Genomic DNA, 121,896 nt, shown 5'->3' on the forward strand with positions numbered 1-121,896 from the left:
ATGTGTTTTTTTATTTTTTTCACCTTCCATTAATTTTGGAGCAGTAATAATCTTTTTATTTATATCATTTAATCCAAATGAATTATTTATTGTTGCAGTTTTAATTAGATTATTATAACCAATTATATTTCCCATCTTAAGTACTAAATCATCAGAAATAATTAATAGATTAGGGCCTATACAATAATTTAATCTAATATGTGATTTATCTAAATAATTTTAATATCTTACAATGTTTTCTGGAATCGATCTATTTTTATCATTATGAATTGAATCTTCAAATAATACTTTGAATTGTTTCTGTGTATCAAATGATGTATTTAAATTTCCAATTATTGGGGATCTTGTTTCAACCTGTGATCCTAGAATACATATCAAATAAGTTCTAATAGATTGATTTATTCTTTCTATACCTGATTTAGTAAAACCTTCACTATTTTCTAAAATGAAATAAACCCAACCATTATTGTTTTCTTGTTTTAAATTATCATAAAATGTCGGTAATTTATTGAAATTTAATGTTTCTAAATCCTTTGTTTCTATTTTACCATAACCTAGTTTATTACTATAGATATTATAAAAACTATTAGATGGTATGGGAAGTGCACAATATTCTGCAATCTTTTTAGGGCAAGGAAGTGATCTTATTGTTCCAATTTTTGTACTAAAATCAGAATTATTTATATCTATATTAACTTCATTACAAATTTTATAAAACTTTGACAAATTAATATTATTATCTAATTCTTTAAAATACCTAGATCCTGGTAAAGCGCACTCTAATTCATTTAATATTATTCTGATTTGAAAGTATGTATGAAATCTAAATAAACTTTGAATTAATTTATATTTAGAATTATTCAAATGATCATTCCAACTTATTCCACATCCTGTTGTTGCACAATAAACAGCAAAATTTAATTGGTTCTGCCAATACTTCATATTAGATTTTAATAACCATTGTTTTTCATCTTTCAATTTTTTAAAATTAATTAAATAAACATGAAATATATTTTCCATCTTTGCATTAAAATTATTAGTTTCAGTAACATAAATTTCTAAATTAGTTAATGAATCTAAAACTTCATTTCTATATGTAATATCTTTATTAAAATCTATTGCAGGAATATTATATTTAATTGATTTATTATATTGGAAAGCTTTTGGAAAACTATCTACCATTTATATAATTAAAAAATTAATAATTTATTAATTCTTTTAATAATTTATCTTGTTCTTCAACTGTTATATGACCATTTAAACTTATTATATAATCTAGTGTATTCTTTAATTTATTAATCTCTTTTATATTAGTTTTAATTATTTCTTTATTACTTTTTATACTTAATTTTGAACTTATACCAGTTAAAACACTTGAACTTAATCCTAATACGCCAATTGATATAGCTAAAGGTGTTAATGGGCTGAATATTGCTAGAAATGTTATTACAGAACTAATTCTAACTGAACCACTTATAATCAAATAATATATAATTTTACTTTTTTAGATATTTTTTCTTTTTAACTTTTAAGTCACTTTCAAATTCTAATATTTGTTTTTCTAAATATGTTTTTAATTTAGTTTTATTTATATCATGAGGAATAATATCAATATTATCAACTTTATCATCCATTTATTTAACAAAAAATAATAAATAATTAATTAGTAAACTTATAAGCAACAAATATAACAATAACAGTTCCGCCTAAAATCCATATTATTTCATATTTCTTCTGTTCATTACTTGGGGTAAAATAATCTGATAATTTAGGCTTGTATAGATGTAATTTTTCTTTATTGGTTACTGCGTTATATAAACTCATTGCATCATCAACTGATTGAAAATCTCTATGTGAAATCTTCTGATCATATAATTCTTTGTTAATATAATCCATATAGTTTTGTCTTTTTTCTCTATATTCTTCTGCTGCTTTATTGTATTTCTCTAATGCTAAGTTATGTCTTCTTTGTTCTCCTAATGAACTATTTTTATCAATATGCTTGAATAAATATCCACCACCAGTAAATGCTAAAGCGTTAACAATTGCCGATCCTATAATAGTTATAATTGCAGAAGCCATTTATTTAGCAAAAAAATTATGCATTTATATGGGAGGAATATATTTTTGTTTTTCTAAATAATCAATAGTTAAATTAGATAAAGTAACTGCTAATGTTAATTTTAAAATATCATTTATATCAAATCTATCAACATTAACACTTCCCATTTTAAATACTTTTTTTAATACCATTGAATAACCAACAGTTCCAACTGATAGTAATGCGCCATTATATAATCCAGTTATTATCCACTTATTATCACTCATTTATTTATCAAAAAAATTACTATCTTCAAAATATTTAGTTATCTTATTTATAATTATTTCAACATTTATTTCATTACTAGTTTCATTTGTATATATTTCAATTATTATTTTTTTAATATCATCGATGATAAAATCTTCATCTAATTCATAATATCTTAAAGATTCTCTAATTAAATTAGTAATCTTTTCTACATTTAAAGTTTCTTTATCTATTGTTTTTTCAAACTCAAATGTTGTTTCATTAGAAAATGTGATATTTTTGATATGTGTAATTACATCATTAATGTTAAATTTCATTTCTTTCTCACGTTTAAAATCAAACCCAAAACATATACTCGGTCCAACAGTTATATTCATTTATATAGTGAAAAAATTACTCTCTACATCTTATAACTAATTCATAAATTACAGGAAAGTTATTCAAATCAATTAAATATCCATTGTGATTTCTTATTTCTAACTTAAAATTATTAAATTTTGGAATACAAGGTTTGAAATCACATTCTGTTAAATTATAATTTATTTGAGTTCCAAATTGTTTAACATTTTTTAGCGGTAAAATATTTAGTATACTACACTACAAATTGTTTCTTTAGTTGCTTTAATTCCTAACATTTTAGCCAGTGGTTTGTTTACCATAAATTTATGTTGTTCATTAGATATCTTTATTCTTATTTTATTAGGACTATCAATTTTATTAAATTTAATTTCAAATACAGAAGTACCCCCGATTTTCAACCGAGCTCTTCTATTAATTTCCTGCGCTAATGTATCTAAATTATATAATCCTGGTTTTAAAAATATATTAAACCATTTATCTTTATTTCTCATATAAATCATAAACCCTCTATGTTCAAAAGTTTTATCTGATATATTATAAAAAGAATTACATAAACTTATATTTACTAATTTTAAATCTACACAATTCTTAAATTCTCTATCTAATTGAACTAGTAAATTATGTGATTTATAATTTGTAAGCCTTCTAGAATCTACAAATATTCTGTATTCTTTTAATTCCGCCATTTATTTTACATATTTTCTTATTCGAAATCTATTTCATGGTGCCCTTTTTCATTCTTACCTTTGTATACGAAATAGAAATCACCAGAACATAATTCTTCTAAATCTTCACTTGATAATCTATGAAATCTATCCGGTAAATATGTTCTGAATTTATGTGTATTTCCTTTTAATCCTTCATATTCTAAGTGTATAACTAATTTATCTCCATATTTGTTAGTAACTGTATCAATATTTGTAATTAGATATTTCTTATGGATTGTTAATTCTGTTAACTTCTTAAATTTATAATCTACAGATTTTACATTTGAAGTGTCTTTTATTCTATTTACGAATTCACTGTGTGCTTGTTTACTCTCCATTTATAATACATATTTTTATCAAAATTTGATTAACACGTTAGAATTCTTTTCATTATCTCGTTCTCTTTTGTTTCTTCTCTTTTAAATTTTAAGTATTCATCTAAATTACATCCATAAGCAACTGTATGAATTCCATCATCTAAAATATATCTTTTATCATCAAATGGGTTTAGACTTATCTTTTCAATTTCTTCAATAAACATTTCATGATCTTCAGATCTTAAACATCTCATCTTATGTTTTCTAACTTCTTCATTGAATATACAATTGATGTAATCTTTGAAATGAATATTCTTTTCTACTACACTTTTGGTTATTCCTTTTAACTTTTTAGCTTCATGTTCTTTAGTTTTATATGAATACATTTTAGATCTAATACCAATGAATTCAATCATTTCTTCACCGCCTAATTCATCTTTGAATTTACCAGGAACTTTTCTATTATCATTGCTAAACAATTCATGATCTTTAGGATAGTTACTGAAATCAAAATGATGTTTTAATGTTTTCAAATCATCAGTTATGTTATCAGTTTTTATCTTTAATATGTAAGAATCGGTATCAAAATATAAGATTTCTATATGTTTTTCTCCAAAAAGTGGTTGTAATATATTATAATAGAATTCATACATTAGTAATTTTGATAATTCTAAAACTGAAGCGCCAACATAGATTGGTTTATTTAATTTCATTGATGTTCTTCGCATTTTAACTGCAGCTAAATTTTCATCAAATATTCTGTAACCAATGAACTTAGGATATGATTGTAAATGCCTTATCCTTTTACCATTACTAACTAACTCAATATCATTTCTATTTCTAATATTTTCACAAGTCTTACCATAGAATGCATTATTCATTAACTTGAAGAAATCTTTCTCGAAATCAGTTTTAGCTTTAGTTCTCTGTTTGGTGTTAAAATCTATATATTTTTCTAACCACTTAGATTGACTAAATGAAATATATCTATGTACTTTTTTTAGAACCATTCCTTGTTTTAGATAAAACTTTAACATTCTATAATGTACTACATAATTATATTTATCTTCTTGAGTTACCATTAACTTTTCTGTATGAATATGATTTTCGGGTTTAATTCTTTTTTGGTAATTTGATAATTCTTCATGAGTTACAGTTTTATGTTCGGGACAGTAAGCTAGATTTCTAGATTTAAATTTTTTATCTTCAGGATATTCTAAATCTACAACAAAGAAGTAACCAGTATCTGAATCATCTGCAATATCTAGAATTCTTTTCTTCCAATCAAATTTATCATTATTTTCATTCTGTAAAACTTCAGTTAATTCAAATACTCCATAAGGTTGTGGTTCCATCATTGCCCAACCATATAGATTATTTGCATCTATATATAATAACTTATATCCAGGGTTATCATTTACATTGAAATATCTATCACCTAATACACCTGAAACTCCTCCTCTTATAGATTTTTCAAATAATAATAATTGATCTATATTTGTTAACAAATCCATTTTTATATCTGTAAATTTTAAACCACAATCCCATGTTAAACCTGGTGATGAATAACAATGGCAAGGATCAATATTGAAATATTTTAGGTTTACATCTCTAAACCTTTCGAATATATCCGATAATCATAATACATCTGATTTTAAATATATATCTACTAATTGCCCATGATTTTCTATTTTGAAATGATTCCAAATATTCAATGTTCTATTATATACTTCATCTTTAACATATTCATTTTTTAATTCATCATAGAATTGTTCTTTCAATAATTCAGTTATGTTAAAATCATTATGATTTTTATAAAATGAATATGGAATAGCGCCTTTATATCTCATTAATTGAAAATCATCATTATTTGGGTAATATTCTTTTAATATCTTTAATTCATCATCAACTAATGATTTTGATAAGTTATCTAATGAACTATTTAAAAATCTATATGAATCTATAAATCTTAAACACCCAAATTGGAATGATATATAATTCTCAGATGTTTTAGCTAACATTCTAAATTTATAAGTTGGTATTTTATCTTTTGATCTATTTGAATTTAATCTTTCTATTCCATTATTAATTTCTTCTATTTTATGGCATAACTGTTTGATGAATAAATGTGCATCATATCCTGATAGATTATGAAATATAACTGGTACAAAGTTAATTTTCTTAGCTTGTAAGTTACAATTCTCATGTGCAGCGCCTCTAAACTTTCCATTCAAATGATCATGGTCTCTTACTTTTTTATCTCTAAAATTAAATATCTTTTCACAATAATAACATTTATCTGCAAACGCAAATTCTTCTTTATCTTCTTCTGTCATTATAATTTCTATATTTGTATTCAATAATTTACTAAATCTTATTTCATATTCAATTAATAAGTCACAAAAATGATTGATAACATTTTCATTTCTATAATTATAATATTCACTTTCAATTAGTTCTGGATAATCAGATTTTATATATAACCCGAAAGCTGCAGCTGATTGATGAATCTTTTTAATAGTATTTGTTTTTGGTGGTTCTTCAGAATAATCATTTTCATTAGAATTTAATTTCTTTCTTTTATAATATATTTCTTTTCTATCTTGATCGGTTAATTCTTTATTTAATGATTCAAAATCTCCATATATTACAAATGGTACTTTATTTTTGTAATCATATTTTTTGAATTCTAATATTTTATCTTTTTCATTTGGTAAAACTAATTTACAATAATCATGATTTTCACATAATTGTTTATGATTTAATAATGCACTTTCATTACTGAATCTATGTAAACATTTTCTACAAAGATATATTTTATTATCAAAATCATTTTCTGATTTAAAAAATAAATCAATTCTTTTAATCCACACGTAATGATTCTCATAATATAATATATCTATAACATCGTTTGAATCATAATCTTTTGATAGATATAAAGGTTCTAATGTATAATGTTTAATATTATTACCTTTTGTTTTTGGTAATTTGATTAAATCGAATACATTTATCTTTATATTATTATCTCTTTCTATTTTTGGGATATTTTTAATTCTAACAGGATACTTATCTATCTTATAATTATTTTCAAATGGTTTATAAAGAGTTAATCTAAAACTATGTGTAATATCTTCTGTTGGATGTAAGCAACTTATTATAGCCCATAGAAAACATTTATCATCAAAATTTTATACATTTATTACAGCATTAGTTTTAAATGGTAGTTTAATATAACTCGATGCTTCAATATCTGGTTCTTTATAATATGATACATTATTTTCATCTATTGGTTTTGATTTAGTTAACTTATTATATTTTGTGTTATAAACATGTAAAGTCATAAATATTATTTCATCAAATATTAAACCAGATCCTTCAAAATATTTCTCTTCTATTTTAGTTTTTACTTCATTATAACATTTATCTAATTTATCATCTATATGTTGTTTTGAAATAATATGTTGTGAATGAGAATTTATATTATATATTGGTTTATCTTCAGATTTTATGAATTTAACTTTAACTGATATACTAATTTTAGGATATTCAACATCAGTTATTATTTTTATAATATTTTTCATATTTTCTAAATGTTTTTTATTTTCTTCTAATGTTTTTCCTTTATGAAATTTAAACTCGATAGCTGCTGGACCAATATCACTTTTAAATGCTTCGGTTATCTCTATATCTTTTTTATTATCTAATGAATTAATATAATTTCTTACATCTTCCATGTATGGTCTTTTATTGTTTAATTTATTTTTTATGCTTATAATTGTCTTCTGTTTCTTATCATTATCTTTATCAAAATAATCTTCACCTAAAATATCATTATTGATATTTCTAATATGACTTTTAGATTTTAAATGTTCATTATCTTTTATCACTGAATGATTGATTACATGTATCACATTTGTATGTTTCTTTTTCATTCTTTAATTCATCTAATTTAGATTCTAATATATCATCTTTATATTCTAGTTTCAATTCATTCTCTAAATGTGTTTTAGTTTTATTGTGTCTTGCTTTTTGGGATTTATCTATATTGATATTACACGTTGGGTAGTAGTACTTATTTGCTTCCATTTTAATACTAAATTTTTTATTAAAATTGATTTTAGAAGTTATTCATTTATATTTTATTCATATATATGAATATTTTAAGAGTAATAGGGAATATCTTGTTTCATATCAAAGGTTGAAAGGGCTAGTGAGTAAAAAATGAAAAATATGAAAATAATAATAATTTCTATTTGAATTAGGAGTGAAACTCATATAAAATGAAAAATAAATTCGAGTGTGCGAGAATTATTTTTCATTTTATATGAGTTTCGCTACTAATTCAAATAGAAATTGTTATTATTTTCATATTTTTCATTTTTTATGAGCTCGACCTTTCGACCTTTGGTATGAAACAAGATATTCCCTATTACTACTCAACACTGCAAGACGATCCCGAAGTTAAGAAAGTCAACACACTGTCCGTCGCAGAAGTGTCAACCACGCTTCCAGACCCTGCCAGATGGTCCTCGTGGATGAAATACAAACGAGTCGTCGCGACAGTAGTCAGGGTTAAGTCGATCCTGATGAAGCGAGACGTCGCGAACACCGACCCGCTGAAAGTTTCAGAGCTCGAAGAGGCGGAAATCCTGATTTTTAAGGCGGCACAAGAAGCAGTGTACGGCGACGAAATAGCTGATTTACGAAGCCACCGACCAATCTCGAGAGCTAGTAAAATACTGGCGCTGACCCCGAAGCTTGATGAGAACGGTGTCTTGAGAGTTGGTGGTCGCCTAAAAAACGCACCGATCGCAGAAGCCGCGAAACATCCGATACTGCTGCCGAAGAACCACGAAGTGACGAGACTAATCATCCACCACTATCACCACCAAATGTTCCACGGTGGTGTAGCAGTAACGATGAACGAAATCCGGCAGAAGTTTTGGATCCCCGAATGTCGTTCGACCGTAAAGAAACTCGTTCGCCGATGCGCCTACTGCATTAAAAGAAGAGCGAAGCCACAGCCGCCGATAATGGCCGATCTACCTGCTGCCAGATTCGACACCGCGAGCCCGTTCAGCAGTGTCGGTATCGACTGCTTCGGCCCGCTCCAAGTGAGAAAGTTCCGTAAGACGGAGAAAAGATACGGGCTGCTTGTAACGTGTCTGGCCACCAGAGCTGTGCACTTGGAAGTTGCGTACTCACTAGACACGGACAGCTTCATAACGGCACTTAGGTGATTCATCGCTAGACGCGGAAAACCGAAGAGAATCTACTCGGACAATGGGACCAATTTCACTGGTGGCGAGAAGGAACTTCGAGACCAGTTGACGAAACTGAACCAGACGAAAATCGCCGATGCAACGTCACAAGATCACATCCAGTGGTATTTCAACCCACCTGCCGCTAGCCATATGGGTGGAGTTTGGGAACGTCTGGTCCAGTCCGTTAAAAGAAACTTGAAAGTGGTCCTGGGAAAACAAATTGTCACCGATGAAGTGCTGCACACCGTGTTTACCGAAGTCGAATCCGTCGTGAATTCGAGGCCACTGACGTACGTCAACTCCAGCCACGACGAACCAGAGGCGATAACACTGAGCCATTTTCTACTCGGCAAGACGAACCCGAACCTACCACCCGGAGTGTTTGACGCTGATGATTTGAACGCCAGAAAACGATGGCGACAGGCCCAGGCACTCACTAATCAGTACTGGGCTCGCTGGACGCGGGAATATCTGCCGACACTTGTCCAGCGAACCAAATGGAAGACCGCAAGCCGAGACCTACAAATCGACGATGTGGTACTACTCGCCGATGACAACCAGCCACGTGGCCAGTGGCCGCTCGGACGTATCATCAATGTCCACCCCGGAAGCGATGGACATGTCTGCTCAGTGGAACTCAAGACGACAAGCGGAGTCTACAGGCGACCGGCGACGAAAGTTTGTCGACTCGACGCCTGAACTGTTTGCGACACGCCGATATCTTATTGCGAACTCTCGATGTTGGACCGATTATCTATTTGCCGCGGATTATCAATGTTTTCGTGGAAGAACAATTACTTTTGTTTGTGTATTTTCGTGATTTACCGTATTTGGACTATACCGGACTTTGGCGCGGGAGGATGTTGTAACCGTTACAACAGTTTATCGGAGTCAGATGGCTATAGTTCGCGTGGACCTGGTTACCACCGAGATCCCGTGTGAACTCGCGTATCATAATCAATAACACGTGTATTATTTTGTTTCTAACTAGTTTAAGACTGTGCCTGTTCTCTCGTTTGTATATTTTAATCCTTTTTATAGTAACATTTTGACAGTTGGTAACATTCTCAACAGATTATAATCATAATTAGTTCCCAGCCTGATTTTGTATAAAAGCCGCAACAAATATCCTGTAAAATCAGTTCCGCTAAATAAATCGCTATAGTCTGAAGAAAGTCTTAAAGTTAGTCATTTCATGACGAAAGGAACGGCTGCTTCAAGGGACAGGACGACTCTGCCTTGCTGCTTCAACCAGGGAACGTGACTCTGGCCGACTCGCTAATTTTGCTTCGCCTGGTGACCCGCCTGGCTTTGCTTCTGCCTTGTCGACCCGCCTGGCTTCTGCTTCTGCCCGGCCTTTGCTTTGGTTCTGTCCGAGAACATATACAGTCCTCCTCGCTCGCTTCCTCACTGCCATCGCCTTTCAGTAGAGTGAGCCCGAAACCCCGTGGTGTTGGACCGAGAACTCTCCCAACAACGAACAAATTCCGATTGTTATCTGAGTCGGAAACTATTGAGTTAAAATTAGTCCATTAACGGTTCACGACTCACTTGTGCTATAAGCTTAAGTCAAAACTTCAGAACTGTAGAACCAGAGGCTGAGGTCCAGGACTAGTACCGGTATATATTGTATCAATGTGGTTTTTAAATTCTTTCAAATTTCAACTTAAAATCCCACCATATAGGCTTTAAGTGCGTATATTTTTCATCGGATACACCTTAGAGTAATCATTTTAATCAGATGTTTACTCCAAGGATAAACACGTTTTTAAACCAGACGCTATTCTTAGCCTTATTCTAAAATTAATTGCTCGTTGGAGTAGGTATTATGTAACCGACTTTAGAGTGGAGTGGCGATAGTGAAGTGGTTGTGTGTTATGCTCAGACGTGTTACTGTGATTAACACCTATTTGTTTAGGCACATGGTGTCAACACCTCGAATTTAACTCATCAAGTTAAGCGACCAACAAATCTAAAACGTTGATAAAAGATAATCTATATCAAAATATACATTTTATTACCGGTATTCCTAAAAACGTCAGATATGGCAAGATGATATCATTGAAAAATTATTTATACACATCAAAGTTACTAATGTCACATGAATATACAAATTTAAAAGACTAATCTTTTCTCCAAACTATGTATCTTTCAACACCGACGAGTCTCTACCGCGAATCCGTCATTTAATTCTTGATATAATTTTTGTCTTTTACATTTCTTTATAGTTGGTTTTGATTTTATCATCTCTGATTTTAAAAGCCTTTTACGCTCATAAGACATTTAACAGCAGCATATAGCAATTCTATAGACAAGCAAACAACTTAAAAACTGTTTTTAAAGACTGTCAATGGCTGAACCCAATTCAACAGCTGAGCGAGAGATACAGATGATAGAAACATCTTTAAATATCGACAGTTGTTTATCAAAAAGGCACATTCAGATTAATACAGAAAAGTTCTAAAATTTCAGTCTTACAAATAATATAACTGAACCAATCTCGAAAATCTTAACAATAAACTTAACCAACAATTGTTTACCGGTATGTCAAGAAACCTACGCTTTCACAATGAAGTTTCAGGAAACAAATTATGAATACTTGATAATGACAGCATCTCGTTTATCATAATCTGCTTTGTGAAAATGGCCCATGGTAACAAAAAGCCATGAATGTTAAAATATTTATCAACGTTACTGAGTACAGCTCATCTTCGTGCACCCTTATGTACAGAACTGCAACAAATGAATCTGGAATTTCATCATATTCCATCATAAAAAGTAACAATATTTGTGAAACATTCCACAATGGTTAAAAAATCTGTATCAGCATTAACAGTGTTAATCCAACAATGAGCAACAAATGTCGATTAACAGTTTTTCCTTACCCACTTCCTTAAAACAAAAGAAATCCATAAGATCTTAATTCAGGTCTAAATAATTAAACATCATCTTCTAAAAAAAACCATTTTGCTAACTGAACCACAAAATAAATCAATTCATTCATGCAATCTAGACCTTGCATAATCCAGATCACTTAGGTATCATGAAATTCATCCGGTTCGTCATATTTTACATGGTAAGTTAGAATACATACTGGTACATATTCAGTATTAATTCTGTAAGAAGCTTTTTTAAGTGTTAGGGTTTAGAAGAAATCTGGAATAGCAACCAAAACCCAGTCCCACTTTTGACTAGCATTGAATAATGAGGACTCATCGTGTGGCAAGCAAGCATCCAACAGGTTCATTAGGACCGATTTCTTCTCAAGATTCATTTAAAATCCATGCGTTACAGTTTCTTAAATTCTACGAATGATGAATAAACTGCGAGCAGATACCTTGAGGCTAAAAATCTAGATGAAAGTGAAATGAAAATGTACTAAATTTTGATCGAGCCTCATTGAAAATGAACTAAATCCATGCTTAACTAGGGGTCCAGGGACACCATGCCCACTTGGGAAGTGGTTTCAAATGCTCAACAATCTAAAAATTTTCAATATTCAACGCCCCCTGGTGACCATATACAAAAACCAATGACCTTGAGACTCACCACAATCATAGAACATGTCAGCAGCTACAATTTTATAATTGGTTGTGATAATAATGTAATATGGAAATACTAAGTTATTCTACTATTCAACCCCCCTGGTGACCATATTCAAAACCCAATAACCTTGTAAATCACCACAATCATAGAACATGTCATCAACTACAACTTTGCAATAGATCATGGTGACAAAATATGCCCAGGTACCAATATAATAAGGAAATAGCCTACTAGGTTATTGTACTATTCAACGCCCCCGGGTGACCATATAGAATAACGAATTTTCTTAAAACTCACCACAATCATAGACGATGTCATGAGCTACAACTTTGCAATTGATTGTGGTAACAAAATACGTATTTGTACAAAATTAATATAATATAGAAATACTAAGATATTGTATCATTCAACGCCCCCTGGTGGCCATATACAAAAACCAATGAACTTGAAACTCACCACAATCATAGAACTTGTTATAAGCTACAACTTTCTAATTCATTGATGTAACAAAATATGCTTATGTATCAATATAATCTCGAAAATTTTTTCCCACCAACAAATGAGTTCTGATGACACCAAGATGGCCGCCAATTGCGTCATAGGCCTAATTGGCTGATCAAAAATACCTGTCTCAGGTATAAAACATCCCTATCCAAAGAATACCCATCAGCAATTGCAACGAGAAATGGCAAACCAGTAGGAAGCTACAGGACTCAGAATTCGGGCCAAAATTAACATTTTTGGGCACTTAAAAGGTCCTAGGACAACCATCTTGAGTCTGATCAACCCAATTTTTGCTCAAAAGTTCAAAAATGTGTAAAAAGTGCTGATTTTGGCGAACAACAATGGCTGCCAGTCGGCCATCTTGAATCTGATAGGGCCAGTTTTCGGGTGAAGATGTGTCTAGGGTAGATACATGTATAAACCAAATATCAAGACATTACCTTGAAGCGTCTTCAAAACTTCCCAAAATAATTGGATTCCGTCTACGGACAGACGGACGAAAAGTGAACGCAATAGCCCGCTGGGACTTAAGTCCCAAGTGGGCTAACAATCTATTAAGGACAATTTCTGTAAAACAAACCCTTGATTTTTTGGATATTCTGAAGGTCGGTTCTCATGGATTTGCACTTATTACAATATTTGTTAAGATCCGCAGATTTTGCCTGTGGATCCACTCCTGCTTATCTGTTCTATCATTCAGTTTGAGTTATTTCAAAATTCAAGATCAGATTCCTCTGAATCCCATCCACATGATTCAACGACCGCATCGTCGGCAGTGAAATCCACCTCGACGTCATAAACAAAGTCGTCGTCTCCAGGCTTTTTCTGATGTTTCGAAAACGTTTCGTCCATAACGGCTTTCTTGCGGCTCAGCACGTCGTCTTCGACTTTATTCAAATCTTCCTCCGGGTCGATAGTGTCAATGCGGTCGCTCTTACGTAAACTCGCGTCGAGCGTTAGTCCGTTCATACGGTCGTGCACAATTGTCACCAGTTTCAGTAGTTGTCGGCGTGGCAACGATTTGAGGTATTTCTGATGTCGTGAATTTGTCAGAAGTTCGTCGACCGCGCGTTCGATGCCGGTGAATTTCGTGAAGTTTCGTAGCGGCATCGTACGCCGATGATATTTGCCGACATTTTCCGTGTATGTTATGACGATCGCTGGTTTATCAAAACGCACCCCGCATTTCAGCAATTTAATTGGCATTTTCATTTAGTAGTGGCAGCGTTGATAAATTTGAACTGGAAAAATGGAATGGATATTGACTGATCAATACTTTTCTTGAGAGTTAGGCTAAACAAAAATGATACCTAGTTTCTCTGCAGTGGCCGGGACATTTTTGTAAAATATGATAAAATTTACAAACAGTCCATTTCTATAGTGGTCGGGCCTGTTATATAGTAAATTGATCGCCATTTAAAAAAAGTTATGTATCGGGTAGATAGGCGGCCGACCGGGTGAACTTTAAAGCTCAGCAGAGCGGAGAAACAAGGTATCAATTCTTTTTAGCCTTAAAATTTTCTGTTTAAATACTACAGTCTTTATCTTATCATGAGTAAAAGAAGACTATTTCCAATCCTTCAATATTGTAAAACATTGAAGGCTTAGTTAAACAGATGTTCTCTGGTCAATTTGACACCTCAAGTGATTGATAAGAAGCAAAGACATTGTGACCAATGAAATTGACAGACGTTCCAAAAGAGGAGGACAAAAAGATACCATACATGTATGTGTGTAAAGCAAAAAAGACTTGTACAGAAAAGAACATCAAGATTCTCAACAAAAAAAATTTCATATAGCCTAGACTTGGAAGTTAACAAATTTCCGAAAACTTACATATTTTTACGTTAAGAATTTTTTATATTAATCTCACCCCTGGGCCCAGTTTCACAAAAAAGTTTAAATCTAAAATCGATTTAAATTCTTAAATCGATTTAGACCCGTTAACACGATTTAGTTAACTCGATTTATAAAACGAGTTTCACTAAAGGCTTAATCCAAAAAAATTAACAAAATCGATTTAAGATTTAATCTTTTTTGTGAAACTGGTTTGAAATTTAACTCAAAAAGTTAAATCGATTTAAGGATTTAAATCGATTTAACGAATTTAATCTTTTTTGTGAAACCGGGCCCTGTATTAGCCGATGTGTAAGATATTTAGGGTCGTTTACACCTGTAAGTCTAATTGATTATAACTGTCACCAGGTGTTGGAAGTACTGACTGCAACGCCAATGGCCAAAGCTGTGGTTAGTGAATGGCTTTTTTTAAATAACCATGTTTTCGACGAAATTAACCACAGCGTAGTCTGAATACCAGTCGTTGTTAGGGGATCCCCTACAGTTGTTGTTTGGGGAACGATGGCTAAGTAATAGCGCAACACAGCACAGGCAAAATTTGCTTCCAACAATGGTTCAACTGACCAAACATAGAGCAAGTGGGAAAGCAAATCAAAAATATATAGACATAAGTTATGATTAGACTACAGTCACTCTTATTTCAGGCAAACAGGAAGATATACAAAGTTCAAATATGACTTAAAACGTGAACAAATTTAATTTGGATTTGCATTTGTTAATTATGTTTCAGCGTTTAATGGCTGTTTTTGCATTCCTACCCGAATAGATATTAATCTATCACCAGAAATCAGTAAAGTACAGTCGAATACGATCCTCTAGGAGCTGATTCGGCACACTGTTGACTTGAACAGCGCCGCAATAGCGTCATGAAATACAACACAACCCCGGAAACCAACGATTTGTTTACGGAAGTTAAGCTACTCAATTCAATCAGATTTTATTAGATTCGATATCAAATAACCACGTGCACAACGATCAAGAGACAACGACCGTAGTCTGAATACCAGTCGTTGTTACGGTTCCCTACAACGTCTGACGCTAAATATCATATAGAGGTTAACTCCTGTTAATTGCAATGCAACAACTGATTTTAGTGTCAAATCAAACCTTGGCTTTGTACTAAATAAAATAAATAAATTACTTACCTTGTTGACTTTGAAAACGTGTTTTAAAATAAAATTTTCTTGATTTAAATCGCGAACCGGAGAATTCATTGATTTGATTTGAATTGAATTGTTGATTGCCACTATCGGGATTTCCAATACGGACTAAATTAATAAAATGTGAAAATTCAATAGCCTATGTCTCTCTAAAATTACTTTAAATGTTATTTTGTGTTGATAAAACGCATAAATTTTGGTCAATTTTAACCTTGAAACAAGAATAATATCTGCATTGGCACCAAGTTTAAGTTCGAATCCGTAATTTACATTCCCATCATGTTATGTTATGTTGCTTCACTTCAACTGTTTTTTGAGGCGACTAGTCAAATGTTTTGAGCTACTACGATCGTTAAAAGCTACTTAGGATTACAAATTTATGCACAAACAATACTTCCATCTGATTACAGAACAGTCAGTTTGAGGTGAGTTGATGGTGTTTTAAGGGGTGAAATACTATAGACGCTCAAAGCCTCGTCCCTCAAAATGAGGGACGAAAATTAACCTTATATGAGCACTTTCGCCCTGTCTATTTATTAATTGATGAGACCTGTTTTTCTTGGATATTTTGCTTACTTTTTGGGGTACATACCTCATTTATGTCTTAACAGAATGCCAAAAATCGCGGACAACAACTGAATATCCGATATATTTCCAGTTCTGTACCAATTAGATGGATTGGCAAAAAGACTCCTTAAGTCCAGTTGAATGAGAGAGAAAATCCTCCATTTTGTCAAATTTCTTGGATTTGAACATTGTTACCATGCCTACGCCACCCTGATTTAGTTGTTGAGACCCCACAAGAAAAATAACTTCATTTCGTAGGCATGGTGACAATGTAAAAATTCAAGAAATTTCACAAAATGGAGGATTTTCTCTCTCATTCAACTGGACTTAAGGAGTCTTTTTGCCAATCCATCTAATTGGTACAGAACTGGAAATATATCGGATATTCAGTTGTTGTCCGCGACTTTTGGCATTCTGTTAAGACATAAATGAGGTATGTACCCCAAAAAGTAAGCAAAATATCCAAGAAAAACAGGTCTCATCAATTAATAAATAGACATTTTTATTAGACGTTGTTAACGGCTAGGTACTAATGTCTATTTCAACCTGACTTGACAGCATTCCTGATTTAGGTCGACTGCCCGTCCTTTCTGGTCCTACTAAGACCTTTATCAGGTATGTACTACCAAAAATGAGTGAGCTAGCTAGGCCACTCGGAATGCTCTCAAGTCAGGTTGAAATAGACAATAGACAGTAGGCTAGACTACAACGACCGATGATCGAGTTTCAAAACGGACACGACTTTGTCTTTGATATTTGATTTTCGTATCGTATCGTTTTTGCAAACCAATGGAAGGCTTTTTTAAAAGCCTATTACTAAGGTTGCCTCGGTGTTTCGCTTTTTTAAGACGTTGCTAGCCAAATTGTTCACCCATTGGTTGACCACTCTTTGGCTAAAGAAGTGTTTCCTCAAATTCTTTCTTGATCTGGCCTTTGGAAGTTTCATTGAGTGGCCTCTGCTGGTTCTTTCCTGTTTCGACTCTATAATTGTGAGTATACACGGTGATCATATAGCGACACGGGGTCGACAGTATATACGGTATTAGATCTTGGTAGCGAGAACAGGTAAGTCCAGAATAGGTCCGCTACAGGTGGGTACGCCTAGGTCGATTCTGCCCCTGGAGAGGACAGAATAAGGGGTCAATAACCGCCTTAGGACAATCGTCGAAAAATACTATGCGAACGCATAATCAAAAGAAGCAACAATTCATAGTAAATAATGAGAGGCGGCAAGGGCGAATATCCGACTTCGAGAGAACCCGCGTTGTTGTTAAGACAACGCAGATTGCCCGGACCACGATTCGAGAGAATTCGCTCGAAGCTCAGGCGATGAAAGTCTTCGAGCGAGAAAAGGTAGGAGGCTAATAATCGAGGCGGGACCACTCGAAGTCGAATAAACGTAATTTATACGGAATAAAAGGCTATGATGTTCTTCCATTGCAGTGATCCTTGGGCAGATTCTCCTTTGATTTCGGGGTCAGACGAAGTATCCGAGCGGGGCCGGAGCCCCGTCCGAGGGACGTGGTTTGAAATGACTTATCGCATCATTCCGGGGTCAATACTGTCACCAACGGGATCTTTGAATTCCACTTGAGTGATAGAATGTTTAACAAAACGTCCAAGAATGAACGAGTCACAACACGCAGAGTTCCTGTCTTCAGAATTACTTTTATTTTACGGACTGATCACAACGGTCTAAATGTTTACAGCGGTCTCCCAAACGGTCCAAAACCCCCAGTATATTCAATCTCCAACCCATCTCATTAGCGAATGACATTACCAATGCCCGTTAATTTCTCATTAGTGCAACAGCGTTGCCCATAAAAATATCATTATTCAACCGAAATATTTAGCAAAGGACGTTATACGTGACAGTTTCCCATTAAAATGTCACATTACTTTGAATAATGTTTTCCATCAGCAGTTGTTGCTTGCAGAAGAGCCAATATCTACGAGCAACTGACGCGCATTAGTCGTAAGGTTCAATCTCAGTACAAAAAGTTATATGAAAGCTGACGCTGGAATTATTGTCGTCAAAGTTTGAAAAGTTTTATCACGAAAGATGGCACTGCTGAATGAGTTGGATAATGAATTCAGAGTAGTTTATGATATCGTTAGAAGATGGCAGCACTGCCTATGAATTGAGACTGCTGTTGAAACTCAATAATACCGTTGTCCCAATACAGACCTGAGTAAGGCAATTAGACTGTGCGTCTGGCGATTTTAGAAGATCAATTACTCAGCGAGCGATAACAACCTCTCTCAACGTGTCTCGAACACGGAATGTCAGGAATGCGGTTCTGACCGCTCTTAAATAGGCCGCCCTCTACGCCGATTGGGTAATAGCCAAATCACTGCGCGATTGAAAATGTCGGCGTACGCGGCTTTGGGTAGGCATGCATGACTGGAATTTTCGAAATCAATCCTCATTTGGATATTTGTTATTAAAAGAGCAGAAACCCTCCACGGAAAAGATTTGCCAATATCCCAGGTAACAGGGACTATTTTGTAAAACGGCCGTCTACGATAAGGTGACGCGGCACTTCCGGTGTTCAGCGATTTTGAATTGTGCGGCTCTGAATCAGCGAGAGTCAGGTCTGAAGGTTGGATCCACGGCCAATCTCGCCACAATCATATCGCCACGTACTCTGCGATAACTCTTCTCTCGTACTCTGGCCTGAAACCCTGATTTATCAATTACTCGCCACACACACTCTTTAATCTTGGTATCTGACTCAGATTCGATTAACAACTCGATCCAGATGTTGCCAAAAACAAGATAAAATCACAGAGCTGAAAAATCTTCAAGTTGCTGAGCCAGCATCACCCTAGCAACCCCTAATTTTGAAAGAGCTAGCAGGGGTCAAGGCATTATTGCCATACCGAGAGAAATCCCACAATAACAAAGCCAAAATTGAAAAATTCTATATCAGAATGATTGTACGTATTTGAGGATCGACGTTTCGGCTTCAAACGCACACTCGCGAACTACCTTTTGTTTCTCGCACAATCCATTTTGTACAAAAATCACTACAATTTAGAACAAGGCTCTGGCCGCATCAACACTATAATTTATTTCAAAAACTCGCTAATAGATCGCCTAAACCATGAAATCATGCTTCAACAAAACCTTCATATTTGGACTCTTAACAATGTACTTATACACCTGGATGCAAACGGACTGAACGTAGTAAACAGAATCACAATCGACACCATTAGCGTAGTCTATTAATTAAACCCAACGCCCTTTTTATTACTTACACCTACATATCCCGACTTTGACACTTGAGGTATGTTCTGATTTAGATCGAACAGGGATGACGGTCTATCAATACGCATAGAACTGTCTGACCACTTTTGCTCTATATCATCACATACGCATTAGTTTGTTAGTTTACTGTTTCTGATGTTTTGACTGTAAACTCAGTCTCATTGCCACGATAGCTGGAACGCTGCCTCCGTTTGTGACCTTAGGATAGCAAGCTCAGTCTATCTACGCGCAATGGTGACTGGAAAGTTGCCTCTTGACACCAGTCTCATTAAAAGCTACCAAAAACCTAATCGTGACAATGTAAATAAAACCCGATCAAGACTGTATAGATGTAAGTGTACAAACATGTATTCAATATTCACGTGTCTGTGCCGCTTTCTTACTGACGGTCTATCAATACGCATAGCACTGTCCTTTTGATTGCGATACATTCACGGACCTAACTCACTGTATATTAGAAACACATAACTGCTCCCAGTGTAAAACTTATACTTTTAGGCAAATTCAACACCAGATGTGAAGTACCAACTGTGCACCCCTTGACGGAGAAACCCATCCTCATTGGAGCTGCACCGTCGATGTCATACAACTACACTTCGGATACCCCAGGGCCATACTCTCATCTGGAAAATTTGCGTTTCGAAATGTGCTTTCTTCCTATCTAGTCAACACGCGGGATCATCAACTTAGAGGACTTCTACATCAACATCTACCCGAGAAAAAAACCACAATTAACTATCGGACTATTTACACGCAGAAAACGACCAAAAAAATATAAAAGTGGACAAAACAACTGTTAGCCATCATCAGGCGTACTGTGTGGGCTGCAGTGCCACTTAGAACCGGGTCCGTAAGAGAAGAAGAGAGTAAACCGGGAGAACACGTCTTTACTGTATCAGCATCATAAGACAACTAACCCCTGTGAAGCTGGCTCCCGGTTCCCAGTTCCTTATTCAGCTCCCGATTCAAAATGCTTTTGAACCGGGAGCCGAATCGGGAACCGGGAACCGGGAGCCGGCTACTGGTTCAGCTCCCGATTCAAAATGCTTTTGAACCGGGAGCCGAATCGGGAACCGGGAACCGGGAGCCGGCTACTGGTTCAGCTCCCGATTCAAAATGCTGTTGAACCGGGAGCCGAATGGGGAACCGGGAACCGGGAGCCGGCTACTGGTTCAGCTCCCGATTCAAAATGTGAAGCTGGCTACTTATTCGCCAGGTGGCGCTGGTGTATAGGGGCAGCACCTAACGGTTGACGCGGTGTACTGAACTGTGCGGACGTACTTTCGGCGCGCTCCTTGAATTACTTAAACGACCGTCAAGGTAAATTTTCACATTTCACTTACAAACATTATCCAAGGAAACTATTTTTTCTACCTTAGATCTATTATATTCCGTTGCCGTTTTTATGCGTTTAGCCCGTATTAGCTGAGAATTTAGTATTAATTATTCGGCCACGACAGACACTAAAAACTAGCTTATATCAAACGAATTAACATCGCATAGTCGACAAAGACTAATCGCACCGGTTGATGACAAACGAACTAACGTGCGTAGGGCCTAGATTAGTTTAATTCTTTGCGTCCAGTTAATCCCGTTTCTATATATTGAAACTTAACCGATTTGTTTTTCTTTTTCAACCACAAAATCTGTGTGATATTCGGTGAGACCTGGAGAAAATGGCGGGAAGACAAAGTGTTTCACCCCCTAACAAGAAGCAGAAGACTGCAGCATCAAATCGTCCGAATCGCCAGAATCATAAATCGACTGAGGAAACGGCATCACGTGTGGAAGCAGACAATGGAATATCGTCAAAACTTGATGCGATTCTTTCCCAGCTTTCGAAATTAGAGCTTCTAGACGACTTGCAGAGGGACATGACCGAAGTTAAACAATCGCTTGAATTTTGCCACCAGGACGTATTACAACTAAAGAGTGAAAACGAACAACTTAGAAGCAAAGTTCGCGATTTAGAGAAAGTCGTCGCTGATCAGGACGCAATTATCAAATCGGACCATGAACTACTCCTAGATCAGCAATGGCGTAGCATGCGCGATAATTTGATCTTTTACGGCGTCGAGGAATCCGAAAATGAGAATACCGAGGACTTAATTAAAGGCTTTTGCGAGAAAGACCTTAAGTTACCGAAGACGACCGTGGACTCATTCAAATTCGCGCGAACACATCGCCTTGGACGAAGGAAAAACGAACAGAAAAAACCGCGCCCAATTGTTGCAAAATTCGAGTTCTTCAAAGATCGTGAACTGGTACGTTCAGTTGCGAAAAATCTCGCGGGCTCGTCTTTAGGACTGAATGAACAGGTGCCTGAGGAATGGGCGGCGAGACGACGCGAAAAGCTACCCGAGCTGAGAGCCGCGAAAGCGAACGGAAAACAAGCTTTCTTTGTACGGGACAAACTCGTTATCCGCGAAAACCGTGACCGCGTACCGATGGACAGCCACTAGGAACCAGCGGAGGGACTTTGCGTACAATTCGTAGACCGGACTGTCCTTGTATCTCGAAGTTGTTGTTATGTTATAGAATTTGTAAATAGTGTAAATTTATGTGACAGTTATCCAAATGTAAATAGAGATATCGTTGGCTCGCATGTAAATTCTCATACGGTAGATACATACCCTGATGTAAATAGTAACAATCATGTACCTGATGTAACTCCTAACAATTTCATTTCTGATGTAAATAAGCGAAATATTAACACTTCTGATTTAAATAAGCAAAATGTAACTAGTACAGCAAACGCAGCAAACATAAGTGAAATTCCTTGTATCAAATCATCATTAAAGTTTTCTACGCTGAATGTATGTGGCCTTATAGCTAAACTCGATATCCCAGAATTCTGTGAATTTATTAGCAATAATGACATCACATGTCTAACTGAAACTCACTTAGATGATTTAGACGGTAATTTAGGTTGTAGCTTGCCCGCCTCCCATATGGCGCACTTTAAAAATAGGAAAAAGTTTTCAAAAAAAGGATCAGGTGGCGTCGGTATCATATATAGGAAATTCATGAAAAATAAAATAAAACCAATTTCGACTGACTCTCAGTTTGTATCTTGGTATTTATTAGATAAAGATTTATTTAATCGCGACAAACATGTACTTTTAGGTGTAATTTATATTCCTCCAGAAAATAGTCGTTATTTTTCAGAAATAGCTATCAGAGAAATTGAAATAGAGTTATTGCAATTGAAAGTTGAGTATGATTTCAATGTGTTAATTTCTGGTGACTTTAATGCTCACACCGCTTGTATGCCAGACTTTTTGGAACCTGATAATCAGATAATTCAAGATGATAACTTAGACCCTATTGTTGACTCATTGATTAATTTAGGCGTTCCCACTACTAGAAATAATCAGGACAAAAGTAAGAATAATACAGGCTATCAACTAATAGATTTGTGTAAGAACCATTCACTAATTATCCTCAATGGCAGATGTGGCAATGATCAGACAGGTAATTATACTTTTAGGAACACTAGTGTCATCGATTATTTTGTGTGTGATTTAGAACTGTTTGGTTATGTTGAGGACTTTGAAATAATGCCTTTTGACCCATTATTATCTGATGGACATAATCCTATTAATCTGTGCGTGTATACGAATTCTAGGGACACCATTGCTAGCGATAATGAAAGGGGTAATGAACACGCGAACTTTAAAACTTCAATTAGGTGGGTCAGTACTAGATCAAATCAATTTTTCCTGAATGTAGAATCAAGATTACGAGATAATGATTTAGATAAGTTACTGTTGGACGGGTTGCAAGATCTAGGAAATCAATCGCCAGATGACATTAATGGACTTACCGATAGATTTGTATCTTCTTTATTATCAAGTGCTGATGAGTGTAATTTGATGTACCATAGAAAAAGTAGGAAAAGTAATAACTGCAAAAAACCGGTCCGCAACAGATGGTTTGGCAGGGACTGTAGAGATGCACAGAAGAAATATAATTATATGAAAAAAAGATATAGGGGTTGCCCTACCCTTTCCAATTTTGAATCCCTTAAGAACTCGTCTAAAAACTATAAAAAGGTCATCCGAGAAAATAAGAAGAAACAAAAGGATGAATTTATTAAGGAATTGAGAGAATGCGAAATTAATAACCCAAAAAAGTATTGGTCGATGCTAAACTCTGCGAGCGGAACAAAAAATAATGAGGCTAATATAGATATTGATATTTTTCTTGAACATTTTATGAGATTAAATGATTTGAATAATGTTAACAATGAAACCGATTACGGTGATGAGCCCCCAGACGTGGGTGACCATCCTGTCTATGACAATTATATTTTGAACAGTGATATAACCAGTGATGAGGTAATTAAGGCTATCTCTTTACTCAAAAACAATAAGGCCCCAGGCATTGATGGAATCACGAATGAGCTGCTGGGAGTTAGTCAGTATCCGTTTTTAGTTGATATATTACAAAAATTATTCAATTTAGTTCTTAAAACAGGATATGTTCCAGAGATGTGGTCTATAGGCGTCATCAAACCCATTTTCAAAAAGAATGGCGATCCCTCTAATCCTGATAATTATAGAGGTATTACCTTAGTTAGCTGTCTTGGTAAATTATTTACAAGTATCCTAAATCAAAGATTGTCAACATTTCTAGATACGAATCACATTATAAGTGAAGCCCAGGCTGGCTTTAGATCGAAATATTCCACCATTGATCATATTTACACGCTTAAAACAATCGTAGAGCTGTATCTTTGTCAGGGAAGAAGACTTTTTTGCGCCTTTGTTGATTTTAAGAAAGCTTTCGACTCGATTTGTAGGGTAAAGTTATGGCGAAAATTAATTGCTAACAATGTTAATGGAAACTTTTTCAATGTGGTCAAAAATATGTATAACTCCATAAAATCATGTGTTGAATTAAATGGTTGCACGTCACAATACTTTGCAGCTGATAGAGGCTTAAGACAAGGCGAAAATCTCTCACCTATCCTCTTTTCGTTATTCTTAAACGACATTGAAGAATTTTTCATTGATCGTGGAAACCGACTTTGTCATTTATAGAAAAACTAAATTTGAATCGTGATCAGGATATTGATACTTTACTGAATTTATTCATAATACTATACGCAGATGATACAGTTATTCTTGCTGAGGATGAGAAATCTCTTCAGCTACACTTAGATACCTTATTTGAATATTGCGCGGCTAATGGTCTCACTGTTAACCCAGAGAAAACTAAAGTACTAGTATTTGCGCGAAGTAAATCCCGGATAAAAACGATTTCGAAATTTATGTTTGGTGATCAAGAGTTAGAGGTAGTTGAAGATTATGTTTATCTCGGAGTAAAATTCAATTGGAATGGTAACTTTGCTAAGGCAAAAAAGTATCTTTACGACAAAGCTATCAGAGCTATGTTTTCGATCGTTCAAAAAGGCAGACGTTTGAAATTGCCCATAGATGTTATGTTTAAATTATTTGATACGTGTGTTGCTCCAATAGCCATGTATGGGTGTGAGATCTGGGGATATGAAAATCTTGATTTATTAGAAAATATTCATTGCTTCTTCTGTAAAATCTTAATGAAAGTGACGAAATATTCTCGCAACTTACAAGTTTTATCAGAGCTAGGACGTTACCCTTTGAATATAGATGTTAGACGCAGGATGATTAACTTTTGGGTGAAAACAGTATCTGGAAAGCAAACCAAACTTAATTCAATACTCTATAAAATATCTTTCAATTTATTTATAAGGGATAAATTTAAGAGCCCTTGGTTATCATATATAAAGAAAACGTTTGATGACTGTGGTTTGTCCTGCATGTGGACGCAGCAATTCATCACTAACAGTAAATCTTTTTCAAAACGAATAAAACAGATACTCCGTGACCAGCACCTTCAAGAAACTGTATCTACCATAAATACTAATCCGATATACACTAACTTTAGGCAATATAAAAATGATATTAGGTTAGAGAAGTATATAATAGAACTTGGTGACGACTTAGGAACTAGTTTATTTGAATTTAGGGTCGGGTCCTATATTTTACCTGTGAACAAATTTTCAAACCTTCATTTAGACAGAGCCGATAGAATATGCCCCACTTGTAATACTTTAGGTGACGAATCCCATTTTCTGTTTGACTGTACCTTACTTAACGAACAACGCAAAAACTTTTTGAATTTGAATACCTTTAATACCCTTGATATTCTGAAAAACCCAACGGTCAACTTAGCTAAATTCATTAAGACCGGCTTAGATGTATATAGATCCTTCCAATAGTATATATAGTATTGTAAATAGTTGATGTATATAATAGTATATATAGTATTGTAAATAGTTGATGTATATATATATTTCGTTACGTTTTCATTCTCTAAATTTTAATCACTTTAGTGTTGTTTTGTAAATATTTGTATATACATGTGTAATAGTTTTCCTCCATATACCATGGAAATGGTTGGAGTGTAAATAAATCGTAATCGTAATCGTAAACCGTAGTCCAGACATTTTACGTAACTATGTCTACTCTGCTGATAAACAAACTCGACCTCGACCTTGACAAGAAATCGCCAGGTGTGGCGCGAGCCAATCCAGACGTGTAAACACGATTGCGTATGCGACCGCGAGACTCGCGGTCAGCTGTATGTAGCTATACGTCAGTAAGCTGCGTCTATTAATAACATAACTTGGTTCAAGAACGTGCGTATTGCTCGGTCGTTTTTCTCGTCACCAATCGACTTCTTCATATGTTATTCGCCTCTTTAATCATTTAATCAATAAACCATCGATTGTTCCCGAGCTATAGGGTATTGATTAGTCAGCACTGAAAGGGTTAAGAAGAGAGGAAGTTTCTAACGAAAGTTATCGAATCCCCAAGAAAACAATATCTGCAAGCCCATGAAATTGTAAGATATAAAATAAACAGACGCTTTCTGCCCGCCGTATAAATCACCCTTCATGCAGGGTAAATCCATTGTCGAAGATGAAAAAACAATCACTTCAATATTCTATTTAACTTAATATTTTCCTATCTATCAAATTCCATAGAAAACATAAAAGAACATTTTTCTCATCCCTAAACCGAAAATAGCTTGAAATGAGAGCGCACACAAAATTCTAATGCAATAGTTACCACGGCTGCATGGTAAAACAGTGAGACCACTAACATTGGCGCAGAGATAAGATGGTTGTTTAGACGTCTCAATTGCAAAATGTGAAGCTGGCTACTTATTCGATTCGACTCTATTGCGGACAGCAGGTAAACATAATTACGTAACTATGTCTGCTGAAATGAGTGCAACCTTGACCTCGGCCACCAGGCTAATCGAGACGTCTGAATTAACACCACGCGTGTGACGATTTCCTCCCGATTCAAAATCATTTTGAATCGGGAGCCGAATCGGGAACCGGCTCCCGGTTCCCGGTTCCCGATTCGGCTCCCGGTTCAATAGCATTTTGAATCGGGAGCCGAATAAGGAACCGGGAACCGGGAGCCAGCTTCACAGGGGTTGATAATAATATAATTTCACCTGATCAACATGGATTTGTTAAGGGTTAATCGACCAATACACAGCTGGTTGAAACCCTAAATGACTGGACGACTTATCTTGACAACAACGATTTTGATGTGGTATTTCTCGACTTTAAAAAAGCCTTTGACAAGGTCGCACATAAAAGACTGCTCGAGAAAGTAGAAAATTACGGAATAAGGGGAAAACTTTTAGACTGGATCAGTGACTTCCTAGCCAATAGAAAACAGGCTGTTTGTATCGACGGTGAATTATCTGGATGGAAAACTGTAACCAGCGGAGTCCCTCAAGGTAGCGTTCTAGGCCCATTACTGTTTGTGATATATATCAATGATCTACCAAGTGGCATCAAAAGTACAATGAAGATGTATGCTGACGACACAAAGATATTCAGGGTAATTGGAGATGATAATGATGGGAACATCCTTCAACATGATCTGAATATGCTAAGTGAGTGGGCATTAAAGTGGCAAATGCAATTCCATCCAGAGAAATGTATAGTTACGCATTTTGGCAAAAATGACAGACCGTATGAGTACACACTGATATCGGAAGGAAAAACCGTTAGAATCGCCGGAAGTAGGCACTCGAAAAGGTACAGCGGATGGCTGCGAAGCTGGTTCAAAGCCTTAGAGATATGTCGTATGTAGACAGACTGAGACACCTAAAAGTGCCGACCCTCTCTTACCGTAGAGACAGAGGCGATATGATTATGACATATAATTATATAAGTGGGCACTATAATGTCAACACCTCAAAGCTGTTACCCCCTGAAGTGAGCCTTCGTCAACTTAGAGGGCATACTAAGAAGGTGGGGTGGTTTACTACCCCGTGCGCCTAGACTTGGAAGGGCTGAAACAAATCACATAGGTGTTGCCGGATTAACAGCTGGGTACCAAACTGCTAGGGTTTCGTAAAAAAATGTATCTAATAATTTTCGAGTAATTATTCAATCAATCATTGTTAACCAATTCGTCAAATTCAATTTAATGTTTATAGTAAAAGTTATAAAAATTCCAATTACTTATCAAAAATACTAATCAATGAGTTAAAAACCATTTTACTAATCATAACCAATAGAGAAGGGAGTCTCTGTCATTCCCCAAACCGGGAAACCTATCAACGAAATGAGAAACAACGAGGAGGATAACCACAGGCTCGAAGGAGCCTACCACAGATCCATCACAATTGACGACGACGACGACGACGACGACGACGACGACGACGACGACGACGACGACGACGACGACGACGACGACGACGACGACGACGACGACGACGACGACGACGACGACGACGACGACGACGACGACGACGACGACGACGACGACGACGACGACGACGACGACGACGACGACGACGACGACGACGACGACGACGACGACGACGACGACGACGACGACGACGACGACGACGACGACGACGACGACGACGACGACGACGACGACGTAGTATGTTTCGTAGTATTTAGAAATGTTCTTTCCGTATGCGTGGGGGTTACGTTAAAGCCGTCAGACAAGAACGTACTAATAACGAGTTGATTAAAATTAGATTTTTAAAACATAAAAAGTGTGAGTAAAGTGTGAGTGAAATAATTCATATTTAAAACATTGAATATTTATATTTGTATGCGTTAGATTAATTTTATATAAGTTTTGTTATAAAAATGAAGAAAGAAGGCGTTGTATTTAGACGTAACAATTTTATTATCTAAGTTACATTGAGTTCCTATATCTTTGAATGATTTTTCCTTTGAATGATTTTTCATTAACTGATTCACATTGAATTCCAATATTTGATGAATTTTCATTATAGATAATTTGTTTATTATCAAAATTGAAATAACATAATTTTCAATTTAGTCTTTTTTCAATTCTTAAGTTAATCAAATCATTGTAACCTTTCGAAAGTATTAAATCACTATCTCTTTCATTAAAAGGAGTTTAAAGCATTCAATTATTTTTTCATCTAAAGTTCCTTTATAATTTAAAACTGTATTAAATATTTTAACGCATATAAATATTCAATGTTTTAAATATGAATTATTTCACTCACACTTTACTAACACTTTTTATGTTTAAAAATCTAATTTTAATCAACTCGTTAATTACTCGTTAATTTCTATTTTATTTCACACTTTACTCACACTTTTATGATTAATATATAATTTATTTTAAAATATATGAAATTCATGTAAATAATGTTCATTTATATGAAATTATTAGAAGTAATAGGGAATATGGGGATTCAAGTCAAAGGTTGAGAGGGAGAGTGAGCTCGACCTCTCGACCTTTGGCTTGAACCCCCATATTCCCTATTACTTGCATAGTATGAAGCAACCGAAACCATTGCCTGCGTGCGTAATCGACCGAAAAAATGGAATATACGTGGTCAAGCTATCAATGTCCGGCCCTGCGAATCCAATACACGTAAAAAAGCTATTTGTCAAGGAGAAAGAAGCATTTATTTTTGTGAAGTTGAAAATTGCCGTAACCTTAATGATATCGCTTGTAGGAGTGGTGTGCTGACACAAGTGTTCATTTGAGAGCATGTAGCAACCCGGTTAACAACGCAGCAACTCCTATAAACATAAAACGCGCGGAAACCGGGCAGATTTCGCAGTTTTTGAAATCAACGTCGATAAAGGAGTGCATCAGGCTCGTTGATGAAGCCATTTCTGATGGTTGCCCTGCTGTCATAAAGGTTCTATGGCCAGGTGAAACAGGGCGCATATACTTCAGCGTGTACGATAAGAATAGCAAATTTGACCAAATACCACGTGCCCGAGTGACTTTTGATACCAAGAATTTGGTATGGTTTTGTTCGTGCTGCCATGGTAACAGATGCATCCACCAAAATACTGCAAAGTGGGCTTGCATTCTAGATTGTCCCGATATCTTTGGTATAGGAATTGATCAAAATGTTCCACTTTATCCACTAACATCACCGGAAACATTAAGAAAAATGCGGAAAAATGATAAATTGAAATCCAAATTAGAGACTGTAGTCCACTCTGATATGCTAAAAGCTGAAGAAACGTGTTTTCAGGCTAATGATGTTCATCTTTACCCAGAAGATGAAGTTTGTTCGACTTGCGAAATCCCCTTCTCCGCACCAAATTTAATGACGGACAAAGGGAAAATATTTACTCGAATATCGGTAATAAAGAATGTGTGCGTTTATGTACGATTTTGTCTACAATGCGAAACGCCGTACCGTTACGCGGGACATGCAGATGGTCTCCATAATTACGATGATAAAATCATACTGACACTCGGTCTCTGTATTTTCATCAGAAATATGGTGATGGAAAATACAGCAGTTGGTTGTACCAAAAGAGGGCTGGAGGCGTGTACCGAAGACAATTATCCGAACGAAAACACATTGCTGCATGCTTGGTTGCATTTCGAATCCATCTGCAGACATGGATACGACTTTTGTTGCGTCAAATGTGGCTATTACCCCGAAATACTTGTTGCAAACCTTCAAAAGAAAACTGCATTTAATTTGTATGGTAGGTAAAACAATTAAGTTATGACAATTTATGTATGATTATGACGCAAGAGGTGTTTCAGTTTTGTGAAAAACATCATTATTTGTGAAAATGCGTCTGAAGCAGCGTCTGTAATGGCTATGTTTGATATTGTTTCTTTCAGTAAAAAGTACAATGGAGAAAACAAGCGAAAACTTTGATGGATTTGTCAACTGTAGTAGTTTCTGGGAAGCCATGGAATTTCAAATGTTTTCGTGGTGCTTAATAAACGGTTGGTGTTCTATTGTTAGGTAGAAATCGAAGATAAAGCACCCAATCACATCTAGTATACGAAAACCCTTAATCTTATGTCCATGTGTATGATGTTCTAATCGTGTTCTCATTTCAAAATAACAGATGCTGAAAGGAGGGCAGACATGATGAAACCATCGTTAGAGAATATGGCGCCGTGGATTGGACACAGAACGAGAAAGCCCGAGGTTCTGAACACCGAGTACCTGAAAGGGACCAAAATGCTCGCCGTCTGATGTCCAGGACGTAAGCGAAGAAGAATTGTTAGACTTTCTGTCCCATAAAAGCGTAAGTTAAAAGATTTGCAGTTTTGATTTAATTATACAATAAAATGTTAACGTGGTAACAAAAAAGCGTAACAATAGTGGATTGTAACGGATCTTTTATTTCGAAATCAATTTTTGGTGAGAAACAATGAAGCGAAATACTCGTCACGAAATACAAAAGTATGCTTTTCCAAACCATCGGACTTTTTCCATTACAGGAAAAACAACTGCGGGAATTTTGTCGGGCAGCGGGTATCAAAGCTAAGGGAACAAAATCTGAGATCATCGAAGCTCTGCATGATATCAAATTATCCGAAACAAAATTTCAGAAACTATTAACAAAAATAAAGGGACATAATGGTGAGTATATATATATATATATATATTTATATATATATATATATATATATATATATATATATATATATATATATATATATATATATATATATATATATATATATATATATATATATATATATATATATATATATATATATATATATATATATATATATATATATATATATATATATATATATATATATATATATATATATATATATATATATATATATATATATATATATACATATATTACACGTACGTACGTATCATAGACGAGCGAAACGATAAAAAAGCCAGCTGTGAATCGGACTGTGAAGCGGATCCAACACAAACAAAAGACCGTAAGGGAAAATTGCAAGGGCATGGACTGGGTCAATTGCGCTTCTAAAATTACAAGCAAAATCAAATCTGGTTTCAGTTGCAGGTGATCAATTTCCAAATTCGAAGAAGAATTCGAAAAGAAAATCCACCGGCCATGGACTACCGACGTTCTCTCGACCAAAAAACAGATCGGAAGCAAACGATCAGGTTAGCAACAGATGGAAATTATATCTAATGTATCTAATGAAATGGCATTATACCTACATTATATAGTTTCTGTAATATGTGAACACTTCCTCCAGGTAACCTTGATATGGAATAGATCATATGAAGTCGAGGTTCCAGTGGCCAAGGTAGGAACAGTTATTGTGACGGATGTTTCTCTCAGGACGTTACGTAACAAGATGTGGTTGGGTGATGCTGTAAGTTTCGTGCAAGTGTTATCCCTCAGATATTTCTATGTTACACTTTCATTTCAAAGTAATGAACTAATATGCTGCATGCATCTGAAATACTGATATTTCAATAAATTTGTATGAACATAAATCGGGATCATTTGGAAGTTAGTCACTAAAGAGCCAGTTCATATTTTTCGTATTCATAGGTCATAGTGGCGTCTTTGTTTATGATATGCAAAAAGGCTGCAGAAGACGATCCCCCGCGTGATTGGCTTTTATTAGACAGCCATCTTATAACATGTATAATAACTGGAAATGAAATGTCGTACAAAAATCATCTCATGAAAAAGGTATCTATCATCAACGTTCTCCGTATACCAATCGGAATATTTCATTAGTCCATAGCGCTGTCTGCAATTGACTTTTACAAAGTTGAATGAAATTGCGTTAATCAAATGAATCTTTACTATTCTCAGGAAGTATTTGCTACAAAAGATGCAGTTGCCGAGACTTACAACAATAACCGAAGTCATTGGATTCTGGTGGTAAGTAAATGTATACCCATCTCCTAGCTGTATTGTATGTACGTGTACGTACATGTATTTATGTACAAATTTATGCATTCATGTACGTAGGTTCTTTGGCCTAGACTACGGAGTTTTATTTATCTCGACCCAATGGGCTACAATGATGATGAAGCCAATGCAGCAAAGGATAATTTCAGGTACGTCTAGTCGATTTCAATCAATGGTAGATTAGTTCACAAATTGTCAATCAAAATAAGTTTCATGGGCATGTGACATATAAGCCGCGATCACACGAGCATTCAACTGTTCACACGGGTGCCAAATGGGCCCGAGCCTGTTTGCCCTGAAATGATTGCGTTTGAATTGCAACTGGCACCAGAAATGATCCACTTCGCTTTGTTTGAGCATTGTTTAGTATCGAGTGAATGGTTTACGTGTGAACGCGCTCTCTAATTATGATCCTTGCCAATTTGGCCCGAGCCAAATCATCTCCGTGTGATCGCGGCTATAATCTTCCATTCATACATTGCTTCCATCTCTTTTTAGGCGATATCTCCAATTTTGAGAACGCCGACTAGGAAGGCCTGACCTTGGCAAAATACGGTGGATAGTTGGGTCAATCGATCACCCCAAACAGACAGATGGACACAACTGCGGTAATTAATTTTCAGTAGAAACGAGTATGTTCATTGTTTTTTTAGCCCACTTGGGAATTTAGTCCCAGCGGGCTATTGCGTCCACTTTTTGTCCGTCGTCCGTCCGTCTGTTCGTCCGTCCGTAGACGGAATCCAGTTATTTTGGGAAGTTTTGAAGACGCTTCAAGGTAATGTCTTGATATTTGGCTTATACATGTATCTACCCTAGACACATCTTCAGCCCAAAAAACTGGCCCTGTCAGAATCAAGATGGCCGACTGGCAGCCATTTTTGTTCGCCAAAATCAGCACTTTTTACACATTTTCGAAGTTTTCGAGGAAAATTTTGAAGACGCTTTGATCAATTACCTTGATCTTTCGATTATATTTGAATCTACCAGGGGCCCATCAGCATAAGAAAAATTGGGTCCATCTGACTCAAGATGGCCGTCCTATGACCTTTTTAATGCCCAAAAATGTCAATTTTGCCAGAATTCTAGGTCCTGTAGCTTCCTATTGGTTTGCCATTTCTCATTGCAATTTGTGATGGGTATTCTTCGTAAAGGGATGTTTTATACCTGAGACAGGTATTTTTGATCCGCAAATTATGACGCAATTGGTGGCCATCTTGGTGTCATTAGTACTCATTTGTAGGTGGGAAAAAGTTTTTCGACATTATATTGATACCTAAGCATATTTTGTTACAACAATGAATTAGAAAGTTGTAGCGTATAACGTGTTCTATGATTGTGGTGAGTTTCAAGGTTATTGGGTTTTGAATATGGTCACCAGGGGGCGTTGAATAGTAGAATAACTTAGTATTTCCATATTAAATTGGTAACGAGGCATTTTTGTCATCACAATCAATTACAAAATCGTAGCTGCTGACATGTTTTATGATTGTAATGAGTTTCAAGGTCATTGGTTTTTGTATATGGTCACCAGATGGCGTTGAATATTGAAATTGTTAGATTGTTGAGCATTTGAAACCACTTCCCAAGTGGGCATGGTGTCCCTGGACCCCTAGTTTGAAATAAGTAGTACCCTAGTAAGAATTTTAAAACGTAATATTACAGTTGATATGACGAATGACTCATGTTCCCAATGTTGTACTCGAGGGGAAAATGGAGTGTGGGTAAGAATCTATCATGTACAATCGCATATCAGTATGAATTGCATTCTAAATACATGTAATGCACTAGGCCTATCATTTTCATTATTGTTACAGATTAGATGCAATCACTGCTACAGGTGGTACCATAGTATCTGTATCAAACTCCATGGCGAGGAATTGAAACAAGCCATTAGAGAAGACTGGTGCTGCAGCAAGTGCATTTATTTTTATACGCATTGAACAGCGTCGTTCTTCATTTTGTGAGGCACAATTAAATTTATATTGGATCTCGTGATTCAATGGTGGAAAATTTATATAGTTCTTAGATTGATGATGGTACGGAATAACTATTGTTGCATAACTAAGATTAGCTGAATAACTAACAAGGCAGACTAACATGCATTTAGTTTTAGTGAATCACTTAATCACTTAATTTGTAATCAGTTCATTCGATAAATACGCGGCCGGGTCTTGTGATTTTGCGTGATCATGGTATTAAAAAAGAATTGTACAGGCCGGAAGGTACCAATTAGGCCTATTTTAGCCTTGTATTTCATACGTTTATGTTTGTTATAGTAATTTTGTCGAGCATTCTAAGCACTAATCTTACGTACGATACTCCTGGAACGGTACCAGTATCTGGCCTCTCGCCTCCAGGAGTCGTAGAGGCGAGTGACGTCCGAGTTTTATGAGAATCTAATCGTTAACTTCTATTAACGCCACTAACGGCATATAAAATCTGGTTTTGTCTAATCGTTAACTTCTATTAACGCCACTAACGGCATATAAAATCTGGTTTTGTATATATAATTTCACAATCTTTGAAAGGAAATGTATCCAAAGTTTGGCGTTTGCTCGACGTTATATAAATAGCTTTTAAATCACTCTTGTTTTTATGTTATTTACATGTTTCTTTAAAAGATTGAGTTCCTTTTATGTGAATAAATGAAGTGATTACCATTGACCTTACGCCTTGCTTTCAGAATCTTTGAAGTGACCACGTTACATCCAAACTAACGCAGGAGATTTAATTGGCTGCTCTGCGACGGGTTAGTTTTAATCTGGCATGGCATGTCGTATGGCGCAGCGAATCAACTAATTTTACTGAATTATAGATACACAGTATAAATATTAACCAATCCGCAGTTATTCAATGCACTGACTGTGGAGATGACAAAAAAGGCCGCTAGAATGATTTGTTAAAAAGGCACAATTAGAAAGAAAAAACAAGAATATCAACAACCTACCAACGCTGAATCCTACCTCCATTACTTCTCTCAAAAAACTTGCCTACCCCGATTTCATATAGAAAAAAGCTCTCCTTAAAGCTCGTACTACGCATTTTAGAAATAACAACCTTAGAACTCCTACCTTGGCTACCGATAAACAGCCTATCATTGTACCGTATGTACCTTTCCTCGAGGATTCTAAAGTTTCTCTTCGGTCACTAAATAAACAACTTATCTTTAAATACAATAATAAACTTAGTAACATATTGATTAATAACAAACCGAAAACCGAATCCCTAAACTGTGGAATTTATAAAATACCATGTAAAGTTTGCGACAAAGTATATATATAGGAGAAACAGGTCGGAACCTTAATCAACGCATTAAAGAGCGTAAGTTAGATGTAAAAAACTTTAAACCTGAAAGCGGAGTTGCTAGTCATGTATTTCAGACTTCACACAATTTTGATTTCGCTAATGCTGAATTAATTTACCCTAACAGCGATAAAACTAAAAGACATATTTTGGAATCTGCATTAATAAATGAAAATTCGAACAACGTTGTAAACCTTAACAATGGTTTTTCACCCCATAATAAACTTATATCTGAATTCCTCTGTAAACTGGTTAAACTCAACACTTGATTCCACTTTGATTATTTGTTATTTGTTCTCTCATCTATTTTAGTCTCTCAACTTGTATTCACCATTGTTTTAATTTAAGTGCCCACTAGTTTGTCTTTTTACTACTGATTTCAAGTTCTAATTTATATTTATACTCACTATTGTCGTTGATAATTACCCTTTAGTTTGCTTCCCTTTAATCTATTTTAGCGTGTAACTGTTTCTACGTAAATTTTCCTTTAGTTTGTATCATCTCTGATTACTTGAATTAGTCTCTTTGTCTCTGGATTGTATATATATATATATCTCATAATTTTTGTAGTATCTCATTATTCCTGAAGACGACTAGTCTCGAAGTTTCATTTTCGGACTTTTTCGTTATAATTGTGGGATTCTCTCTAAAATATCAACAACAAATAATAATCTAATTTCAATTGCGCAATTAGTAAAAAAATTTTTAATTGCACAATTTAGAAAAAAGCAAGAAATAATTAATTTTAATTGAATGGTTGATACTTCGCATGCCACGTCATAGGCCTATATGCCCAAGGGCCAGTTGTTCAAAAGTTGGTTAAAGATAACCGGCCGTTAAATACCATAGTAACAATGAAATTTCAATTGTCACCATATCAACTGTCCACTCAGGGGCGGATCCAGGGGGATGGGTAGACAGTATTGGAAAGAAATTTAAGGGCACTTTCTGATCTTAGGGCACACCCAGTATCCAGGTCAATGCGAGCGCCGAAGTCTTTCGTGGGGGGGGGGGGTCTGGCCATCCCCCAGAAAATTTTGAAAATATGGTACCATTTAAAGGCTTTTAGAGGGCTTCTAGAGACTAGCAGAGCAATCCAGAATAAACGAATCCGAGACAAGATTTCAACAAATGAAGCTGGCGAACCCATGAAAGAATGGTTGTCGCCAACTTCAAGATCAACAATGAATTTCACAGAAGACACCCATGAAAATTACTGGCATTGGTTTTTATATTTTCCCTAGTGCCCCTATAACCTTTAAATGTGCTCCTTAACAATTATACAGAATACGGCTAAGTGCCCCTTCATTGTTAACAATCGGCAAAAATTGCCTCGTCTTCACATTTATCCGTATGTCGTGTGCCGTATTCCAAACCAAAAGTGCCCCTAAAATTTGAAAAATTAGGCAAAAAAGTGCCTTTTTCTTCAGCATTCACCGTGAATTAAAGCCTGAGCGTGCCCCTTGAAAGGGCAAAGTGCCCTTTTTTCAACATTCTCCGCGTATAGCGCCCTCTTCTAAAGTACGAGTGCCCCTTTAGCCCTCCCTGAAAAGGCAAGGACGAGGTGCCCTCATCTAAAGCATGAGTGCCCCTTGAAAAAGGAGAGTGCCCTTTTTAATTTATCATGATTAAAGGCCTTACCGGGTATATCAAATATGATTATCTCTCATCACTTTCTCAGCAGCAGTATTTACCGATTAATTTTATGATTATGCCCGGATTACGGACACAGAATTAGCGGTTGCTAAAATAATGCCGTCAAAAATATTGCCGGTGAAATTTCGAAGGGCACTTAAAAATTCTAGACCGTATTGGGCAATACGGCTAATACGGTCTGGATCCGCCCCTGCCACTGGTTAACTCTAACCAACTTTTGAGCAACCGGCCCCAAATGTTTAGGACTAACCCCTCTCTAAGGTAACCTTTACTTGTTCATGTCGTTGCTGCAAGATTCGTACCGGGAATCTAATTACAAACGTAAGTCTTGTCATTGATGGACATATTTGGGGAATTCTCAAACATGCGACAAGTTCGCCATCTATCGAACATCTTGCGATCCCACACTTGTTCAGGATATTAAATGAATCGGTATATCGTGATACTCAACACGTCCTTGCGTATAACGGAATGGTTAGTCAGTGGTGTACCAGAACACCGTTTCAAGATGGCGGCTATGTAGAGGGCGCCATGGGACAATACAGTGAGAACAGGACATTACCACCGCATACAACACGGCCGAAAGCATCCGTAGCAATACTGGTATCAGTGGTATCGGGGTATCAGTAGTATCACCGGTCTCGGAGAGGATCGGACAGTATCGCTGGTATCAGTGGTATCGTGGAATCACTAGTATCACCGGTCTCGGAGAGGATCGGACAGTATCACTGGTAACAGTGGTATCGGGGTAGCAGTAGTATCACCGGTCTCGGAGAGGATCGGACAGTATCACTGGTAACAGTGGTATCGGGGTAGCAGTAGTATCACCGGTCTCGGAGAGGATCGGACAGTATCACTGGTAACAGTGGTATCGGGGTAGCAGTAGTATCACCGGTCTCGGAGAGGATCGGACAGTATCACTGGTAACAGTGGTATCGGGGTAGCAGTAGTATCACTGGTCTCCGAGAGGATCGGGCAGTATCACTGGTATCAGTGGTATCGGGGTAGCAGTAGTATCACCGGTCTCGGAGAGGATCGGACAGTATCACTGGTAACAGTGGTATCGGGGTAGCAGTAGTATCACCGGTCTCCAGAAGGATCGGGCAGTATCACTGGTAACAGTGGTATCGGGGTAGCAGTAGTATCACCGGTCTCCAGAAGGATCGGGCAGTATCACTGGTATCAGTGGTATCGGGGTAGCAGTAGTATCACCGGTCTCCAGAAGGATCGGGCAGTATCACTGGTATCAGTGGTATCGGGGTAGCAGTAGTATCACCGGTCTCGGAGAGGATCGGGCAGTATCACTGGTAACAGTGGTATCGGGGTAGCAGTAGTATCACCGGTCTCCTGAAGGATCGGACAGTATCACTGGTATCAGTGGTATCGGGGTAGCAGTAGTATCACCGGTCTCCGAGAGGATCGGACAGTATCACTGGTAACAGTGGTATCGGGGTATCAGTAGTATCACCGGTCTCCAGAAGGATCGAGCAGTAACACTGGTAACAGTGGTATCGGGGTAGCAGTAGTATCACCGGTCTCCAGAAGGATCGGGCAGTATCACTGGTATCAGTGCTATCGGGGTAGCAGTATATCACCGGTCTCCAGAAGGATCGGACAGTATCACTGGTATCAGTGGTATCGGGGTAGCAGTAGTATCACCGGTCTCGGAGAGGATCGGACAGTATCACTGGTAACAGTGGTATCGGGGTAGCAGTAGTATCATCGGTCTCTGAGAGGATCGGACAGTATCACTGGTAACAGTGGTATCGGGGTAGCAGTAGTATCATCGGTCTCCTAAAGGATCGGGCAGTATCACTGGTATCAGTGGTATCGGGGTAGCAGTAGTATCACCGGTCTCCAGAAGGATCGGACAGTATCACTGGTAACAGTGGTATCGGGGTAGCAGTAGTATCACCGGTCTCCTGAAGGATCGGGCAGTATCACTGGTATCAGTGGTATTGGGGTAGCAGTAGTATCACCGGTCTCCAGAAGGATCGGGCAGTATCACTGGTAACAGTGGTATCGGGGTAGCAGTAGTATCACCGGTCTCCTGAAGGATCGGGCAGTATCACTGGTAACAGTGGTATCGGGGTAGCAGTAGTATCACCGGTCTCGGAGAGGATTGGGCAGTATCACTGGTGTCAGTGGTATCGGGGTAGCAGTAGTATCACCGGTCTCGTGAAGGATCGGACAGTATCACTGGTAACAGTGGTATCGGGGTAGCAGTAGTATCACCGGTCTCCTGAAGGATCGGGCAGTATCACTGGTATCAGTGGTATTGGGGTAGCAGTAGTATCACCGGTCTCGGAGAGGATCGGACAGTATCACTGGTAACAGTGGTATCGGGGTAGCAGTAGTATCACCGGTCTCCGAGAGGATCGGGCAGTATCACTGGTAACAGTGGTATCGGGGTAGCAGTAGTATCACCGGTCTCCTGAAGGATCGGGCAGTATCACTGGTATCAGTGGTATCGGGGTAGCAGTAGTATCACCGGTCTCGGAGAGGATCGGGCAGTATCACTGGTGTCAGTGGTATCGGGGTAGCAGTAGTATCACCGGTCTCCTGAAGGATCGGACAGTATCACTGGTAACAGTGGTATCGGGGTAGCAGTAGTATCACCGGTCTCCAGAAGGATCGGGCAGTATCACTGGTAACAGTGGTATCGGGGTAGCAGTAGTATCACCGGTCTCGGAGAGGATCGGGCAGTATCACTGGTAACAGTGGTATCGGGGTAGCAGTAGTATCACCAGTCTCCAGAAGGATCGGGCAGTATCACTGGTATCAGTGGTATCGGGGTAGCAGTAGTATCACCGGTCTCCGAGAGGATCGGACAGTATCACTGGTAACAGTGGTATCGGGGTATCAGTAGTATCACCGGTCTCGGAGAGGATCGGACAGTATCACTGGTAACAGTGGTATCGGGGTAGCAGTAGTATCACCGGTCTCCAGAAGGATCGGACAGTATCACTGGTAACAGTGGTATCGGGGTAGCAGTAGTATCACCGGTCTCCTGAAGGATCGGGCAGTATCACTGGTATCAGTGGTATTGGGGTAGCAGTAGTATCACCGGTCTCCAGAAGGATCGGGCAGTATCACTGGTATCAGTGGTATCGGGGTAGCAGTAGGATCACCGGTCTCCTGAAGGATCGGACAGTATCACTGGTAACAGTGGTATCGGGGTAGCAGTAGTATCACCGGTCTCCTGAAGGATCGGGCAGTATCACTGGTATCAGTGGTATCGGGGTAGCAGTAGTATCACCGGTCTCGGAGAGGATCGGACAGTATCACTGGTAACAGTGGTATCGGGGTAGCAGTAGTATCACCGGTCTCCAGAAGGATCGGGCAGTATCACTGGTAACAGTGGTATCGGGGTAGCAGTAGTATCACCGGTCTCCAGAAGGATCGGGCAGTATCACTGGTATCAGTGGTATCGGGGTATCAGTAGTATCACCGGTCTCCTGAAGGATCGGACAGTATCACTGGTAACAGTGGTATCGGGGTAGCAGTAGTATCACCGGTCTCCTGAAGGATCGGACAGTATCACTGGTATCAGTGGTATTGGGGTAGCAGTAGGATCACCGGTCTGGGAGAGGATCGGGCAGTATGCCATGAAGTTATAAGCAATAGTGAACTTTTAATTCTAGATATTTAAGATTCAAGCTAGTGTAGTATATTTGAAATGTGCGATGAACTGTGTTAATTTGTAGTAATGTTTTAATTCAAAGTTTGTATGATCATGATATCCTTAAGATGTTCCACAATAATAAATTAGATATATGTATCATAAATATGAATTAATTGACCTTAAGATTGTATCTACTTACACTACATTCAGAAGGAGGGCGATTTTTACCTACTTTGAGGAATTTGGATTTTAGGGGAATTTAACCCTGAGGATTTTTACCACTAGCCGCTTTATATACCATCGTCGAACTGTCTATTTTACAGATGCACAGCCACTATTTGACCATAAGTGGCAAGAAAATTATAAGTAGAGGGAACTGTCCCAGATTACCGCGAACAGCAGAATTAACAGAACGTTTCTTTACCCTGAGCAGATATTTGCGAAATTTGATGAAAAATTTAAATTGTGGGCAATGTACATCTCTTAACAAATACATAGTAAAATACCCACGATATATACCGTCATACTCTCTATACCGTCAAAATTTTCTTCACCGATGTGGATGGTATATCGGGGGTTGACTGTATTACAAAACAAAATAATTAATTCAAGTGATGAAAATATAATAGTAATAAAACTTGACGAGGACGTATCCAGGAAAATGCAAAATGTGATTTACTTCTTTAAAATGAAATATTACACGCTTCCGCAAATTGTTCGCAAATGTTCTACATTTGAATTATCGATCCTGTAATGGGCTCAAGTAAAATTAAACCACCTGCATATTTTAACGCTCCAAGATCTGGCTATGTGACTACCAAAACTATGTAAGCTATCGATGCAAGCGGTGAAAAACAAAGAAGAAATAAGCCCCGGCCCTTGTTTTAATCCAATGAAAAATTCCGGTTTCAGGTAACCGGCATATTTCCATATGAAATAAAAATCAATTAAAATATTCTTCGTTTCAGTAATGATTTGAAAAGTAATGAGTAATGAATACGGTCGAAAGGGGGGTCATCCCTAGATTCCCCAGGTTCTATGTTCCCCGGGCCCTATATTCCCCGGGTTCCATGTTCCCCGGGTCCTATATTCCCCGGGTTCTATATTCTCCCAAAGGAAATAATACAACGAGGGTTCCATATATTCTCCAAATAATAAAAACGTTGACCGGTGTCCATACCTATGCTTTTTAATAATAGTCCATCAATCATGTCATGTATTTGCTAGATACTATAAATTTGATACAGACAAGGTGCTTTTATTTTTTGCAAACGCCAGAACTTAACGAGAGAAATTCGAGATGACAATTAATCGATCGATCAGGTAATTTATTCAGTAGTTACGTCACACTGTAAAAAGGCTTTGAAACTTGCCCGGGAGATTTTTAATTGTGATTCATGTCGTTAATTTTCATTTAATAGAATAAAGATAAAGATAAAGATACATGTAGTGCCGATTTTCAACATCAACTAATTGGCAGCCTGACGCGTTATCATGCTCTGAATTCCCGGCGCCGAAATTGAGTGTATGTGGCCATGGGAACAAAGGACCTTTTTATACATTTTCCATAATCTTCCAGGAATATCGGATCCGGGGAATATAGAACCCCTTTTATGTTTAATCTCCCTTGGGGGAACATAGGACCCGAGGAACATAGGTATGGACCCGTCGAAAGCACGACTTGCGTCCAGTCTTGGAATAATAATAAGTATAGCCGCGAGTACTCCAAGTCCAGTAGAACAGCATACAATCATGTGTACACTATGGTAAAAAACTTCTAGGTAGAAATCCCCAAATATTCACAGTAGGTAAAAATCCCCACTTGGTGATTTTCAAGACCATTTCAAAGCAAAATGATACTCCAATTTTATTAATTTGCGATGAGACTGAAATATGTTTGGACTGTGCAATGAAATCTTTCGTTGTGATAAATTCTTAAGTAAACTCTTAGATTTCAATAAATTGTTAGAATTAATAAGAATAATACACTTTTATTTGTAATACCTTTAAATTCGAACCGGAATATCTTGTTAACTTGTGGTATATTTGAGCTGCGCGATGCAATGAATTTTGAGCAATAACGAACTTTTAATTCTAGATATTTTAGTTTCAAACTAGTGTAATATATTTGACAAGTGCTAAGAACCCTTTCATTAAGCTGTGTGATAACTTTTGAGTACTAATTTAGTATTAATGAATTTTTGATTTGTAGTATGTTTGAATTCAAGTAGTATATGCAATAGTTTGTATACTCATGATATCCTTATGATGTTCCACAATAATAAATAGGATATGTGTATCATAAATATGAAATACCGGTAAATATGAATTAATTGACCTTAAGATTGTATCTACTTAAACTACATTCAGAAGGAGGGGGATTTTTACCTACTTTGAAGAATTGGGGATTTTTACCAAGGGGATTTTTACTGCACGGTAAAAGACACAGATTATCCGAGGTGATTGTGAAAAACACCAGGGAAAATTGGAAATTTTTGCAAAACTATTAACGTTTTTCAACTAAAGAATATTACAGTATTTCATTGACTTTTGCTGTGAAATAAATTTGGGGGGATTTTGGGTTTTTTTTTACCTAGGAGGGATTTTTACCTGTTACCAAATTATACTCTTCATCCATATGTGTACAGTTGCGTCCGCCTTACTCAGTGCTGGTCAACTTAGTATGACACTTAAGTTGTTGAATTTTACAAATAGGTATTTTGATGGACCTTCTATTTACACGGGATACGCCCATAATACCTCCGCCCAAAATGCCTCCGTCCAAAATCCCACACCCAGAATCCCTCCACCCAGAATACCCTCATATGTGTCCAAAATACCTCCACCCAGAATTTAAAAAAAATACTATAATTATATTATTTAGATGTTTAAAGTACCACCAATATTGACTATTATACAACTATCATATATAATGTATTACGGTATATATAAACCTACTGAATAATAATTGAATAACAATTAATGACAATGTTCACTTGCAATTAGTTTTGGCTGGGAATATTAATTAGTTTATCTCATGTCTTTAATCTTATGCTAGATTTCTCTGGAAACTATTCAATATTTAGATTATAGAATATTAATTAGTCCTATAATCTAAGAAAACAATGTACTACATTTCGCTTTACACACTGAATTCAGTTCATTTCCATTTAAGTGCAACTATGATCACTGAAATTAACATTATACTTTGTTTTGCTCAATTAACTACTTTTAAACTATAGAACTTTGGTTTATTTGAGTATTGCCTGTAAATTAAAACTTGGGGGGGGGGGACAAAATATTCATTCTAAAAAATTATATTTCTAATAGGTTCAAATTTTTGTCCTTCAGGCATAAACCCATTAGATCTAGGGCCTGGAGGTATTTTGGACACATATGAGGGTATTCTGGGTGGAGGGATTCTGGGTGTGGGATATTTGGGTGGAGGTATTTTGGGCGGAGGTATTATGACCCGGATTCATTTACACAGCCGATAGTCAATTGGTGAAATATTTTCAATACCAATGCTACTAAGGCTGAGTTGTGGTCAATGGTAGTTCATTCAATGTTATAAAAACTGTGATGATCTGATACATTACTGCGTTGTATGCTTTTGATATTTTTGTGTTGTATGACTTCATTGGTGATTATATTTCTCAGGTATCATTTACATTTTACTTTACATTTTATTGTATCATATATTGTACATAATAGCAATGATTTATTCTCCATAGTCTTAATCTGCAATCTTGATATTGGTTTATTGATGCATATGTTTGTTTACAATATACTTAATTAGGCTGTTTAAAATTGAGAAACACTAATTAGTGAGTGACTTGTGACTTAACTAATTTTTTTTAAATAAAGAAGTTTCCAGTTTCTAGGCGCCATTTTGTGGCGGTCCCTCGAGGTCCCTATTGTTGCGATAATTTGCACTCATTTTTAAAACATAAGTTTAGATTGAATATCATATAGTTCTGCAGTCCCTTGCTCGACGAAATTAATTTATACACCATTTTTAAGGAAACGAAATGCAGATATTTGCTGGCGTTTCTTGGAATTTTTGAACGCAACAATTGAGAACACTGACGATGTGACCCCAAGGACCGCATATCTTAACCGCGCGTAAAAGAAATCTCAACATTCATTAATTTCAAAATATCTAAGTATCTCTTAAAGCTATATTTCCAATTTTTACAGAGTTTAAAGAGGGTTATTTGCAGTTTAAGCCTGCGTTGAATATTTTTTTGAATATCTTTTCTGACGACTGATCTGTACCCGCTTGAGTTTGAGATTACCCGATAAAGTTAGATAATTTGATACGCCTTCAACAAATCTTCCAGGGGCCAGTTGCATAGTTATGGCTTAGACTTAAGACCAGTCTAAGACCAACTTAGTTCTATAGCCAATCTAACAACTTGAGACCAGTCTTAAGATTTAAGACCACTTTTGGACTTAAGTCACAAACTGTGCAACTGGCCCCCGATCCTTAGCTGCTATGTACTATTCAAAGTCAAAGAACTTAGTACGGAGAGTATTACCAGGCAGTGGATACGGCGCACCAAAAAATGAAACCAAATTTTGCAACTCTGGAAAATAAATACATGTACCACCGATAAAAATTCCACTGTAATACTAGTCAAACCTCGCTACAACGAGATCTTTTATAACGAAATATCGGTTTAATCAAACGTGTCCGGCGCAAAAAAGTCTACTGCTACCCCGATACCACTGTTACCAGTGATACTGCCCGATCCTCTCCCAGACCGGTGATACTACTGCTACCCCAATACCACTGATACCAGTGATACTGCCCGATCCTTCAGGAGACCGGTGATACTACTGCTACCCCGATACCACTGATACCAGTGATACTGTCCGATCCTCTCAGAGACCGATGATACTACTGCTACCCCGATACCACTGTTACCAGTGATACTGCCCGATCCTTCTGGAGACCGGTGATACTACTGCTACCCCGATACCACTGTTACCAGTGATACTGCCCGATCCTCTCCGAGACCGGTGATACTACTGCTACCCCGATACCACTGTTACCAGTGATACTGTCCGATCCTTCAGGAGACCGGTGATACTACTGCTACCCCGATACCACTGTTACCAGTGATACTGCCCGATCCTCTCCGAGACCGGTGATACTACTGCTACCCCGATACCACTGTTACCAGTGATACTGTCCGATCCTTCAGGAGACCGGTGATACTACTGCTACCCCGATACCACTGTTACCAGTGATACTGTCCGATCCTTCTGGAGACCGGTGATACTACTGATACCCCGATACCACTGTTACCAGTGATACTGCCCGATCCTCTCCATGACCGGTGATACTACTGATACCCCGATACCACTGTTACCAGTGATACTGCCCGATCCTTCCAGAGACCGGTGATACAACTGATACCCCGATACCACTGTTACCAGTGATACTGCCCGATCCTCTCCAAGACCGGTGATACTACTGATACCCCGATACCACTGTTACCAGTGATATTGTCCGATCCTTCTGGAGACCGATGATACTACTGATACCCCGATACCACTGTTACCAGTGATACTGCCCGATCCTCTCCAAGACCGGTGATACTACTGATACCCCGATACCACCGTTACCAGTGATACTGTCCGATCCTTCTGGAGACCGGTGATACTACTGCTACCCCGATACCACTGATACCAGTGATACTGCCCGATCCTTCTGGAGACCGGTGATACTACTGCTACCCCGATACCACTGTTACCAGTGATACTGCCCGATCCTTCTGGAGACCGGTGATACTACTGCTACCCCGATACCACTGTTACCAGTGATACTGTCCGATCCTCTCAGAGACCGATGATACTACTGATACCAGTGTTGCTACGGATGCTTTCGGCCCGTGTTGTATGCGGTGGTCCTGTTCTCACTGTATTGTCCCATGGCGCCCTCTACATAGCCGCCATCTTGAAACGGTGTTCTGGTACACCACCGAACAACCAACGGAATTCACAAATACGCAAACTTGCGTATATTGGAAGTTATATGGTGGCTCCGCGGCTCGAGACAACTATTATTAGAACTGCGAGTCCCGCCGGACAATGATAGCCAGGCGATGTCGCGATAACAGCATTGATTTAACGGATGGTCCGTTTCCGATTCCGATCCGTACGTAATACCCGCCATATTGTTTTCGTTTCAATTTTCTCAGCGGAACTATCATTTTACACCGAAGAAACGATGAATTGCGCCAACGTTTGAGCAGTTTCGGGTAAATGAGGAGCACCAATCTGTAAACCCCATAGCCATACCCTCCAGGAGCTAACTAGTTCGTCGATTGAAGTTTCCTACATTCTGAATTCGAAGTGGATATTTAACACTATAAGTATACGGCAAAGTATTTACTACTTCCGCTATTTTACTGTGTACATACATTATTACTATAAACATATAAACAATAAAATCATTATATTGGGTTTAGGGTTAGGGTTTCAATAGGGTTAGTGTCGAGAGGGTGAGAAGAGGGTCCAGAGGGTAGGGTTCCGTTTTACCCCTAGGTCTAGGAAAGGATTAGGGGGTAAGTAGTCTGAATACCAGTCGTTGTTGCGGTTCCGTACAACGTCGTCGTCTGACGCTAAAGTATCATATAGAGGTTAACTCCTGTTAATTGCAATGCAACAACTGATTTAAGTGTCAACTCAAACCTTTGTACTAAAATTAATAAATTAGTTACCTTGTTGACTTTGAAAACTTGTTTTATAAAATTTTTTTTGATGATTTAAATCGCGAACCGGAGAATTTATTGATTTGATTTGAATTGAATTGATTGCCACTATCGGGATTTCCTATATGGACTAAATTAATAAAATGTGAAAATTCAATATGTCTCTCTAAAATTACTCTAAATGTTATTTTTTGTTGATAAAACGCATAAATTTTGGTTAATTTTAACCTTAATAATTTGAAACAAGAATAATATCTGCATTGGCACCAAGTTTAAGTTCGAATCCGTAATTTACACTCCCATCATGCACCACGAAAAGTCGCCATATTTGTTAAAAAAGAAAGCCTCGTCCCTCAAAATGAGGGACGAAAATTAACCTTATATGAGCACTTTCGCCCTAGACGTTGTTTCAGGAACAACGGCTAGGTACTAGACTAGGGGTAAGGTGAGGTACTATAGATAGTTAAAACATTCGATTGGTTTTCAGCGAGCTCGGTGGTCTAGTGGTATAACGCTGCACTAGTAATTTACTGGTCCAGGTCGGAGTCTCGTTCTATCCGCTCTATTTTCTCTAAATCTGTTCCCCACACTTTCCTTGAATTTTCTAAGTCGCGCACCTTTGTGCGCTTGCGCGGCGTAAATCAGCCGATCAGCGACGATGTACGGTAAAATATCGAAAATGAATACTCAGCCGTATACGGTAAGATATCCACTGCCTTCTGAATTTGGATTCCATTCCACAGGGGCTTGTAGTCGTAAACTGGCTTGTTGGGATTTTTTTTCCGGCTCGTAATGTTGATAATCTCGCGAGAATGGCGCAAAATTTGAAATGCAAATAAATTCAAAATTTTACGGAAATACCTTGTGTTGATATTGTTTATTTATCCGCTATAAAGTTCGATAAACAATTGGTCGTTAAGGATCATTATCAGGCGGTCGCGATGCTGAACTAGCCTATATAAAAATAACAAGGGATGAAACGGCTTCACTTTTGCCTGTGACCGTATTGATGCGGCAGCCAAAGTGAAGCCGTTTCATCCCTTGTTATTTTAAGGAAGTGATTATTTAGCCGGATCCGGTCACCGACTTCTGAACGCTATTTTGCCAGATCCATATATTATGTAACAATAAAATCATTTTATTGGGTTTAGGGTTAGGGTTTGATAGGGTTAGTGTCAAGAGGGTGAGAAGAGGGTTCCGTTTCACAACTAGGGTTAGGGTAAGGTTAGGCTATATGTAGTTTAAACATTCGGGTGGTTTTCAGCGAGCTCGGTGGTCTATTGGGATAACGATGCGCTAGTAATCAACTGGCCCGGGTTTCGAGTCTCGCTCTATCCGCTCTATTTTCTCAAACTCTGTCTTCCACACTTCCTTCGAATTTTCTAAGGCATGCACCTCTGCGCATGCGCGGAGTAAATCAGCTAATTAGAGATGATATCTGGCAAAATAGTGTTCAGAAGTCGGTGACCGGATTCGGTAGAATAACTACTGCCATTTTTATATAGTACAGCATCGCGACCGCCTGATAATGATCCTTAATGACCAATTGATTATCGGAACTTCATAGCAGATGACTAAACAATATCAACACCAGGTATTTCCATGATATTTTGAATTTATTTGCATTTCAAATTTAGCGCCATTCTCGCGAGATTATCAACAACCCGGTAATAAAATCCAAGCCAGTTTACCAGCTCCCGTGTCCATTCTAAACAAATTGTACTTATTCAGAACAGGATCCGGTCATTTTCCCGGTTTCCCAACAACTGGCACAAAGGGCACTTGAATATATGGCCATGGGCTTTGATACTGGAAAAATAATTGATAATGTCAGTGTCAGACTATTGCATCCTCGCTTGCCAGGGGTCTGGTATTGCTTCCACCAGCCCCCTGGCCTCACGAAGCGTGATTTCATTACTGGCGCTGTTGTGCATGGCATCGTATATCGATTTGCGAAATACTTCCTTGTTCGGTAAAACGTTCGCTGATTGGTCCATTTAACGGGAGAACCAGCAGAAGCCTTATGTCGTTTGTTACAAGCGCTGTGATTGGTACGACCGGATTCTGGTCGGCTAGTAACGACTCCAACTACTCGTGAGGCCAATGGGTTCGGGGAACAGCTTTCGCGTAGTGGGTTCGAATCCTTTGACGGGTGAAGATGGATTATTAAATTAAAAAATCACATCAAAATTCTACTTGTACACACATCGATTTAATTTATTGATTGAGTTATTTCACAGCTGACTTGGCAGTGCTACAACAAGATATATGTATTTCTACCTGAAATCAAGCTTTGATGTCTCACTGCTACATGTATTATTATACATTAGCATGATTTGGGTGAAATATACAACATATTTTGTCCATTAAGTACGTACAGATTTGATAGCTGCCTGCTACCTATCGTACGCACTTCGTACGATCTGATTCACAGGTCCTAGCTAGACCATGCGTACGTACTATATGGACGGCCCCAATTTCTATTTCCGAGAAGAAAGTGAATGTGATATCCTTCTTGATGCTTGTTTGATAATACTTGGATTCGGGGAACAAATAATCTTACAACTATTGTTTATGTTTTCTTTTTTTTTGTTTTTCATAGTTTGAATGATGTGGCCGGTATTGTTAGATTTGACTCGTGAGGAGTCGAAACGAGTCCTCCGTCGACTCGAATTAGAAGCGTACTCGTCGATTGTGTCAGCGTTCAGGGCGCAGGGAGACCTCAATAAAGACAAGAAAAAAATCCTACTTGATTTGCAGCATGTTCTCAGGTATACACACAGTGAAAGCTGCATAATCCAGATTTGGATCTGCGTACAATGCAGTAAAAAACTAAGATGTTTGATCCAGTTTTCTCATAACTCACTGATTTAACTTCATACAACATATGAGGGCTGGCTGATTTTCAGAGGGGTGGAAAAATGAAAGGGGTAGCCGCTCCTCTAAAACCTGTTGTGGAAAACACTGCACTCAGTGATGGCCAATGGACCAACACAGTAAAATTGATCGAGACATGAACCTTGTTAAACCTAGCCTTGGGCTTCTTGTTGTAATTATACGATTTTTGTTTCAGCATTTCGACAGAACGTCACAGAGCTGAAGTAAGACGAGCTGTCAATGATGAAAAACTGACCACTGTAGCTGATAAGTATGTACTTGATATTTGAAAAAAACGTTTAATCCATTGAGACTCAGTCTGAAAAAGTAATGACCATGGCAGTCATCTTGAATTTCTTCTTAGCATGATAGGCTACAGCCTGCAATTCTTGATGGAATTAATTAGCTCCGCCATGACTGAAGGTTAGGGGAGGACCCATCGTCGTTTGTCAGAATTAGCACTTTTTAGCTCCGCTGTGACCGAAGGTCAGCGGAGCTGATGGGTTAGGGGGTTCGTCGTCGTCGTCCGTCCGTCCGTCCGTTCGGTGTTCGGTGTCCGGCGTCAACTTTTTCTTTATATCCCTACTAGTCCTACAGTTCTGATGGGATCTTGATGAAACTTGGTATGAATGATCTATGGGGGAGTGCCTACAAAAGTACAGAGCCATAATTTTGATTTTGCATACATTATGCAAATTAGGGCTATTTTTAGATTTTCACTAAAATCGCTACTCCTCCATCGATTTTCAGCGGATTTCAATCAAACTTGGTATGAATGATCTATGGGGGAGTGCCTACAAAAGTACAGAGCCATATTTTTGATTTTGCATAAATTATGCAAATTAGGGCTATTTTTAGATTTTCACTTAAATCGCTACTTCTACTTCAGTTTTCAGTAGATATCAACCAAACTTGGTACGAATGATGTATGGGGGAGTGCCTACAAAAGTATAGAGCCATACTTTTGACTTTGCATAAATTATGCAAATTAGGGCTATTTTTAGATTTTCACTTAAATTGCTACTTCTACTCCAGTTTTCAGTAGATTTCAACCAAACTTCATATGAATGATCTATTGGGGAGTGCCTACAAAAGTATAGAGCCATTCTATATCGAAGCAATTGCATAGATTTTTGATAAATTTCACTTGGTGCCTATACTTGGGGACTACAGTTTGTTCCACTTATGACTTCAGTTCCAACAGTTTGTCAGTTTAGAGTATGTTAATATGATTATTGGTATTGTGGCCCTTCTCCAAGTGGCTATAATGTCCCTGAACATCTAGTTTCAAATAGATACTGATGTGATAGTCTATGCTCCAAGCCACAACAAAGACAGCGGAGCTATATAAGCCGACAGGCTTCTTGTTACACTTTTGTGAGAGGTTTTCGAGGGAAATTCTGAAGACTCTTCGATCAATTATCTTGATCTGTTACATAGGTCTATTTGTATCCCCCAAGGGCCCATCAGCACGAAAAAAATTGGGACAATCAGACTCAAGATGGCTGTCTTGTGACCTTTTTTGTGCCCAAATGTCAATTTTGGCCTGAATTCAGAGACCGGTTGCTTCCTAAAGGTTTGCCAATTTGTCATTGAAATTTGTGATGGGCATTCTATGAAAAGAGGCCTTTAGTAGGCATACGTACATCAGGTATTTTCGATCAGCCTATTATCACACAATTGGCGGCCATCTTAGTATCATCAGTACCACCCGATTCTTTTTTCTTGCCATCAGGGAGTTAGATATTGAATGATTTATACAATTTGTCTATTTTATATTGGCACCTATGCATATTTTCTAACCATAATCATTTGCAAAGTAGTAGCTCATGACATGTTCTATGATTGTGGTCAGTTTCAAGGTCATTCGGTTATGTATATGGTCACTAGGGGGCGTTGAATAGTAAAATAAGTTAGTGTTTCTATGTTTGTGGTAAGTTTCAAGGTCATTGATTTCAGTACATGGTTACCAGGGAGCCTTGAATATTGATTCATACAGCGGAGCTATATTAGCTGATAGACACTCCTCGTTTAAAGTACTTGGTGTGAGGAAGTGGGTCCGTAAGATGTCCATCCCTATTGAAAATAGACATCATTTGCCATCAAACATTGCTACCATGATTAAGCATGATTGAGCCTGCATTTCTTGATATGGATTTCCATGAAACTTGATGTGAGAGTTCAGACAGCTTTGTCTACTATTGTCTGTCACACCTGCTCTCCCTGCGACGTTTTGGTTCGTAATTTCGTTAATAATCGGTCATCTCTAAATATTATCCATCAATTTGTTCAGTTAAGATTTGCATTCAAAAATAAATCATGAAGTGGCATAGATTTGTTCTATCATAGATTTGTTCTGTAGATTTGTTCTTTCATCTATCAGCGATAGTTTACCTAGCATACGCTCGCGTAATGCTGAAAAACGGCTTTTATGGCCCATCACATGGCGCCACCTGCTGTATTTTGATATGCTAATGAGCAGGTGATGACGTCACTGTAACGTTTCCGAGCGTCCGCGGAGCGGATTTTTCAGCATTACGCTAGCGTATGCTGAGTAAACTTTCGCTCATAAATGAAAACAAAAACAACTTAAGTAAAACTTGTTGTTTATTTCTGAATGCAAACGTCCTCACTGAACAAATTGATGCGTAATAAAGGTAGATAAACTGTTTATTAACGAAATTACGAACCAAAACGTCACACGGAGAGCATGTGTGACAGACAGTAGATTGGAACCAACAATTCTTATGAACAGTGTTGCCAGACTTCCGGAAATTTCCGGAGTTCCAGAAATCGAAACTTTCAACAAAAAAATTCCCGAAAACAACAAAACAATGTAGGTGGCGCCACGCTATGGGCCGCGTAAGCCGTTTTTTCAGCATTTCAGTACGGGAACGATCTTGACTTTGATTTCTGGAAATATAATAGCTAGGTGCTGGCAACACTGTATGAATATGGAATATTATGTTACCTTTCTTCAATTTCTTGTCCTTGACTGTTTGGTTTTAAGCTGGTGAAACAAAATAGCATTGATATGCAAAACCCTCAATTGATGATAGCTAAGCTTATTCTAACGTCCACCTTTCATTTTCGTTTCGCTGATGATGAGTTTTAGTTAAAACCTTGAAACGTTACAACCCATAAATACCTTAAATATCATCAATTGTGGGTTTCGCTTATCAACTCTGAGAGTATCTGAGAATATCAGTCTGCCAGTCATGATTTGTTGCAGTGCTACATTCCTAGTTTGAAAATGAACTATTAATTAAAGCTGAGCTCGGGTCGACTTACCACCCGACCATCTCGTCATAGAACAGCAGTTGTAAACACGTGACCGTTGATTGCCGATTCATTTGTCGTAAGCGCACTCAGGTCGACTACGACTCGATCATCGAGTCTAAAGGTTACGTGATGCATGACTCGTCGCTGATTGGCTACAATGATCTGATCGGGTCGCAGAAATAGAACATGCGATTTGGTTCACAAAAGGTCTACGATGAGTCCGTCACAGTCGTAAGTTACTTCATGTCAAATAAGTTCCTGATGTAAAAATCGCAGACCGTTCTGATGAGATGATCCGGTCGTAAGTCGACCTGAGCTTAGCCTAAGCGGACAACAAACACCAGCAATTTTACCTGATCACTTTCAAGATATGATACATGTACTTGAAAATAAATGGTGAATGTGTGCAGGATGTAGCCTTACATGGTGATTTTGCATTTTAGCCTGCAGGTAGAAAGTAGCCTTGTCTACTTATAAATTTGTTTTATTTTTTTTATCAGTATGTGCGGTCCAAACGTCAGTTCTGAATGGATGATTGAAGGTCGTCGTTTGATTCCCCTGATGCCGAGACTCGTTCCGCAGACTGCGTTTACCATTACGGCTAACAACGCTGCTACGGCTCAGGCCGTTAAAAACGCGTCGATGCCGACTCCAAGTTTAACGGGAAATAAAGACTGTAAGTTACAAAATGAGTCATACGTCACAGGATTAGTAATGAAATAGATTTGATAATTCTTTGCTATTGGAATTTTAATGTGAGCGGTTGGATGAAAATGGAAGTCTCTCGAAATTCATAATTAAGTAAATTACATGTACTTATTAACCCTCTGGATACTGGGTTACAGAGTACTTTTTAAAATGTTTCAACCCATCTGAGATTGACTGAGGTCTGGGGTCGGTTTCACAAAAATGAAAAGGTTGTCATTATTAACATATCTAAATTTTGTTTCATGAAACAGGCCCCTGCTGTTCGATTACTATAGTTCCTTTAGGACTGCAACCTTACTGTTTTGGTGTCTTTTGAAGTTTTCCGTGTTTACAGTATCGTCTTGATTTTTTTGCTGATCCAATTCAGTATATTCAACATTCAAAAAACAACTGTATCGGACATGAAACCCAAGCAGAAAAGTAAGAAAGTGTGAAGCAATTCACCTCATGCAAATCAAATTGGAAAAGAACCATTTTAGGGGCAGCGTGCCTGACTAGTGACCATGTATGTTATGCGCAATTTTCTCAGTAGTTTGATTGTAACAAATGTGCAAAAATAACATGCAATGATGTATTCATACAAGGGCAGCTTCCCTCAAAAATTTAGATGGGAATAACAAGTTAGTGCACATAAGTCTCTTAAATCTAAGGGTGTTTGGATGACTCTGATAAAAAAAAATACTTCTTAACTCATCAAAAAAAGTAGTTAATGGAATTCATGGCCCAGTTCATGGTAGTATTCATATTTAGGGGGCATACTGTATTCATTTTGTCGTCTGTCCGTCCGTCTGTCCGCAGTGGTTGATCGCAGTGGTATCCCAGCAGCTAAACCCTTCGACAGATTTTTCAGTTGTGTTGTGCTGTATGAGGTTAGTAACTGATTAGATTTTGGGTCCTGTACATCCAAGGTCAAGGTCGCAGGAAGCCATTTTGTGAATTTAATTTCCAGGCTCTAACTCATAAATGGTTTGAGATAACTTACTGAAATTCTATGGATGGGTTATCCTAGAGACCGTGGGTAACTGATAAGATTTTGGGGTCCTGTAGGTCCAAGGTCAAGGTCGCAGGAAGCCATTTCGTGAATTTTATTTCCGAACTCTAACTCATAAATGGTTTAAGGTAACTTACTGAAATTCTATGGATGGGTTATCCTAGGGACTGTGGGTAATTGATTAGATTTCAGGTCATGTTGGTCAAAGGTCAAGGTAACTAGGAGCTGTTATGTATTTTTCATTTCCGGGCTCTATCTCATAGATGTTTTAAGATAATTTGGTGACATTTTTTGGATGGGTTATCCTAAAGACCGTGAGTAACTGATAACATTTAGGTCCTGTAGGTCAAAGGTCAAGGTCACCAGGAGCTGTTTTGTATTTTTCATTTCCGGGCTCTTAGTTCATAAACGGTATAAGATAACTTTGTGAAATTTAGTGGATGGGTTACGCTAGAGACCTTGAGTGACTAAGTGAATTTCGAGTCCTGTAGGTGAAAGGTCAAGGTCACCGGAAGCCGATTTGTATTTTTCATTTCCTGCCTTGAGAAATAGGTCGACATACACTCGGGGTGTATTTTACACTCAGGCGATTCACCTGATGTGGGGCCATCAGTCGTCAGCGACATTCTAGTTTATTTCTGTACACAGAAGGCAAATTATGATACATTGGGGTACCTCTTAAGTTGGGAACACAGAAAATCTAATTGAAAACATTGGAATTAAGTAACTAACATCGGCAAGGAAAGCAAATCCTAAGATTTGCAAAGCAAATCTTAAGATTTGCAACCGTGTTTAAGATTTTGCTTGGGTGACAATAGAAGTGAAAGTGTCTCACCATTTGGCTGGGTGTTCAATCCGTGAGAAAATCAAAGTTAGTTATATGAAATTTGATTTATTACTGTATAACCTTAATAATAACCAGTATTAGTTAACTTTAGGTATGTTTATTTTCTCTCTTAGTGTCAGCTCCGTTGTTGGTAGCAAGTGCAGCACCTGCGACTAATATCCCCAGATTAGCCCGACCGGCTAGCCCTACATCAAATGTGGTTGTATTACCAAGTGGAATGTCTATTCACATCAAAGGTAGGAACTAATCACGAAGAGTTATTAGGGTGGGAGGATGTGTCTACTAGGACAAGGGTTTGTACTCTGACAGAGTCTCATGATGTTATCAGTTTTGAATCCCTGCTGAGGGAGGATGTGTCTACTCGGACAGGGGTTCGTACTGTGATAGTCTCATCATGTTATCAGTATTTCCATCGAGTACTGTACCCTTTCCTATGGTTTTTGCCAATATTTTCTAAATTTGGATTTATCGCCAATGGTTTTTCTATACGACCCGGCCCTGCGGTATTGCATTTAGCCACCGGCGAAATCCGCCATCTTTTTTCTTGGCGTTCTCGCAGTAGAACGCGTTGGATTTTTTCGCCGTAAAAATCTGGGAATTAGGATATTAGGGAGTTTTTCACTCTCGTAACGGTGAGTCCGTTCGGTTTGGGGGTTATCCCTGATTTCTTTTTTTCCGTAAGAATTTTATTTACAAATATAATTTGATTGAATTGAATTGAATTGTTTTGATTTGTAACAGGATAATTATGCCACCCCCTCCTAAGGGTCAGCATCGTGGCGGGGAGGGATGCGGGCATTTGTTTGGCGCCTGGGACAACCACGATTCATGTGCGTCGTGCAGGCGCAAATCCGGTCAAATATGTGCAAGGAGCAATCCTTGCAATATTTGCGTCGTGTGGTCCGAGGACCTTTGGCTTCGGGCCGATAAGGCTCTTAAACTAAGAGATCGTCGTCGAGTTAGCAGGGATTCGTCGGTTTCGGCCGATGTGCCAACCGACGTTTCTAATCCTGTTTCTTATCGTAAAGCGGAGCGGTCGCCGGTCGTTCAGGTACGATCGGCTTCCCAACTCCGTTCACCGGGGAAGAACGCGGGTTCACCGGCACCGGTCTCCGGTCATTCACCGGTCTCTGGTCGTTCACCGGTTCGGCCGGTTCGGCCGGTTCAGACTACATGTTCGGAACCGAGCGCGCGCCGCGGTAGTCGCGAACGGCCCGCACCGGTTCGGTCGGTACCGGTCCGGTCCGGGTCGGGCATCGGTCCGGTTCGGTCCGGTTCGGCCACCGGTCCGGTCCAGACGTCGTCCGGTACAAAACATCCGGTACGTTCATCGTCTGATTCTGATCGTCGCTCCGGGGATAGAGCTCGCTCTCCCACTAGATTTAGACGCCGGGAGCGTAATAAACGAGCAAGATCTCCTTCTCGCAGATCAAGGTTTGATCGCGAGAGGGACTACGATCGTTATTGTCGGAAGTTTCGCCGTCGGTCTTCTCATCGTTCGTCGACGTCGGTTAGCGATGAAAGCGATTCTTCTAGTAGGTCACGATCCCGTTCGAGGGACCGTCACCGAAGTCGGCATGATCGTCGGGATACTGGAAAATACCTGACTCAGAAGGATTTCCATGTATTTGAGGAGAAAATTTTAAACTTGTTATCTTCGTCGCAACAAGTTGCTGCAACTTCTACAACAGGTAAGCCTATTCCTGATTGTCCGGTTAGAAGTTCGCCAGCCCACTCAGTTTTTCGGAATTCTGACTCTGAATTCCTGGATGCTGCGGTAGGGTCTGATTTCAATGAGGATCCGGTCCCAGAGGCGGCAATTCCTTCTGGGGTCGTTCCTGTCGCAAGCAATTGTGGGTTGCCCCAGACGATGGGGGCTTCCCTGGCTCGCAATGTATCTCCGTCCCGTTCAGTTTTATCCGAACCAGCGGGTGACATGCCATTTAGAGCGATGATAAGTGAGTTCTTTGTCAAGCACGGGGCAACTCGCGCTAAGCCCACAGCAGCTCCTCTGGTCGGTGAGTCAATGGAAGCTTATCGCCCTCCGGACTCCGATCTTAACGTTTTACGGGAATCGTCAGCGGTTTCAAGAGAATGGGCTCGATTGGATACGCAATTATGGGGTGAATGTCGGCCTGGAACTTTTTCATTTCCCCCTCCAGAACGGGGTATGAAATCTGGGAAATATTTTAGTTCAACCGATCCACCTATAGGCGCATTTCGCTCGGCGTATTACGCAACTCCAGGTGCTGTGGATCACAGTCATAACTGCCTGGATGCTGATTATACTTTGATCAGCCCGGATACTGTTACAGCACAGTCGGGTATTCGTTTGCCTAAGTCCGGTTTGGTGGCCATGACGTCAATCCTGGACAATCTTACCAGGGTTGGTTCGTTTCAAGATATGGCACTTAAGGTGTTGACGGGTGAGCTTCGCGAGACTCACGCCGCCGTTCATGCGGGCTCCGACCCAGAGTCAGTTGCCCTAAAACTGGAGGGAATGGACCGGATTATCCAATCTTTGGCTCGGTCTGTTTCGCATGTAATTCCGTTGTCGGTTCGGGGTCAGGCTAATCTGGTGTTAGCCTCCCGTCAGTCAGTGATGGACTCCAGTGCCAAAACTCGTCTACCGGATATGGTGTCCAATGCTTTGCTGAGAGCCCCATTGGGGACGTCTTCACGTCTCTTCTCCGGTTGGTGCGCTCCGGTTTCCGCAGAGCTGAGGAAGATTCGGGAGGTTCAGGCCAAGTCCAACCCCCGAACTCCGTGGAAAAAGCGTTCTGGTCCGACGCCGGCGGCGCAAGGTTCGGCACGGACGCAAACAGGACCATCTCAAACTTCAGCGCTTTCTCAGGCGGCTTCGGATGCCGGTTGGAGAACTAGCGCGCAACTTCAACAATCGTGTCAAGCCTCGTCCGGTCGTAACAGTTCCGGTTCGTATCGAGGCAAGGGGAAGGCTCCAAAAAGGGGCTCTTCCTTTCGGAAAAACTCGAAATGAATTCTTGGGACCAGTGGGAGGTTGTCTGCAGCAGGCAGCAACCCACTGGTCCGACCTCTTTGGAGACGGTTGGCCCTCCCGGGTCGTCTCTCGGGGCTACCGTCTCCGTTTCCTAAGGCGACCGCGCCTGATGAGGTCACCTCCCGACATGCGGCCAAAACCAGGTCAGGAGGCCTTAATCTCTCCGGCTCTCAAGGAACTGGCAGAGAAGGGAGCGATAGAACCAGTTTGCAACGAAACTTCTCCCGGCTGGTTTTCTCGAATATTCATGGTACCAAAGGCCACAGGGGGTCAACGGACAGTGATAGATCTGTCATCCCTCAATCGGCACCTAGACATTCCAAGGTTCCGGATGACCAAGCCCAAGGACGTGATTCAAGGGCTCCGTCCGGGTCAATGGGCGGCTTCATTGGACCTGAAAGATGCTTACTTTCAGGTTCCAATTCACCCAAAATCTCGGCGATTTCTCAGGATAAAGTGGAAAGGCCGCCAGTTCCAATTCAGGTCTCTTCCATTTGGCCTCAGTACGGCCCCGTGGGTTTTCACCAAGTTGGTCAAGTCAGTTCAGAAGGTACTTCAGTCAAGGGGTGTTCGACTGTTCGTTTACCTCGACGACTGGTTAATAGTCGCGAATTCGGCTCAGGAATGTCGGGAGGCAATGACCTCAGTCTTGGACTTAGTCCATCAGCTAGGGTTCCGCGTAAACAGGGAAAAATCTCAGTTGACGCCGGCCCAACAGTTCACTTATCTCGGCATGGACTTCGATCTCCGAATCGGCAAAGTCTTTCCGTCTATGGTTCGAGTGGCCAAACTTCAAGAAGCTGTAGCGGGAGTGTCCACAACCCCGAGAACAGCTCGTTACTGGTCACGGCTTCTAGGCTCCATCAGCTCCATGGGTCTGGTGGTGCCCTTAGGCCGCCTCAGAAGCAGGCGCTTGCAACAATATTGGAAGGTCTTCTGGTCTCAGTCGAAGGGCAACTGGGAGGCCTTGATTCCCGTACCTCCAACCGATCTAAGTCCGGATCTTCAGTGGTGGGCGGCCACTACGAATCTTCGGCTCGGGGTGTCACTAGCCCCGTTAGAGGCTCCAGTTCGTGTATTCACGGATGCCAGTCACCAAGGTTGGGGGGCACATCTGGAGAACCGAGTCAAAGCCGGGAAATGGTCTCGCTACGAGGCCACCAACCACATAAATTTCCTAGAAATGCTGGCCGTGTGGAAGGCCCTGAAGTTCTTTCACAGGAGAGTGGAGGGCCACCACGTTTGGTTAGCCACAGACAATTCAACAGTGAGGGCTTACCTTCAGAACCAAGGGGGCACTCACTCAGAAACCCTCACAGGTCTGTCGGCCAAAATTCTTCTTTGGTGCCAGACAAAGGGCGTGTCCCTGACTGTGGCACATTTAGCAGGGAAAAGGAACGTGATGGCCGATGCTCTGTCTCGTCGAGGTCAGGCTATTGCGACAGAATGGGTTCTCCACCAAGAAGTAGCCGATCGGGTTCGGGGCATTTTTGGCAATCCGCTGCTGGATCTGTTTGCCACCCGGTTCAATCGGAGGTGTCCTCTGTTTGTGTCCCCGTTTCCAGACGCGGAAGCGTGGGGGGTCGATGCCTTCTCTCTGGACTGGTCGGGGATGCATGCGTATGCGTTCCCGCCCACACCAGTCCTGCCGCGCTTACTGGATCAAATAGAGAGATCAGTCAATTGCAACATAGTTCTGGTAGCACCATGTTGGCCGGCTCAGAAATGGTTCCTACCACTTCTCAACCTACTGTGCGACAACCCCAGGATTCTTCCGAATTTCCCATCGCTTCTGTCTCAGGGGATCTTTCGGCATCATCCAAACAGCCAGTGGTTAAATCTGCTCGCCTGGCCATTGTCCAGCGATCCTTGTCAGCTTCAGGCTTTTCAGAACAGGCTGCCTCCTTTATCGCAGGATCTAAGCGGCCATCAACAAGTACCATTTACGATGCCAAGTGGAGTCATTTTGCGGATTGGTGTGCTGCAGGGGAAATTGATCCATGCTCACCCTCTGTAGCTCAATTGGCAGATTTTTTACTGCACCTATTTGTAGCAAAAGGTTTACAGGTCATAACTATTAAAGGTTACCGCTCCGCGATTTCTCATACATTGCGTGCTTCTGGATGGCCAAATGTAGCAGGGGATCATCGGATATCCCAGCTGGTTGCTGGGTTTTCTATTTCCCGGCCTCGGGTAACAAGGACAGTTCCACCATGGGATCTGTCTGTAATTTTGAAGAAGTTAATGGAGGCTCCATTTGAACCTCTTTCGGCAGCGTCTTTTGCAAATTTGTCAAAAAAGACTGTATTTTTGCTGTTCTTGGCTTGCTCGGCCCGTCGCTCTGAGATTCATGCGCTTTCAGTCCGACCAGGTCACATTGTCTTTGGGCCAGCGAATGAATTTGTTTCGCTGCGGCCTGCTTTGGAATTTTTGGCAAAGAACCAACGACCAGGCTCGGTTGGGCGTCAATGGCGAATTGAAGCCCTAAAACATCGAGTGGAACCGGGCATCCCGGACAGGACTTTATGTCCTGTGCGGGCGTTGTGTTTCTATTTAGATCGCTCTGCTTCACGGAGGGGTTCACGGGAGCGGTTATTTATTCCGCTGCTGGATCACCTAAAGGGTGATATTTCGCGGGACACAGTAGCCCGATGGGTCTCTTCAATGATCAAGGACATTTTATTGAAGGAGAATCTTTCCTCGGAGGGAGTCGTTTCTCATCAAGTGAGGTCTATGGCTACTTCCTGCGCAGCCTTTTCGGGTGCTCCGTTGGAGGAAGTCTGTCGGGCCGCCTTTTGGAATTCACCGTCGACATTCACGTCATTTTATTTACGGGATGTTTCAGGCCAGTTAGGCTCATTAGCTTCACTGGGTCCTGTTGTCATGGCTCAAGGTGTCCGTTCTTTCCGATCGGACCCTTTAGTGTAGAATATTTATGTAGCATTATCAGGATCACAGGGGGTGTATCCTTGTACATAGTTTGGGCTCATATCTGCAAGTATTAATTTCGCAAAATTCTGGGGGGGGCCCCTGAGCTGGACGGACTCACTGTGGCCAACCGGTCTTCCCTGTGCTACAGTGCTCCATTCCGTGCTTGGGTAAGTGCTCTCTTTTTCCCTCTTACCTTGCGTTTGAGCGGTGGTTTTTCTATCTACCTTTCCCACCATCCTTGTGCTAGGCTAGTCTAGCAAAAACCATAGGAAAGGGTACAGTACTCGATGGAAATATTACAATTTTTGGAACTAAAATTTGTATTTCCGAGTAGTACTTACCCTTTCCTATGGTGGGAATCCCGCCCACCTGCCCCGCATAGCTGTTTTTTTTGGTCTGCTATGACGAAAAAAGATGGCGGATTTCGCCGGTGGCTAAATGCAATACCGCAGGGCCGGGTCGTATAGAAAAACCATTGGCGATAAATCCAAATTTAGAAAATATTGGCAAAAACCATAGGAAAGGGTAAGTACTACTCGGAAATACAAATTTTAGTTCCAAAAATTGTAATTTTGAATCCCTGCTGAGGGGGGATGTGTCTACTCGGACAAGGGTTCGTACTGTGACAGTCTCATGATGTTATCAGTTTTGAATCCCTGCTGAGGGAGGATGTGTCTACTAAGACAGGGGTTTGTACTGTGACAGTTTCACGATGTCATTCGGTAGAAATTGCTTTCACTAATTTACTTATCTTCGAAGGTGGTTTAAATACTGATGATGAGGAGGAAATTAGAGGAAGGAAAAGAAAACGCAGCAGCAGCTCTTCGGAAAACATTGCCCAACGCCCAGCAACGATCGTCACAACAACGCCGAAATACGGTAATACAGCAGGCAGTACCGGTAACCACGGTGACGGATCATCGCTGTCAAATTTAGCTCCGATGAAAATCACGTTCAGTAAAAGTCCGCAGCGCATTCAACAGAGTTCTTCGGCACCTTCACAGAAGGTATTTCATATTTTAATGATCGATGTATGTATGAATTAGCGTATAAAGATTAAGAATAGATGCAGTGTGAAAACTACTGAAAATAATGCCTCATGACCATTGGTTATTTTGAAGATGATTATACAGGCTTTCTATCGCTGTATAGATTTGGTCAATCAAAGGTCAAAAGTTTGACCCCTTGAAACTATAGGTGGCACTCTAGTGCATTGGACATTCTGCTGTCTATTGGTTTAAGCTTGTGAAAGACAAGGCAAATTTCATCGAATTGATTTATTGAATTTGAAGAGAAATATACATACTGAATCATCAGATCATTTGAATTATATCAGCGAATCTGTGTCTGCACGGAATTCACCTGTCAACCTGATATGCTGCATGATTCGTCGATTAACTCTGTGAATCTTGACTGGTTGTTGTCCTACAGACAGTATTTAATCTACGATTTGCTTATCTTTTAGGTTATTCTAGTATCTAGCAGTCCATCAGGACCGACAACATCTCATCCAGTCACTCCGTCTGCTCATAAACTAACTTCAGTTCCGATCATGAAATCTTCGTTAAACGCGACTTCGACGAGCTCAGTGACCAGCTATCCGAAACCTTCCGCTGTCATGCCGAATTCCAACAATGGCAACCTTGGAAACATTGTTACCGTGGCGACAAACTCTCAGCAGACGACTGCGCATCATAGTCAAGGTTAGTGAGTGTTCAATAAGTTCATTTCCAGATGAGATATGAGCTGGAACCTGAATCAAATTAGACACACAACTGTGTTGCTGGATCTAGAGTCAAAATAGACCCACACAACTGTGGAACTGGATTCAAAGTCAAATTACAGTGTTCAAAGCGGTCATTGAAAGTCATGGAATGGGAATGGGTTAATTCAAGGCCTCGAAAGTCATGGAATGGCTTCCAAAGTCCTTGAATCAATGTCATGGTCCTTGAATAACATCTGCCTTACACGCACAAAATCTATTGTATATAGACATTATGATTCTAGGACAATTGCCCCCTGGACAACTGCCCCACTCCCCCCCCCCGAACAATGGCCCCCGAATAAAATCCTTTTTGATTTGGATTAACACCACCCAAATTAGACGAGAAGATACACAATAGCCGTGTATGAAGATGACGAGAGAAACGCCTGATGATGGCTAACAGTTGTTAGCCGAAACGTCGCTCCTCAAATACAATCATATAGAATTTTTCAATTTTGGCTTTGTTATTGTGGGATTTCTCTCACCACCCAAATACTTTACTTAAAAATTCATTTGTATATTATTGAATATAGATTTATAAGATATAGAATTACTGATGTTGTGTGCAGATCAAAAACTTTAAATCAGTCCTTGTGTAATTATGATTCACTTACCAAATTAAAGAAAATTTAGTAAGTCCACTTATTAGTGCATTAGTTAACGTTGGCTAATTTATTGGAATTAGTTTTAGTGTTACTTTAGCCAATCTAAGACTTTAAAGCAGTCCTAAAGTAATTAGCTAGAATTAGTTCATTTAGTCTAATTAATTAGACGTAAATATCTGTGTTACTTTAAGATTAAAAAGATTTAATTTTGGGGGCAATTGTCCCGGGGGGGGGGGGCAATTGTACTGATGCCCTACACATTATATGAGATCTGGTCATTATCATTTGGTCTAGTTTACAAGACTGGTACAAATGACAGTCAGTGGAGAATGGGGGTCATTTTAAGTGGTCATTTTAGTTCAGTCGAGGACATGTCCTGGGGCCTGATTGATGAACAGTTGGAATCGGGTCATGGATTTGGGGTCAGAAAGGTCCTTGAAAGTCGTGGCATGAGACTGGTCACTATGAACCCTGAAATTAAACCCATACAGCTGTGGAACTGGATCCAGAGTCAAATCACCCCAACTCAAATGTGAAACTGGGTTCAAAGTCTTAATCAAACCCATTCACTTGATGAACGGATTTAAAGTCTAAACCCACTAAAATGTGGAAATGGATCTATAATCTAATTAAACCCACTCAACTGTTGAACTGGATCCAGAGTCAAATCAAACCAACTCAAATGTGAAACTGGTTTCAAAGTCTTAATCAAACCCATACAACTGATGAACTGGATCTAAAGTAAAAACCCACTAAAATCTAGAATCTAATTAAACCCACTCAACTGTGGAACTGGCCCTAGAATCTAATTAAACCCACTCAACTATGGAACTGGATCTAGATTCTAATTAAACCCACACAACTGTGGTACTGGATCTTGTGTCATTAGATTTTCCCAACTTTTTCACTTTTACAGATTTTTTTATCTCAGGTAACAACTCATCGATTGCGATGGGAACAACAAAAATACGGCCTCGACTGACGACGATTCAGCGCCCAAAACTAGCGTCTCCGAAGCCGGTGCATTTACAGCAGTCGTCGGCCGGTAACATGCAGCCAGTGTCCGGTATTCAGTTGAAACAGGTCACTAATAAACCGACAATACAAATCAAACAGGAAGGAGGCCGTCTTCATTTTAATAAAGGTAAGAAATATTGCTTATCACTCATGTTTATTGTAGGGATCTATGAAAACCTAGGGGTCAGTGTTATTTATAGGTCCTGGTTGATATGAAATCCTGCACTGTAAGTTATAATAAGGTCTGTGTTTCCTTCAGTTACTTGACCTTTCGGCTATTATTCACCTTCAGGAATACTAGTGTGAGCCTTTGTACTGGTATTACAGTCCAGAATGTAGAAACTTGATTTAGTAATGATATGCGTTAAATCTAAATTCATGAGAGCGATCGCAGAACAACTTTTTCAGGAGAACCATTAGTTAACTCTTGAGTTGAAATGAGTTCATTTTAGATGAGTTAACTCAGAACAACTTTTTCAGAATAACCATCTGGATCTAGTTAAGTTGTGCGTTAGAGATAATGAGTTCTATTTCCGTCGAGTACTGTACCCTTTCCTATGGTTTTTGCCAATATTTTCTAAATTTGGATTGATCGCCAATGGTTTTTTCTATACGACCCGGCCCTGCGGTATTGCATTTAGCCACCGGCGAAATCCGCCATCTTTTTTCTTGGCGTTCTCGCAGTAGAACGCATTGGATTTTTTCGCCGTAAAAATCTGGGAATTAGGATATTAGGGAGTTTTCACTCTCATAACGGTGAGTCCGTTCGGTTTGGGGGTTATCCCTAGTTTCTATTTTTCCGTAAGAAATTTATTTACAAATATAATTTGATTGAATTGAATTGTTTTGATTTGTAACAGGATAATTATGCCACCCCCTCCTAAGGGTCAGCATCGTGGCGGGGAGGGATGCGGGCATTTGTTTGGCGCCTGGGACAACCACGATACATGTGCGTCGTGCAGGCGCAAATCCGGTCAAATATGTGCAAGGAGCAATCCTTGCAAGATTTGCGACGTGTGGTCCGAGGACCTTTGGCTTCGGGCCGATAAGGCTCTTAAACTAAGAGATCGTCGTCGAGTTAGCAGGGATTCGTCGGTTTCGGCCGACGTGCCAACCGACGTTTCTAATCCTGTTTCTTATCGTAAAGCGGAGCGGTCGCCGGTCGTTCAGGTACGATCCGCTTCCCAATTCCATTCACCTGGGAGGAACGCTGGTTCACCGGCACCAGTCTCCGGTCATTCACCGGTCTCTGGTCCTTCACCGGTTCGGCCAGTTCAGACTACATGTTCGGAACCGAGCGTGCGCCGCGGTAGTCGCGAACGGCCCGCACCGGTTCGGTCGGTACCGGTCCGGTCCGATTGGGCATCGGTCCAGTTCGGGCACCTGTCCGGTCCAGACGTCTTCTGGGGTCGTTTCTGTCGCGAGCAATTGTGGGTTGCCCCAGACGATGGGGGCTTCCCTGGCTCGCAATGTATCTCCGTCCCGTTCAGTTTTATCCGAACCAGCGGGGGACATGCCATTTAGAGTGATGATAAGTGAGTTCTTTGTCAAGCACGGGGCAACTCGCGCTAAGCCCACAGCAGCTCCTCTGGTCGGTGAGTCAATGGAAGCTTATCGCCCTCCTGACTCCGATCTTAACGTTTTACGGGAATCGTCAGCGGTTTCGAGAGAATGGGCTCGATTGGATAAGCAATTATGGGGTGAATGTCGGCCTGGAACATTTTCATTTCCCCCCGCCAGAACGGGGTATGAAATCTGGGAAATATTTTAGTTCAACCGATCCACCTATAGGCGCATTTCGCTCGGCGTATTACGCAACTCCAGGTGCTGTGGATCACAGTCATAACTGCCTGGATGCTGATTATACTTTGATCAGCCCGGATACTGTTACAGCCCAGTCGGGTATTCGTTCGCCTAAGTCCGGTTTGGTGGACATGACGTCAATCCTGGACAATCTTACCAGGGTTGGTTCGTTTCAAGATATGGCACTTAAGGTGTTGACGGGTGAGCTTCGCGAGACTCACGCCGCCGTTCATGCGGGCTCCGACCCAGAGTCAGTTGCCCTAAAACTGGAGGGAATGGACCGGATTATCCAATCTTTGGCTCGGTCTGTTTCGCATGTAATTCCGTTGTCGGTTCGGGGTCAGGCTAATCTTGTGTTAGCCTCCCGTCAGTCAGTGATGGACTCCAGTTCCAAAACTCGTCTACCGGATATGGTGTCCAATGCTTTGCTGAGAGCCCCATTGGGGACGTCTTCACGTCTCTTCTCCGGTTGGTGCGCTCCGGTTTCCGCAGAGCTGAGGAAGATTCGGGAGGTTCAGGCCAAGTCCAATCCCCGAACTCCGTGGAAAAAGCGTTCTGGTCCAAAGGCGGCGGCGCAAGGTTCGGCACGGACGCAAGCAGGACCATCTCAAACTTCAGCGCTTTCTCAGGCGGCTTCGGATGCCGGTTGGAGAACTAGCGCGCAACTTCAACAATCGTGTCAAGCCTCGTCCGGTCGTAACAGTTCCGGTTCGTATCGAGGCAAGGGGAAGGCTCCAAAAAGGGGCTCTTCCTTTCGGAAAAACTCGAAATGAATTCTTGGGACCAGTGGGAGGTTGTCTGCAGCAGGCAGCAACCCACTGGTCCGACCTCTTCGGAGACGGTTGGCCCTCCCGGGTCGTCTCTCGTGGCTACCGTCTCCGTTTCCTAAGGCGACCGCGCCTGATGAGGTCACCTCCCGACATGCGGCCAAAACCAGGTCAGGAGGCCTTAATCTCTCCGGCTCTCAAGGAATTGGCCGAGAAGGGAGCGATAGAACCAGTTTGCAACGAAACTTCTCCCGGCTGGTTTTCTCGAATATTCATGGTACCAAAGGCCACAGGGGGTCAACGGACAGTGATAGATCTGTCATCCCTCAATCGGCACCTAGACATTCCAAGGTTCCGGATGACCAAGCCCAAGGACGTGATTCAAGGGCTCCGTCCGGGTCAATGGGCGGGTTCATTGGACCTGAAAGATGCTTACTTTCAGGTTCCAATTCACCCAAAATCTCAGCGATTTCTCAGGATAAAGTGGAAAGGCCGCCAGTTCCAATTCAGGTCTCTTCCATTTGGCCTCAGTATGGCCCCGTGGGTTTTCACCAAGTTGGTCAAGTCAGTTCAGAAGGTACTTCAGTCAAGGGGTGTTCGACTGTTCGTTTACCTCGACGACTGGTTAATAGTCGCGAATTCGGCTCAGGAATGTCGGGAGGCAATGACCTCAGTCTTGGACTTAGTCCAACAGCTAGGGTTCCGCGTAAACAGGGAAAAATCTCAGTTGACGCCGGCCCAACAGTTCACTTATCTCGGCATGGACTTCGATCTCCGAATCGGCAAAGTCTTTCCGTCTATGGTTCGAGTAGCCAAACTTCAAGAAGCTGTAGCGGGAGTGTCCACAACCCCGAGAACAGCTCGTTACTGGTCACGGCTTCTAGGCTCCATCAGCTCCATGGGTCTGGTGGTGCCCTTAGGCCGCCTCAGAATCAGGCGCTTGCAACAATATTGGAAGGTCTTCTGGTCTCAGTCGAAGGGCAACTGGGAGGCCTTGATTCCCGTACCTCCAACCGATCTAAGTCCGGATCTTCAGTGGTGGGCGGCAACTATGAATCTTCGGCTCGGGGTGTCACTAGCCCCGTTAGAGGCTCCAGTTCGTGTATTCACGGATGCCAGTCACCAAGGATGGGGGGCACATGTGGAGAACCGAGTCAAAGCCGGGAGATGGTCTCGCTACGAGGCCACCAACCACATAAATTTCCTAGAAATGCTGGCCGTGTGGAAGGCCCTGAAGTTCTTTCACAGGAGAGTGGAGGGCCACCACGTTTGGTTAGCCACAGACAATTCACACAGTGAGGGCTTACCTTCAGAACCAAGGGGGCACTCATTCAGAAACCCTCACAGGTCTGTCGGCCAAAATTCTTCTTTGGTGCCAGACAAAGGGCGTGTCCCTGACTGTGGCACATTTAGCAGGGAAAAGGAACGTGATGGCCGATGCTCTGTCTCGTCGAGGTCAGGCTATTGCGACAGAATGGGTTCTCCACCAAGAAGTAGCCGATCAGGTTTGGGGCATGTTTGGCAATCCGCTGCTGGATCTGTTTGCTACCCGGTTCAATTGGAGGGGTCCTCTGTTTGTGTCCCCGTTTCCAGACGCGGAAGCGTGGGGCGTCGATGCCTTCTCTCTGGACTGGTCGGGGATACATGCGTATGCGTTCCCGCCCACACCAGTCCTGCCGCGCTTACTGGATCAAATAGAGAGATCAGTCAATTGCAACATAGTTCTGGTAGCACCATGTTGGCTGGCTCAGAAATGGTTCCTACCACTTCTCAACCTACTGTGCGACAACCCCAGGATTCTTCCGAATTTCCCATCGCTTCTGTCTCGGGGGAACTTTCGGCATCATCCAAACAGCCAGTGATTAAATCTGCTCACCTGGCCATTGTCCAGCGATCCTTGTCAGCTTCAGGCTTTTCAGAACAGGCTGCCTCCTTTATCGCAGGATCTAAGCGGCCATCAACAAGTACCATTTACGATGCCAAATGGAGTCATTTTGCGGATTGGTGTGCTGCAGGGGAAATTGATCCATGCTCACCCTCTGCAGCTCAATTGGCAGATTTTTTACTGCACCTATTTGTAGTAAAAGGTTTGCAGGTCATAACTATTAAAGGTTACCGCTCCGTGATTTCTCATACATTGCGTGCTTCTGGATGGCCAAATGTAGCAGGGGATCATCGGATATCCCAGCTGGTTGCAGGGTTTTCTATTTCCCGGCCTCGGGTACCAAGGACAGTTCCACCATGGGATCTGTCTGTAATTTTGAAGAAGTTAATGGAGGCTCCATTTGAACTTCTTTCGGCAGCGTCATTTGCAAATTTGTCAAAAAAGACTGTATTTTTGCTGTTCTTGGCTTGCTCGGCCCGTCGCTCTGAGATTCATGCGCTTTCAGTCCGACAAGGTCATATTGTCTTAGGGCCAGCGAAGGAATTTGTTTCGCTGCGGCCTGCTTTGGAATTTTTGGCAAAGAACCAACGACCAGGCTCGGTTGGGCGTCAATGGCGAATTGAAGCCCTAAAACATCGAGTGGAACCGGGCATCCCGGACAGGACTTTATGTCCTGTGCGGGCGTTGTGTTGCTATTTAGATCGCTCTGCTTCACGGAGGGTTTCACGGGAGCGGTTATTTATTCCGCTGCTGGATCACCTAAAGGGTGATATTTTGCGGGACACAGTGGCCCGATGGGTCTCTTCACTGATCAAGGACATTTTATTGAAGGAGAATCTTTCCTCGGAGGGAGTGGTTTCTCATCAAGTGAGGTCTATGGCTACTTCCTGCGCAGCCTTTTCGGGTGCTCCGTTGGAGGAAGTCTGTCGTGCCGCCTTTTGGAATTCTCCATCGACATTCACGTCATTTTATTTACGGGATGTTTCAGGCCAGTTAGGCTCATTAGCTTCACTTGGTCCTGTTGTCATGGCTCAAGGTGTCCGTTCTTTCCGATCGGACCCTTTAGTGTAGAATATTTATGTTGCATTATCAGGATCACAGGGGGTGTATCCTTGTACATAGTTTGGGCTCATATCTGCAAGTATTAATTTCGCAAAATTCTGGGGGGGCCCCTGAGCTGGACGGACTCACTGTGGCCAACCGGTCTTCCCTGTGCTACAGTGCTCCATTCCGGGCTTGGGTAAGTGCTCTCTTTTTCCCTCTTACCTTGCGTTTGAGCGGGGTGGTTTTTCTATCTGCCTTTTCCCACCATCCTTGTGCTAGGCTAGTCAAGCAAAAACCATAGGAAAGGGTACAGTACTCGACGGAAATATTACAATTTTTGGAACTAAAATTTGTATTTCCGAGTAGTACTTACCCTTTCCTATGGTTGGAATCCCGCCCACCTGCCCCGCATAGCTGTTTTTTTTCGTCTGCTATGATGTAAAAAGATGGCGGATTTCGCCGGTGGCTAAATGCAATACCGCAGGGCCGGGTCGTATAGAAAAACCATTGGCGATCAATCCAAATTTAGAAAATATTGGCAAAAACCATAGGAAAGGGTAAGTACTACTCGGAAATACAAATTTTAGTTCCAAAAATTGTAATTTTTCAGTGAATTAACTCCTGTGTTAAATTTTAACTCACAACTGTGGACTGTGTACAAAATTGTGCTTAAGATTAAGTGGGATTATTTCACTTCGATTAAAATTCAGCTCAAATCCCTCTAATTGTGATCAGGACTCTTGCAAATAAAAAAAATAGGAATTACAGTCAAATGTGAAATGTTCTGCACAATGTTTTCACTGTTAACAGGAATGAAGATAATAACGCATGCTCTGAGCGGTGGCGCTGGCACCAGTAAAATCCTACCAAAACCATCCAGTAGTGGCTCATCCCCGGTCGTGGTCGTATCGAGCAGTTCGCAGTCGACATCAATCGTAGGACAAAAATCGGGCACGTCTGTCTCCAGTAAGTATAAGTAGTAGGGAATGGGACATTCATTGCAGTGGCAGCCAGGGGTATGAAGCTAGTGACAAATCTAGGGTGACCATAGGCAAAGTCCAGTCCATGATAATCATAGTTCTAAAGCCAATCTTACAACCTCAGACCTGTCTGCAGAGATGCTAGTTATCCGGAAATATCCGGAATTCCGGAAATTTAGGATCGCCGATGTCAATTCCGGAAATTTGGTGAGAATTCCTCGCGGTGACCAGTAATGGCACGGACCGTAAAAGCGTTCGTTTGCTTGTACTCGTCGTCGCTTCTGTGTTATTTTTTCTTGGTCTCCGTTTCCGAGGATGTTCTGCTACAATGTATATATGTGTGCTTGTGGTGGTATCTGTGCGTGCGTAGGTGGAGCGCCACTGTTGTGACGCCATTTCCAATTATCTTTACGCGGCGTTGTATATCATACCGCTGATGGCCAACAATGTGAAGATGCACGTGGTAATAATTAAGATGATATTTAATAAATATCATCTTAATTATAACCATGCGCGTGCTATGTCCTGAGGCACGCAGCTTTGTAACTTTCTTTTTGCCTGCAGCTGTCAAGCGGGACGGTCTGCAAAATGAGCACGCACGGAAAGATTGTCAGTCGGGAGTCGGCCGATATAAAGGCAATTGACAGCGGTATAAAAAATAAATTTAACTGGCACTGGCTAGAGTGTAAGGACAGTAATGGGGACTACTTATCGAACTACATTCGTAAGTTAGACTTAGCTGGCGTGGCGTACTGCGTCGTTTGTAAACCCGGTCAAATACGGTAGTGGCAGGAAAAAAGATATTCTTCGTAACCCGGATAGCGCGCGGCATAAGAAGGCAGCGAGGGATGTGAAGCACAACGAATGCCTGCCGTCGTATTTTCAGATGAAAGATGCCGATCGTGATACTGCATCTCCGGCGATGCAAAAACGCAAAATTTTTCCTGGGGGAGAATTTTTCTGACCCCCCGTTCTAAATTCTGGAATTTTGGTACTTTGGCCCTAGCATCTCTGTGTCTGAAAAGACAAATTTTAGACTTAAGTCTTGATTCTAGAACCGGCCCGAGTGCCGGGCCAACTAAATAAAAGTGCTACACTTTACAAGCTCGCCATCTGAACACGGCCTTACATCGCCTTTTAGATAAGCTGTACTTAACTATGAACTGTATTTAACAAGAGGACAGGGTATCCAGGTCTCAATCAATCCATGTTCAGAGCTGCCAACCGTTACTGATTTTCAGTAATTGTTACTATTTTATAACGAGAGATACTGATTTAATTTGTTTGATGCATACAGAGATATGAAAGATGTTGCTGAGAGTCTTATTGTTGATTAATGATTAATTGAACATTTTCGTTCATATTTCAATAAGATGTTACTGAAAAAAGTTCAATTAGTTACTGATAGCACTTTTCAGAGGTTGGCAGCCCTGCGTGTTTAATCTGGGTTCTTCTGGTGTAGACACACAACAATGATAGAGGTTTCGTCGACACCGAGAAGCAACAAATTGGAATACCGCATCTGAAAAAAAACTCACCTAATAACTGTAAATAACTCTATCTAATCTAGACACACATTCATCTCAATCTGGATGTGTTGATTGAAGATACGTTGGTCGGGCTGGGCCCAAATTTGAAAATTGTCAGTTAATTTTCACTTAAAACAGCAAATTTTCGACGCTTTTGAATTCATATTCAACTGACAATTATTAAAACTGGGTGCTTAAGTTTAGGTAGAAGCTGCTTTGAATTCCTATGGCTACGTACCATTTGGATTTTGGTCTTTTGAAAAAATAAGATTTTCCTAACAATTTCTCTCATTGGTTTTCAGACGCGTCACAACTCGCCGGTAAGGTCTTCAATATCACAACACAGGGAGGCAAAGTAGTCGCGACGAAAAGCTCCCCGAATGTCGTCACGGTGAACCCGAAAACGCTGCAGATAACGGCCGTGAAGGCTACAGGTTCAACCTGCGGCAGTAAGTATCTCCCTAATTAATGTTTCGATAACTTAGCCAGTCTCTGCCATCTGGCACTTAAATATTTTCTGTGTTAATGTGGTGTGAAAGAGAGTGTGATTGGGTGTACGAGGGTGGCATGAATATCATATAAACCTTAACGGGTTTCTTCATGTTTCCCTCCATCTTGAATTTTTGTATTTGTATTACTTTGTACGATTATTATAATTCAAAATTGAAAAATAAAATTATTATTATTACAATTATTATTATTAAGTACTGAATCTGTTGTGTGATTTCATTATAAGCCAACTTTTTGTGAGGAAAATTCGAAACATATCGGATTAGCTGCGAGCCAAGCATTCACATTGGTGCCAATTGAGTCCCTGTTTGACAGGGTGCTGAATTTGGCTTGATCAAAAATGCCGTGCCTATTTATTCATAAACACTGGTCAAATTATTGCATGTGAATGTTAATGGATTCTTGAAGTGACTCACCTTGCTGGCCTCAGCATTGTTTTGATAGCAATGTATTAACGAACAAGTGATTTTCGTGTGAATGAGCTGTCTAATTAAGCACAGGCCAAATTTGACCCAATGTTGATCAAGGCCAGTTTAAAGTGGGCCAAATTGTCTCTGTCTGACAGCAATCTCTACTAGTTCAGGTGATGGCATCTTGGATAATGATGTTATCAGGTAACCTAAGAGTCAAATAAAGTGTTCAGTTTTAGTTGAATGAAAAGATCTGTTTTAGGTCGTATTTTGATGAGTAATTCCGTCCTGAATTTCGATCTGGTCAACAAACAAGTGACAAACTTGTTTTAAATAGTTTTCTCAGTGTTGAATGGTTATCCCAAGAGTTGATTGGTTATCTTGGAGTTGAATGGATTTCGGTATTGAAAAATATCAATTTTCCAAATAGTCCAAAAATGATGTAAAAGTATGGGGGGGGGGGGCAGATTTAATAGGTTCTCATCTCGGTCATTTCAATGTTGATAGTTATCTTAATGTTGAAGGCTTATCTATAAAATTGAACTATTATCTTTAGAGTTTAACTATTTTCCCATTCGTTGGATGGTTATCTCAGACTTGAATTGTTTTCTTGGAGTTGAACTGTTATCTTGGAGTTGAACAGTAATCTCATAAGTTGAATGGTAATCTAGAATTGTCATCTTGGAGTTGAATGTTTATCTCTGAGTTGAATGGTTCTCGAGAGTTGAACTGACTGTTATCGCAGATTTATCTCAAATTTGGATGGTTTTGTCAGAATCGAAACGATATCTCCTACAATCTGACATAAGATGAGTCCGCTGCTTTTTCAATAAATATTTATTGATACTGTAAATATATAATTCATTCAAATTTTAATGTATAAGTAGGCCTAAATAAAGTTGAGAAAAAAGAAGTACCAAAATACAACGTTTGTATGAACAAAATATGAATATAAGTGAAAAAATAGCACAGAATTTAGCACAAAAAGTAGATACATGGCTATTGAAACATTATACATGAGATTCAAACTAAATTTATGAAGTGATTTTCTAGTGGGTGATGTTTTACATGTAAACATCCTTGCTTAGACAAGACCTTAATGTTAATGAGTTATTTGTTAAACGTATTTAGGTTAGCGAACAAAAACAATCCCAAATTTAACAAAAAATCGTAGAATACAGGTGGCTGTTTTACGACTTAAAGCTTCCGTTAAGTTTCATTCGTGATTAGAAGTAATGGAACTTGAATTAACCTCATGACCCCTTGGTAATAACCGATCGTCATAAAAACTTCATTACAGTCCGGTTGCCAGTACTGTTTTCATTGATATCACCAAATATGAACTAATTCAACTGAGGGGTTGACTAATTCAACTGAGGGGTTGAATATGTACTTAATGCACACGTATGAAAACCTATATTGCCTAGTTAAGTGTACCAAATCTATAATGATATGATATCAAAAATAGCACATTTGATTTTCGGAAAAATTTACTGAGAAAAGGCCTCGAAAATTCATCTACATTAGAAACAGTCGATTCTGCTTGCCTCGAATCATGTGGGACCGACTGATATTCTCCATGCAATTGGTCATGGCTCCTTGAATTGGAGTAGCAAAAGAATTTTAAACATTTTCCATGGCATCTGATATTCTGAGTGAATTACCTCCATAACGAGCGGATGATCTGTCATAGAACTCTTTAATACACGATGTTCATGTTATTTATTGTTGTTGTTAGTGAAGGTCGCGTGGCTCCGTACGCGTTTGTTCGCGAACCATTTTCGTACTTGATCGGTGGTAAGCGCAGTGGCATTGCTCAGTATCGTGATCTCGCGCGGGCTAGGGTACGGATGGCGTTCATTGCATCGGTACCAACTTTTCAGAATGCACACGGTTCTTTTGCCAAAAAGACGCCGTTTTGATTCCGACCCGCAAGGCAGCACTGTCGTCGGTTTTCTGGTGGCTGAGTACGCGACGTAATCCAAACTACGCTTGACACGTTCAACAAGTCGAAGTTTCTCCGACAGGAAGTCGCGTTTTAGACGGTCGGCGTCAGCGACGTATGTGATATGGCCGCATCGTTCGACGTGTTCGTAGTCAATCTCACGGTGTTGGTATTCGTAAAATGCGTAAAGATCCATCAGCGACGTTAAATCATCAGCGCGCTGCATCAGAGCTTCGAACATCAGTTCGACTGATGAGGTGACGTCGTTTAAACGCGTTTCGAGGTCGTGCAGCAACATCCGCATCAACTCGTACGGGTATGACACACGCGGCGTATCGTCCATCAGCGTCGCGTATAAATCGCCAAACTCCGGATTTATTGCAAACGAGTTCAATATATCGCTTGGAGTACGCGCATTCATCGGGTAATGTGTTCCAGTTGAAGGAGCGTTTCGACCAGTTGCATATTGCCAGTTGGAGTAAGGTCGCCGGATTTGACAGCGATTCAATGATCCCTTATCGGCGTAATTTGTACTCGTCGAATTCAATGGTTTAATTCCTCCGAGGACCGTGTACGTTTTATTGGGTTGTTCCGGAGAAATGATGATAGTAGAGTACGCTTCTCCGACGCTGTCGCGTTGTCGAATAAATGTTTCATCGGCTCCAAATTGCAACCGGTCAGTAGTTTCCGGAGTCGTCGGAGCGGATACCTCCACTCCGGTTGAGTCTGGTTCCACCGTGACTGTTGTTGAATCGGCAATTTCGCTTGGAATGGCTGTACTGTTCACATATTTGGCTCCCGTTTTATCTGCCGAGTCATATCCGCTGTCATCCAGAAAAACTTCTCGTTCTTCGCCGCTCGTTGTTGGATTTGAACTCGAATCTGCCATTTCGGGATAACAAATACCTTTTACGAATAATGAAAATGAGAAAATTTTTGTGATGTTTAAAAAATTCACGAAGGAATCTCACGAAATTTTTAGATTTCATTGTTGAAATGTTTGATTAATTTCCTTCACTTCAATGTGGAAGGCCTACAGCGAAACTGAAAACAACTCCTCCCTTCAGTTAAACAATTATTAATGATGAGTATACCAAGCACCGAATAGAAATTCAATCTTATATCTTTTTCTTGGCTCGTACGATAATGTTTTAAATCAGGAGCTGGAAAAATTCTGTGCAAAGTTGAAAGTAATCATCTAATTTCGACTAATGTACAATTGATAATTTGATAAGTCATGCAATTTGGTGATGCGTGCCAGTGTCCTATTAAAACTGGTAACTATCAATCGGATTTTTCCAAACAATTATTATTTGAAAATGAAACAAAGAATCCTGGAATCGGTTGAAGGTTGAAATTAATTAATTTAAACTCATGTGTGTGTGAAGTCGGATATATCTGAGAACTGAACTATGAAACTGAGTCTTGTAAATGAAAAAAAACGGATTATTCGTGACAAATTTCAGATCATTTATCAGGGTGGCTACTTACTTCGAAATCAGGGAAAAGTCAAGGAATTTTTTTTACTTTAAATAAGTCGTGGAATTTTATGAAAAAAAGGTAATAATCAGGGAAAAATCAGTGTTAATTGATTGGATTTGGAAAAGCCGGTCGAATAGATAAAAGTGGCTACCCTGTTTATTCTATCAATTATTGCATGATGAAAGATGTTCCTTACCAGGTCAGAAGTGGCAATATCCGAAATTACGGTTGAAATGAATTTAAACCAGGGAGGGGGAACTACACTGGCGCACTATTCTATGTCCATTGGCTCGTTCAGTGAGTTGCAAGATTGCAAAATTGATGAATTCTCATCAGTTTTTGTGATTGAATGAGTGAGTGAAAATGAAATGTATTCAGTTCTGTTGAGTGTGACTGTCATGGTGTGTGGCGCGTGCTTCAATGATTTGAATACACAACGCATGGATTCTCAATGACTTCGAATCGCCGTTCACTAAAATTGTATGTAGAATTGTATGTAGACACCGTGATATCGATTCAATTAATGCCTATGAATTAAGCTAAAATAGAATACGTAGAAATGCGCAATGGATTTTTAAAAAGCATTTCAACTGGTCTTGTGCAAATTGGATTTGACAAAAATAAGATAAAGAATGATTCCACTGATGAAATACTAGCTAGGTCCCGTCATTAGGACAGAAAGATTTTGATCATTTAATTTTGGTTCTCGTGCTTCTGTTAATCTCTATCCCTATTGAATTTTGTCAGAAAGCGTTGAGTATTTGTTGATTTAGTTATCTAGTTGGAACTATATTTCTTTTTCGGAAGAACTCCTGTTATAGTTATCTATTCGCTACTGCTAGCTGCGTATATATGTATATGGAAACCTTGCCTCATGTGTGGCCTAGTTAAAAGTTTCCCAAGAAACTGCATAGGATTCTAGCAACTGCAGGCACCATGGTAAAACACTTACGGCAAGCACGCATATCCTAAATCTTTAGAATAATGACCTGTAATGGAAATCTTGATGAATTGAAAATGCTTAGACTGAGGTCCTGTCTGCTTCAAAACAACTATTGACATGTGGATGCAAGGCTTGTACCCCATGGACTGCATGATCAACTTAATTGGCCTGTCATGGGTTTTAGGCAATTGTGCCAAGAGCAGACTGTATCCCGTGGTCATAGTAAGAAGTAATACTTACTGACGTTAATGTAAATTTAGGAAAGTCTATATTAAGAATTTCCTTTCTTGCTAATTCTTTCATTCTATTGAAATCCTGATGGTTGCGTTATATTCTTTGGTTTCATGAAATTTTCCAGATAAACCAAATGTGATTGTCGTTCAAAAGGCTCAGTCTGCTAAAGGGCATGGATCAGCTGCGAGATCAACACTGTCTTCTGCTGTGGGAACTCCTTTTGAAAAGGTGAGAGCTAAGGTAAATTTCTTTGACAATCAACATAGTGAGCACTTCTGCTACCATTGGGCAATAAGGTTTATGAGCGTGAATTAAACTGTTCAAACTTACCAAATAAAAACGTTAGTAACGTAGATAGAAATAAAAACTTTGTAATGGAGGGTGCATTGTGCACTCTAATGGAGTTACAGTTTTGGGATATCGTTAAATTTGACACGTACTATCTTACCGGGTATGATTGTTGAGTTTGATGAATTTTTGTGACTCATTAAGTTGTAAGGTTGAACTACAACTGGTCTTCAATCCAATGCCAGCGTAAATGAAAAACATGGTTTTTATTTGGTTATAGGAATTAGTAAGTTTTATACGTCAGGATGTTGGTAGTAAAGGTTCACCTTCAATTATCAAAGTGGAGAAAAAGGTTCTGCAAAAACCGATGAAAACAGACAATTCCAGAAGGGTAAGTAAGGAATTGTTGCCTTGTGGATGAATAGGATAAAGGTACAATAACAACAGAGATTGCAGACGTAGAGAGAATCCCACAATGATAAGGAAAAAGTACGAAAATGTTACTTTGAGCTAGTAGTTTATTCAACTTTTTCGTTATCATTGTGGGATTTGCATCAACACAGATATAGTGTTTTATCAATCGTGAGAGATTGCAGACCCTCCAACCCTACTGTCTATTGCAATGGCTTTGCACCAAAATAAAATGCTTCTATTGCAATGGCTTTGCACCAAAATAAAATGCTATTGTCAAAATTTTGTTAAGCTGCTGTTTAGACAGCTGAAAAAATCTTAATTTCAAACACGCATTATCATCTTTAGTGTTTCTTTAGATCTTCTGACAAAAGTTTTCCCTAAGTCGATAACCTCAGTTTTTGAGCGGCGTTTATGCAATTCTCAAAATTAGTTTTTTTTCTGCAAGTAGATTTTATCCTGTAACATGTACATGTCATACATGTGCATGCAAATATAATAGGCCTACCGTATTTTCCGGTGTATAAGTCGAGTTTTTGAGACCAAAAATCATGTCCAAAAAACGTAGGTCGACTTATACACCGGCCACACTTTCGAAATCATTTTAAACGGACGATGTTTAGAGTTCAAGGTCGCCATGATGAAATGGAATATTAATTTATGTTAGGCTACACTCATATACCAATTTGAATTTAGGATGTTGATAAAAATAGTTTCTTATAGTTTGGAAATGTTTCTAAATTAACTAATGTTAAAAATCAAAAAAGAAAGAAAACCGCGTATATTCATTGTACAGTGTTTATATAACCCATGATCAGGGGCGGATCCAGACCGTATTAGCCGTATTGCCCAATACGGTCTCGAATTTTTAAGTGCCCTTCGAAATTTCACCGGCAATATTTTTGACGGCATTATTTCAGCAACCGCTAATTCCGTGTCCGTAATCCGGGCATAATTATAAAATTAATCGGTATATACCGCTGCCGAGAAAGTGAGGAGAGATAATCATATTTGTAAAGCCTTTAATCATGATAAATTAAAAAGGGCACTTTCCTTTTGCAAGGGGCACTCATGCTTTAGATGAGGGCACCTTGTCCTTGCCTTTTCAGGGAGGGCTAAAGGGGCACTCGTACTTTAGAAGAGGGCACTATACGCGGAAAATGTTGAAGAAAAGGGCACTTTTTTGCCTAATTTTGAAAATTTTAGGGGCACTTTTGGTTTGGAAGATGGCACACGACATAAGGATAAATGTGAAGACGAGGCAATTTTTGCCGATTGTTAACAATGAAGGGGCACTTAGCCATATTCTGTATAATTGTTAAGGGGCACTTTTAAAGATTATAGGGGCACTAGGCGAAGTTGGCGACAACCATTCTTTCATGGGTTCGCCAGCTTCATTTTTTATCCGCATCTGTTGAAATCTTGTCTCGAATTCGTTTATTCTGGATTGCTCTGCTAGCCTCTAGAAGCCCTCTAAAAGCCTTTAAATGGTACCATATTTTCAAAATTTTCTGGGGGTGGGACCCCCCTCTAAGGACTTCGCGCCTTTGGCGCTCGCATTGACCTGGATACTGGGTGTGCCCTAAGATCAGAAAGGTGCCCTTAAATTTCCTTCCAATACTGTCTACCCATCCCCCTGGATCCACCCCTGATGATGCTGTGGCAGCGTGCCAATAATCAATATGCAGCAGTCTAATACTAGACTAGAGGCGCGCGGCATTCAATGTATACACTATACATTCAACACTGGATACAAACAATGAGCACTAATCCGGTAATTTAATATTAGAAACAACAGATCCCAATGATTTAATAATGCAACAGTGGTAAAGACTCTCAACTACTATGAGAATGACATCGGCACTGTTTTCAATGTGACATATGTAAACACATGAAGAAGCGACTCGACTTATAGCCCTAGCACAATTTTTTAAACTGAAAATTTGACCTCGACTTATACACCGGGTCGACTTGTACACCGGAAAATACGGTACATGTTGACACTCCTGTGATCAATGAACATGTATCAAACAGGCACACAGGAAGCAAGCATTGGGTTGGGTAGGCCCAACCATGATTATTGAATGTAAAATGGCCCTGTTTCCACATGTGAAAGTGAAAAAATTGTGATTGTGAATATTGGGGTGGCGTATTTTCTCCGCGTTTGAACCTCTGTGAAGTGCGTTAGAGGAAGCCTCCGCTAGTGTGCGCCCAGGCTAAATAAACAAATATGTTGAAATCTAAAAAGGGGCAGTGAATCTTGATAATTGTTCAATTTATAACAATTAATTGTCTAACAAAACTTCATTTCAATTTCATGCACATTGTATGTAATATTAAGTGAATTCATTCGGCATCCTGGTGGTTTATATTGTAATTGTACGGAGGATGTCTATCTATTTGAGTTCACCATTGCGTATATTCATGATGAGTCATGCAGTTATTATGTGTGATTTTTCCGTGTTAATGATTTAAAGACCTGTTCTTCGAGCGTTTGAAATAAGAAATGATTGAAGGTAAGGTCTTTAGATCTTTTATGATTTGTGAAGCCCCATGATTTGTGAAGCTGCCTCATCAAGCCCCATACAATTTTTTTACAAGGATTTTTCTTATTTCTGAATGCAGATTTGAAGTTTGAAATTGTCAAAAAGTACGATTTTAGATTTATTATAGTTCCGTTTTACAAAATACCCTGGCTGTTGTCTTACAGTACACAAAACATAATTGGTGTATGTCATTAGCAGTAAGTGGTGTGAATTGTTCAACATAGTTATTTGATTATCTTCACTTGAAAATCAATTTAATATGAACTATTTCTTAAAGCTTATAGACAACAAACAGATTCATGTGAAAAATGGGTATCTGCTCAAAGAATTGTGAAAAATTCCAGAGAAGTCAAAATATTTGATCCCCTTCTTATGGCAATATACTGTAGAGCTTAGAATTTATACACAAGCTATGTTAGAATTTGGGAGATTTCATTTCAATCTGACAAGGTTGTGATCAGTTCCCGTTGATGTTATTATACCTTGGAATCTGGAAAAATGTGAAAAAGCCAACAAATTTTTAATGGTGCGAAAAATCTGAAATTTCCAGTACACGTGTATTTATAAATCTGACTCCTGGAATAAACGATTGATTTTTTCAGATCGAAACTCGAACTCTGTCAACAGATGGAGCTGAGAGACCGGCTGCCTCGTCGTCGGTCCTCGCTGAACTGATCCACGCAGTCAGCATGCAACAACAACTCAACCCTGATACGATTGGTACAAACACTAGATGTATAGAAGAGGGCATCGTTACCTCTACCGGCGACGGTAATGCCAAATCATCATCCGACAGTAAGTTTTATTAAGATGCTGGTGACATTTATCACTAACAAAATACCTGTAGAGGCGGCAGGTTTTTTTTTTCGCTGGGAACTTCAAACTTTTTGATTTATTGGCTATGAATTCTAGAATGTATTATTGTTATATGCATTGAATGATCTCCCGAGCTTATGGAGATCATGTGGGATCTCAAAAACTGGGGAGTTAGGGTTCTTCACTTATTGAAGATGTCCTGCGCACGTCTTAGTCACAAGTTGCAAAACTATTGGAAGCAAACAAATACAGGGTTCGTAGCGGGCCTTGAAATCCTTGCAAAGCCTAGGATTGTCAAAAGGAAATTCAAGGCATTGAAAAGCCTTGAATTCAGCACTTTGGTCTTGAAAATTGATTTAAGGGCCTTGAATTTGAAAATGATGCAAATCTGTAGATTTATGAGTGTTTTTTGTAATGATAGAAATTTTGATAACAGAGTAACGATGCCTAATGCATGGTATGTAAATCGTATTGATTTCTTTTTTTCATCCTTGGAGACCTATGTTGTACAGTAGGTGTCTATTTGAGTCATTGGGGAAAACCTGCTACTATGTATATTCATGATGAATCATCATTCAATTGTGCGTGATTGCTGCATGTATAACGCTTTTCACGGAGATGATATCAATTGACATGGACCATGGATCCCTCCGAAATCCCGCCAAAAACATCTGGTTGAAAAAAGTTGTTTTCATTGGATTTTATTTAGAAAAAAAAGTTTTTTTAAAAATATTTCCATCTTAGTTATTTGCAAATAGTAAATTTTCTCCCAACATTGGAATTCAACCCGATACAGTTTTCACTCCTATTTTTCCGTTATTTTTCCAAGATTTTACATGGAAAATCTGTACTTCAACTAATTAAAAAGTCATTAGTGCAGGCATTAGTGTTGGCTCAAAATTGAAATTATCAAATTTCTTAAAGTTGCTGTAGTTGGCTGTGTCGGTAAATATCAGTGAATTCGGGTCAGCAGTGGCACAATGAACCCCGTTAAAGCTGTTTTGAATGTTTTTGAATGGATGAAGCGAGGAAATATTGCTGTAAAAATGTTTTTCATGGGGGTAAAAAGCCTTGAATGTGTTTCTCTAACGGCCTTGAATTTTGGTTGGTCTTGAGGCTATGAACCCTGACAGTGTTCTCCATTGTAAAAAATTTGTAGGGGTGGTACGTACTCAGAAAACGAGCCTAAGGCGCGAGCACTCATTGGGAAGGGGGTTCCGGGGGCCCTCCCACGGAAAAATGTACTATTTGTAGGTGCTCAGATGCGTTTTCCATGCATTTGGGGTCAACTAGTTTAAGTTTGGTAATTTTTTATAGCCTTTGGCTAGAAAGCGATCGTTGGCAGTTTGCTTGAAGCACTTTTCTGATGAAGATTGGTAGTCCTATGTGTATAAAATAGTTCGATGTTCTTCCATTCATATAACTAAGATTTGTCAATAAAGCTCAGCAAGCATTTATTTACTTCCATTTGGTAACCTAATGTTTGAAAAATATTTTGGTAATCGTAATACATGTTTTTCTATGGGCATTGAGACTTGAAAAATTGAGGCCACTGGTTTAGTTAATTCTGTGCTGCTTCAGTGTGCATTGATCCCAGGATATTTATAAGCCTACCTGAGCTGCGCCGCGTGGCTCAGTGATGAGCCATTTCTACAATTATTGACGTACATGTATTAAGTTTTTATGGCTTGAAGCGTTTGTCTGACTCACTATTTATATAATTATTGACATACTGGTGATTTTTGTTTGTGTGTCTACGAGAGAATAATCGCTGGTGATATCGAACTGAAGATCGTCACTGACAGATTTTCAAACTATGTCGGCTACAGGGGCGGCTAATCTTTTCATAGGGGCGGACAACTTTTTCAGGGGCGGACATGAAAATTAAAGGGGTGGGCCGCCCCTTAAAAACCCCTAATGGAGAACACTGACTTATTGCAAGGATAAGAATATATTGCTCAGTCGGTTGTCAACCCTTTGACTGCTGTTTGTTAGTCTACTTAGTCATGGGCCAAGCACTAGGACTGTATGCAGATACTAATTGCTGTAATGTTATAAGTCACTCATTGCTGTGGATGCCTGAAATTTGTTTTGTTTGGGTTTATTTATGTGGGCCATTTAGTTGTTTTTAACTAACAAAGTAGCCATCGCACCAGTTCGCTCAAATCAGTGTGATTATGATCTTCTGATTTAGATCAGAACTCCCAATCCATGATGCCTCTTGGGTCTAGGGGCAGGGGCGAATCGAGGGAATCTGGGAGGCTGGGGTCCAGAGGAAAAAAAGGTATTTCTCAGATAAAGCAGCCATGTCAGAGGCCACTCGCAGGTTGCACTCTTGGGGTTAAGGTATTTTTAAAGAAATGTACACCTTAAAAGATGCAAATTCCGAGAGGATGAGTGTCAAATTCGCAGGTTTAAGCAATCTTTGTCTTTACATAAGGGCAACCTCCATAGTAAAGCAGGGGTCTGGACCCCTGAGACCACCCCTGAGACCCTGATCCTCTTTCCCTCTTCTTTTTCCATTAATAGTCTATAAAAGTGTTGCTTGTACTTTATTTCAGAATTGAATGAATGGGTCGATTATGATGTGGGTGATGATGAAATAGCATCAACATCGATGGCTGATACAACAACTACCAATCCGAGTATAAAAGGTTTATTGAAAGCGGCGACTTCAATTTCAGAATCTCGGTAAGTGTGCCGGATCAGAGTAGAGGCTGAATAGTAAACCGCTGATCTCTTAGCAATCCTGGTGGTGGCTATCAATCAGTCTTTCATGTGTAGGTCACTCATCAATCCAGGGTTCATGTGTTTGAACCCCGGTGATAGCAGTCAGTCTTCCATGCACTAGTCTCTCATCAATCCAGGGTTCATATGTTTGAATCAAAATTCAGTCCGCAAACAGCTTCAAAACACCCTTGTCAAATCATGGATGTGAAGCTTGTTTCCCATGGACTGCATGGTCATGGGTTTTGGCAATTGTGCCGTGAGCAGACTGTATCCGGTGGTCATTGTAAGTATACTTACTTACAATTTTGATTGTATGGAATAAACATGCATCATAGTGTACATTTAGGAAAGTACATATTAAGAAGTTCATTTCTTGTTTATACTTACCATTGAGGAGGCCCCATGAAGATACTCCTCAAATTTCTATGAAGAAGGAAAATCCAATGTACGCCGTGGAAAAACCAATATTTTTCAGCTTAACCATATTCAATAAACCAATATATTTCTAAACCAATTTTGTTAACACTTTCTCCTTTTTGGAGGGCTACCTTTTTGGAAACGACTCATCAACATTTCTCTCATAAAGTAATGCCCGAATTCCATGCAGATGGCAGCACCTGATGTTCTATCAGCCTCATAAACATACTACCCTATATGGTGTGCATTGGCACCATAGAGTTGAATATTTTGAGGATTCAGTTTACTTGTTACTGATTAGTTACTGGTGATGACTTTCTCATTCATGATGACCTCGACTATATAGTGAAATCATGCTGAGTTTTTAGTAATAAAAACCTTCCAGAGATGCCCTGTTTCTCGTAGAGGAATAAAACCTTCAATCATCAGGCCTTTTTTAGCCCACTTGGGACTTAAGTCCCAGCGGGCTATTACGTTCATTTTTCGTCCGTCGCCCGTTCGTTCGTCAGTCCGTCCGTAGACGGAATTCAGTTATGTTGGGAAGTTTAACAAGGTAATGTCTTGATATTTGGTTTATACATGTATCTACCCTAGACACATCTTCACCCCAAAAACTGGCCCTGTCAGATTCAAGATGGCCGACTGGCAGCCATTGTTCGCCAAAATCAGCACTTTTTCGAGGGAAACTTTGAAGACGCTTTTATCATTTACCTTGATCATTCATATATATTGATATCCCCCAAGGGTACATCAGCATGAGAAAAATTGGGTCGATCGGACTCAAGATGGCTGTCCTATGACCTTTTTTTTGGCCCGAAAATGTCAATTTTGGTCGGAATTCTGAGTCCTGGAGCTTCCTAATGGTTTGCCATTTTTCATTTCAATTTGTGATGGGTATTCTTTGGAAAAGGATCTTTTGTACCCGAGACAGGTATATTTGATCAAGCAATTATGACGCATTTGGCGACCATCTTGGTGTCATCAGTACTCATTCGTAGGTGGAAGAAAGTTTTTCCACATTATATTGATACTTAAGCATATTTTGTTACCACAATCAATTGGGAAGTTGTAGCTCATGATATGGTCTATGATCATGGGGAGTTTCAAGGTCATTGGTTTTTGCATATGGCCACCAGGGGGCGTTGAACAATGTAAAAACTTAGTATTTCCTTATTATATTGGTACTTAGACATATTTTGTTACCATGATCGATTGCAAAGTTGTAGTTCATGACATGTTCTATGATTGTGGTGAGTTACAAGGTTATTGGGTTTTGAATATGGTCACCAGTGGACGAAGAGTAGTAGAATAACTTAGTATTTCCATATTTATGGTAACTAGGCATATTTTGTTACCACAATCAATTACAAAATTGTAGCTGCTGACATGTTTTATGATTGTGGTGGGTTTCAAGGTCATTGGATGGGGCGTTGAATATTGAAATTTTTAGATTGTTGAGCATCTGAAACCACTTCCCAAGTGGCCATGGTGTCCCTGGACCCCTAGTTTAATTAGTTGGAGTACGGATCCAGTGCCGTGTTTTGGCCCAAGTGCTGATTTTTTCCCCCGTCTAACCGTTGGGCCTTCCCCAAAAAGATATCATAACAGACCTGCCAACCGTTACGGTTTTGCCGTTATACGTTACGTTTGGTATTAAAATATTTAATAGCACAATCCCCAGCCGACATATGACCCCACCTGCTTATCATTTATCAGTGTGCTTACTGTGGCAACTTTCTTCGGAAAACGGAAGTAGGCCGTGTTTGGTTCTGTTTCTGTAGAATATGTGGTAAGGAAAATGGACGATAGTAATTATAGTGAATCGAAAATCGCTGTTCTATTGGCTGATGATCAAGCCGTCGCCTGTTCCCAGAAGAAATGCAGGCTCCAGAAATTTAAACCAGACTATCAAGCGTTACCAAATCCGTGTTATTGCGGGATACCAGTGCTGTTACTGGGGAACTCCAATACGTTACGGGCTAATTTGGAAAGTACATTCAGACATTTTTCTACCATTGCGTAATCTGTCAAACTGGTGATGTTACTGAGAAACTCCTATATGTTACTGGCAAAAATCAGAATTGTTCAGACATAGTCAAACTCAATGTTGGCAGGTCTGTCATAAAATGAAAAAAATCTTTTTATTTCTGCGCCCGTCCGATTAAAACGAACTTGCTATTATAAAAGATGAAACTTTATTTTCTTGGCAGCTGTTGTACAAAACAAAAGATGGTTACATAATAGAAAAATAAAAGTTCGAGTATGTTTCATGTCAGTGGTTCTCGGTACGTAGTACAACAGTCTAGATGGCGGCGCCTACTCCGCCAGCGGCGTGCTTTTTGTTAATCACCAAAAAGGGTTCTCGTGAGACCGAACGGCGATTAGCAAAGCTTTCACTTAATCTGCCGATATTGCAGGTTCCGTCAATGATATGTGGCGAGGAGGAGGTGGTAAAAATTGAGATGTATGGTCTTCCTGGAGGACGGTCTGCCAGTTGTCGGTCGTGGGAAAAAAATAAAAATGAGTCTGATATCTGAAAATGATTTCTTGCGTTTGAAACTATTACTACAAATAAAGAGTTTTTATGATTTTTAGATATATATCTCTTTTTACTTAGATATTTGTCTTCAATGCCACCTATAGGCCTATAGAATATCCTGTTTAAATTATTTCTTTAATAACTTAATTTCTTTCAAACAGTCATTTAAATAGGAAAATCAATGTGAGAGGCGCTTGAAATGTAAGAAAATAATCTTATTTCTGATCCTTCAGAAAATTAATGCAAAAACATGACAAAAAAATAAAAGGTTTTTTTGTAAATTTTTTGTCCTTTGCCCTTCGAGGATCCTGGCACTGGGTTATCAATAGAAATAAATTTTTTTATTTCCCCTTTGCCCTTCCACTTTCCACCCAAAAAATATGTACTCCCGCTAATTAAAAAAAGGCCTCAGTCATTAAATGTGATTTTTGTTTGAATTTGTTAGGTCTGTGGATGTCAATAGTTTGACTCAGTCAAACCCAGCCGTTCAAATCGATAGAGGACAGTTCTTTCATTTGGGTGATTATCAATTCATTTGCTCAATCAACCTAAAAAAAAGTCCTGGGCTTGTTGCACAATCATTCATGTCCTAAGTCCATTATTGGTCTCAAATCTTGAAACTGGTCTTAGTTTGGGTTGTAATAGGACTAATATGGCTTCGACTGGTCTAATCTAAGTCCCGATTGTGCAGCTGGCCCGAGGTTTTGCCTTTGCTATGCTTATTTATTTACCCATCAGAAGAGTCAACGAAGTGTGATAAATTTTATATTTCTCATCAGATCAAAGCGGAACGGTTCGTTTGCAGTCGGAGAATGATTCCAGTATGCGGTATTTATCCTTACCGTCAAACAATGAGGTATGTTATATATTCGCCACACGTCGATTATTGATGGATGTGCTTGGGGAAGACTAACCCTCAAAGTTCCTTAAAATGCTCGAAATAGGAAATGGAATGCCAGTGTTGCATGCCATGTATTACAGCTCAGTGACTTTTGGCACTGAAGAAAAATAACTTTTTCACAAATCCGGCACTTTGAGGCTAAAAGTTCATGTCTGTGATTATCAGGAGCATCTGTTATGAGTCAGCCACACGGAATGATCATCTCACAATTGCCTCAATACCATTTGATTTTCTAACATTTCCATGTTATGTTCATGTATATGATATATTTTTCTTCCCTTCTGTATCAAAGATTTCTTAGCAATCATATCCTGGTTCCTTTTCTATCTTTTTTAGTAACTCGATATCTTTATTTGTTGGACAAGGTCACGTGAAAGATCCTTAAGTTCCAGTATTTGAATTAAAATCAGTAGAAAAACCAACCAATCCAATCCAATGGCATTTCCTATTTAATTCAGTTCGATACTTGAAGCCACCACACAGTTAGTTGGCCTGAGCCAAGTTACCAAATCACATACTCTCTATTGGCTGAAAAGCGATGATTCGAAGTATATTTTGAAAATGATTTTCTAGTTCAAGTAAATGCACTATATTTCAAGACCAACTGTGACAGTCATCTTCTCAGGTTTTAATGACATGTGATGAAAAAATATTTCATGTCAGTTCGAGTGTGAAATATTTTCTTAGCAGCTATATTTCGAAAAAATCATAATCATCATTTTCTTTTTAGGGGGCTGAAATGGTCGCCAATGGGCAGGTTGAATCGTCGGAGCGAACTCGGAATTTACTCGGAAATCTCGACCCAAAAACTGGACAATTTTACGCTACCGATGCGAATGCGAGCGACGGAAAAGTGATCTCGCGCACCGCCGGTTCGCGGTTCAGTGTACCAGATGCAACGCCAATCACCGAACAGGAAGAACCGGTGTCATCGACCACCGATAATAACCCTCGTGTTGTCACGTTGACCAACAACACTCCGATGGACATATTTAGTAGCGCGCTTGCGCAGGCACAAATAGATCTCGACCCATATCAGTTTATGGACGACGAGGTGATCGCGAACAATCCGTCTGCTACTGCATCGTCGTCGTCCGGGGCAATGACCGGTCAGCAGATGGCTGCGTCGACAGGACTCGTTAGTTTATTGAACCCGGCGACAGTACCTATGGATTTGCAGCAGTTTCAGCAGCAGCAGCAGACGGAGGCTGCAATGGAGGATGGTAGTAGTGAAGTGATGGAAACTGAGTCGTCAGGTAGGGAGTACATCATCTACTCATAGTGTATGTACGTGTGTGTTAAGCAGTTGCATCATTGCGCAGTGTTGTTATTTGACTCCATAGGCCTGATTAAATATGAAACCTAATACGGTCAACCCCCGCTAACGACCACATCGGTGCTGAATGATTTTGTTTTACTATGTATTTTCTTTTAGATGTACATAGCGGTAGGCTATATCGGGGTTCACTGTATCATTTAACTTGTGAGTTAAAAATAACCCAAATCTATGGAACCTGGCCCTGGTCGTGCTAGTTGAGGGAAGGGCATCAGGCTTGATTTCTTCACACGAATTCAATCAAGATCGAATTAACCTAGCATGATTTTCAAATTAATAAAATTTGTCAAATTGATAAACGATCACATGAACTGCAGCTGTTAGTAGGGTTGGAGTAGATCGCATTATAGTACAGTACCTCAATTCGATTTTTAGCATGATGACATTTCGGAGACTAGTAGATCACAAACACATCTTCATAATCAGAAACAGTTTCATTAGGTCATATCTCCACAGTTCATGGTTGAATGTTTGATTCTTAGAGTTAAAACTAAAAATTCAACTGTAGCATAGGATCTTAGGACTGCTAGCCAAATTGAATATAAAACAGACAATGGCAGAAAACCTACAGGCTTGTAACTTAAGATGTCAGTTATCTGCTTAGAAATCTACTGGAAGCATGCACCCTGCATGTATCAATCTTCAGCCCTGGCCCACCCCACTCAGATATTTGATTCTTTATCACCACTCATCCAATTTTCAACTGCCATGTGTTCAGGATGTCACCATTGTGAATCGACAATGAATGGCAAAGACTTGACTTAAAAAGACAATTACTGTCAACCTGTACTGAGACAACCTAGAAGTAGGCATAAAGATGCCTCTTTTTATGAAAACAATACAATACGAATGTCTGAAGGGTGTGTGGGCTGCAGGTTGATACATGCAATTTAATTGCATTAGTATGATCAGCCTCAAAAACAAGAAGTCTTGAGTCATTTTGCAGAGTCTCATGACGGTCATCAGGTTCAAATATTCCCTGTTACTGTGGAGTTGTGTCCCTGTTGCCGTGGAGTTGTTGGTTAGGTATAAGTTTTCAAGTATTGCATTTTTATTGTGTATTTCGTGTTATTGTGACCTTTTGATTCAGTAGTCATTGAAATATTTCATCAGTGTATTTAGAGGTCTTGACAATTATTAATAGTTCATATAAACCATGATATTTTTGTTGGACATCGTAGTCCACCTATCGAATCAGCAGAGGCATTGGTTTTTATTCGGCTAGCCTACATGTGTGAGTATTCTTCAGACTGTGTTCACTGATGATTAAAATCAGTTGTGTTGGTTCAGTTGTCTTCAAAAACAATCAAAGCATGAAGCCATGTTTTAAGTGAGTGTTTGAAAGTCATAACTCAGTCGCAGTTTATAACGATGTGAATATTATTCAGACTGAGTTCATCGATGATTGTATGAAATCATATGCGTTTAGAAAGTTATGCAGTATCATTGGTTCCATTTTCTTCAAAATGAATTAGCAATCATGAAGCCATGTTGAGGTTTTTTCGGTGACATGATCAGTGCGTGTTGTGTTAACGGAAGTCACAGTCATGAAGTTTCAATATATGATTGCAAAATTCAATTAAATAAGTATGTGTCGATTGACCGATTTTGATAAAAATCTTTTTAGCCCACTTGGCCCTAGAGGGCTATTGCATTCACTTTTTAGCCCACTTGGGACTTTAATCCAAGCGGGTTATTGCGTTCACTTTTCATCCGTTCGTTGGTCCGTCCGAAGTTTTAAAAATGCTTCAGTGTAATCTCTTGATATTTGGGATACACATGTTTCTACCCTAGACACATCTTCAGCCAAAAAAATGGCTTTCTCTGAATCAAGATGGCCGACTGGCAGCCATTTTTGTTTCGCAAAAATCAGCTCTTTTTACGCATTTTTGGCTCGCGTTAGCCTATGTCAACGGTCTGGCCGATCGATAATCATTCATATGCTTAATACACTACGCTCGAAGCTATTTTTAGCACACTCAAACGCAATTTCAGTAGCCTGTCATTTCATCACTAATGGGTGAATTGAACGGATTAAGCAAAAATATATTTCGTAATTGGTTTCTCTTTATGGTGCACAAAGTTGAAAGCCGTGGTTTTCATATTTTTTGAGAAATTAACCAAAAAATATAAAAAATTCGATTTATTTGAGCACGTTTTTTTTTATGCAGCATCTTTGAATGTCCAAAATAACACATGTGAAAATTCAATGCGATTTGCGTTGGAAGAACTTTATATCGCCAAGATTCGACGCTTAGTTCGGTAGGTATGGGATTTCAAAGACGAAACCCCTCAAAATCTTGGTTCTATAAAATTTTTGGTGACTCGGTTTTGACTTCCATCATGACGTCATAACATTGAACGAGGTGGATCAGCTTGTGCGCGTTATTTCACAAACAAAATGGCGGCACGAAAATGTGGTTTCGAAATGCGGAAATTTACTTCCGTGTTCGCCACACGGCTGATTTACTGATAGCATCGAATTTTTAGAGATGAGTCTGGTATTAACGACTGGAATACTTGTTTTATCATCATTAATTTAAGTCATTTTATTAACGTTCGCATTAGCAATCCATTTTGGAGCCTGATTATTAGTATTAGTTTGTTAACTGCTGCACAGTAGAGCGTTTGCGTTGAAAACAGTCGTGTACAGTGGCGTAGGCAATATCGCCTTATACTCTCATGTTCACTGCGTGTATGTATCAGTTATAGAGTACGCGCGCCACGGTATAGGTCGCGCGTAACAACGATTTGTCTGAGTGAAGATGTAAGCTACTTAAAGCAAACCTATCGTGAATTTATTATCTCAGTTGATAAACTTTGTTTCGTCAGTAACCGGCACTGACTGGCCTCAAATTTGAAGAACTTCTGTCCAGATTGGTCCGTGTGATAAAAATGAAAAAACCTCCGATGAAACCCAGGCTCTCACCAAGTTTGTACCGTATCTTATCTGGTCACTCATAGTTTTAGTTGTTTTACATCATTCAAGGGATGTATTACAATTGTGAACATTTGTTCAGACAAAAGGCCCATAATCAATTTTTCGAAGATTTCATTCTCGGTAAAAGTCAGTTGGGCTATATTTAAAAGTTCACACTGACCAAAATTGAGTCCTTTTTTATATATTTTTTTCTTGTTTAATTTAATGCATATCGGTAGCCTAAGTGACAGATTTTTTTACTTCACACCAGTTTGGCGAGCCACTGGACCATTGGTCCTTTATTTAAGTTTTCGAGGAAAATTTTGAAGACGCTTTGATCAGTTTCCTTGATCTTCCGTATGTATTTGAATATCCCAAGGCCCATTAAGCATAAGGAACATTTGGTCGTTCGGACTCAAGATGGCCGTCCTATGACCTATTTTGTGCCCATAAATGTATTTGTGCCAATATTTGTGACAATTATTTTGGCCTGAATTCTGAGTCCTGTAGCTACCTTTTTCATTGCAATTTGTAATGTGTATTCTTTGGAAAGGGATCTTTCATACCAGACAGGTATTTTTGATCAGCCAATTATCGCGCAAATGGCGTCCATGTTGGTGTCATCAGTACTCATTCATAGGTGGAAAAAAGTTTTTCCACATTATATTGATATTTTTTTACCACAATCAATTGGAAACTTGTAGCTCATAACTTGTTCTATGATTGTGGTTAGTTTCATGGTCATTGGTTTTTGTGTATGGCCACTTGGGGGCGTTGAATAATACAATTACTTAGTTTTTCTATATTATATTTGTACCTATGCATATTTTGTTTCCTCAATCCAAAATCCAATATAGATCATCAATCATTTTTGACTAAAGTGCCAATAATCTGGCAGAACCATCCAAATACAATTAAGTCCTCCCCTTCTATTAATTCACCAATAATTCACTTCAAAAAACTAACCCTGGCGAAATATTAACAATTCAAAACTAATTCCTCATGATATCACTAAATTGTTATTCCTGATGGTCAGCTTGATAAGAAGATGCTTCATATAAACATGTCATGTCTCATTTCATCCATCTCATGTAGTATCCTAGTAATCTTTTCTTTCTTTTTTGGGTACAGTCACCACTTGGCATGGTCCAAAGTTGTTACAGCCTGTGGGCTCTGTGACTGTACCCTCACTTATCGATGTAAACTCCGCTTTTGTATTGATTATTTCATTATCTTTAAGTGAAAAATCAATTGTTATTATTATTATTATCAATCAATTGCGAAGTTGTAGCTCATGACATGGTCTATGATTGTGGTGAGTTTCAAGGTCATTAGTTATTCTATAATGGTCACTTATTCTATAATGGTCACTAGGGGTTGTTGAATAGTAGAATAATTTAGTATTTCCTTATTATATTGATACCTAGGCATATTTCGTTACAGTACCATGGTCAATTGCAAATTTGTAGCTCATGACATGTTCTATGATTGTGGTGAGTTTCAAGGTCATTGGGTTTGCATATGGACGCAAGGGCCTTGAATAGTAGAGTAATTTAGTATTTCCATATTACATTGGTACCTAGGTACCTACATATTTTGTTATCACAATCAATTACAAAATCATAGCTGCTGACATGTTCTATGATTGTGGTGAGTTTTGAGGTCATTGATTTTTGTATATGATCACCAGGGGCGTTGAATATTGAAATTGTTAGATTGTTGAGCATTTGAAACCACTTCCCAACTGGGCATGGTGTCCCTGGACCCCTATTGTCTTCAAGAGAGATTTTGTAGATACCTTGATCAAATGTCTTGATGTTTCATATGTTTCCTCCTAGAGCCCATCATCATTAGAAAATATTACGTCGATCAAGTATTGGATGTTGGTCCTGTCACCTTTTTGGCACAAGTAGGGTCATTTTAAGTGTCAATTCGGAGGCCTGTGAGCTTGTTAGTGGTTTGTCATATTTCATTGAAATTTGTGATGGGGATACTTTGAGACGGATCTTCAAATGGGTTTTTGATCATCGGCAGCCATCTTAGTCCAGTCAGTCTTTGTTCGTAGATGGAAAATATGTTTTACAGGTTTTTCACAGGTTTTATCTTATAGTCCTGATATTTGATAACACTGTTATAGGACACATCTTACATTGATTTGGGATTAGGCCTATCCAGAATTTGTTCTCACCACCATGAGGAATTGGATACTCAATTACACACTTGCAGAGCTGCCAACCGTCCTGCATTTTGCAGGACAGTCACAGAATTTCATTGTAAATATCAAATCCAAGTCAATTTTAACTCATCGAACAAGGTAAAACCGCAAATCCAATTCAATTATGTTTTATTGAGCAAATTTCAGATAATTCAATTCTATTCCGCATTCAAATCAATAAGACCAAGGGAAAAAGATTTATCTGAGGTATTTGTTCCTGCCAGCTCCAGTCACTGTCTGTGCTACTTATGGAAATACGTTTGAAATGTGTAAATCATTAGCTTGGGATTGACTAGTCTATGAGCTTGGAGTGTATTTGGACAAATTTAACCCACAGAATGCATCATTTGCCATTTTATGAAAAGCCGACAGGCTGGCCATAGTGCCCCTTGGGGCTCTTGTTTATTAATTTCAATGTTTTCAATGCAAAGTTGGCTCTTTTTTTTAGCAGTACGGGACTAAGTAATCGATATACGTCGCGAGTGTATATAATTAAAGGCAAGAGTTCACTGTGGCGCTAGCAGTCAGTACTCCAGGCATGATATAATATGGCAAGTGAACATTTTGGGGTAGCAGATGGTACTCAGGAATGATTTAATATGGCAGGTGAAAACTGTGGAGCTAGCAGTCAGTACTAAACTTTCCCATACATTGAGTTAGATTTCCTGTCCGTGAATTTTGAGAAACGTTCATTCATGATGTAGCTCACCTCACCTGGGCACAAGATAAGTGTTTGTGGTTGATTTTAAGTTTAAAAGCTGAGATGCTGAAATTTTTGGAAAATTGATGGCTGTCCCGAATGGGCATCTCTGTCCCTCAAAACAATTTTCAGGGGTTGGCAGCTCTGCACTTGTCTATTTAGATTTGTGCTTATGCATATTTTATGTTCCTCAATCATTAAATTAAATGACATTAAATGGTATCAAATTATGGCTCCCCGGTGGGAAGACATTTCACTCTGCGTCTGCCGTTTCCTGACACCTCGTTAGCACAATACAGGCTGCAATTCTTGATAGATTTTTCTTTAGTGGGTGGACATGTGAGATATGTGCCCCTATCGAAAAGAGAGGTAGTTGGTTATCAAATAGGGCCATCAGGGTAGCCATCTTGAATTTCTTGTTAGCACAGTACAGCCTACAATTCTTGATAGGTTTTGATGAATCTTTGTCTTGATTGGGGTTGGTGAGATGTCTACCCCTATTGAAAATAGAGAAGGGCAGCCATCTTTAATTCCAGCCTCTCGTTCCACATTGATTTTCATGCAATTCAGTTGATGGGTTTAAAACTTTTTACCCCGGGGAGACATACATGGCTTTGCCACATTCTAGTTGTCAGATTGTGAACCATTTCGCCTAGTAGGCATTGTGTTCCTAGAACCGATGCTTTGTAATTTGCCAAATGATGTAAAATTCTCTAGACTTTTACAAACTCCCTTTTATCGACAAGTATTTTGTAACTTAGAAAGATCATTTCAGAACATTCAAAAAATGTTCTTCCTTGTGTTCATTGTTTGTTATTAGGCTATGTAATGTGGCATCCAATTGGCTGCACACATTTTTCAATGATTCGTAAACTAGCGCAGACAGCATAACATTTTCATTGATGAATATTTCCAACAATTCATTTTTGTTTTCATTGCCCCGAGGTTGATGACAATTTTACTCACACTAGTGCCACTGGGTTTAAACATAATTTCAAAATAGCGCTATGCAATTCTACACACATTGACTCGACAGCAGTCGCTTTTTTGATCGTCATGTGATTACTATTTCATGACTGATTGGTTGCTGTATGGAAAAATGTTCAAGACCCTCAAACCTTTCTGATTTATCTGGAATCTTAATGAACTGTCATCTGTATTCTGTTTGCCATTGATATCAATAGTTGAACGTCCATTTTTTAACCCAAACTATAAAAGCATTTGTGTATAGTATCCCTGCTATGAATTTAGTTAGTATATCAATTACGTCGTATGTTATAAATGACTTTTTCAGCACCCAAGTTTACACAATGTACCAGTCAGTCAATAAAATATGGGAACCCGGGGATTAGTGCTTTAGCAATGGTGTTCAATACGCTCAAGTACGATTTTCACACTGCTACCGTGGGGTAATACATTTGCAGTCCATAGTTTTTTGCTTCGGATCTCGGAAATCAGGTGCTGTGGATCATAAAGAGTATCTAGCGCTATGGATGTGGTAACAATGCGCGAAAATTATATTCCGTTAAATGTCGATAGCTTACATTTGTGAAAACATGGATTAGAAATTCTGTACTAGAGAGTCCCATGATGTCATCATATTCAAATCCCTGCTGCAGGAGGACAGGTCTACTATAATAATGTGATTAAATGCATTTAGGTTTTAGAAAAACATCACCCACTGAGCTCATGGGGGTTCCGTTGATAGGAAATTCCCAGGTAAATGGCATTTCTTGTATTCAAAACCAAATTATCACAACAATTTTTGAGGGACTGTTTTTTCGAGTAAATTATGTAAATAGATTCGTGATGTTAATTATTACTCCATGTAATTGATGAAGATTTGAAAATATATTTCATCCAGAGATAACCTGTTGCTTTTGCTTAATACTTTTTTTGGTGTTGGGAAATTTCAACAAACACATGCAGTAAGATGAAAACGGAAAAAAGCCTAGGACGATTCCTCCTCCACATCCTTCCTCAGTAAGGATTCAAACCTGATGACCTCACGAGACAAGGTCACATGTAGACACATGCCCCTTTAGCAGGGCATCATGGGAATCACTGTACAAACCCCTGTCGTAGTAGACACATCCTCCCTCAGCAGAGATTCAAAACTGAAAACATCATGAGACTATGTCACAGTACAAATCCCTGTCCTAGTTGACACATCCTCCGTCAGTAGGGATTAAAACCTGGTGGCATTGTGAGATTGTTGCAGTACAGATCCCTTCCCTAGTAGACACATCCTCTGTCCCTCAGTAGGGATTCAAAGTTGATGACATCATGAGACTACTACAGTACGAACCCCTACCCTGTGGACACATCAGAGATGAGAATTCCCCGCGGATCCGCGGTTTCCCGCGGATTTCAGTATTGAAAAATATCAATTTTCCAAATAGTCCAAAAATGATGTAAAAGTATGGGGGGGGGGGTGATGATCTCACTCAATTGGTCCGGCGCGATCGGTAATCAGGTGAACCGTAAAAGCGTTCAGTGCCTGTTTTACTTATCGTCACGTAAAAGTATCGCATTTCAATGCATATTCATTGCAACACAGTGATTTTGTATGTACATTTGTACTACGATGAGTTTGTATGTATTTTATCGATCGGTTGCAGACACGCACGCACAGCAACAGTAGTAACGTATATAGGTCTAATTACTGTTGCTGCGTGTGTGTGGCGAACGCTTTCGGATATTATACACTACTTGGTGATGATTTTTAGTGAGCATTCATCGGCGCATTTTTACTGCAATAATTCAGGGCTCGACCCGTAATGCATGAGATGCTGAATGTCATCAAATGAGGATGTACCACATTGGAACTAGCCATTACCTTCCAAAATATAATAGTCGTTCATGGGTTCGAGATCGCTCTAAGTGCTCGGAAAACGTATTTAATTTCTAAAATTTTCTTGGGGGAGGGCCCCCAAACCCCCCCGAAATAGCTTCGCGCCTTCGGCGCTCGCTAGTGGTTCGCGTATGTCGCTCAAGAAAAATAACCCGCGGATTTTACAGGTCGGCGTTCTCATCCCTGACACATCCTCCCTTAAAGGGGAACTGCAGTGAAAAATTATTTGTATCTATATGTGTTAGAACCCTTATAAATACATTTTCAAAACAGCAGAAAAACATTTTATCTAATACTTAATCCAAAATAGAGGGTTTGTAGAGTGCCTGGCTGCCGCCATTTTCTCGCGTAGCAGACGCTTTTCTCTGGGCTGTGATGTAGCTCGCCCCCTGTGATACGTGTTACTGCTGCTATTCATAGTGTTTTCATCAATTGAAGTCCAATAACAGTTCTAAACTGCTGCATAATGCCACATCAGCAATTATTTGGTTATGTTTCACACAGTGAGTGGATCAATAAATATAAAGACCCCACTGGCAGCTCAGCAGGAGTATTTTCAACTGAGATCTTCAATGAGTGTATCTATTTGTGTACACACTGGAATGTGTGATGGGCCAGGATACATCATCAATGTTTACATGCCTCCCCTTGGAATTTAAATATGGCGGCTCTCATCTGCTGCAAATTCTGCTGATAACAGTATTAAAATCGTTGTATACAAGTTAATTAGGAAGAATTAGAAATATCAACTAGCATTATGCTAAACTAACAACAAGAGTAGAAATGAATGGCCAATTATAATATTTTGACTGCAGTTCCCCTTTAATAGCAAGGATTTGAACCTGATGACATCAGCTTTTCGCTCATCTGAAGCATAACCCAATCCAAAATTGCCTTTATTTTTGTGTAAGTTCAGTCTACTGAAATGCAAATATATAGTGAAACTTGGAAAAAGTTGGGACCGACTATTGCCCAACATAAAAAATTCTGACCAAGGCGTTTGTAGGGACATTTTCAATGAAAAAGTTTGACTATGAAAATATAAATCCAAATGGAAATCCTTATGTACTTAATAAAAAAGATGCCTAAGTTTAGAAAATTTAACAAAATAGACAATTACATGACACTTGATCCTTTTGAAATTTTTCATTTGGACTTAAGGGAATAATAAAATGTTTGTCTGACTTGATATTTGTCGACAAGTATGCATTATCCAATTTACAAAATCTGGCTTAAGATTGATTTTAATTTGAAAATTATCTGGCTAATTCTAGACTTAGAAATTCCATCTGTCTTGTCCAATTTTTTTTATAAATGGTGATCCAACCTAAACGAAAGGTTTGGGGTTGGGGTTATTGGCCCACAAAAACTAGGGAGTGCTGAGGGAACATCCCTAAATTTGAAATAACTAAGATTGAAAATGAATGAATGTTTTTCAGAACATTTTGAACAGTCTTCGATGGAACATTCTCAACTCGGAGATGTGGAAAAATTAAAACCTCGGGTGAGTTAATCAAGAAATTGTTAAGGAATCAAAACTTGGTAGCTTCACATTTCTTAGAAATTATCTTTTAACCGCTCAAAGGTTTTCAATTGTTTCTGGAGTCTTATTTTCCCAGGGTTTCAATTAAATGCACGAAATTCATGAATTCTGCTGGAGCTGCCGTTTTTGTTTTGATTGAAGACTAAAGGGACATCTTTCGAATGTCTGGCAAACAAAATAGCGAGGGCATAGGCCTGTTGATTAAATTTGAAATGCTTGGGTGGTGGGCAATTACATGAACCATTCACTATTTCATGTTGCAGAGCACAGACAAAGCCGTCGTCGCACAAGTATTTTTAGCATTTGTTGATGTCTATGACGTTGTGATCGCGCAGGAATGCCTTACTAAAATTAAATCCATTTTATGATGACACGAAACATCAAACGGTAAAAGAACCGACCAGCCATGATATGATATCACCAATGAAGATAGATTATTTTATTCAATTTTACCAGAATAAATAACGAGATGAGTAGTACTGTATAGGTTAACTATTCATTTGACGCGCAAGTACTCTGAGAAGCTTATTAAGCCTCACAAAGGAATACCCTAGTTTCTGAATAAAGTCAAATGCCGCTTGTGTAAAAAAAAACCCCAATAAAAATTGAAAAAAAATCAAATGCGCTCGCCGCATCGGATAAGCATCAGTCGTCTTTAAAAAAAAAAAAGTAAAACCTGCTCGCTCGCATAGCTGTATAGTGTACGACAGTGGTTTTTTATACCCCCAGAAAGAAAGTGTAGGGGGTATACAGGAGTCGGGTCGTCCGTCCGCGGACACAATCTTGTCCGGAGATCTTCTAAACTACTGGATCTCTCTTCTTGTAACTTTACACGTATGTCTGTCTGGTAGTTGTGCATGTACGTTTTTTTTTGTAATTGGATCCAAGATGGCCGACTTGTGGCCATATTGGTTTTTTGGATGCTTAATCCATGAAAAAGATGATGTCAGATAAACTTCTTAATTGAAGCAGATTTGATAATGAAAATGTATTCACTTCGAATACATTCCCTGGGAAAATACACTATAGCCTTGTTATATTGCTTTTGGTTAGGCAAATAATGCCCGAATCAACTTTTGCTAGCGGCGCCGTAACAAACCGCCATCTAGCATCATCTTTTTGCTTGGCGCTTGTTCTCCAGAGAATGTCATTCGCCAGTGCTCGTAAATCGTTTTAAATTTTCTACGAGATGTAGGCGCCAGCGTTCTAATAAAAAACAACGTCGTTCATCGTCCCACCCCAGCTCTGGGTTAAGGTCTCGTCCTAGGTCACGATCTAGTTTATGAAACCTGTATTTTCTAAGGTAGGTATTCCCCATAAGTACCAATTTTTTAACACAATTGGGATGTTGCAGATATGTAGTTGGTGCTATTCCATGTGGCCACTAGGGGGTGCTCAATAGATGAAAAAGTGACAGCTGCAGATCACCTTGTAAACGAAACATATTTCATTATGTCTCCCTGGTAGGGATTGTGGTACATGAGATTTCCACCATCAAATATGGCCGCCATGGCAGCCATCTTGATTTTTTAAATTAGTACAATACAGCCTGTAATTCGTAATGGATTCCATGAAATTTAGTGACTGAGTTTGGGCGGGAAAGATGTGCACCCCTATCAAAAATTGAGGTCATCAAATATGGCCATTTTGAATTTATTGTTTAGCACAATACAGCCTGGAATATCTGATGGATATCCATGAAACTTGATGTGAAAGTTAAGACAGGTTTATCTGTGTTCGACTCTAATTCTTACAAAGTGGGGGAGAGTGTATTGCGGGGGATATTTAAGGCCGCAATGCGTAATTCTAGTTAATTCTTAGGGAATTAGTGATGAGAAACCAAATACTGAAAAATAGCAATTTCAATGACACTTATGAATCTATAATACTGAAAGAAGATTTTTGTTCAACAAAAAGCAATGTTCATGTTGGACCTGGGTTTAGGAGGTTATTTTGGGGATGTCAACAGATATACCTGTTTTTGCGATCTGAACACAAAACTTAAGCCTTTAGGTTGTGTATATGTACATACATTCAAGACGATAATGGAACGTGTATTTTTGCATCGCAGAATGTTTCTGTAACAGTAGAACCAATCAGGATCGACACATCTTTGATGGCGATGAAAGATTTCACTAGTCAACAGTGTGAAGAAAATATACCTTCATCTGATGAAAAACTGGAAAATTTAGGTAATAAATGAGAAAACTAACTGGAAAATTGTTCACATCTTGAAAAATAACATGTATATTTCTTAGTATGGTCGACAATAAATGATACCATATAAATCATATAATATTAAGGGTCAATAAAGTTATTTTGTATTTGAATAGCAACAATTGAACTGAATTAACCGGTTACCAGTCTAGCCTCGATATTTTGATGACGTAGTGCACATCCTGTCAAAAATAACTATCAAAATTTATCAAAAATAAAATTAGAGTTTCGAAATATTTTTGATTACAAAATAAACGTCAAAATTCACAATTATAATTCAGAGCTTCCAACTGTCCTTGATTGGCGTGGACTGTCCCTGAAAATGCCTCGCTGTCTCTAATGGTGGTTTTTTGATGCTATAGAAAATCTATTGCTATCTTTGAAACAATTTTTAACTGGCCCTCTTACGATGTTTCTAATCCTTAATTTTTACTTAGGTAACGCATGCTTGGTATCGATGAATATAAACATTATTTTAACGGTTTTTACAGCATCAAAAAACAACATATGTGACATACGGATATGATAGGATGTGATTTTTATTTGATCTGTGCCTGTTAAACTACTGGGTCCAGTTCCACAGTTCTGAGTTAAGATTTGACCCTCGGTTAAAACATTGAAAATGAACTAACTTTAACTCAAAGTTAACTCTAACTAACAACTGTGGAACTGGGTCCTGTTTGCTATAATTGATGATCCTGTTCTTATGTTTCGAAGCAGCTGGAGAAAAATCTGAAATTAAACCTTCATCAATAACTGATCTACCATCTTGGACCAACTCTGCCATTGAGTAAGTTTTAACATTGGTCTCCATTTATTCCTTACATCATAACACCCTTAAACTAACTAACAATGCTTAGTCTGGGTTAAGTATGGGAAAAAACAAGAAATCAGAAAATGATTTTGTTTTTGTTTAAATTATTTGGAACTTATGAGGTAGGCAAGGTAGTACTATTACATCATTTGAAGGTACATGTACTTCAAATTTAAGGTAAAATGCTTCCAATTACTAACAGCATGGCATGCCAATAAAGACCTACTTAAGACGTACTTATTTTTCAATCAGCATTTTCCAGGACAGTTTTGATATTTTTTCACAGATTGTTGCAAAGGGTTTCGCGATTCCGAGGTTTAAATCGTGAGAGAGGTGATATTAATGCTGCCGCCTGGTTCTTACAGCCTGGTATGTTTTACGTTGATTTTTACCCCTTCTAAGCCTTCTTGAATTGCTTGATAGCATGATCGTGCTAATAAGTAATTCAAAATGCATACTGTTTGCATATACCGAGGAGACAAGATTTGGCCAATTTAGAACAGATTAAGTAGCGATAGTGTGAATGCGGTTCTTGTTGTTTATTGGTCGTACTGATGCCTTAATGCAAGTGTTACATTTATTTTATTATGAAATAAAATCAGTAATAGTTTCGAAAAATATATGGTGGGCAGATCGTCTGAATATCATGAAAAATTGTGATATGAATATTTCAGTGGATGTAAGAGAGGTACCTGACTATTACACTATCATTAACAACCCGATGGATTTTGGAACGATCAAGAAGAAATTGGAGGTAAGATGAAAGTACTCTTATCTGCGTTTGAGCCAGAAATGTCCAACATGTCCATAAGTCCATCTACGGTATGGCATGTAGAAGGAAGTTGAATAAAACATATACGGTAATCTATACCACAAAGTAACGTAGTCCACAGTCTGGTAATGATATCCTAATCGGGTGGTCATCATGACATGTGGAAATCCAATGTATTGAATTAAAGCACATTATCTATGTTTAAACTTATTTTTATGCCCCCTGTCTCAACAAAGTTGAGAGGGGCATATAGATTTTCCCGCGTCTGAATACGCCACCGCCGTCACATATGACGTTAACAGCCCAGAGGCCACAATTGTTGACCGATTCATTTCAAACTTGGTACACAAGATGGATATCACTTGGGTCAGAACCCTGTTTAAACTTGGGTCGATTCGATTCAAATCATGGCCACCAGGGGGCCGACATGAAAAACGACGTTAATAGCCTAGAGGCCGCAATTGTTGACTGATTCAAATTATAGCCATCAGGGGAAAACAGCCTAGAGGCTGCAACTGTTGATCAATTTTTAGCCCACTTGGGACTCTAGTCCCAGCGGGCTATTGCATTCACTCTTTGTCCATCGTCTGTCCGTCCGTTGTAGCGTCCGTCCGTCCATCCGTCTGTAGACGGAATCCAGTTATTTTGGGAAGTTTTGAAGACGCTTCAATGTAATGTCTTGATATTTGGGTTACACATCTATCTACCCTAGACACATCTTCAGCCCAAAAACTGGCCCTGTCAGAATCAAGATGGCCAACTGGCAGCCATTGTTGTTTGCCAAAATCAACACTTTTTACACATTTTTGAACTTTTTGAAGGAAATTTTGAAGACCCTTTGATCAATTACCTTGATCTTTCGGATGTATGAGAATCCTCCCAGGGCCCATCAGCATAACAAAAATTGGGTCGATCGGACTCAAGATGACCGTCCTATGACCTTTTTTATGCCCAAAAATGTCAATTTTGGCCCGAATTCACAGTCCTGTAGCTCCCTACTGGTTTGCCATTTCTCATTGCAATTTTTGATGGGTATTCTTTGAAAAGGGATGTTTTATACCTGAGACAGGTATTTTTGATCAGCCAATTATGAGGCAATTGGCGGCCATCTTGGTGTCATCAGTACTCATTCGTAGGTGGGAAAAAGTTTTTCCACATTATATTGATACCTAAGCGTATTTTGTTACCACAATCAATTAGAAACTTGTAGCTCATAACGTGTTCTATGATTGTGGTGAGTTTCAAGGTCATTGGTTTTTGTATATAGCCACTAGGGGGCGTTGAATAATACAATATCTTAGTATTTCTATAATATATTCGTATCAATGCATATTTTGTAACCACAATCAATCGCAAAGTTGTAGCTCATGACGTCATCTATGATTGTGGCAAGTTTTAAGGCCATTAGTTATTCCATATGGTCACCAGGGGGCGTTGAATAGTAGAATAACTTAGTATTTCCTTATTACATTGGTACCTAGGCATATTTTGTTACCATGATCAATTACAAAGATATAGTTTGTGACAGGTTTATGATTGTGATGAGTTCCAAGGTCATTTGGTTTTGAATATTGTCACCAGGGGGCGTTGAATAGTAGAATAACTTAAAGTATTTCCATATTAAATTGGTAACGAAGCATATTTTGTTATCACAATCAATTACAAAATCGTAGCTGCTGACATGTTCTATGATTGTGGCGAGTTTCAAGGTCATTGGTTTTTGTTTATGGTCACCAGGGGGCGTTGAATATTGAAATTGTTAGATTGTTGAGCATTTGGAACCACTTCCCAAGTGGGCATGGTGTCCCTGGACCCATAGTTTACAGTTTGTACACATGTTCTCTAATATCATTCTTATAGAAATAATTGTGGGCTCGATATTTCTGACACATTTACCACAAACCCTGTTTGTTTCAGGCTGGGGGCTTTCGAGGCTTTGCCTCATTTTAAGCAGGGAAACAAATACAGTATCTGGATGTAAATACAATGCATTTTGCTAAGTACATTACTTCACGGGATGTTTAATATAAATTAGGGAAAAGAATACATTATGTTTTGACAAATTACCAAATTACATTACTTCACAATATATTGAGTGAATCTCAAGGAAACAAATACATTTATCTGAATTCAATACAATGCCTTATTGCCAAATACATTACTTCAGAGTATATTTAGAGTATTGTAGTGATTCAAATACATTTTCTTAGCGTAAATACAAATTGGCATTAATTCAGAGTATATACAGCGTATATTAGGGAAACAAATTCATTACCTTAGTGTAGATACAATGAATATTTATAGTGTATTCTGGAGAAGGAAAATACATTATTTAGGTGTATAAACAATATAGTTTTGCTAATGACCAGACAAGAAAATACATTAAGTTATGTGTTTAAACGATGCATCGTATGAAAGAAATATATTTTTGGCAAACAAATACAATTCAATACAATTTATTTAGATTCCCCATTAGGTTATAAAATATGACATGATGGAATATAATACATTGTATAAAGGGCGATGAGTGAGAGCAAATGTCATTTGAATAGACCCTACCACAAATATGGGTTAATGCTTTCAACCAACGTCGATGCTTAGATGGGTACTTAGATTTTTAGATATATTTACAATACATTTAGTATCATTCATTGAATTGATTAATATATTTGGACATTGCCAATAGTGCTTTGGAATGAATTTTTTCTTAGATTCAGTATACAGCTGGCATTCAATTGATAAATTATATTTATATAGGCTATACAAGGCAAAAAATACCATGTATTTCAGTCAGTGTCCCAATCCCAAAGTTGCAATGTGAAATTCTCATAGCGCATTCCTGGATCGAGGCTTAACTCATATTTCCTATCGTAGGTCCCTTGGAGCTTCTGAATTCATATGTACACCATTGACATAAAGTTTGTTTTCCGATTTACGTATCAACATCCATTCTGAAAGAGTTGGCTCAATCACATAGAATGAAATGAACATAGAATTCTTCTAGAATGGTGTCAACCTCAACCCAAAAGACCTTGGATTAGATTGATTTGATAAAACAAAGAACGAAAGCTCGTAGCCTTTAATCGTCGATGAATCAGATGGCTCGGCACCAAATTTCAGTAGTACAGGCTGTTGGCTCATTATTGTTTGGGTCCCATTGATACCCACGACGGTTTGATATTCCTTTTATTTTGATATAATTGACGTTTTCTGTTATCATGTTCGCTCCCTCGCCGTACATAATTCTCTGTTCAGTGTTGACATTCTTGAAATCAAATAGTATCGATATCGTCGCAACTTTCTCTAATCAGCGTTGAATTATGAAAAAAAAATTTGATTCAATTCTAGTTTTAAATGTTTTCCATTCCTACTCGGGAAGTTGACCCGTTGTCGTTCTCTTAGAAAGTTTCTTTCTAGTACCCATATATCATCTTTATTTTTACCTTCATGACGTAGTCATGGAGTCATGAAGGTTATAAGATGGTAGTGAGGCGATGAAGTCATTTTCGTGTTACCACTTATAACTTGTTGGTGGGAGTTCAGATGAAGATTTGTCAAATGAATAAATACTTTAATCTTATTAATGCAAAGTGTGAAATTTCGCTATTTTTAGATATTTCCCTAAATTATTAGAAAATGCCGATAGTAAGAGCGTGGGAAAGTTTTTATCTTTGAATGGGCGAATCACGGCGGCAGAGTGCACCTGTGATAAGGCAGAAATAGTTCCATATGAAGGCAAAGCTTTTAAATGATTAGACAGTCGAAGGTGGTTTATCAACTTATTTCAACTATAGTGCTGCTATTTTCCCAATCAAATTGCTAGATTTCGATCGTTTCTCATCATAAGTCAACACTTGTAAATCAAGTGTGATTTTGTTGTGCGTAGAGATACATTATGACCAGCGTAATGAATGGCGGCACCATGTTTAAGCTGCGCGTCGATCGTTGAATAGTGGAATTATAGGGTGGGATTATCTTGATTGTATCCATATGAAGTTTATTAAAGGTTAGTGTCAACAAATGGTCGATTACAGTCCCTCTAATTCGTGTGGAGAGACGCTCTTAACGGGGAAAACCGTTGTCTGTGTCGTGTTATCGTTGGCCGACGTGACTGACCTTGCTTGAGCGTTCGCTGCCGGCGCACTATTATATAACTGTTATTATATAACTGATTGTTAATGACATACAACAAATAAACCTTTAAAGAAATGTACCTAGTGTCTGACATTCTACTGAAAAATTCCGGATTGATTCACCGCTGAGTTTTTTCATAGTGAGCATTCTAGTATATGAATGAATTAAGATGATCGACAGATGCGGTGCGGTCGTATCAGCTGTTGTAGACGTTCGATGTAAACAATAATTCTAACCACGTGCGCGATGAAAACAGGGACGTCAAACTAAGAAGCACTGAATTTTTGAATCACACGTGATTTGAATAGGCATCTGTGCTGGTTTTTCAAAATGCTGTGGCTACTCGTACGGACCCGTACGGATTACTTTGGAGGCAATTCGTACGGAACTAGGATCTGTACGCTAATAAATGTTGCTGATTGGCTGATTAACGCCACACATGCGCACAGGGGTGCGCGACTTACAAAATTCAAGGAAAGTGTGGAGAATAGAGTTAGAGAAAAATAGAGCGGATAGAGCGAGACTCGAACCCGGGCCAGTAAATTACTAGCGCAGCATCATACCACTAGACCACCGAGCTCGCTGACAGTCGGCTGAATGTTTTAACTACATATAGCCTCACCTTACCCTAACCCTATCCCTTCCCTTACGAACCAGAGTAATCCGTACGGGTGCGTACGAATAGCCTACGGAATTATTCGTACGGGTCTATACGACTAGCCACTTCATTTTCAAAAAGTCGAATCTTAATTGACTCTATTGCATAGGCCTAAGCCAGGATCTCTGGAATTGAATTGAATTCGACACAGTAATTCGCCTGTATTTAGCGATGAATCTTCTTGAAAATTAGCTTGAAGATTGGGTCTGGCGAGATGTCCACCCCCTATTGTGAAAAAAGGTCATTGGTGATCAAATATGGCTCTATTTGGGTGGCCATCTTGAATTTCTTGTTTGCACAATGCAGCCCGCAATTCTTGATGGATGTCCGCAATATTTGGTTTGAGGATCAGGGTAGGTAAGCTGTCCATGCCTATTGTATATGGAGGTCATCGGCTTTTAAAAATGGCCGCCAGGTCAGCCTTCTTGAATTTCTAGCACGAAATGGCCTGCAATTATTTATGCATTTTCATGATACTAGATATAAGAATTTTGGTAGGTGAGATGTCTACCCCTTATTGAAAATTGAGTTCAAGTATGGCCGCCAGGGTTGCTATCCATCTTGGATTTTTTCAGCACGATGCTTACACCAATTCTTAATGCATTTTTTCATGTAGTGTGATCTTTGGGGCAGCTAAAATAGGCTTGTCTTTTCATGTAAGGATATATTAACAGAAAATGAACATATCGCCACATAGCCTATACCATCTTAACTATTTTAAAACTTGTTACATCGTTACAATGTAAATCTTTCTGTAACTTTGGATACTGGATCATTCTTCTTTTATTACGTCATAAAGGTATAAAGCCCGTGGGCCTCTTGTTTTAAATATCTCTCAAAGATTATTTTTTCAGTCCAAACTTTCCTGTTATAATTGTACGTTTCATGTTTGGATTTTTCTCACAGAACTCATTTATTTCCAGCTCTGAATGAACACAAAGTTAATTTTCTTTTCCTCGGGTATTGTAACTGCCATGCTTCCCCAGCAGGGACTCGAATGCAATGGCATCGCTAGATTCAGCTAGGGCATGCTGCCATAGTTATATGTATGATCAGCATACAGTAACATGCACACAATAAACAACATCATCAGACAGTAAATACTGGTAATAGTTTAATCTTTATCAGGATCAGATTATCGGGGGAAAGCTTGTTCTTAGTCCGAGTTGAGTACTGGGGAGAACGAAAATTCGCCGAAATTCTGTCCCGAGTTAGACAAAAGTCCTGAGTTTAAAGAGAGGTGTGTTATGAACAGAAAATTATAGGAATTTAGAAAATGAATTGCTTTTTGTTCGAGTTGGTCATGTCTGAGTAAGGCGAGGTTTACTGCACATACTGTAAAAGTTAAATCCGAGAAGAACTATTTTGAAACAGAGTGTCAATTACGTATACGCCGGTTTCCAACTTCCGAGTCTGGACAGACTCAAGAGTATCAACTTAAGTTCAATTTCAAGTTTATTTAATTCTTTAAAACATATGCTCCCTAACCTAACCTAAGAGATTTCCATATAAACCGTATTTTTTCAATGTAGAACTAAAAACCGCAAGGTTAACATGTGGGTTTTATTACACGGTCACTGGCCTGCGTGGTTTTATCTTGTACATTTTGAACCTTAAAACTTGATTCTTGAGTCCAACTATGGAACTGGCTTCACTATTTCATTTGGATCTGAAAAAACTATTTGTGCAGGAAAATTTTTAAAAGTCCATAATTCATGCTACAATAAAGAAAAGTATTATCCTTGCATCTTTGCAGACTGGACAGTACAACGACCCGGATGGTTTCCATAGCGATATGATACTGGTGCGAGATAATTGTCATTTGTACAATCCAGAAATTTCGAAAGTTCGGCAGGATTGTGAACAGGTTTTCCAATATTATTTCATCGAGTATAAACGCATGATCGACCAACTGCCGCAGGTAGGTCTTGTAAATGTATATTTTACCCAAAAAATTACAAATATAATAGGCAAATATAACTACAAAGCAGCGATTACGGTTTTTCTGTAAAAGTGGTAGTAGGCTAAGCTAATACAAATGCTTTACAACGGGCCGAAAGGGATGAACCCTCACAAAATCTTAATAAACAATTTCCGGGTTTAAAAACCTGGAATTTCAATAAATTGAGTCATAGATTTATTTGGGTAGATGTGCAGCACCCAAATACAACAATAGGTAGGAAGATTTACTCTATACCTGCGTCAATGGTGCCGACTTGTAAACCAAGTGAAATTTGTTTGAAATGCATCCAAATGATACGGAAGCCCCTAGGTGACATACGAGATCATTTTTTTCACAATTTCGACTTATTACAGTAAAACTCGCTTACCTCTGATCTCGTGGGACTATACAATTTTTTCTGAGGTAGGCGAATTCCGAGGCAGGAGCAGAAATAGAAATGGATATTTTTATGAATAAGACATCATTTCCTCTATGTTTCAATGTATATATGTCTCGTTGCAATCAGCGTGTAAAGTCCGATGTTATAAGACATATTAAAACAAATGACCAATGAAAACGTCCCACTTTTTGTCCTTTCTTGACTTAAATAAGTATTCCTGGGGGAATTTCAGAGGGGTGAGGTAAAGTTTAATCCAGGTAAGTTCCTTATAAACGTACCTGATCTGATATCCTGGCTATACATACTTTCTATTTTCTCCAATAGATGGCGCAATCTTCACGATTATCACTTGGGAACTCATTTTAGATTACCGGTAACGCAGTTCAAAATCAATAAACTGTCAGGATAAATGTATTGCATAGATCATCATTAAAAAACGTCTCAAAGGGTAAAAAACACGGAAGGTTGTTAAAGTTTTCCGAGGTGAGCAAAGAAAATGACGTTTGTCCCACGGTAATCAGTCCAAGGTAAACAAATTTCCGAGGAGGGCATTTCCGAGCAAGACACATATTTTTCCTTGAAAAACGGTTACAAATGAAAAATTATTTTTCATTTTTCCGAGGCAAGCAAAATTCCGAGGTGAGCGAGTTCTACTGTATGTCGAAATTCGACTTGTTAGGTCGAATTACGACTTATTATGGTGAATTTCAACTAATTATCTCCAAATTCGACTTATTAAGTCCAAATTTGACTTATTAAGTTGAATTACGACTAATTATCTCTTACGACATATCATGTCGGAATTCGACTTGATTAGTCTTCTTGATGAGTTTTCTTTTCATGTCGAATTTTGAGTCAATTATGTCGAATTTCGTGTTATTTTCATATAGACTTTTCATCTTAAGTCGAATTTTGACATAACTCGAAATTTGACTTATTTAGTCGAAATTCGATTACCTCGTATGTCACCAAGGGGCTTCCATAAAATGATGATAATTCCTGTTTTTCCAACTGTGATGTATGTAGCTTTCGGTAATTAGTTTGACTGAATAAATTCACTTCCGTTTTGAGTACAATATATGGCATTGTAGTTCATTGATAATCGGTCAGGAAACGTCACATTGGCGACGAGGAAAACTTAATATCGTTCTCCATCCGAGTGTAGAAGGAATGAGTATGGCTTCTGCTTATATCGGTTCGATAAATGAGTATTCTCCGCAAAAGGAAGAATGGAAAAACTACCAATGTAGACTCGAGGCGTGGATGAGGGTAAATAAAATTGCAAATGAAAGCAAAATGGACGTCCTTCTATGAATGATTGGACCTGAAACTTTCGAACTTTTAGTAAATCTAACCATGCCAAAGGCTCCTTCGGATGAAAAATACGATGATCTCACAGCCTTGTTAGAAGCCCACCACAAACCTCCATCCACAACAATGGGTGAATGGTACAAATTTAATATGAGGCGCCAGTCCTCGACAGAGACTTTGTCAGAATACATTGTAGCGCTGAAGAAACTTTGTCGTGTGAGTTTGGAGGATCCCTGGAGGATCAACTCCGAGATCGGTTTTTCGCTGGAATTAGAAGCGAACCAATCCGCAAAAAACTACTTGGTTCGTCAAAATTAGTTTGGAAAGACGCATGTAAGGATGCCCTTGCTATGGAAACGGCATCCCTGGTGTCAAAGGAGATGTCAGTCGGGTCGACTTCAAATCCCAGTGAAAGCGATGTTAATATGGTCAAATCGCGTACCGGTAATAATAATGATAACTTTGGTAGAAAGCCGCAGATTAATCAACAGTGTTATCGTTGTCACGGAAATGGACATTTAGCGGACAGTTGCAGATTTCGTGGATCTGAATGTCACAAATGTCATAAAACTGGACACATTGCGAAAGCGTGTCGTACAAATTTGAAAAACACTGATAGGAGAAAAACCGCCGGTCGTGTTAACAATCGTACAAGCAGATCGTTTCATGGTGGTGCTACTTCGTATCTTCAAGAAAATTCTGTTGCCGATACAGATTATGATTACAACACTAGTTTTGACGACTTGTACACCGTGAATGGTCCAACTGGCAATTGTAATAATGTAAATGTTGATATTTTTGTCAATGAGGTTAGAGTTAATCTTTTGGTAGATACAGGCGCATCAGCCACAATTTTTCCTGAGAGTTTATATAAAGAGAAATCTTCTGACATAAAATTGTCAAGGTCAAATGTAAAACTTGCTAGTTACTCAGGTGAAAATATCACTGTGGTAGGTTCTTTTCAGGCTTTGGTTGAGTATAAAGGTCAGAAATACTATCTGCCTGTCATTGTTGTAAAGGCGGTGAACAAGCCTCCTCTTTTAGGCAGAAATTGGCTTAGCATTATTAAACTAAACTGGTCTGAATTATTCTCTGTAACTTCATTTGATGTCAATGATTATAAAGGTCAAGTGTCAAGGTTGGTCGATGAGTACAGAGATATTTTTCAAGCTCATAAAGAGCCAATCAAGGGTTACACTGCAGAGATAGAACTTAAACAGGAAACCGATGGTATATTTTTCAGAGCTAGACCTATACCGTATGCATTTATTAGACAAGGTAGAAAACAATCTTAAAAGATCTGTTGAAATGAATGTTATGAGTAGAGTTGAGACTAGCAAATACTCAAGTCCAATCGTAGTTGTCCCAAAAAAGGATGACAATGTGATTTGTGGTGATTTTAAGGTTTCTATATATAATTTGATAGATAGTGATCCTTATCCCCTGCCAACACCAGAGGACATTTTCTCAAAACTAAATGGTTGTAAATACTTTTCAAAGATCGATCTTTCAAACGCGTATCTTCAATTGGAATTATCTGATAAGTCCAGAGAATTATGCACTGTTAATACACCATTTGGTCTTTTTAGGTACAACCGTTTACCATTTGGAGTTAAAACATCTCCAGCTATTTTTCAGAGATTTATGGACAAACTGCTCGTAGGTATTCCGCAGGCAGCAGCAAGCCAAGGCGATATATTGCTTGCTACTGTTACTGCAGAAGAACATGAGATTGTTGAGAGAAAGTTTAGTAGATTACATAAACATAATGTTACTGCAAGTTCTAGAAAGTCTTGGTTCTTTGTACCTGAAGTAGAGTATTTAGGTCACAATGTAGATAGTGAAGGTATTCATCCAACATCCAAGAATGTTGAAGCTATACAGTACCTAGTCCTAGTAGTGTTTCTGAGTTGCGTACTTACCTTGGCATGTTGAATCATTATGGTAAATTCTTACCAAACCTGTCTACGTTATTGTATCCTTTACATCAACTTCTCAAAAAGGATGTTAAATATGTGTGGAGTTCAGAATGTGAAAAGGCATTTTTAGAGTCAAAAAGGTTGTTGACAAGTAACCAGTTATTAGTACATTTTGACCCCAAGGCAGAGCTAGTTCTAGGCTGTGATGCGAGTCCATGTGGTATAGGTGCGATTCTTTCTAAAAGGTTTCCAGATGGATCAGAGAAACCCATAGCATATGGTAATCGTAGTTTGACTCCTGCAGAACGCAATTACTCCCAAATTGAACGTGAGGCTCGTTCAATCATTTATGGAGTCAAGCACTTCCACAAATATCTATACGGTAGAAAGTTTCTGTTGGTCGCCGACCACAAACCTCTTGTAACAATTTTTGGTTCAAAAACAGGAGTTCCGGCTCTGCGTCTGCAAAGGTGGTCACTTATTTTAATGGCATACGATTACGAAATTGTACATAGAAGTGGTAAAGATCATGAAAACTGTGATATGTTGTCTAGATTTCCTAATCCTAATGCTAAGATGGAAGCAGTGGAACTGGATATTAATTATTTTTCGTATGTGAATATGTTACCTATTAATGCTGCAGACATTGAGTCTGAGACTAGAAAAGATCCAACAATGTCAAAAGTTTATCAATATATACTTAATGGTTGGCCTAATCACTGCAACGATCCTGATATTTTGCCTTATTTTAGGCGCAGAAAAGAATTATCTGTGGATCAGGGTTGCATACTTTGGGGAATGAGAGTTGTTATACCACCAAAGTTCAAACAGATCATGTTGGATGAGTTGCACTCGGAACATTTTGGTATTGTTGGTATCAAGTCTTTAGCTAGAAATTATTTGTGGTATCCTGGCATTGATCAAGAAATTGAAAATTTAGTACAAAACTGTCAATTGTGTCTTAGTATGAGAAATGCTCCGGTTAAGGTACCTTTGTTGCCATGGCGACCAACAAATGGTCCATGGTATAGGATTCATATAGATTTTGGTGAACTTGAAGGCAAACATTACCTCATTATTGTTGATAGTTTCTCTAAATGGTTGGAATGTTTTATGATGTCATCAACAGCTGCACCAAAAGTAATTGATACCTTGAGAAGTGTTTTTGCTCGTGAGGGATTACCTAAGGAGTTGGTCAGTGACAATGGGCCCCCATTCAATTCGGAGGAATTCCATGACTTCTTATGTAAAAATGGTGTCAAATATACACCAGTACCTGTTTATAGCCCAAGCTCAAATGGGGCGGCCGAAAGGTCAGTACAAATAGTTAAACGAGCGCTCAAGAAACACATTTTGATGCAGCGAGTTGATAAGGTTGATCCGTCGAAAAGACTGGATAACTTTTTGTTCATGTATCGAACAACACCACACTCGATAACAGGTAGATCTGCAGCTGAACTTTTCAGGAAACGACAGTTAAGATCTAGGCTGTCACTTATTAAACCTGATATGTATACCAAAATTTGTGCAAAGCAGGATATTCAGAGGAGATATCATGATTCTGTATTATCAAAACCTAGAGAGTTTGTTGAGAAACAAAATGTTATGGTTAAATCCACAGGGACTTGTCACAATTGATAGTGAATGATTAAAACCAATATCAATGACCAGGTCCACTATCTCTGTATAATATAAAAAACAAGGGTGGCAACAAATTGTCAATCTGACAATGACTTCTCCACTTCAATCGACTGTAATTCCAAAAATTCTCAACCGATTCACATGAAATAAGCTTTAATACAACCTAGAAGACTTTCTGCTTCGAACGAGCCTTCAACCACCACTCTCTGACAATTATCTCACAACGAAATCACCGTTTTTTGAAGAGAGATAGCTCAAATTGGAGGTGTACCGATTCTATGGTGGACAGCAAAATGGTCGTATTTTTCACTTCAAACGATGATTTCTATGTGAAATCTTAGAGATAACCCCAACAAACCATACATTTTTTAGAATTACGTGGTCATACCTGTACGCTAATCTCATTTATTTGTATAATCCACGCGATGGGTGAGCTCACAAGCTCAAAATCGAGCAAATATACGAAAAAGTCACCTCGCACTATCGCGCTGGCGGCCATTAATCACGTGACGTGCATAGGTTCGGGCTATGTTAATAGAACCGCGACAAGTCTACGTCTGTAGACTTGAAAAAAGGAAATATTTACTAATAAAACCACCCCTCAGACGAATGTTGCACTATATTTTCATAATACAGATATTTTATTAATTAACAGAACTTTTAATAAATTTTGTAATGTTTTTCGAAATCTCTAAGCCAATCAGTGCGCGTGAAATATTTAGCCCGTTACTACGATATCACGTGATTAATGGCCGCCCAGTTGATGACAAGTTGAACGCTGTCGTGTTCGTCCTCATTTTCGATTTTGAGCTTGTGAGCTCACCCATCGCGTGGATTATACAAATAAATGACATTAAAAAATGTATGGTTTGTTGGGGTTTTCTCTTAAGATCTCACATAGAAATCATCGTTTGAAGTGAAAAAAACCACCATTTTGCTGTCCACCATAGAATCGGTAGACCTCCATTTTGAGCTATCTCTCGTCAAAAAAAGGTGATTTCATTGTGAGATAATTGTCCTAGAGTGGTGATTAAAGGCTCGTTGGAAGCAGAAAGTCTTCTAGGTTGTATTAAAGCTTATTTCATGTGAATCGGTTGAGAATTTTTGGAATTACAGTCGATTGAATTGGAGAAGTCATTGTCAGATTGAAAATTTGTTGCCACCCTTGTTATTTTATTATACATTTGCAGGGATACTGGTACCCCCATCATTGGTCTCATCCATTATCAATCGTGACAAGTCCCTGTGGTTAAATCTAATGTGAGAGGTCTTGAAAAATACTTTCCAGGTGTAATTATTCACAGGAAAGGTCTTCTTACCTACCTAGTTAGGGTTGGTGGCAGATATCGTTATTGTCACATTGATCACTTATTTCCCTGTAGTGAAAATGTTCATGTAAATAGTAGTCGTGTGGATGATGTAGATAATCGACAATATGATATGCCTAGTGTTACTGTACCAGCGGTACCTCCAGTCAGTACTGATCTGGGTACTCAACAAGGTTCAAACCCAGATGTCGAAAGTGGAGTTAGAAACTCAGGTGATTTGGTTGAAGTTTCTGATCAACCCCAAGCCCATAGTATTCCTATAAGTGTCAGGAAATCCTGTCGTGTTTCTGTACCGCCTAAGAGGCTGATCGAAGAAACTTAAATGTGGTTTTATTATGTCAGTTTTTCTTTTATTACACTTACAAGATGTTAATATGGAGCTTATGCATTTTAAGATAATGCTTAGTTTTTTTTAACTGGTGTGGAGGAGTGTGATGTATGTAGCTTTCGGTAATTAGTTTGACTGAATAAATTCACTTCCGCTTTGAGTACAATATATGGCGTTGTAGTTCATTGATAATCGGTCAGGAAACGTCACACCAACTACGCTTTTCACTTCCACCTGATCATGGCTGTTAGTCAACAGCCAAAACGTTGTGGTTTCGTTTTAATAAATTATTATTTTATATAGAATTCGAATTGTGGGACTTCTTTGATTATCTACAGTGTACACGGATTAAAGTGTTTCAGTCGATTACTACGTTTTTCTGTTTAAGTTTAAATGACTTATCCAGATCGATTATGTTATTTCATTTTCATGTCGGGTAGAGTTTGCAGGATCGAACGATCGCTCCATTCTAGTCAGTATCAGTATTTTCTTTGATACATTCAAAGAATTCTAATCGTTGTTTTCAGATTGCTATCACTTAACATTATTCAATGCGCTTAGTAGCCATTAGTAAATGGAGCTGATTTCACTTTCCTTGATTGGATATTCTTGGAGCAATCCTCTTTGACTGACACAGAGACCAATCTCAAGGTCGTTGGGTAAAATTATGAATTTAGGGATTATAAATCAACGAATGGCATATCCTTTATCTAGTTCGGTGTCTGAGATTCGGAGATTAATTCGACAAATACATTTAAAAAAATTCTAGCCCACTTCACGCTATATATAATGCTAATCACATTGATTAGAGTGTTTATTACTGATTAGTAGTCGATTCTGAGAGAGGATACATTTTTTGTTGAAAATAAAGTGGATAAATAATAATCACGACAATTACAATAGGGTTTTCTGTGAAACAACAGAAAACCCTAATAACCAGTTTTCGGTTTATTTTATCTCCTTTACGGTGATTTGAATTTCGACAGTCAACGTCATTACCAATTCATAACTTTCGTATGATGAAATGAGCCTCTAAGGAAACATGTAAATTGCATTAGAATATTAAAAATTGTGGATTAAATGCATTTTATGTAGGCATACTGTTTTCCTGGTTTAACCGGGCATGTCAGACCTTCAAACCAAGTGACCGAGAAGCAGCCGCTGTTCACATGACAGTCAGCCTTATTACCAATTCATAACTTTCGTTTGATGAAATGAGTCTCTAAAGAAACATGTAAAATGCATTAGAATATCAAAAATGTGGATTAAATGCATTTTATGTGGGTATACTGTTTTCCTGGTTAAACAATTGGCATGTCAGACCTTTATACCAAGTGATCGAGAAGTAAATTTTACCTTTGAAATCTTTCTTTTTTTCTGTTTACAGGGCTCAAATTCATAATCATCGGCATTTGTTACACGAGAACAGGCAGCTACATGTATAATATCTCCTATTCATCGAGTGTGTAACAGCGCTGGGCCCTATCAGTACAAAACTGTGGCAATGGATTGCCAGACTATGTTTGGGATGAAGTTAGTAGTTGCTCGGTCATATACATTTTTATTTCTCTAGATGTTCACCTTGAATTAAATCAAATGAATTTTTCTCCAAGCAAATGAAAAATCAATAAAAACAATACCTCACACTGCATGGAGAAAATTCGAAGTTATCTTGGAGGCTTATACTGAATGATAATGTTTAGATTCAAGAGCCTAAAAATCATGTTCAAAGTTTATGGAAAATTAACTAAATTTTATTAAGGAAGTGACCGATGCTATTTCTGCTATCTGGAGGTTTGTGCTGGCGATACCCAGTGTTGTATGAACAAGAACCTTGTGCAATAATAGATTCGTTGATAAGATCAACGCTTCATGCTCATAAAGATGTAATCTTAAACAGTGTAAATACAGAGCAAACTGCAGCATTTAGCACGGTGTTGTCATATCGCGGAAAGACGGAATCGCGGAATTTTCCAAAAACGCGGAATTTCTTCATTTTTACTTTAAATAGTAAACGGGTTTTCCCACGGGGATACCCACTGTCGGACAGGGCAGCGGACCGATCGATGCAACGAGTTAGGTTCGAATCCCATTATTTGCAGGCAATTTTATATGGAATAATTATATTACGATACCGTTGACAGGGCCAACTTCGGTTTTCGTAGCTAGTCGACTAGTGGTCGGAACTAATAACCGAACACACTATAGTTCAGTCGTAATGTATTTCACAGTGTCGGCCATCTTGAACCTAGGTCCGAACTGTAACGA

General features: G+C 39.0%; 6 protein-coding genes across 11 annotated transcripts; 5 read left to right on the forward strand and 1 right to left on the reverse strand.

Moving 5' to 3' along the window:
• The first annotated feature begins 8,101 nt into the window (after positions 1–8,101).
• Positions 8,102–9,655, forward strand: LOC141910515 (uncharacterized). Its single transcript, XM_074801209.1, has 2 exons — positions 8,102–8,889; positions 8,944–9,655. The coding sequence occupies exons 1-2, from the start codon at positions 8,102–8,104 to the stop codon at positions 9,653–9,655; spliced, it is 1,500 nt and encodes a 499-aa protein (XP_074657310.1).
• Positions 9,656–10,816: 1,161 nt separating this feature from the next.
• LOC141910860 (centrosomal protein of 19 kDa-like) lies at positions 10,817–15,762 on the reverse strand. Its single transcript, XM_074801714.1, has 2 exons — positions 15,622–15,762; positions 10,817–14,247 (listed from the first exon to the last, which is right to left on the reverse strand). Exon 2 carries the CDS (start codon positions 14,216–14,218, stop codon positions 13,718–13,720), a length of 501 nt encoding a protein of 166 aa, XP_074657815.1. The 5' UTR covers positions 14,219–14,247; positions 15,622–15,762; the 3' UTR covers positions 10,817–13,717.
• Positions 15,763–21,507: 5,745 nt separating this feature from the next.
• On the forward strand, positions 21,508–22,866 carry LOC141911210 (uncharacterized). Its single transcript, XM_074802192.1, has one exon. The coding sequence runs from the start codon at positions 21,538–21,540 to the stop codon at positions 22,321–22,323; it is 786 nt and encodes a 261-aa protein (XP_074658293.1). The 5' UTR covers positions 21,508–21,537; the 3' UTR covers positions 22,324–22,866.
• Positions 22,867–31,285: 8,419 nt separating this feature from the next.
• Positions 31,286–33,227, forward strand: LOC141910516 (uncharacterized). The gene is made up of 8 exons (XM_074801210.1): positions 31,286–31,348; positions 31,645–31,786; positions 32,047–32,115; positions 32,193–32,302; positions 32,398–32,517; positions 32,700–32,843; positions 32,970–33,038; positions 33,129–33,227. The coding sequence occupies exons 1-8, from the start codon at positions 31,286–31,288 to the stop codon at positions 33,225–33,227; spliced, it is 816 nt and encodes a 271-aa protein (XP_074657311.1).
• Positions 33,228–47,846: 14,619 nt separating this feature from the next.
• On the forward strand, positions 47,847–121,604 carry LOC141911050 (uncharacterized). 4 transcript variants are annotated; one of them, XM_074802011.1, is made up of 24 exons: positions 47,847–47,921; positions 50,977–51,145; positions 51,448–51,522; positions 55,034–55,209; positions 57,193–57,315; positions 63,789–64,036; positions 64,495–64,732; positions 66,331–66,543; positions 72,726–72,881; positions 74,727–74,873; positions 80,073–80,188; positions 80,517–80,627; positions 83,796–83,988; positions 86,571–86,700; positions 90,141–90,214; positions 90,475–90,551; positions 91,327–91,852; positions 102,061–102,125; positions 104,236–104,356; positions 105,099–105,171; positions 105,482–105,564; positions 105,870–105,949; positions 112,516–112,680; positions 121,016–121,604. In XM_074802011.1, the coding sequence occupies exons 2-24, from the start codon at positions 50,982–50,984 to the stop codon at positions 121,028–121,030; spliced, it is 3,369 nt and encodes a 1,122-aa protein (XP_074658112.1). In that variant the 5' UTR covers positions 47,847–47,921; positions 50,977–50,981; the 3' UTR covers positions 121,031–121,604. The 4 variants fall into 4 exon arrangements, with proteins under 4 accessions (XP_074658112.1, XP_074658108.1, XP_074658110.1 ...); XM_074802007.1 differs by lacking the exon at positions 121,016–121,604 and adding an exon at positions 113,426–113,834; XM_074802009.1 differs by lacking the exon at positions 121,016–121,604 and adding an exon at positions 113,426–113,834 and having other exon boundaries at positions 105,102–105,171.
• On the forward strand, positions 57,573–63,556 carry LOC141911049 (uncharacterized). 3 transcript variants are annotated; one of them, XR_012619961.1, is made up of 3 exons: positions 57,573–60,051; positions 60,089–63,196; positions 63,444–63,556. XR_012619961.1 is itself a non-coding variant. In XM_074802006.1 (3 exons), exons 2-3 carry the CDS (start codon positions 57,828–57,830, stop codon positions 62,113–62,115), a joined length of 4,251 nt encoding a protein of 1,416 aa, XP_074658107.1. In that variant the 5' UTR covers positions 57,619–57,711; positions 57,821–57,827; the 3' UTR covers positions 62,116–63,409. The 3 variants fall into 3 exon arrangements, 2 of the variants coding, with proteins under 2 accessions (XP_074658106.1, XP_074658107.1); XM_074802006.1 differs by lacking the exon at positions 63,444–63,556 and having other exon boundaries at positions 57,619–57,711; positions 57,821–60,051; positions 60,089–63,409; XM_074802005.1 differs by lacking the exon at positions 63,444–63,556 and having other exon boundaries at positions 60,089–63,409.
• Positions 121,605–121,896: the final 292 nt, after the last annotated feature.

This window comes from Tubulanus polymorphus, chromosome 9 (genome assembly GCF_964204645.1).
Source record: "Tubulanus polymorphus chromosome 9, tnTubPoly1.2, whole genome shotgun sequence".
NCBI lineage: Eukaryota > Metazoa > Nemertea > Palaeonemertea > Tubulaniformes > Tubulanidae > Tubulanus > Tubulanus polymorphus.

Coding starts and splice junctions, on each gene's coding strand:
- LOC141910515 (XM_074801209.1), top strand. CDS start 8,102: ATGAAACAAGATATTCCCTATTACTACTCAACACTGCAAGACGATCCC. Junction 8,890..8,943: donor GCTGTGCACTTGGAAGTTGC/GTACTCACTAGA, acceptor ATTCATCGCTAG/ACGCGGAAAACCGAAGAGAA.
- LOC141911210 (XM_074802192.1), top strand. CDS start 21,538: ATGGCGGGAAGACAAAGTGTTTCACCCCCTAACAAGAAGCAGAAGACT.
- LOC141911050 (XM_074802007.1), top strand. CDS start 50,982: ATGATGTGGCCGGTATTGTTAGATTTGACTCGTGAGGAGTCGAAACGA. Junction 64,733..66,330: donor GACTGCGCATCATAGTCAAG/GTTAGTGAGTGT, acceptor TTTTTATCTCAG/GTAACAACTCATCGATTGCG. Junction 105,172..105,481: donor TGGACCAACTCTGCCATTGA/GTAAGTTTTAAC, acceptor ATTTTTTCACAG/ATTGTTGCAAAGGGTTTCGC.
- LOC141910516 (XM_074801210.1), top strand. CDS start 31,286: ATGATGAAACCATCGTTAGAGAATATGGCGCCGTGGATTGGACACAGA. Junction 31,349..31,644: donor ACAGAACGAGAAAGCCCGAG/GTTCTGAACACC, acceptor TTTCCATTACAG/GAAAAACAACTGCGGGAATT. Junction 32,518..32,699: donor AGATGTGGTTGGGTGATGCT/GTAAGTTTCGTG, acceptor TCGTATTCATAG/GTCATAGTGGCGTCTTTGTT.
- LOC141911049 (XM_074802005.1), top strand. CDS start 57,828: ATGCCACCCCCTCCTAAGGGTCAGCATCGTGGCGGGGAGGGATGCGGG. Junction 60,052..60,088: donor GAAGGCTCCAAAAAGGGGCT/CTTCCTTTCGGA, acceptor AATTCTTGGGAC/CAGTGGGAGGTTGTCTGCAG.
- LOC141910860 (XM_074801714.1), bottom strand. CDS start 14,218: ATGAAAATGCCAATTAAATTGCTGAAATGCGGGGTGCGTTTTGATAAA.